Source organism: Haemaphysalis longicornis, unplaced genomic scaffold (genome assembly GCF_048455015.1).
Source record: "Haemaphysalis longicornis isolate Haplotype H1 unplaced genomic scaffold, Haemaphysalis longicornis Haplotype H1 scaffold_6, whole genome shotgun sequence".
Classification (NCBI taxonomy): Eukaryota; Metazoa; Arthropoda; class Arachnida; order Ixodida; family Ixodidae; genus Haemaphysalis; species Haemaphysalis longicornis.
In genome coordinates this window covers 79994912-80136666 of record NW_027526407.1, presented here as the reverse complement: position 1 = coordinate 80136666, position 141755 = coordinate 79994912, and the positions used below count along the sequence as shown (strand labels likewise).

At 46.7% G+C, this 141755-nt stretch overlaps 8 protein-coding genes across 8 annotated transcripts in view; 3 read left to right on the top strand and 5 right to left on the bottom strand.

The window, feature by feature from the left end:
* LOC144143091 (neprilysin-2-like) overlaps positions 1–15273 on the bottom strand; it is an 18276-nt gene extending 3003 nt beyond the window's left edge. The window contains exons 1-2 of the mRNA XM_077674909.1: positions 14728–15273; positions 2530–2868 (exon numbers count right to left, since the gene is read on the bottom strand). Coding sequence (XP_077531035.1) covers positions 2530–2868; positions 14728–15273 — 885 coding nt within the window. The remainder of the gene's footprint in view (positions 1–2529; positions 2869–14727) is intronic.
* Positions 15274–22978: 7705 nt separating this feature from the next.
* On the top strand, positions 22979–29788 carry LOC144143571 (transmembrane protein 179B-like). Its single transcript, XM_077675371.1, has 4 exons — positions 22979–23834; positions 26261–26410; positions 27762–27843; positions 28816–29788. The coding sequence occupies exons 1-4, from the start codon at positions 23350–23352 to the stop codon at positions 28969–28971; spliced, it is 873 nt and encodes a 290-aa protein (XP_077531497.1). The 5' UTR covers positions 22979–23349; the 3' UTR covers positions 28972–29788.
* Positions 29789–33974: 4186 nt separating this feature from the next.
* Positions 33975–62668, bottom strand: LOC144143570 (uncharacterized). Its single transcript, XM_077675370.1, has 19 exons — positions 62635–62668; positions 62358–62563; positions 62125–62202; positions 61985–62053; positions 61768–61892; positions 59909–60074; positions 57613–57699; positions 56391–56450; positions 54738–54814; positions 54337–54409; positions 54125–54211; positions 50405–50457; positions 49250–49316; positions 46157–46185; positions 44861–44930; positions 41055–41132; positions 40438–40500; positions 38363–38454; positions 33975–38139 (listed from the first exon to the last, which is right to left on the bottom strand). Exons 2-19 carry the CDS (start codon positions 62478–62480, stop codon positions 38088–38090), a joined length of 1449 nt encoding a protein of 482 aa, XP_077531496.1. The 5' UTR covers positions 62481–62563; positions 62635–62668; the 3' UTR covers positions 33975–38087.
* A 249-nt stretch (positions 62669–62917) lies between these two features.
* On the top strand, positions 62918–72996 carry LOC144143569 (tetratricopeptide repeat protein 9C-like). The gene is made up of 4 exons (XM_077675369.1): positions 62918–63169; positions 66815–66977; positions 68591–68776; positions 72724–72996. Exons 1-4 carry the CDS (start codon positions 63041–63043, stop codon positions 72798–72800), a joined length of 555 nt encoding a protein of 184 aa, XP_077531495.1. The 5' UTR covers positions 62918–63040; the 3' UTR covers positions 72801–72996.
* A 1927-nt stretch (positions 72997–74923) lies between these two features.
* LOC144141711 (uncharacterized) lies at positions 74924–78221 on the bottom strand. Its single transcript, XM_077673223.1, has 2 exons — positions 77970–78221; positions 74924–75120 (listed from the first exon to the last, which is right to left on the bottom strand). Exons 1-2 carry the CDS (start codon positions 78193–78195, stop codon positions 75068–75070), a joined length of 279 nt encoding a protein of 92 aa, XP_077529349.1. The 5' UTR covers positions 78196–78221; the 3' UTR covers positions 74924–75067.
* Positions 78222–79515: 1294 nt separating this feature from the next.
* Positions 79516–83565, bottom strand: Ip259 (NSA2 ribosome biogenesis factor-like IP259). Its single transcript, XM_077675368.1, is given in 5 exon segments — positions 79516–79704; positions 80203–80420; positions 81434–81488; positions 81702–82736; positions 83479–83565. Coding segments are annotated over 4 exon segments (1377 nt in total). The 5' UTR covers positions 82656–82736; positions 83479–83565; the 3' UTR covers positions 79516–79554.
* Positions 83566–83749: 184 nt separating this feature from the next.
* On the top strand, positions 83750–110576 carry Ttc7 (tetratricopeptide repeat domain 7). Its single transcript, XM_077675367.1, has 20 exons — positions 83750–83895; positions 84830–84981; positions 88184–88352; positions 89674–89767; positions 90407–90607; positions 91462–91540; positions 92729–92859; positions 93092–93155; positions 93355–93492; positions 93932–94015; positions 94950–95030; positions 95977–96179; positions 96435–96507; positions 97296–97456; positions 97938–98054; positions 99584–99675; positions 102407–102693; positions 104188–104292; positions 104689–104780; positions 110130–110576. Exons 1-20 carry the CDS (start codon positions 83763–83765, stop codon positions 110260–110262), a joined length of 2589 nt encoding a protein of 862 aa, XP_077531493.1. The 5' UTR covers positions 83750–83762; the 3' UTR covers positions 110263–110576.
* A 4340-nt stretch (positions 110577–114916) lies between these two features.
* The window catches only part of LOC144143564 (WD repeat-containing protein 26), a 29829-nt gene continuing 2990 nt past the window's right edge, over positions 114917–141755 (bottom strand). Inside the window, exons 3-15 of the mRNA XM_077675364.1 lie at positions 132603–132702; positions 130949–131005; positions 130648–130784; positions 129913–130010; positions 129180–129385; positions 125189–125299; positions 124862–125002; positions 123312–123431; positions 120639–120784; positions 118903–118981; positions 118390–118519; positions 117906–118106; positions 114917–117265 (exon numbers count right to left, since the gene is read on the bottom strand). Of these exons, the coding sequence (XP_077531490.1) occupies positions 117186–117265; positions 117906–118106; positions 118390–118519; positions 118903–118981; positions 120639–120784; positions 123312–123431; positions 124862–125002; positions 125189–125299; positions 129180–129385; positions 129913–130010; positions 130648–130784; positions 130949–131005; positions 132603–132702 (1606 nt within the window). The 3' untranslated portion in view covers positions 114917–117185. The remainder of the gene's footprint in view (positions 117266–117905; positions 118107–118389; positions 118520–118902; positions 118982–120638; positions 120785–123311; positions 123432–124861; positions 125003–125188; positions 125300–129179; positions 129386–129912; positions 130011–130647; positions 130785–130948; positions 131006–132602; positions 132703–141755) is intronic.

The following is a 141755-nucleotide window of genomic DNA, read 5'->3' as shown; positions in this document are numbered from 1 at the left end:
CAAGTTCGGTTGTGAAAGGCAGGGCAAAGAAAAGTATAGAGCAATATCCACGTTTTGGTGATTTTTTTTTACTTATTCGGTTTTACTTAATTTTTTCGTAATATTTTAAAACAACTTCTTTCGCGTTTTCTTTTTTGTTGTTTTCCGTGTAGACAATTTTTTTAAACTGGCGCATTTGATCCCCCGTACTATATCTCTGCTTCGAGGCGCAGCTTACGTTGCAGGCCGGCAGATTTATTTTAACCAGCTGGTGATATTAAACGTGGATCAAAATCTCGATACACGTACGTTCTCGATTTCCATCTGCTTCACAAGAACGGTCGTGGGGAAGGGAGATCGAGGCCACTTGTGGTCGGCAGCAAACGGCTTAGCCACTGAGCAGCTCCTGCCGTCACACTTGTCAAGTATTAACAATTTGCAGGTGTCGGACCTTTTAAACAAATTATGAAATGCAAAAAGTTTGCACACATCGTGTGTGGGCTTTCACTGTTGCGCAGGGGAGCACTGCTGCATCCTGATTGCTGCAATAAAGTCGCAGCTAGGGAAGGGCAAAGTCGTTTTATATCCCCTGCAAGCTGCCGGGAATGGCATTTCGTTTGGTCAGCTTGCACTGCGCTCTCGCTTCTAGCAGCAACAGACCATAAATTGCTACACTGGTGCTCATTCGTTTCCCCTGTTGTTACACAGAGCGTGATAGTGTTCAATTGTCTGGAGGGGAAAGTGCGCGAGCGGGCACAAAGTTCATGGTACGTGAAAGAAAAAATGGCCTGAATTGCATTGACTGAGGGTCGAAACGTTTCAGCATGAACCGGTAACCGTTATTTCTTTTTGCGGTTCAGTTCCGGTTCGGGTTGGGCGTGCTCAAGAAATAACGGTTCGGGTTCGGGTTCAGTTCCGGCAAAAATACCGGTTCAGCCGGTTTCGTCGGCGGCGCCGGCGGAGCGGCAGCCGATCGCGGAGGCCATGACCATGTCCACGACATAGAGTTTCTTACAATATACACTAGAGAAGAATCTGGCGCTACCGTCTATGCGGCTCACATCAAGGTATGGTGGCTTGGTATGGTAGCCACCATACATCAAGGCCGTCTGTGTAGTCATGCACCGCCATTACATCATGCGCTCGCTTTAGTTGCATCATTGGTTTGTATTGAAACGCTTTATATAAATTATATCAATGGGAATTATATTATCATTATATAAATGGAAAATAAAACACTCTGTTTAAAAGCTGAGGAAAAAGAAATTAAAGCGTATTTTCGCAAGAATGGTTGTGCCTACTATTCTGCATGGCCAAGCTGGTACCAGAGTCCGTCAAAGCATTGACGGACTCTGCTGGTACTTAAAAACAATGTAGATAGTATGGCATATCGATAGTATGGGGAAACTCATTAGAGAACCTTATTTTATTAATTTTACCCTTATTTCAGACAATAAGATGTTTGAAGAGTTTGGAAAGTTTCTTGAGCGTGCCTGTGAAAACCGTGAAAACATCGCCTTCGTGGTGAACAGGTGCACCGACCGTCAGCTACAGTTCAACAAAACTTGTTGCTGAGCGAGTTGGTTCATACTTGAAGAAAAAAGAAAACGTGGGGTTAAACAGTCGCGGGCGAAAACAAGATAGGAGAGATACAGGCGCCCGCATCTGTCGTATATTGTCTTCGTCAAAGTACCTTTCGTTTCTATTTTTTTGTCAGCTACAACTTTCGAGGCGGCATATTACCCGCTCAGCCACACGTCCTTCGACGTCGGCATGACCAACGTCAGGTGAGATCACGCACTGCCTGCCTCTTCACCGAAGACGGATACCACAGAACGGGGAGGATTTCGGCTTACTCGTAGCTCGTGTTAATAGTGAAGAAATCAAATCCCACAAACCGCTTAAGAATCCAATTGTCATGCCAAGCCCAAGCCAAACAGGGGGCCTTCCCATAAACCCCCCCGGGGACGTGGATTACCAGGTACAGTTCCGTCTAGTACGCTTACTAAGAAACTCTATGGGCCACGGAACACGTAACGTAGTGTGACGTCTAGATGCTACGTGTCGCCACCTCTCACATTTCAGACTTGACAAATTTTAGTGCAAAATTAAATTATTTCCGCATGTTTATTTAGAAATTGCTTGCCGTTACCCCCGTATATAAAACACTGGCTGTCATGTGAGCTAAAGTAGGCGCACTCCACAAGAATGTGCTGCTTGGCGCTTTAGACCCCAGCGGCGGAAAAATGGTGGGCCGACCGTTGAAACCATTCAGAGTACGTTAAGTTAGCAATGAGCACTTTCAATCATCGTGCTGTACGTAGCAGCAACGAGTTTTGTTTCAGTGGACTAAATACTTGAGGGATATAAGGAACCCTTTCAATGCAGTAGCGTTCAACATTTGGCCGTAACTTGGTGTGAAGTACTACAGTGAATCAAGCAAAGAAATTATACGTGGTTCTCGAAGGCATGTCGTAAATCCTGTGCTGCATTTCGTATTGTCCACACGATATCCCCGGAGAGCATAGCCCTGTGGGAAATTTTCATTACCTTGAATTCGGTGAACCATGTGGCGATCTGCAGTCTCATAATGGCCGCTCCGTATCCGTAGGTCTCGGCGACATCCGCCCACTGCGAGCAGGCAAAGGCCTCGAAGTCTTCGCACGGGTCAGCGCTCCGGTTGATGTGGTTCGTTATTAGGTTCGCATGGTACCGGCACTGCCCGCTCATGCACAGATTCCTGCCTGGCTCGCTCTGCTTGGATCGGACGGAGATCAAGCGGTAGACGGAAAAGACCAGTATGAGAGCGACCAGGGAGCCCAGGGCGGCCGCCAGGCAGTTGACGCTGGTGGACGGCGGACGACTCCGGTGTTCCGAAGCCGGATCGTTCTGCAGCCGGTGAGGAGGCAGAGAAAAAAAAGGAGTCAATCTGGTAATGCTAACTTCAGCGCGGCCTGCGCCATCATCCCACGACATCGCGACGCTGTTGACGATATTGCGTTCCACTTCAACGACATTGACGTTATTCGGTTGCCGATAGGTTATCATTGCCAAATCTTTAGTGTTCGTGGTACTTCTGTTCGTTCTTACAGGTATGGATCAGATGACGTAGTAATATGTGTTGTGTCGTCAACTGCGGCGTCGAAGACGACGCGTAATGTACGGAGACCAAGCAAGAAACGGCAGCAATTGTTCTCCGGGTGCGTCCCAATGTCCGCTTGAGATGGCTTCGTTTCCATGTTAACGGGTCTGCCATATTAAAGCCAAGTTCTAGGGCGTATTGGCACGAACGGAGAGCTCCACTTTAGGCGGTGCTTGTCGATTTAATAGAGGGCGCTGCGTACAAAGTGGACGCTTGCCGACAGCGCTCGCCGAGGCGCTCAGCAGCGCGCGGGTCCTGCTTTTTCACCTGTCACCACATGTTACTACAAAGCAGTGTATTTCCAACCTCCCCCTACCCTGTTTTCATTCCGGTGAAGCCGTTTTACACGGTGCCGCTCCGGGGCTCCTTCTTGCCACCGCCGACACCATCTTTCGCGATTATTCCCATCGCAGCCACCGATGCCTCCTTCACACGTTCCGCAATGGGCGGTCAACGGCGGCAGCACCGTTATCAGATGATTGCAGAGTGCCTTCATCTGAACCGCAAAAGAAGCACAAGTGGGCGTAAATACGACTGAAAGCCACTGCCGCGGAGCATGTAGACACCGCCGTTACCACAATGAATTCCACCTCACCGAGTAGCACCGAATCCCTCCAGTTTGAAGAGAGACTTGTCCAGTTGGAGCACCGGCGTGAGCCCATAATTCTTCTTCAGCTTGAAAGGCTTTCTGAACGATATTTTCGCGGTGTATTTCACGCATATGTAAGCGCCCATCCCCCGTTGCCGGTTTATGCGTGCACGTGTTGGCGGTGGAAAGAGGGGGCCGTGCACGCAAAGCCGGGCTTCATGCCGCTACCGATGACACGTCCGTTGTGCTGGTGGGAGATTTAAACGTGGAAGACTCACGTCTCAATGCGCCCTGTCAGCTGTCCTCCGCTATCGAGCAGTTTGGGACTGGCCTGGCGTGTTACGCAGACAGTAACATGCCTACGACGGGGGAGACACACGGACAGCCACATGTTTGTCGCCAGAATAAAGCTCGAGGCCTTCCAAGTTTTAACTCGCTATGGGGCGGACGCATGTCGCTCGCTTGCAGGAAGAAGAGTGGGAATTGATGAAGCGTCAGTCTGAACAGAACCACAAATGGTTGAAATGGACACGAAAACCCCGAAAGGCCACTGCCGCCGCCACTGCCGCCGCCATTGCCGCCTCAAGTTCCAGCTCATCGAGCAGCTGCGAATCACTCTCGGATGAGCAGAAACTTGCCCGCTTGGAGTGCGCCGACGTAAGCCAATATTACGTGTTCGGCTTAAAGGAGCCATGAAGACAAAATGCAATTTTGTTTTATTCTAAAGATTTCGTGTTTTATAGTGCTCCCAGAACTTCTCTGGCTACAAACGATGCTTTATTCACTGAGAAATTAATCAATTTAAGGTAAAAATATCCCACTAAATCGTGTGGTTTCGTGATACGCGCTGACATCACAGGAACCGACCGCTCTGCAGCCTAGGGTGCCTTGATTCACGCGTACGCCGTACAGGGTGGATCATGGAGGAAAGAATACTCAGGAGAGGCCCCTAGCATCCCAATGCATTGCGAAAAGTGTGGAGGAAGTTACGTCATTTTTCTTGAGCCCATGGACAATGTTGCTTACTTGTTTACAACTGCGGCGGCCAAATTTGGGCGAATAGAACGGACAAATTTTTAAGGCTCTTGGTATTTGGCTGCCTCGCTACGCTTGCAAACCAGCGCAGTCGCTACGACAAACGTTTTTAGATTAGGCCAGTTTGAAAACTCCACCGTCATTAACGGCCTTAACTCATACCCCGGTCGCAGCGGCGCTTACGTCGCGTCGAGATCGGCGGAGCGAGCCGCTGCCGCCGCCGGCGACCTGGCGGGAAAATCCCCTTCGCTCAGCGTTGGCGAGAGCCACAGTTCGTTCTTTGCTCACTGTGTGTTTCTTCGTTGTGAAGTGAAGTGAAATTTATCGCTGCTGAGACGTAGCGCGCACAGACCCCAGTGATGTACCACCCCAAACAATGCTCCCGTCGTCTGCGTTCGCCATCCCGCGAGCCTGTTGCTATGACGACGACAAACGCTACTTTGGCAGGCTTAAAGGGGGCCTGAGATGGATTTCAAAGTGTTTTTGTTTGTGTCAGAAATCTACTCTATAGTTCTTGTAGAAACAAGTCCAAAAATAGTAAGCATATTCGCTCACGCTAACAAAAGTTATTACCCCGACGAGACAGAACTATTTGTTGGCTCGGCGGCTTGCGATGACGACATAGTCCGACCTCGTCCGAGGCGAAGCACTCATGTCATGGTTGGCCGCCGGAATGTCCGCGATTTTTGACGGCGGCGGTTTGGTTTAGAGCGTCGTCGTTACCATGGTTACTTCAGCGAGTGGGTCGCACATGAGACGACGACGTCCTTTTTTTTTTTTTTTTTTAAGCTACGTTTTCAGTCTTTACGGACTTTGAGCAGGAGATACTGCTGATTGCGGAAGTCGACCTTGCATGCGCGAGAGTTTCCGTGAACGGTAACTTATTTTTACCGTCGCTACATAGCGATACAGAGGCTAGAATTTCTACCGACTGTAGTAGCGAGCCCCCTGCGCCGGCGAAATGTACGCTCGCGTTTTGATTAGATTACCGGTAAGTTCTGAATGAACGCCCTCCCCCGAAACATCGCCCACCCCCTTTTACGGGTGAAATATTCAATTTACTGAAAGACGCGCGCCCACCCCGTAAAATCCATGGCTTTAGCGCCGATGAGTGAACAAAACAAACCCGAATCATCTCTTCATGTGTAGATGCGGTCACTTATTCGTCCTTTCCGCGCTTGGCCCGAAATTTCGCCCATCTCGTATTTTTCACTTGATATCACTGTACTTCCGGAACTTTACGGCACAGCAAATGCGCTGTGCTCTGCGCTTCATGCAAGCAATCTTAGTTGATGTTGTTTGCTACATTCTTGCTAAATGATGATCAGGAGCACGATAAATGACAATTTTTTTTAGAATGAGCGAGCAAAATTTCCGCCCCTACTCCAGCTTCCCACGCTTCCAATGGTTCAGATGCCTTTATGAACTAGCATAGCTCTTTTATGCTTTCAAAATCGTCTTGAGCAAGGTAATATAGGTAACTGTGGAATCATTACAATATATCTTACTCATTTTATATCGAAATATTTAGCGGTGGCGTCAATTCTGGTTAATGCAATACTTGGTCCTAATTCTTCCCACTAGATGGCGGCGTCAACGTCATGTTTTCGATTTTTTAAGCTCTACAGTAGAAGTATACGGCTCATTTAAAAGAAAAAAAATATTGTATTGTGAGAGTTCAATCTAAGACGTCTAAGATTCAAGCCATTTCAAGCGTCAGCGAACAGTTCTGGGCAACAAACGTTTGTGTCATTTGCTTTGCGACAAATTCGCCAGATGTCGCTACTCGGCAGAGCCGGTAAGCCGGAATGCAGAAACCGCAGAGTGCAATCCTTTCGTTTTCAGCGGCAAACGGCTACTCTTGCTTCATTTAACACGGTAAACGGTAAAGCGCGCTAAGGACACTAGGCAACAGGTTCATTCAGAAGGCCGGTGCAGCAAACCACACTTTCCTGCGATCATGACTTGATGGGAAGCAATGAAATGAAACTCTTTGGCAGTTGTCGTTACGGGATGAGCATGCTCTTCCCGTTGTCGCGACCGCCGCAGAGAATCAGCTGTGACAGCGTTTGGGCTTGAACTGATTTATTCAGCCCGCGTGAGCGCACTTGAGCGTGCGCCTCGTGATCACGAGCAGTGCCCGGCGTCGTCCAAGCGCTGCGTGCGGAGCTCCTCCTTCGTCGTCGGCGCGGCGCTCCCTTGGCGCGCCGTTCGTTACCACCTCTGAAACAACGTCGAGGCTACGCTCGAAACACAGATGGTGCAAAGAATCCTTTCGGGTACAGCGTCCAAGAAAGCAAATGCAAAGAAAACTGATGATACTCTAACACCAGACACGGAGCGCTGAGTGATCACGCTGGCTGCAAGCGTCGTTGCTCCTGCGCTCACTGTATCCTTCCGCCGAGAACGGAGGAGCGTCAAGCCCGGTTTGGCCCGGTGTGTAAGTGCTTTACACTCCGGTATAAAACAAATATGTGTGACTGTGTAAAAGCACCCACACACAAAAGATGTTTTTTGTAGCTTTCTGATGTTTTTACGCTCGTAAAAAATTGATTAAATCAAGAGCGCACAAACACGTCACGATTAGTTCAAGAAATAGCCGTTGCGCTCCGATACCATCGACCCCCCAAAAACGCCCATCTCAGGGGCCCTTTAAGAGCTGCAAAATCGTCCTTCTATCTCAAAAATGAAGGCTGTTTTTCGATTGAAACTTTGGGTGAGGGTTATAATGGGCAAGTTGAAGGCGAAATCAACAGCTTAGAACATGGCATCGCACCGAGGAATTAGCGACGAAGCTGTTTTCGCTTCGAAGCGGGAGGGCAGGGCGACGCCATGTTAGTCAAATCAAACCGGAGGTAGCAAAGGATGATGGGATAGAGTGCTGGGATCCGTGGGCTCAAGTTATGGCGGGACTCGGCTTCCCAAATGTGACGTCAGGGCCTCTCCTAACCCTTTCTTTCCTCCATGGGGTGGATACACGTATAGGCTGGCGCCGCCATTTTGGATCACTGGCTCGCCGCCGAATTCGCAGGTCATTGTATCAAAACCGCGCTAAAATTATCGCCGCAACCCGGTTTACTGGCGAAGTTTGAATCATCTTATCTGTTTCACGTTGCTGGGTCTCCTAGGAAACGAAAAGAACGCGTTGAGCACGTTGACCCAATTGCAGCGGCACGGGACCGTTCGAAGGGTGCACGGCGGCGCTGGCATCGAGGTATTCTACTGCAGCCGATGGCGGGGATGGAGGCGTTCGCGCATTTGTTTACGTTACTGAACCTAGATGGCGCCACCATTCCGTGGCAAGCCGTTTTGTATCTGATTATTTGATTGTTGGGTTTAACGCTCCGATGCAACGCAGGCGATGAGGCGCGCCGTAGTGTAGGGCTCCGGATAAATTTTCACCACCTGGGGATCTTTACGTGCGCCGAAATCTCGTACACACGAACGTTTTTGCTTTTCTCCTCCATCAGAAAACGGCCGCCGCGGTTTACTGCCTTTGGTTTGCTTTTGACCGTATTTACCCCTGGCTTGTTTTTGTTCTCGGAGAAAATAATCGTTTCCTGAAACATAGTGCTCGCTCGACAAATATGGTCACGTAAGACACCGTTACTTGCGTCAATCGGCCAGTGTCGTCTGAGACAACCCCAAAGCACCAAAGTGTTATGCAGCTAAACCAAGCATAGTGCGCGCAGTACCAACAGAAGTGCGAATCAGTACTTCTATGTTTTCATGTGCTTTCGTAACTTCCGCTGTTTGTCCCACCATTCGTATTGCCTCAAAAAGAATGAGCTATAAATTTAAGCACAAATAGCTCGTTATGCAAGCTTATAAGTAGAGACGGGAACTTCAGGCAAAATGCCTATTTTTTCCTTCAGTCCGTATCAAGCCTATTTAACATATAAGCGCGAACTAAGGGAAGGGGAGAATTTTAAGCAATAGTTTATTGTGCCTATTTTGACTATATGAGCTTTTCCGCGCCTATTTTGACTATATGGGATTTTTGGCGCCCGAAAATGCCTTTTTTGTGTTATATGCCTCTTTTATTTTTTGAGTAGATATTATGTAGGCACTGTTCTCGCTTCAGAAGCCGGAAACGGGGCGTTTGTTTCACGCCGTTTGCGAGAATCCGTGCGTTGTGCCAAACACGCCGAGAAGCCCAAACCGTGCCCAAGCCGCCACCACCTCGAACTCGCAACCTCGGCCGAGCCGCCAGAAACCCGTGCGCAGCGACACCGCAGCCAAGCTCACCGACGTCAACCCGGTCCCCACAAACTCTTTCGTTCTATGTCCTTCTGACGTGCTGTGTCCACGGAACAACAGAGAAAACTTCTGCCCACGTGCCATACCTATTGCTAACGGAATAAAAAGACAGCAAACAAAAAATGAACGCGGCACAGCCGCGTACATGCCGCTCAAGCTCAAGGACGCCTTCTGCGGAAAACCACGTGCAGATCTGAGACACCAATGCTTTAAGGTGATGCCACGAACACGTGCACTGTGAGCCGCCGATCACACGTACACTGCCGGCTGGCACGATGCAGTACGCGTAGCACGAAGAAAGGACAAGAAACGGAGCTTAGAAATAGGGATATCAGCACTTTACAAGTAGTATAGTCGTGACACCCGTCATCTGCCGCGTCCGGGTAATATTTAAGGAAATCTGGGAACCACACATTAAGTGAATTAGTTCCAAAGAATCTTCCGTGCTGTCGAATGTTGATAATCGGTATATAGGGCATAGTTAGTGAATTGTGTTATTCCTGCAGCTTCACAAGTCATCCGGGTCCGCAGAACAGAATAGCTCAGTAATTTCTACAGAAGTATTGCACTTCTATGTACTATCCATAGTATTCATCTGTGTTGTGAAGAGCTGAGGAGCTCGTTCTGCCCCGTCAACGAATTCTTCTGACCTAAGCCAGTCTTGGCCAGAACGTGTACCTCGTAAATCAGACGGAACGGAGAAAAGTCCGGCTAGGGCCCCTGTCAGCCTCTGTGCGCCCAAGTGAGCTCGCGTTCGATAGCCACGCGGAATCTTTCTTCGAAGTGGAGTTGTGTCTTCAGGCAGCAGTTACCGATTGTGCCTCTTCAACCAGAGCCCGTCGTTACCCCTTAAACAATTCGGCTAAGGGCGGAAAACTATACCATAAGCACTCCGGTTTTATCAACAGCTTTGCAATGGACAAATGCGTCGCAGCCCAAAGTATTTGCCCCACGTTCCACGTGACAGGGCGCATTCGTGTGCTAAATTTCGCATTCTTAGGACAAAGCATTTCAGCAACTGAGAGATTTGGCGCCACTCCGTCTAAGAACGCTGAGTTCGTCTGGGAGGTCCAGGACCGATCCGCCACCATCCCCGAAGGACCGGTTGATTAAATCTGCCTGAGATAAAATTTCTTGATTCCTTCAACTCTCAGCCGTCCAACAGGTCCTAACGGCTCTCGAACGGCAGCGCCGGAGAGAAAGCTGCAGGCCAACGCCCTCCCTTCGGGGACGCGGGTGTCCACCCTCGCAGTGAGTATAGCGAAGTATTGCTTACTAGAATGCCACCAGGATCGATGAGTGGCTACGTCCGGGCGCAGGGGAGATATTACGTCTGTTGCCGGCGATCAATAAAGTCTCGTTCACTTCACTTCACTGGATTCCACGTGCTAAAATAACTTCACGATGTTCTGAGCAGCCGACATTGTGATATTCCAAATGGAATTAGATAATGGAGCGACCCCAAGTACAAGAACGTTCCCCCAACTTCAGTCGACGTTGAAGGTTGTTTTTCCTCTACAATTATCGACTGGAAGGTGGTACAACTTCAAACAGCAAATCAGTGAGATTCATGTGGCTTTTCATGCTATTAAACCTTGTCTTTTTGTGTTGAATCACCGTGAATTTCACGCAAATTTTAAAATAACAGCTCTTCTGTTGCTTATTTTACGGAAGAAAATAAATTTACTTTCCCGCAGCATATTGTGTGTCCGCGGTTTCGCTGCAAGTCAACGATTGGTGCTAAAATATGCTTCTGAAGCAAAAAGGAATTGAGCCTATATATGCCTAAACGGGAGTATTTGGTGCCTACATATGCCTAAATGACACATCTCAGTGCTTATTATAGGCGCCTAAAACCTGGATTTTTCGTGCCTAAAGTTCCGGTCTCTACTTATAAGCTCAGCTTAATTTGCGTTAGCTCTTTCCGGCCTCCGCCAATCGCAGACCAGGCAGGTATGACATCATAGGTTCAATTGCACGAAATGAGCGAATGGGTCACATTGCCGTTCCTTTTTTTTCCTCATTATAAAGCTTATTTCAGCGAAGTTTGCGTTAAAACTGATGTCAGTATGAGTCTAACGAGGTCGTCCTTTGAATGAACCAAACTTACGTTCTGTCTTCGTGGCTCCTTTGAAGGGCTGCCAGGGCGACATTTTCGACGGTGGCCCTCACTTCTTAGCAGGCGCACATTATCGGTTGCCCATTTATGCGGGCACGGGTTGGGAGTGGAGGGAGCGGGGGCACGCGCAGCTAAACGTTTCATGCCCTTACTGATGACATGTCCGTTGAGGTGGCGCGAGATTTAAACATGGACGTCAAACGGCCTTTACGACCTGTCCAGTGTCCGCAGTGGTCGAGCGGATTGGGTTGGTGTGTTACACCAACAGTGGGATGCCAGTGACGCTGGAGAGAAACAGACAGCTCCGTGTTTGTCCGCTACAACAAGGCTTCTTCCAAGTTTCATTTAGATAACTGACTAGGGTAGAAATTTGGCTCAATCGCAAATGACGAACAAACGTGCTTCGTTTCGTGCAGTCCATGGACTGCGTTCAGCTTGGCAGGTCATCCTCCTTCCCCAAGTAAAAGGGCATTAATTTTTTAACAGGAAAGCGTTTTATGCCAGGGTGGAGCAAGACCTCACCGACGTCATATCCGTCACAGAAATTACATCCGCAGAAAACGTTCCAGTGACGCGGCGGAGCTAGATTTCGAGCCCACGATGACTGCGGACCAGCGGTGGTGTGAAATGCTCTGCCAACTGGACTATTAAATCAAGCATGTGTAGCTCAACAAGCGCCTGTAGACGGCAGTCTGCAGTCCGCGCCATTGCTGTTGCTGCTTCGCTTAGCTTTAAGTAGAGGCTCCACGTTTTCTTTTCCTAGCTTACCCATATCTGTTTCATCACCTCTTTTCTCCTCTAATCTTTCATCCCCCCTCCTCCACCTCCCCCCCCCCCCCCCCACCCCGCACTGGGTTGTATGCAGGTGAGCCCCCAGCTGGGCTCAATATTATCCCCAGTGCATTTCCTTTCCTTTTCTCCTGAACCACTTAGTAGTAGTAGTAGTCTACGCACGCGCCTTATATCCTTTCTAATAAAATTCTCTATTCAAATAGCGCTGCCGTCTTGGAGAAGTGAAGTGAAGCAAAGTAGTGCATCATGACGCGAATGAGCGCCGATAGTTGGCGTCTCGATAAGGCAGCGCATAGGAGCGTAAGCTGCGGTGTTTATAGGAGCGTATAGGCTGTATTCACTGCCTATGCAACCATGCAGGCAACCACGTGAGTGCACCGTCACTGGTTACGTCGAACTCTGTGGGATGGCGGTACTTGTCCGTGCTAAGCACATGGTGTGTTGGACGTTCCAGACTCTACCCCACCGAACACAAACTAATGACTCGACTCCAATCGGAATGAGTGCGATTAATAACATCTCTTTTGATACCACTGTTGAGAATCGGGTTTACGTGGAGGAGACGATGCACGCCGGTGTTTTTTTCTGCGGCGTGCTGGTGCAGTGGCACAACCGCGCCATGTTCGTGGCCCTTCGGCCATGTCCGTGCCTGTTTCCAGTGTTGCCAAGCGAAGAAATTGACCGCTACACTTTTCAGTGAATACCATCTATACAGGAGCGTAAGCTGCGGTGTGGTGGCAGGGTGGAGGAATAACGTATACCCCCACCGTGGCCCCGTGTAAGAAAACGTTTGCATTGAGACAGAAAGGCAACGACGCCGACTGGCGAATGTCGCTCTCCTGGTTGCTTTGGTGCGACGAGAGTCACGTCAGCGGGTAGCGGAACGAGTTCACACATTCGCCGTCCGAGCTACGAATCTTCCTCTCGCTTTCCACAAGCTGAGCTCGTCGCAATGCAAGCGTCTGCCGTTCACAACGCGAGCAGGAACGAAGTGGTCGCACCTTTGCCGAAGCGACCCGCCAGCAGGACGCTGCTCGCCAAGCACTCCCACAAGACTGCTACCTTCCCGCAAATCATGCTCCTTTCGCTGTAGCAGGCCGTGACTTCACCAAACGATTCGCTGACAACCCATTCGGTTTCGTTCGCACGGCTTGCGAGCGCCTGGTGTTTCTTTTAAATGCAGAGCATTTCTTTAACTCACGACGTCACCCGGCGTTGGCGTGCCTCGGCGTCCGCAACAGCCGTTCCAGGTGCACCCTCTCCCCCACTCCTCCTCTCCCGCATCACGCTACCATCCTCGCTCTCAACAACAGGTCCGCACCCCTCCCCCTACACTATATAAAAAAATAATACTTACCGGCGCCTGGTTTCGATCCCACGACCCTGCGGGCGGAACACGCAAGGTACATGGTGCTCTACCCACTGCGCCACAAAGCCTACCCAGAATGGAAGGCTATGAACGCGCCTTATATCCTTGACTCATTCAAACTACGTCAAGAAGCTGCTGATACAACGCATTCACTACCTGTGGGCGGAACGCGAGGTACAGTGCTCAGCGATTGAAACGCGATACTCGGAGCGCGTGGCTGCCGATGCTTGTTGCGCCACCGGTGAGCGCTTGTGAAAGCGAGCTGACGCATTGTTGTATACGGTGAGGGTGAGAGCGTTCGTGGCGCAGGCTGACTGCATCCGGGAGACAGCCCTTCAGTGTGCGGTTCTTGGCGGCGCCATAGGGGTGCTACATGCCATGGCTTCAAAACGCTGCGCCTGCGTGCCGCGCCGCGCCCCGCGAAGCTGGGCGAGCTGGCACCGCGCGCGTTAGGAAGAAGTTGAATGCGCATTTATCGCGATGGGTTATCGTGGCGCGCACGGCTCGCAGGCGCAGCGTTTTGAAGCCATGACATGTTGCACCCCTATGGCGCCGCCAAGAACCACACACTGAAAGGCTGTCTCCCGGATGCAGTCAGCCTGCGCCACGAACGCTCTCACCCTCACCGTATACCACAATGCGTCAGCTCGCTTTCACAAGCGCTCATCGGTGGCGCAACAAGCACCGGCAGCCACGCACTCCGAGTATCGCGTTTCAATCGCTGAGCACTGTACATGGTGCTCTTCCCACTGCGCCACAAAACCGACACAGAATGAAAGACTACGAACGCGCCTTATATCCTTGACTCATTCAAACTACGTCAAGAAGCTGCTGATACAACGCATTCACTACCACCAACTCCCCAAACACTAAACGTTAACGCAATACACCCACCCCCTATGCGACGCATTTACTCGAGTGCCCCTCGCGGGGAGATGGGCCCTTTTTGCCAGGAACTGTGATCTGGTTTGAAATTGGCGCCCACGTGCGGGGCCAGCGCGTGGAAAAATAGCGGGAATCTAGGCGTGACGGCACGCGAATGAGACAGACGAAGACGAGAAAGAAGAAGGAAGATTATCGGTCGCCATGTTAAAGCTTGTTCTGCCCTGTACCTACAATGTAAATACAGTTTGCTTTTCTTGCTCTCCGTTCGCCTTTGAGATTCTTCAACACCTGGGGTTTCAATCGGATTTACGCAATGCTCCTGCGCGTGTAATCCAGTGTCTAATGTTGATTCGTCTAGCGGTGCCATAACAACGAAATATAAATATCGATGTGCAAGTTCATATTGATGCACAGCAAACATTCAAATTATCCTGTGAAGGCACATATCACCTTATTGTTTTATCGATTCCCAGGAAAGAGGGATATCAACTGGATTTGTTGCTCCAGCCAAGCATTAATCACATTTAGGGGCAACAATAACGCCTTTTCTTGCTCACCGAAGCCGCCGGGGTCGGTTGATGAAACGCGCCCCACTGGTCCGGATCACTTTCTCCAGCGTCTGGCAGGGCCTTCGAATCAGGTTCTGGTGGGTGGACCCCCGCGTCACGGACTCCGTCAACTGACATGGACAGAGGAGGCTCTACCCGTGGCGGCGTACCATTGGAACCTTGCCGTAGGAGGGTGGGCCTGAGGCCGGCAATGTCCTTGGAACTCTCAACGCCTTTGGTCGACGCACGTCCAGCCCCTGGGGACGTTGTCCGCGGCGATGGTGGGGTGACGAAGTGTTTGGCTTCGACCTTGTACTTCCACGGTGGACGAGCGTCGGTCTTCCGAGGCAGCTCGTCTTCCGGTGCCGCTGGGGACACCACCCCAACTGAGGAGGCCGATCCTGGCTTTCTCAGTTGCTTCGCCGATTTCCGCCGATTGGGCTTCGGGTGCACGGAACGCACAGGTGAACGAATCAGCCTCTCAGGACTCTTACAAGGAGAGCGCTTGGAAGGGCCCGCGGAGGACGGGAGCGTTGGGGAGGGCGCTGAGGCCATCGTTTCTGGGCTCGAGAAAGTTCGAACGAATGTAGATGGTGAGCATGACGACGATGACGACTACGATGATGATGATAGTGTTTATACCACAAAAAACAATGAATTCCGACATCGAGAATTGCCTATGAAGGTGCTCAGTTTCCGAAAGCCGTGATAAAGAAGATGGCTTCAGGGCGACTCACGTGATCACATTATTATGGGACTTATGATCCACGGGCTTAAAACGCATCGTGTACCAATACGAAAAAGGGTTAGCAATCCACATAAATGTCCCTAATCTCCTAGTTTTCTTCTTTTAGAAATACTTCCCTTCTTAAATACAATAAAAATAAACAACAAAAACAGTTTATTTGTCTAGTTTAATTCACTAGATGGCGCTTGCGGTCTAGGAATTAAGCGAGAGTTTTATGTATTTATTTCAGTGCAAAGTCACGTATTTCTTAAATAAGTAGTCGGGGGCATTTGTAGGTATTTGAAAAGCTTTTCCTATTCCTGCACAATGGTTTTTACGCCCGTTGGTTATAAAGTAGTATAGGTCCAATAAGAATTTTAAGGGGTGAGTCGCCCTTAATGACGTCAAATAAGTCGAACCAAACTTACATACAGTATGCCCTTTAATAACAGCAATGAAGCAGAAAAAGAGTTTGAAATAGTTGCAGCGTTGTTCGTTCTCCCTATTTCTTATATCTATGTCTCTCTAAGATACTTTTGAGGTGACATTTTTAGCTGCCTTACCCTGATCGAGGCAAAATGGGATTTACCACGATGCTTTTTATACACCCGTCGATATAACGAAATGTAAAAAAAAATTGGCTCCAATCCACGCTGTGAAGGTGGTTGGAAAGCAAAGCTTTAAACGACACCCACAATAATTCCCCATGCGACGTCACTTGAATTCACACACGTGGCTCTACAAAGAGTGGTGGTGGTGGTAACACGCATTTATTTTATGTACAAGGGATACAAAGACGCCATGTTACGCTTTAGCGAATTTTGGTGTCTAGGGGAAACCCGAGATACTGCCAGCCGTTACCTGGAATTCGCGGGGGCGGCGTCCCGAACGCAGCAGCAGCGTCGGCCACTGCTGGGATATAGCGGCGGATGCCGCTGCTGTAGCCCGGCCGTGCGTCGGCAGAAAGAAAACGGAGAGGAGCGTCTTTCGAAGGGTGAGGCAGCGGAACCTAGCCATCCTGATGTGCTAGTTTAGGGCTACACCAACGCGCGATACAAGCGCAGACACCGAAAGAATTCGGCATGTGAGCTTAGGGATTCCCATTTATGCCGATCAAAACTACCGTTATTTACTCGCATAATGATCGCACCCCTTAGGTTTGCCATCAAAGTTCGATTTTTTTTTTATTTCCCGCGCAATGAACGCACCCCGCGCAATGAACGCACCCTGCAATGAATGCGGAGCGCCCGCTACGCGAGCGAGAGCTCTCCCGCCCGAAGTGGAGAGGAGGCGCCCAACACCCGCAGTCACTGAGCGGAGAGAGGAGGAGGAGAGTAGCGCGCGCCCATCTTCCCCCGTTGCTAGGGAAGACGAGGAGCGCGCGCACCCGCAGCTGTTGCTATGCGGACGACGGCGGCGAACGATTCAGGCTCGCTTAAGAAGTGCATTCGCACTTAAAAAAGTGCGATCATTACACGAGTGAATACGGTAGTTAGTTTAGTAAGTTAATAATTGCGAGAAAGCTGAGGGAAGTTTTATAATCGCTGTTTATCAGAACCAGTTGCTCCTTTCGCCATTTGTAGTACCTCTTAAAACACAACCGAATTGGTATTCACCAATTTAGAAAACGGAGTACCATTTCTAAATGGTACTCCGTTGGTACCCCGTCCATTTCTAAATGGTACCCTGAATTTGCTGCAGTAAAATTTCGTATGTGTGCCAAGTCTAGCTGATGATGGTCGCAGGTACCTCTGCTTCCTTCCATTTCAAAGATGACATGGCTACGATGGTACTCCGTTGGTACCCCGTCCATTTCTAAATGGTACCCTGAACTTGCTGCAGTAAAATTTCGTATGTGTGCTAAGTCCAGCTGATGATGGTCGCAGGTACCTCTGCTTCCTTCCATTTCAAAGATGACATGGCTACGTTATTGCCGCAGACTTGCCAATATTCGCGATATCGGCAAGCATGCGTTCAATATTGATTATGAAACTCACTAAACGCACTTAATGTACTCACAAGTAACAAGACAACGTTACAAACGCGCTCAGGTTGCTGCGTCAGCAGCCATGTCTGTTTTGATATCGCGCACTGTGACAGTGGCGGCCTCTTATTGGTCGAACTGTTGTCACCTCGCAGCAGAGTTCCGTAATTCATAAAAACCATGCATTTTGCGTCACTTTTCAAAGCGGCTAGTGGCGGCGTGCAGAGTTTTGATTATATTTTTATTTATTGTTTTTGTTATGTTAATGAGGCGTATTGTAAAAATTTGGCCCGCAAATTGCTTGCGTTTTCTGTGCTCAAACATTTTTCCGGAAAAATTTATCCTGCATAATGAGCGCACCCCATAATTTGCATCAAATTTCTTGAAAAAAAAAAGTGCGATCATTACACGAGTGAATACGGTAGTTAGTTTAGTAAGTTAATAATTGCGAGAAAGCTGAGGGAAGTTTTATAATCGCTGTTTATCAGAACCAGTTGCTCCTTTCGCCATTCGTAATACCTCGTAAAAGACAACCGAATTGGTATTCACCAATTTAGAAAACGGAGTACCATTCGTGCCAAGCAGTGCGCAAAAGGTAGCGTTTCTCTAGCGGCCAGATGCCTGTATGTGGTCTCTACATTTTGTTTTCTCGCCCTACAAAACAATACTTAACGCATGTTTGCCGTACGACCGCTTAATTCCGCCGGGTCCGGGTTACCCAGGAGGTGTTGTCGAACAAGACAATCAAGCGGTTCGAAGGAAGCACGCAATGGAAGCGAAGCTGCGCCAAAAAAGACCGAAAACAACCGTCGCTCAAGCCAACGACAAAGCCGTACCGCCTACGCGCCCACCGGCGAGCAAGCACCTCCGCACGGGGAACGCTGGGTTAGGGTTCCTTGATGACAGCGCCACGTTACAGGGTGGAGACACCCTTTGAACGGTCCTGTGCCGCCGCAATTGGGTCAACGTGCTCAACGCGTTGTTCTTTTCGTTTCCCATGAGACCCAGCAATGCGAAATAGATAAGGTTATTCAAACTTCGAAAGTAAACCACGTTGCGGTGATAATTTTAGCGCGGTTTTGATACAATGACTTGCTTCGGCGGCGAGCGAGTGACCCAAAATGGCGGCGCAGTGTATACGTGTCTCCACCTGTCTCCACCCTGTACTGCGGACGCGTGAATCGAAGCACCCTACGCTGGGTAAATTCGCGGCGCCATCTACAGTGTGCTCCGTGAGTAAAAACCTCCGCCCCCCTCCCCGTCCCACCTCCGCCTCGTTGGGAGTTTATTGTCCCGCACGCCGCGAAAGAACCCGTTGGCTGGTAGAGGGAGAAAGCTTTGCTTTAAAGGGACCCCAAACACTCTTTGAGCAGTGCAAGTAAACCTGCGCGACGTTTAGATTGCGCTGCCAGGAATACCTGACCCAAATACTAGCGGTGAGCGCGCAAATCGCTCTGGTGGTGGTTTATTTCCAAAGGAGGGAAGAGAAAAGTACTGGGGATATTTTTTAACTCAACGGGGAGTTCACCCTCACACATCTCAGTCCAGGGAAGGGGAGTGGGAGTTTCAAAGGATCGGAAGAGAGGGAAGAAAGAGGAGAGAGTGATGAGAATTGGGTACAGTCTATGTCATGCAAGTCGCTGTGAAAGATGCGGACCAACCGACCGCGCTCTCTTCAATTTTCCTCATTATGCAGCCTTGGCGTGTCGTAAATGACGTCACTGCGGCCATGGCTGTCCTATTCGCTGTCGCAGGTCAACTTCGCGGTTTATTTCTCGCATTTCCTGTGACGATCCGCCGTATTCGGCGCTGTGTACCATCCTCTTATATGCCTGTAACTGTAAGCACAGTGTCGGCGTTTCTTTTATGTTTTGCGTGCGCGCAGAGTTTGAGTGACGAACTCAATGCTCCCCTTTCAAAGAGACCACTCGATAACAAACGTTTATTGCTTCAAAAACGCCCTACCAGCCCGAGCGCGCGCTTGCGAGCTGGCACCCATGCCTGCTTTTTTTGTGGCACCAGATCGGAAATAGACCCCTCCACGTTACGGGGAAAAGAAGAAAACTCCCCGGCCTATGATATATCCAAGGCCGCCGAATAGAAGGCTGCGAGCCGTCCGCTTCGCCGGGAAAGAGCGCGCAGCTTTCGTGGCGTTGTCCGTGGTCGAGTTGAGATTTCTCATCGCGCGTAGTTTCGGTGATAGCGAACGAATTTTCATAATTCTTGCGGGAGGAGATTGCTGGGAGAGAGAAAAAAATTCACGCATCTCGACGAAGTGAATCATGACGAGTGGGCAGAGCACTGGGGATCGTTCTTACCGTAAATCACCCGTGGCATTGCCCACTCGCGCATGTAAATGAGTGACAATGCGTGTACAGTATATACAATTCCAATCCAATCCGATACAATTCAATTTAATCCAATCCAAATCCAATACAATCCAATGCTCCTCGCTCATGCTGTGTACACGGACGCCAAAGGACAAGCCACGGACAAAGCGATGTCCTAAGGTGCTTCGCCCCTAATACACTTTACCCCAAAATACATTCCGAGTAGTCGGTGGTAAGTGCTGCAGGGTCCCTTTAAAAAACATAGTGGCCTTCCACTCTGCGAAAAAGTATGATCTGCGAAACTGGACGCAACACACGAAATGCACGAAACAAAACACGTTTATTTGTTATTCGCGATCGAGCAATTAGCTCAATGGAACTTCGAAGGACTCGAGATTTATTTTAGTGGGCAAACATGGAACTGTACGTTTCCTTCCCGCGTCGTGGGTATCTAACTGTCTGCATAACACACCAACCCAATCCGCTCGACCACTGAAGACACCGGAAAGTTCGCATTGGGACGGTGGACGTTAACATTTAAACCTACCGCAAGCACAACGGACACTCCCAACTCGTGCCTGGTAAACCGGCAACCAGTTACGTGCACTTGCTTAGAAGTGAAATTCACCGCCAAAATTATCGCGCTGAAAGCCTTTCAAGCTGAACAAGGGATACTGGCTCACGTCGACGTGGCTGCTTATTCGGCAGAGATTTCCGGCTATACTGGGCGAGCTGGAACTTGCGGTGGAAATGGCGGCGGCAGCAGATTTGTTGCTTTCGCATCCATTCGCGCTTCCGTTTCGCCAGACGCTCCTTCGATTCCCGAAGTTCTTTCTCCGAGCGAGCGAGACGCGTCTGTCCATACGGAATTCAAACCTGGGAGGACTCGAGCTTTATTCTAGTGGACAATATGTGGCTGTGTGTTTCCGTCCCGCATCGTAGGCTATCTCACTGTCTGTGTAACCCACCAACCGAAACCGCTAGAGGGCGGCTGACAGGTGGCAGTGAGCCGCCAAACTTCCTCATTTGAATTTCACCCCAGCACAACGCGCACGTCATAGGTAGTGGCATGAAGACTAGATGTACATACATGCGCGCTGTCCTGCTTCCACCATCAACCAGTGCACGCATAAACCGGCAACCGGTGATTGGCGCGTGATTGGGTGAAATACATGGGCGAAAATGTCGCTCGTAAAGCTTAGCTGAAAAAAATTATGGGTGCACGTCGGCGTTCACAGCGGGCAGGTTACTCTGGTTACGCCTGATAAGAATTTTACTGCTGTTATCAGCCGATTGCCCGGCTTATTGAAGGGGCATCGGTGGTGGCGAGGGGAATGACAGTTGTGAAAGCAGTGTTGGCGGTGGCGAGGAGGAGCGCCGCAGCGGCGCCGAGTAAATCGGCTTCACCGGAATGAAAACGATCGGGGTAATAGACATAGGTTCTAGCGCGGCCGCTTCCGTTCCATCACGTAGGTCACGCCCGTCCGCTGGTAACGGCCACCTTTACTACTCAGTTTCGTTTCCGAAAACTCCAATGTCGTGAGCCGTTTGCGTCGCTCGCGTTCGTGTTTGAAACGTGGTATTTTGCATTTCGCACTCTTTTTACGTGTACTATTAGGTGACGCGTTGTCGAAAATTTGAGTGCAGTTAGCGTCTAAGCGTCATTCGTTCGCCCTCAGCCAAACCATCCACCTAGCTTCGTAGTGAGCCTACAGGCTCAGAGGAAGATTCGCGGGAGGCCACAACGGACGTCAACTTTCTACTAAGAGCTCATATACGTTCGCGTTCCTCATCGGTTAACAGAGTTACACGTGCTGCAGCCAAAATTTTTACATTTCAACTCAGAGCTGCCCATAGCAGTTTGTCCTACATTTTTGCTTTTATTTCACTACGACGTTTTCCTTTTTTTTTTACTTTAAGTTCGTTCACAACAGATAGTGCATAGAAAGTATGCCTATGTGGGTTCGTTTAGAAACACACGGTGGTTTACTCAGCTACCATGCATCTTACATGGTAACTTCCAAATACTTCTATATGGAATACCTTAATTGTGGAAGCCCGGTATAGGAATGAAACGCAGGACTAGCGTAACCATCCCGCGCACACGCCTGAAGAGATTCGTGGCGTGAGTTTTGTTCAAGTTCTTGATTTGTTCTTGATTCAAGTTCTTGATTTGATCTGTTCTTGAGTTCTTGGCCTTGTTCCCTGATTGATTGATTGATTGATTGATTGATTGATTGATTGATTGATTGATTGATTGATTGATTGATTGATTGATTGATTGATTGATTGATTGATTGATTGATTGATTGATTGATTGATTGATTGATTGATTGATTGATTGATTGTAGGGTTGAACGCACCGACGCAGCGCAGGCGATGAGGCTCGCCGTAGTGGAGGGTTCCGGATTAATTTTGACCACCTGTGGATCTTTAGCGTGCGCCGAAATCTCGCACACACGGGCGTTTTTGATCTTCGCCTCCATCAGAAAATCGGCCGCCGTGGCCGGGAATCGAACCCGCGACATCGTACACAGCAGCGCATGCGCCTTAGCCACTGAGCCACCGCGGCGGGGACGGCCTTGTCCCCTGTCCCACACTGAAATAAGCTTCGCCTTATCATTTTTCTATAACACCCTTCTTTTTTCGTTTCGTTCATTCCACAGTGAACTAGTATACTTCTAGTTGGCTGTAGTTTATTCTATCTTCCCGGGCGGCGTATTGTTTATGCGCCGATCCTGACTCCGCGTCTACAAGGGGCGGCGTGATGGCGAGAAGCGAAAACAAGCGGCCACCCGACATCCCAGATGGTTGCGTGGATTGACGCCCCGAAGCTTATACAATTTATTTTCAGGGTTGTAAAATTAGCTCCTCCTCCTCCTTACGGCCCGTGTCCAAGACGGGGGCAGACCGTTGTTCCTTGTCTCGTCTTACGCCCCGTACGTACGCTTCTCCAACGCAGAGTGAACGCACGCTCAGAGGAGGAAGAGATCGTTAGGTGCGCGAGACTTGCCGTAACAACCGAGTTCGTTAACAACACCCCACCTGCGCTCATCAGGTACTACGTGCTGTTACAACACTTACGACCCATTCCAAGGTAAACAACCCGACTCCTCCTTGAATCAACAAGGGCGGATTGAGCATTCGGTAAGATTACGTCAACTGTTCTTGCTCAGAGGTCACTGTATATGGACGCGTAATGAGTTTACCCAGCTTACCAGGCGGCTAAATACATTGGCTTACCACCGGAGTCTCTCACGCCGACAGCTTAGGCTGAAATTGCCGAGATGAACTTGAATTCGCGGATGGAGTTTGTCGAAAGATGCGCGAGCACAGTTGTGACGTCACCCCTGCAACCTTGCCCTCCATTGGACCGGTGCCAACCACGTGGTGATCTGGGAGCTCCTGGCGCTCTGGGGAGAAAAAGAAGGCAGCGGTCCGGATTCGAAAAGGGTAGTCCGGGCAGTCGGCGACGAGCGACGCACGCGACCAACAGGTGTACCAGCCGCGACCGCTAATTCACGCTTGGAGGTTGTTGCAGTTGAAGTGAAGACTTCTCCCGCCTTTTACGGACGGACGCTTCTGTTTCAATGGCCAAGAAGGACAATTCCGGACGCTGCATAGAAGATGGGTCGAAGTTTGTGTCGGAAGGGAAGACGACATCGCAGGCCTTCTCCGGGCACGACTCGACAAGGCAGGGCCAGCTGGACGACGCCGTCGCGAGACACCTGAAGCGCATTCACCAGTGGCAGAAGATGCACATCGCTTTCTTCATGGGCGCGTTTCTGTGTTCGCTCGCCGGCATCCTGGCGTTCGGGCTGTTGCTGAAGAACTTCGAGGTGTACTGCCCCCTCTTTGCGAACGTCAGCGTCGGTGTGGACGTCGTCGAAGGCGGCGGCGGCAACGGCAGCGGTACGTCGCCGCGCTACGTGGTCGACCACGTGGCCAGCGAGTGGGGCGCCAAGACGACGTGCGAATTCTGCCTCTTCACCACGGTGTCGTCCTTCGTCTACGCCTTCCTCTGGCTTTGGATTTTCTGCTCCTTCTCGCGTAGAGTGGAAGAGATGGCTGTCGAGTGAGCGAGCGCTGCTTTTGATCTCGCATCATGTCGCGCTGCGTTCACACATGCGACGCGGAAAAGCTGCTCGTCCGGGCGAACTGCAGTTTGCCGCATGCACGTGCACGCCCGCCGGAAAGTGCGAATTTCACCGCGTAGTGCGACCACTTTGTACACTTCAACCGCAACACGGCCGTTGGGTGTATACACGGATACAGCTGGCTCTCGATAATTCGAAGTCGCGTAATTGGAATATTCGGTAAATTGGAAGTGATGTTCTGGTTCTGTAAATTTGACGTACAATTCAATGAGAAAAATCACTCGATAACTCAAAGCTAAAGCCCAAGATATTGGTTAATCCGAAGGTATTTCGAATAAGAAGCATCGAGATGACCGTAGCTTCTTGATAGTAGTAGTAGTAGTAGTAGTAGCATAGTAGTAGTAGAATAAGCGTTCATTTGCCACAAATGGTAAAGGATCAGAGGATGACCTCCTGCGTTGGTCTTGAGGCGATCGTCCCCTTTGGTTAGCGTCCCTAGTGCGGGATGCCGTCGCCTGCCGCAGCACGAAGAGCCCGGGTCACCAGACCACGCTGCAGGTTCTCCAGGACCGCGCTGGTCAGCACGGCTTCGTGCACTGCTCCGGTGATGGCGCCAGGACCGCCGGTAGTTCCTTGACGCCCTTACACTCCCACACCATATGGTATAGGGTGTTTGGCGTTCCGATGCAGAATTAGCATTCGAAGCTGTATAATGTGGGGTACATCATATGTAATTGTGTGGCATGTGGGAAAGAATTTGTCTGAAGTATTCGTAGTTGTGTTGAGTATTCTCTGGTGAGCTTTGGATGTGGAGGTGGGTATTTCCTTCTTGTAAGCCTGAGGTGTTCCGAGTTTCTCGATACATGTAAAATTTTCAAGCGCAAAAACAGCGCCTTGTTTTGTACTGACGTCGGTGCCATCGCAACTGAGGCATCGCGCAGTTGATAAGACGGCAAGACAGCTTTTTTTTTTTTTTTGCGGAAGTTTGCTATTCAGCATAACGGGAAATTAAATGTACAGATACACCCCGGATTCCCGAAGGAATCGGAGCAGGGTTGAGCCTCGCGCCAGCACATGCGAGGTTCTCCCCCTTTTTGTTGTTGTTGCGCACAGCGTTAGGCAGTCTGTGTGGTAGACGCTTTAGGCTTCGATTTTAGAGATAAGTCTCAACTACCATGGCAATCCATGTCATATGGCATTAGACCTCAAGGCTGCATTTGATAACGTCTACTAAAAAACCATACTCAGCAACCTCAGCGACATAAACTGCGGGCAACGTAGTTTCGCGTACAGCAGCGCCTTCCTCCGCAACCGTACCGCCACGGTCGGCATAGAGGACCTCAGAACCTGTCCTCTTCCTACTCTAAACAAGGGAACCCCACAAGGAGCTGTATTGTCGCCAACACGCTTCAGGCTTCGATTTTAGAGACAAGACTCAACTACCAAGGCAATGATCAACTTGAGGACGAAAGTCCAGATTCTGAAATGAATCAAGAAGGGAGACGTTTCGCTGAATAACAACGGTGTTATCGTGCTATTTTTTTAATTGGTAGTTGGATTAATTAGTTTTTTTTGCGGTCCCCGTGGACTTCGTATTAATGGGAGTTGACTGTGGGCAGCAAACCATCGTTATAGCAAAGTACCTTTATTCGAAGCACCGCTTTGTTCGAAGTGCATGACTGTCGACCCACCCGCTTTTACCGAAGTATCGCTTATAACGAAGCCAGCTTACTGCCCCGAGAATTTCTTTATAAACAGGGTTTACCGCATACCGCATTTACTCGACTATAAGCACCCCCCTTTTTTTCACGATCGCTCATGCCCAAATTGAGGGGGGTTGTTAGATTCGAAAAACCTCAATTACGTCCCCTCCCTTCCCTTTTTTTCGCGGCCGTATCTTGAGAAGACGGGCGCAAGGAACATTGCTTTAGTTGGAAAACATTCAAATAAAAATAGGTACAGGCAGTGAATCCTCCGCTTACGTCTCATACTCAGTCACCTTCGCTAACTTCCAAGGTAGCTGTTCCGGTTGGGCCGCCGCTCTCAGTATCCCGCAGCAAGATCCTATTCTGTTCCGTTGAAGTGATTTGTAATTGAAAACTTCATAAATGACCTGGCCACAACGTCAACTCAGACCCGCTTCCATGCACGCCTCTTAAATTCATCTTGCGATGGCTGCTTAGAAAATGAGGTGCTTAGATTCGCATGCAAACTTTTTTTCAATTGTTTTTCCCGAAAGTAGGGGAGGGTGCTTAGAATCGCAAAATGACGGTATATCATGGTTTAAGACATTGTTGAATTTCGTAATGGCAGTTGTCTACAGCACAGATGTGTCCAATTTGAGGAGAGCGTGTTTCCCGACGTTTCTCTGGATTCCTCCCAGTGTTGCAACTTTGAAATACAGGAGGCTGGGCAGTCCGTGGTTCCGGACGGTGCCCCCGGCCGTGTTCGTCACGTGTGTCTTCTCCATGCTGGTGCTGAGCAGCGCCGTGCTGCTCACCGTGGGACAGGCGAGCGTCTGCAACTCTCTCGAGCGACAAATACCCGCCGTCAGGTGAGTAATTCCAGTGCACGAGGACTTCTTTCACTGTCCAATGGTCTGTATCTAACCAGCACAAATCTTGGGCTTTGTCAAAGTGACGAGGCGCCGGTATGTTCATATGCTCCGTTCTTTGGATGGGCCGGGAAAAGCCTCAGACTTAGTAATATCATACAATGGATACACATGTATTTAGTGATTGTTCAGCTGCACCAATGAACCCTTTTAGGTTTATCTAGTGCCCGCGGGTGTCGAGGATTGTCGATAAATTAAATAAGAATTCTTTAAACTGTCTTGTATGACGTAAAGCCAGGTATTGGGACTGAAAGAGGAGGGGTCATATCAACATGTGCGGTGTTATACTGGCCTTTTGGCAGGCTCGTCGTCTTTTCATCGCTCGGCGCATACACCTGCGAAAAGTATAAGTAAGTGTTAGGCAGGTGTATATATGCTACAGTTAGACTTTTATCTGTAGTACATGTCGCCTATAGGCTAACGGGGCCCAAATTTGTAACCTCTTGGCACGAACACGTCTTCACCTGCAACGTGCATTATTTACTTCTCTGTTCTCCTCAACAAAGCCTGGAATAGGAAGTTGCTGTGGATGTGAACGCCACAAAATAAGTACCCAATCTGATATATCAATTACGCCTGCACCCTTACAAACACTAAATTGCATGCATGCTGCGCATTCAGGAAGTAAATTTGTGTGTGTGTGTGTGGGGGGGGGGGGGGTAAAGGGGGTAAAGTACATACGCGATACGACCACCACTACCTCAATTAAATAGTCCGCTAATTCGTTGAACAGCGCAGAATGAACGCATTCAAACGTCTTCCCGGCATGCCGTTTGATAGGAAAACTGCCCTTGGGCCATGAAGAAGTGCATGTGAGCTGCGTACAAAAAGCGACTCCTTACGTCGTGCATCATGTTTAGTTTCTGCCACAGAATTCACACAGAACCGTTGCCTCGGAACGGTTCTTTCTAAACGTGAAGGCAGGTGCAGGAAATGAGTTACTCCCAAATTAGCCTTTTTCTAAATACAACCCTGTGTCCGCGGCGCGCGATAACAAAGAAACACAATTATTTCCGAATGCTGTTCCTTGACATAACCGGATTTTGGATGACCCGAAGGTGATCAAAACGCTGCAAAGAAAATGGTTATTGCGTTCTCACTTCGTTTAAGCATATCTCAAATGAGTTGGCATGTTTTAAGTTTCCTGCGAATTTGGTGGCTCTGTGCAGTAGGGAGCCAAGAACCACCCCGAAAAAAAATGGCTGGCTCTGCATGCACTAACGTAAAGAAATACTGGAAGCAAAAAAAAAATAATAACCTTGTTGAACATTTCATCTTGATCAAATTGCAGGTGTGGAGAGGCACAGGACTTGCCCTGGAAGCCAGGAGTAATCAAGATGACGAACTTCCACACACTGTTCTCCAGAGCCGAAGTAAGGACGCTGCATTAGGTCAATCGACAATCTGAAAATACTAGCGAATCTCCCTCCTACACCCTCCCCCCCCCCCCCCTTCCGGCGGCGCGAAATATGCTTCTTTGTCTGCCTTGAGGTACTGTGCTCTTCGTCTCCGCAGACTTCGCTTGCAGTATACCAGCGGCCATTTTTATAATTTTAAGCGCTGTGCAGACGATACTATAAATCTGTACGAGTGCATATATATAGCAGCCCATACTCCAGTGCTGTACATCGCGACCGACCGATTACCCCGTGTGTTTTCTGTACTGGCTTCTTTTCCCCACTCCTGCCATAGCCCTGATTACGGGCTGCAGCATGTGAAAAAAATTCAAATCTCCTCTTTCGAATGACGACGATGGTAGAAACGCGAAGCTTTTTGCATGCGCAAATCAAACGGCGAAGTGCCCCAAGTCAAAGCCGCTCAATCAAAGTGCAAACCGCCTGAGAGTCAAAGTCAAACTCAGACGACGGCAAACGAATTCCTTACAAGAAAGCTGACACGGGAGAAATTGAAAGTGCACAAAGAACGGGGAAAAGCACTTTTTGTTTAGCCCAACTTCCGGTATTGCTTGAGAAAGCTGAGCGCTCCCCCTCCCCCACCCACCGTCATCTACAACCCATTGTCCACTTCAGCTGAGTCAAAGCCAAATGCGGAGCGACCAGAATGCGATGATGATGCAATAGACACCGGCTTCATAACGCGATGCAAGTTCGATTCCTACCACGGGAAGCTTTTTTTTTTGTCTCCCATTGTGTAAAGTTGGCTTTCCTGAAGTTAGTTTTAGTTCAGACACCACCATCACATATGAGACCAAGAAAGCATCACTTTAATAATAAATAAGATTGGAAGCGCAGGAGAGTCAAATGAATCCCCAAAGACTCCTTTAAAGACTCCTTACGACTCCCAATTGACTCCTTGCCACATGATCTCCCACTAATTACTCGCAGTTGGCCATCTGGCTTGCGGCGACCTGCTGGTCTCTGAACTCCGTGTTGCTGTGTTTCCGCTGCATTCTGCACCCGGAAGTGACCCCAACGGGAAGCCTGTACGTCCCTCGGAGCGACGGGCCGCAGACGAACTGGGAAATTGCGCCGCAGTACTGACACCCGAGGAGCCGGTCGAGTGTATAACCATAGGTGGGGCCTTGACGCGAGGGTGAAGACTGCGCCATTAATTTAGTCATTTTTTCACGGAACGAAGAATAGTGCGAAGTAGTGGCAGATGAGATCACGCCCGCTCCTTGTGCTTTCGATACCATGCAATAAATAGTCCAAAGCCTTCATTCATCCCCAGCTTTCTGTCTCAAAATTCCGACCTCTCAGGAACCTAGCAAAACCCACTTGAGGAAACGGATATTTGGCATAGAGCAAGCAGTCAACGTGGAGACGAAAACTCTAAATTACGTTCCAGGATTCTGAACATTTTTTTTTTGTGTAATTCGCTGTCAAATCTTACTCCCCATGCATTTGAATGGGATAGTTTCCATGGCTCTGGAGAATTAGTCGCGCAACGTGCAAGACTTGAAACTGTGCACAAAGGAAGTTTTGACACCCAACATTAGCTGTGCGAAAATACTTTACATTTCGCTAAATAATTACAGAGTAATCACTGTTGAGAGGACTGTCATGAGCGGGAAAGCTGCACATGGGTTCCCTTTTGGCCATGCTCCGACCTCTCCCCTCCCTGTTCCCGCCCTTTCCATGGAGAGATCCATCTGGCTATTGTCTGGAGTGATTCTTGGACATGTTTTGTATACTCGCTGTTCATCTGCCAAAACGAGGGCCAGCGGCCTTGTCAAGTTGTCATTACACGTCTGCCGGGCTACATATAAGTGCAAAATAAACAATTATAAATGCACAAAAAAGTAAAATGCCTTCTTCCCTTTCTCGAGCTATGCAGCCCACTGACCTGCATTACAATTATCGCAAGTCATTGTTTTTTTTTTCCCTCGCACGTACCCCGATCCCAGAGGATAAAGGTACGTCAGACTTACTGCGATCCCAGAAGCTAAGGGTACGTCGATCGGAAGTACTCCGATCCTAGAGGTTTTTTTTTTTCTTTAACACTGACATTTGCTGTTATCCGAATACATCATTCTCCCCAGCCGTGTTCAACAAGACTTTTGACACACGAATTATGCACGCAGATCCGTCGTGATACACGTATATTTCTGGCACCAAGTTGACATTTCCTTTGCTCGCAGACAGCAAGCGGCGACTGTGCCATCGCATGCCGACACAAAGGCAATTTCGACGCGCACGTAATGCAGATATGCTTCAGAAACTATCGTGAAATATAGAATAACCGGACCAAGAACGCGGGTCTGTCGGTTCAGCGCCCGTATACAAAGACTGGCAAGATCACGGCCCAAACCCGCACATGTGGGCTCGTAAACATGTTTTGATCGTCTCCCGACTCCGACCGGGTTAAGTAAATACGGCCGGCCCGGCCGCTCTGTTTATTGGATGTCCCACATCACGGTCCGAATGTTCGCTTAGCTCGGCTGTCACTGCTCTCAAGGCAGGCGGCTATAAATAGCCTGGTACGGCGGGCAGCACATTACGCGAATACAACTGCAAATCCGTTTACAATTGATGCAAGCGTGGGTTTCTGCGATTACCTTCGCCGCCGCGTGTCTGGCTTGCCATGCAATCTTATCCGCGCTAATCACAACCTCAGATAAAGTAGAAGATAGACAGGAGCGTGGTTAGGCTTAGGAATTCAACGCTAACGGCCACAGAGCTCACGATGAATACATGCAATAGTTCCCTAATGGTAACGTGCTTATAATCACTAATTCCATTTTTGTAGGGTGCTAAAAAAGGTGTGGAATTGGTGTTCAGTAGCTTTATGACATAGTGATTTTTCGAAATCTGAATTATTATTTAAAAGCTCTTGTAAGACTGCTTTCCGATTTGTATGTGCGAGTCTTATGGCTAAATTCGAAATTAGCGCTTCCTTTTTGCAGCGAGTTCGCGGACTTTTGTAAAATGATTTTATTCTTCAGGCTATAAAGGCAACGAGAAAAGACACATGTGTAAGGTAACCTGTAACCTAAATATATACTCGCTCTCCTAATGTTTTCCTGTAACCTAATTATATACTCGCTCTCCTAATGCTAGATGCGACGCTGAGAGGAGCATCTCTTGCCGGCGGCCTTGTCCTGCGTGCGTCGGCGTCCGCGTCCGCACAGCTGCGTCTCTCCTCCGCTCACCCCCTCTGCTCTCTCCGATAGCGAACGCTCTCTCTCTCAACATCTGCGGGCGCGTGGCGCAGCGCACTCTCACTCCGCCGGTGGGCAGCGCTGCGCGCTGTGCGCATGTGCAGTACTCTCTCTCCCGCGATTTCCTCTCCTTCGGGTGCGCTGCGCGGAGTGCCGCGCTCCGGCCGTTCTCTAAGTCGACGGTCGTTCGCGCTACGCTTGCTCTCTCTCTCTCTCTCGCATTACCCGACGATTGCTCACGCAATTCGAGTAATCGACCCAACGGAAACGCACAATGGAACCCCCTTCAGCGTCGCATCACACCAGGGTTCCCGCGAGGGGAGGTGTGCGTAATTTTTTGTTCCCTTTCCTGATACAGAGGAGTTGAACGCAGCCACAATTAATTAGGGGTGCGAGGCAACACCCCTTCCTGTCATGGGACAAAAATTTACACCATTATCAGTCAATGAAGGTGTCAAAAAGGTGTTTTTGCCCGCTTCGCAGCGATTTGCATTTAGGAGCGATAGCATTTGAGGGATGGACTAAAACATTTTCACAGCGAATGGGAAAACATTTCATTTTTGAGTGGACAAGGTGGCATATTGTGGCTGTAACCTAATAGTGGACTTCTTGTGCAATTCACGCGCGCCGGCCTCTGCATTTTGACACTTGCGTTTGTAATCCTGCTCCGTCGACAGTTTCTGGCTCAATAAAAAAAAAAGAATGAGCAAGCACACCATTCAATGCACACCACGTGGGCAGCCCTACTATTTGTGTCAGCAAGAAGGGACGCACCACAAGCAGCAGTTTGAAAGCATTCAGAGCTTTGTAGTAATAACTTCATGGTTCGGATGTCTAGTCCTGAAGAGGTCTGGGCTTTCCATAGCATGGATATTTATTCGATCAGCACTTTCCCTATAGGGGTGCGAATGAAGATTCATAAAGCAGTTTTTACATAATCATTCACTCTAACACGCTGAATGCCAAAAGTTAATTTATGCCAAGAACTTTGTACTGGGCAGTCATGCGAGCTGCAGTTGTAGGCGTCTGCGTCTGTTTGTGATCACAGCCATGTGTCATTGCTGCTTGCAGTGTGTAACATAGTATGATCCTAGTGTGTGCGGTGTCCACGACTGCATCACGGTTGCGCATGGCAGGGCTTGCTTTATTATGAGAAAATGCTTGATGCTGTTTTTCAGGCATACCACAGCTTCCTGCCCATGCCAGTGTTGTGTGGCTGGTGAGAGCAGAAGGTGATGGTAATCAAGCAAACACGAAATGAGCTTTGATGCTCCCTCAGCAGTCGTGTATTCACAAGCAGTAAAAGGGAGGGTGGAATTGTCTATAATCGGCAGTACCAGAGGGATTGAACCTCAGATAATCTATCCAATAGTGGTCCATAGTCCCCTCTAAATTGTCCGCACAAGACGCTGCTAATTATGGTAATTCACACCAGAAGTCACCACCCCTTCCCTTCACATTATTTGAAAACTTGCACCCCTTTAGCCAAAGCTGCTATTGGCCGTAGCTTGTCAGCGCCATCGGACGTCGCAACCAATACAGTCACGGCTAAAATGAACGTTCTCTGATCTTTTTTTGTTTCAGCAGTAAAACAAAGCTAACAGTACGGGGAAAAAAAAGCGTAATAAAGAACTCTGCCCAAGTCCCTTCCAGTAAAGGTGCACCATTTTCTCAGTTTCCCAGGCAGAAAGACACTCCAGGAGAACATGCCCACATAAAAGTGCAAATCTATTTGCGCAGTCACCAACTTTACCTGTGCACACAATGGCAGATGCACTTTCCAGGGCTGAAAACAGCATGGCAAGCCTTTGTGACAGACTACAATGGTCGCAGCTATCTGCCCAACACTGCCGAGCGCCAGAAGTACATGTCTTGCAGCTTCGACAGAGGCAAGCAGAGAATGAAAGGTGTGGTGGCAATTTCTAGCTATTAATAGTTAAGGCAATGCAGGGTTCGTACAGGCTTCAAAAGCAAAAATTCAAGGGTTTTCAAGGACTTTCAAGGACCAGAAAACACATTTTCAAGGTCCCCATGTAATATTTTATCTGGGATTATTTAAACTTTTCCAACACAATGCAAAAGTTTTTTATTGCACAATACCTAAGCACATTAGTTCACATCTAGATAGGTGCTAACGGGTTCGTAAATGCTCCCCCAGCTTTATTTTTTTATTTCATGGCTCGTATTTACAGGTTTTTCTTTGTGTTTTTCTGAGGCTGTTTGATTTCAAAACTTAGTTAATGTTGCCTGCATCTCCTGCTTTGTCAGCAAGAGTATCAGCTGAAATTAAATCGAGCAAGTTTTGCTTCAAGGCAGGATGGACTATGTACACGTCCACCATTTGCACGTAAAAGCAAACGTAGATGGAGCGTATGAGGCACAGTAAAGATGCAATGAGCAAGCGCCCACAAACTAGACGCAAGATAGAGAACAGAAGCTGGCTTTTACTGGATTGTATCGTGATATAGATTGGATTGACAAGTGCCAGCTCCCAATGTTGCCTTGTAATAATGAAAATCCACCAAACTTGTAATTTCACGCAATACACTGAAAATTGATCGTTACAAAGTTTCTTTACATTTGTTAACACCTAAAATCTATGACAAGCACTTTAAATTCTTGTGAAAAGACAGGGCCATTGATTCTCTCCGGAAAAATCAAGGGTTTTCAAGGACCATGCAAAAATTCCAGGACTTTCCAGGCCTTGAAATTGACACTTCTAAATTCAAGGGTTTTCAAGGTTTTCAAGGACCTGTGCGAACCCTGCAATGCCAAATGTTTTTCAAAATTTCTCGTGGCCAGAGAATTCTGGCACAATACACTTGGCTATAAGGCTATAAGCTTCTCTATCATGTTTGTCTACAACACGACTGCAGGCACACGTGAAGGATGTGAACAATCTTTATTCATTTGCTCGAGATTTATGTACAATTATGGCACACTAATTGTGGTACAGTTTTGTGTTCAAGCACCCTGTAGCTGCGAGTAGGGCAGTGAAGATTCAAGAAAAGATAATTTAAAAAAACTGTAAACCTAATTTAGGTGAAGACTGCAAGAGGCACATTTAAGACATGCATGTGCTGTTGCCTCGATCAAACTTCACTCCGATTTTTCAGAAAACTATACCTTCATGCAGCTCATAAAACCACCTGCAGTGAACAGACTCTCTAAGTGAACCATTAGTAAAGTGAGTTTTTGAACCTTGCTCGAACAAGAAACAGAAGTTCAATAACACAACATTGAAAGTCAATGCTGCTTACAAAAATAGTCACGTGCTTCCCCATGCCATAAGACTCAACGTCGGTAAAACCCTGTGCAACAATATATAAAATGTATAAGTCGTGTAAAGTCACAACCTGGAATGCTCTCTTCCGACCCAGATTGAGATCAAAGCCACCGCCCACACATAAGAAAGTACATCCAGTGAAAGCTCGTAACTTCAATCATCTGAATTTCTTTTTCAAACGGTATGAATTAGTCCGGCTGAGCGTCGTAGAATTCCATGTATAAAAAGCCTGTGAATGCAAGTAGGTTCCCCCATGGATAATTTCAACAGCACACCCCCCTGATCTGACAGCTCGGCACCTGGCACACAGCAAAAAAAAAAAAAAAAAAGAGCGCACCCAATGCCAACAAATTAGGCTAAGACCTCTTCATAATGGATAGAGATGGTAAAATAGGGTAGAGCCAATCTAAAATCCCCACGAGGATGTTTTGAAAGACATCCCCTTTGCCGAATACATCAGCGAATGCAGTGGCGTGCGGTGCGCTGACAGATATTATTTCTCAAGTAAGAAGCGCATCTTATCTTTTGCTGTTAGTGACATTGGGGAGAAGGTTGACAAAGCACTAAAGCTTCCATCCACTCGGAACTTATGGCTTGGTGGAATGCTGACCATCTCTTCTTCATTTCAGAAGGCGAAGGGGAGGCCTTTTGCTATACAGTTAAACCTCGATATAACGAACTTCAATATAACGAAATTCTTGATATAACGAAGTTACAAGGCATGCATAATTTAATTCCCATTGGAAACCATGTATATTTTATTTCGATATAACGAAGCAAATGTTGCTGCAATTTCAATACAACGAAGTCTCTCGACTTGGGAGAAAATTTACCCACAAGGACAATTTCCCCGTGACGACGTCTCAGGAGAAAACGTTGCCAGCGCAAGCGACTTGGGTAACCCACACGGCCAGGCCTCCCGGGGTGCGCAGCAAGCAAGGGAGAAGCAGCAAAATCCTCCTGCCCAGCTCTCTCTCTCTCTCTCTCTCTCTCTCTCTCTCTCTCCCCCCCCCCCCTTCCCCCCGTTCCATGGCCAACATTGGAGGCGATGGGGCAACGCTGCATACCTCCTCCCCCCATGCTCCTTTGCTGCGACCCAAAGTGGTCTCCCTCTTTCTCGTGCCTTCGCATCGCCTGGTGTGTTCTCTCTTCACTTTTATTGCCCGCGTGCGGCACCGCCATGAGTGGCTGTAAGCGGAAAGCTATTTCGCTTGAGCAAAAAGCGGCGATCCTGGAAGCCGTTCCGAAAGGGGAAAAGAACAGAGTCGCTGCAGCTCGATTCGCGATATCACAAAGCACAATGTCAACAATTTTAGAAGCTAAGGACTCCATCCTCAGCTCAGCAAAATGTGGCACGAGCGCCCAGCGCAAGCAACTGAAGACGGCTACATACCAGGGTGTAGACAAGGCCGCGTTCTCCTGGTTTATGGACGCCAGAGCGCAGAATGTGCCAGTGAGTGGTGCGATTTTGCAGCAGAAAGCGAAGGATTTTGGTTGCCTGCTTGACAAAGATTCCTTCAAGGCAAGCAGTGGTCACCGTTTCAAGGCCCGGTACGGGATTGTCGGACGTGTGCTGTGTGGGGAGTCAACATCAGCCGACGCACCTGAAGCCGCTACTTGACTGGAGAAGAAAATGCCGAAAATACTCACGCGATACCAGCCATCGGAAGTCTACAATGAGGACGAAACTGGATTTTTTATCAGATGCTGCCGAATAGGACACTAGCACTGAAAGGGGATCGGTGCCACAGCGGTAAGCAGAGTAAGCTGCGTATCACGGCTCTTCTGTGCGTCAACATAGATGCCAGCGACAAGCAGGTGCCACTTGTCATTTGAAAAAGCAAAAAGCCGCAGTGCTTCAAGAACACTCGAAAGCTGGAAGTGCAATATATGTCAAACAAGAAAGCGTGGATGTCCCGCGACATCTTCTGTGACTGGCTCCGGGAGCTCGACAAGGAGATGAAGAGTGGCAGCCGCAGCGTGTGCCTCTTGGTGGACAATTGTTCTGCCCATCACGTCGAAGACGTGTAGCTGAAAAACGTTGAGCTACAATTTTTCCCACCGAACTGCACTTCGTTGGTTCAACCACTTGACCAGGGAATTATCAACAGTGTGAAGTGCGCATATCGTCAGCGGCTGATCGACAAGCTGCTGCTCGATCTCCGCCTAAAACGGCCCACCAAGGTGGATGGACATTTTTCAAGCTCTGGAGATGTTCTCTGCATCCTGGAAGACGACATCTAAGGAAGTGATCCACAACTGCTTCCGGAAAGCCGGATTTGAGCATGGTTTGGCTCGAACAGCAAGTACCCTCGAAGCATGTGACAGCGTTGAGGACAGTGAAGAAGCTATCATCGCTGCTCATGCACTGAGCGAGGAAAACGATCAGGCGGGGCTTGAAGAAGCACGGAGGCACCTGGAAAGTGACGGGGCCATTCCTGATGGTGTCGCTCTGGACGACTTCCTCTACGCCGACTCTTGCGTCATCGCTACCAAGGAAGTGAGAGACGACTCCATCGTGCAGGACGTGCTGGAAAACACGGAGGAGGATCCAGGAAGTGACACCGATGCCGAGGACGTTGAAGCCCCAAGCAATCACGAAGTGCTTGATGCAATTGACGTGCTTCGGTGCTACGCGAGTTCAACTTGGCAGCATGATGCAATGCAGTCCCCGTGGGCCTATGAGCGCACTGTGAGACCACATCTGATGTCAAAACAGACGCAAAAGAAGGTCACAGAGTACTTTCAGAGGAAATAAAGGAGCGATTGCTTTGATAGGTACCGAATTTCGATGCAACGAAATTTCATTATAATGAAGTAAAGTGCCGATTTTTACGACTTGGTTATATCGAGGTTTAACTGTTTGAACTTGTTACAAGAGACACTGTTACAAGAGACACTTGGTTATAAGAGACATTTGAATGAAAATGATTTGGTTCGTTTTTCTATGTTTGCCATGTTAGCAAAACGTGTAAAAGAGACTTTGGTTACAAGAGATTCGTTTCCTGGATCCCTTGAGTGTCTCTTGTAACAAGGTTTTGCTATAGTTGCTCATTACAGCAAAAAGAGCTGGCTGTTGTCCTCAAGAATAAAGGGGAGACTCTAAATCGTGGACTTTTTGCAAGCGTTAAATCATTGAAGTGCCCTGCCGCTTCCCGGTCACAGTGTAGAGTCAGAATTCTTCACTTTCACTAGTTGCGATGGCTTCCCCTTGGGGTATGAAGTAACGAGCTATCACTGTACATAATAATGGCACATAAAGAACATATATGAACGTTGTCATAACAGGCGTGGCCACTAAAAAACATCACAGTCAAAAGAAACACTAACATAAGTAGCTAAAAAAGGTCATCACACAATGTGCAGTGAAATTGCCGCAAACACACTTTTCCTCACAAGAACATCCTCCAACCGGCTTCATAACAGCCACATGCTGTGTGCAAGCCACTATACGTAATAAATAAAAATTTTGATAATGAGTGATCAGCCTACCAACAAGACCTCTTTAAAACTCCCCACAAGCAAGGTAGCAGCAACAGTGTTTCTAAGACAAACTGTGAAACCTTTGCCCCATGCTTAAAATCACAAAAAAAAATCTCACTACCATTGTAAGTGTATGGTCGCGAAAAAGCCTTACCACCATTCAATCACACAGCGCTTCCACACCAAGGAACAAGGGATAAAACTATAGATAAGTTACGCGGGTCACGTCATGAGGGAAATGACTTCCTGATCTTCGCTCTGCCGTCACAAGCACCAGACCTGCAGAAAAAAAGTGTCATTGAAGATTCTCAAGTGATGGCGTAGATGTTGTGGAGGACAAAAGATGCTTTCAATGAGTGTAACCTAAATAAACACAATAGCAGGGCTTGCTTCAGTGTCTGTTATGAATACAAACTATGGAAAAGCACATAAGTACCTCAAGCTACCAGTGACTTTTTAAAGTGTCAGCACAGCTGAAAGTGGAAATGGCAATTGCACTTACGCATATGAAGTGCGAGAACTGGATAACACTTTCTGTTCAAGTTCACCCAGGCACAGTGATCGGATTTCTTGCAGCATCCAGTGAAATTTGCTCTGTAATGAAAGACCAGCAATACAGCAGCACATCTGTCATTAAAGGAGCCATGAAGACAAAATACAAGTTGGGTTTATTAAAAAGATGGCTTAGTCCCAATAACAATGATACCAATACCATCGCAATCTTTGAACAAATAACGGAGATATTGAAGAAAACGTGTGAAGCAGTCGCGACCCCCTAGCCAATTTCCCGCAACTTTTCTATGACGTCACGCAACTTTGTTTGTGCGATTGGCCACCGCCTAATTGACCTGCCGTGACGACACATGACTGGACGTCTGTAATGGGGCCTCTAGTTCCATTTGACCGCATCACTTGAATGCTAACGTGCAGTTAACGCACTGAAAATTATATTTTATTGTTGGCCCGTATGACGTCATTCTTGCTCATAACACGTCACTGTGGCGCAAAATTTGAGTTTTTAAATACTTCTTGCTTTTTTTTCGTTAAAAAAACATCTTTTGTGGCTGTAATGGAGCTGAGTGAGATACTGAATCCTAGTTCTTTCAAATTAAACAAAGTTGTGTTTTCTCTTCATGGCTCCTTTAACATGCAAGCAACGCAAAAAACAAATAGTTAGTTTAGTCTCCGGAGTCACTGCCACCATGTTAATTTTTGAATGCTATAAAAGCAGCTAACAATTTCAAAAACTTAAAAATACACCAGTTTGACAGCGAGCTGGAGGGACGGAAAGTCAGCAATTCATACTATGGTTAAGAAGCGAAGGAGCTACTGTTAATGCTCATTTTACCGTGCCGTACCCTAAACGTACAAGCTACTACTTTTCTTTGCCAGCAGCAAATACCCTGTTACAAATTTTTTCATTTAAAGACGTTAACTTGAATGCACGTCAAATTAGTCTAAGAAACAAATTTTTATTGCCAGCTTTAGCATTCTTCCTTGACACAATGAAATCCTCTTCCTGTTATTCCCTGAAAAGTCTTCTTATCACTCCATCGAATCCTCCAACCCCTTGATATCCGAGTGTAATAGGCGTCCACTTTATTGACTGTCTATTGACACTATGCCTTCATTGTGAGAAGGAGCCAACACGGCAGCTGTTCTACACTATCCTCAATGACGGCGTATGTTACGGTAAACTTACTGTTCCCGGTGAAGCAAGCTAAAGCTATCTCGCACACCTCCTAGAACTTATTTTCATAGCTACAAGCATTACTCGGATGGGTGTCAATGTGACTCCGTTCACATATGCCCTTTTTACACCGTGCAAGCATAAGCCAAGCGGGTGTCAATATTACTCCGTCTATTTCTGCCCCTTTTAATGTTGAATTCCAATGGCAGATCCGGAGCACTTTTGGAGCAACTTTTCTGCTCTGTATGGAGAAGACGCGTTCCAATGGCAGATCGGAAGTGCCGTCACAGCCGAGATCGCTCCGTGGAGCTAGAAAAGTTGCTCTTCCGAAATCGGTGGAGTCGGCCGGAACTCACTAGGCCGCTTACTTTTGCCGCGTGACGGCGCCAGCGCCGCCGCCGTCTGCGCTTCTGGCCAGTGCTTGCTTTCTCTGCCTCCTCCAGCCGCGCAGCGCGATATGAACGCGCCTGCGGGAACCAGACGATTTCGGGAAGGCGCAACGCAAAGAATGCTGGGGATTTCCTGTTCCCGTCACGGTTCGGCACTTTGCTCCGGCGGGAGTGGCTGCAGTCCAAAGGCAGTTTCGGAGTGCCTGTTCTTTGCGGAGTTGGCGCGCTTCGCGGTGGAGCACGGTGACCGCTCCGGATCTGCCATTGGAATTCGGGTCTACCATGTGACAGAATGGCTCCCTTCACTTCAGCACCAATTCCAATTTATGCCCCCAACCAAACCTTGAGCCACATGAACACCCATTTACCTCTCTCAAAATTTATCATTTGCTGCCAAATTATGACTTTACAGTGATCCTGCTTTTGCAAAAATTATAGTCTTTTTGTCTCAAAGTGCCTCGCCGCAAAAAATGCATTGGAATCGACAAGCCGTCCCACCTTGATTTCTGCAACCTGGAAGCTCAGCGGCCTCTTTTCAACCAGTTCCGATGCAAACAAAGCCTGGAAGGGGCAAGCACCAAGAAATGACAAATTTTTTCGACTTGCTGACAAAAAGGTGAAGGAGTAAGTAAAGTTCAGCAGTTACAATGCACACCCTTTAAGGCAGTGACATGGGTACAATAAATCTGCATTGACCAAGATCAACTACTGCTTTGTAATGAACAGTAAAGCATAGGCCAGCAGGCTCCCTCAAGTTCACATTAGGCTTAGTGAACAGAAGTGAGCCTACGTGGATGTGACCAAGCCTAATCTATTTCTGCAGAGTGCACTTAGACCAGTGCCATGGCCATAATGACCCTGCATTAATCAAGATCAACTAGTGTTCTGTAATAAATACTGAAGCATAGGTTGGTAGGATCATGATCAAATTAGGCTTAGTGAACAGGAGTGAGCCTAAGTTTGAGTGAGCAGGCCTAGTATACCTTTACAAAGTGCAATATTCTTTAGAGGGCATCTTTCCACTCTGCTCTGTCTAAATAACAGGTGACTGAAGTTATAACAGCAATGAGGCAGCTTGATCACATTCAATGCCATCAGGAGAACTGCAGACCAACCTGAAATGTGTCCGCGGAGCGAACTGAGAGCAAGCCAACAACCAGGTCCACTTTTTCCCCAACGTATTTTACAAAATCCTGAAAATGAGAACGGGAGATAAAACAAGCCCTGAGTCAACCTTGCACACACCTGCTATATCAATTAAGGATTCACAACAAATGCTGTTAGGATCATTTTTAGAAATGGTTGGGTTAGCCAGTTATGCTGGGGAAAAAAACTAATCGCGAACAACATTTTAAATTCCTCACCTTCTTCTTGTGACTGAAGAAAAGTGGTACGAAGGCACAAGAAATGATCAGTAACGAATACGCTCAGAAGTTGCTCTAATCTTAATGACAAGCAAAACAGAATAGCATGCTTTGTCCAGTACTTTTAATGAATGAACCCTTTTTTAAAATTAAACAGAACACGAGTCAGAAAATTGTTTCTTTGTTTTGAAGGGACACCACTATGGGCCAAATAACTTTTTGCTTGAACTGAACTAAGGATCACACTCTTTGTTGCTCCTTGTGTTCAAAGACGTGTTCAAAGGCATGTGTTCCAAGATAAATTTCACTTTGCTTAGAAATAGACCATAAAAAGAGGAATCAATCTTTTCCCTTCCATGCTACCAAGACTCACAAGAGAACATCACAAACACAACCCATGAAGGCACAGAGTGGTGCTTGCACCTAGGAGAAGGTATAGCCAGTATTCAATGGCGTGGAATGCATGCAGGCAACCAAGTGTGCGCCGCCATATCTGTGGCCAAGCGTCTGTTGCTAGGCGACGTTGTGCGCACGGCCCGCAGATCAGGCACCCCTCTTCTCCATGCAACCGTGCGAGTGCGCCCACGGTCGGGCTAGAGCAGCGGTGTGCGTGCGTTGGTGGCAGAACTTTATGTCAAGACGGGGCTGCATTGTTCTCGCCGCCGCCGCCGCCACTGCAAAGGCCGTATCAACACAGCACGCGCCGCCGCTTTAGCCCGGCCGTGGTGCACCGTCACTCGTTACGTCAGACTCTGCGGGATGGCGGTACTTGTCCATGCTGAGCACGACTGTGAAACACATGACTGTTTCACGTTACAAACTCTACCTCTACGAACGCACAGTATTCCCTCCAGTTCAATGTAAGTGCGATTAATAACATCTCTGTTGACGCCACCGTTTAGAATCGGATTGGAACGGAGCAGATGACGCACGCCGGTGTTTTTTTTTTCTTCGGCGTGCGGGCGCAGTGGCCCAGGCTGCGCCGTGTCCGTGGCGCATCGGCCATGTCTGTGGCCATTTCCAGTGTTGCCAAGCGAAGAAATTGATCGCTAAACTTTTCAACGAATAGCACCTATAGAAAGTATTGTGCGACAAGTCAGCATGGTCTCTCTGTCTTTCTCTCTAATCCACTTGTACACGAAACTTGTACACAGAGGAGCAATATTTTACTGAAATTGAAGCCGAGAAACGGCTTGCCACTTGTGCTAGTAGGGCATCCAATTTGGTTTAGCTGCAGTCGGTGTTCTTTGTCGCTGTTTTTTTAAATTGTGCTTTCAGGAAAAGTTGCTAGAGCAAGTCACTACACATGTACATATGAAACAGACGTGCTGCTGTAACATCCCTGCTCTTTTCAGAAAAGGTCTTACACGAGCTCTCCACTCCTGCTTCCCCATTTGTAACCCCATAGTGGGGAAATAAATAAGTGTTCGGGGTAGTGATATGCATTCGAAGGCTCTTAGAATTTGTTTGCGTTATTAAACTACTGATCCTACTATGAGTGGTATATTTGTGCTCTCGTCACGTAGGACACTGATAGAGGCTAAGTCATTTTTCATTCCTTAGCATTCTCATAACTACAAAAATTAACCTTGATAAATCAAAATTAACCTTGCTAAATCGAAGCCTCTATATTTCGGCTTAACTCTCGTTACCACGCCTATTCAAATCGATCACCGGTGATCGATGATTTATATTGCCTATTTCAACATGTTGCAGTCGTTTCTTGTACACCTAATGCGGCCAGTGGTTAGTTTAGGCACTGCCCTTTTAGAATCAGTTTAAATTTTCTCGCTCCGGCGACATTGAGATTTTTGACGGCGTTTTTTGCGAGCTGAGGTGCATGTGTTTTTGACGAAGGGGGCGTGGCTGCTGCACTTGAGAAAAAAGGATGCAGATCGTGGTTAGGCTGCATTACCATAACATTTTTTGTCAAAAGGCTCCTGGCAAGTGCAATACCAAATAATGCGGTCATCTTTGTAATCCGACAGCGTTGAGAGGTGATAATTACTTGAAAATGGCCCCAGCTATTCACTAATGATCTTTGGTTGGGACAAAGGGCAGCTTTATTCTCCCAAAGCTTATTTCTGATAGTCCCCCGCATGTCTAGCAAGTGTGCCTGCCATTTTCAACCAGTTTCTAGTAGTTTCAGTTTCGGTTTTGCATTGCGAAATTCATATTTGGCACTACTACGCAGTTACCCAACTACAAGCTCATTCGCCATGGCGCCTCCGTTGCCCCCTACTGCTCCTCAAAACAAGCATGCCGCTCGTGCTTGCACTTTATCTACACCTTGCTTCTGCGATAAGGGCTTCCGTTGAAAGTCAAACGATAACACCAGGTCGTCGGGTATCAGTTCAGACGAGGAGAATGCTTCCAATTGGCCTTAAAAACCACCAGCTGTTCACCGGCCAGTTTCGGTTTCATACGAGGGCATTTCTGGAGGTCTAGTGTCGCTTCTTAGTAGTACTGTCTATTCTGATGAAGTCTCTAACAGCCTTGTATTTTTTTCTTTTCAAAATTGTTAGGTGGCGCGGCAATGTAGTAGACTCGTAGTGCTAAACTCGCTTCACAGCCCGACGGCGGCTTGGTGAAAGCTTGCTGGGCATGATTCTAGTGCATCATACCTTATTACTGCAAGCAGAGCTACCATAGTGAGTCAGAACATGATAATAAACCACAAATGAAAGTTCTGGCTGATAAGTGATCATCAGAACGTCAACAAGCATCCACCATAGAGTTTGGTTCTCAACTCCAAGCGGATTTTTTTCACATCGCTTGCTTGCCTTCAATATTGTGTTGGTCAATCATTTTCAAGGTGTTTTTACATCACGTGAAGGATAATTTGGGCCTTTAATAATGTCAAACCACCAGATTTCTTCTAGAGAACCATCCAAAATAGCAAAATTTGAAATAGTGGTTGGGCTTCACCACATTGCATGGGCACCATGTGGGCTAACATTTTCTTTTATATCTGACAAATTGTACTGCGCAACTCAATTTCTTTTCTAGGACGGGTTTTTGAAATGTCTACCTACAAAATGTATATTATAAATTTTTTCTACTACTGGTTGTTTATTATACACAACTTCCTTTTTCTTATTTTCTTCAACGCGTGGACAAAAATTTCGAATTCGATAATTTTTTTTCACAATCATTATTTAGGAAAACCTTATTAAAACTGGTGTCATTGGAAAGCGCGTGGAATAATCTGCATTTTGTGTCACTGCAATGTGTGCCTAACCAATATGTATAGCAAAAAAAAATGTTTTGCTACACCCTTCAAAATTGGTCAATTTCCCGCGGTAACGAAAGAGTTAAGAAGTGTTGTCTACATCCTCACAAAGAACAAAAAAGCAAGAACTGTGGTAATATAAAACAAAGGTGAGAAATGGCATCTAAGTGTAGTTTATTTTAAATTTCTACATTCAATTGTTGTCATTACTTACAGTAACTTCAGCATGCACAGTTTAACACTGTGCAGTAATTGTACCTCCTTGTGTATTTGAAAAAAAAAAAAAAAGAAATTTATTCGTAGCAAAACCATTACATCATCTCACCTGATGCGTCTTTTGCTTTTCAAGTTTTGCCTGGGTGAGTTCTTCAACTTTCAGCTGCGAACTTTTCAACCTGTAAATGACAAGCGTATTAAAGCCTTAAGATAAAGGAAAAAGAAATAAATAAAAAACACACACAAACGCATCTAACTTCGAAACCACAAAGAAATGTTATAAGCTGATAAGCTGGCCGCACGTATGCTTTAGAATACATTAGCAATGGACCGCGTGATTTTCAGCCTTAGTTCAAGTACACTACCCTAAACCTCAGACCACCAAAAGCTTGTTAAATAAATGCTCACTGCATATTTTCTACTTTCTGCATCTCCAAGGAGTGGAAGAGGCGTAAAACTTTTAATTACATTTGGCTTGTGTTTTAATTGGTTAACAGGCCTCAACTTCCTCTTTCACGCAACAACCACCACTCAGATGAGCGGAAAGATGCTTAAGCAAGAGTATTTCAGTACAACTACCGTATTTCCGCGTGTATAACCCACCCCTGCATATAATCCACGTCCCCACTTTCACCTGCCGGAAAAGAAAAAAATATCCTCGCGTATTGCCCGCGCATTTGACACAGGAAAGGCTGTGCCAAAGCTACTGCTCAAGCAGCGCATCACATACTATGTAGACAGAAAAAGAAGCCTAAATTTAGCAAGTAGAATACACTGACTGCAAGGCGAAAGTCACAATTCACTAATAAACGTCCCTTGTTACAGTGCGCTCGTCCTTGTTTTTTCTTCCTTGTCCTTCTATGTTTTGCGCAATCACTGCCATGGAAGGCCTAGTCAGCGTTACTGCGTAGGCACTTCACGGCACAACGCGCATTGCCGTGAAGCTGCACTAAAGGAACCCCCCCTTTGGAACTTTGGAACTTTGCCACTGAAATTTTCGCATTTTTAGTGCGGGTTATACGCGCAAAAATACGGTATGTATATTTGCAACCAAACAAGAAAAAATTCATAAAATACAGTTATGTTTAAAAACTTGCTTCTGCAATTTTTTTTTTCATTTCTTTTTTTTTCTGCACGAAAATTCCAACTCCCCCCTTCTTGCTGTAAGGAAGCAATGCTCACATCTTCTAACATCAGCAGCTGGAGTAACTCCTTTCATTAACGGTGCCTCAACACCCAATTTCAGAGCACACTGCAACCGGCAGTAATTTTAATGCAAATCTGCAGAAATTTGCAAAATGGTCAGCGACCTTCTCAGCTGCCTTGCAAAGCATGTGGTGGTCATGCAGCATGTAAGACTGGCACTATAAAATGGCTTTTCTAGAGAAAAATGGTGTAAACTTGCCTCTGGTCCAGTTTTTTCAATGCTTGAACCTGAAAGATACATTTGCCTCACATAAAACTTTCTGCGATGGCTCTCACAGCACTTTTGTAACTACCTATCCCTTTTGTAACTATCAATAACTACGTATGGGTCTGTACACTACTTCCATAAGTACTAAAGGCCCTCAACAATAATCTTTGAACACTGCACTGAACATGCACCGACACCTTTAAACCACGCTGTGAGGAGCGTCTCAGCCAAAAATGACACATCTATGTGCATACGGAAAACCAGCAAACTGCAGTGAAAGGTGTAAAAACTGAACGCACCCTTCTTTCTTTGTTTCAAATATGCCGCATTCTTTAAACGGACCCAGAAAAGCTTTGTGAAGGTGGCAATCAAATGCATTCAGGTGGTAGAACACATAACGGGCCAAGCGTGAGCCCCATACGTTGCACGGGTAATTTGTAAACAATTTTTGAAGATAGCCTTTCTCAGCCAATGAGTGCGACGCTGCAGTGAGCCGATCGCTGCTGACGCAACGGCGAAGGCGCCCCTGATTCGCCCAATCGCCGGCGAGGTCAGCCGCCGGCGAAATGACTGTCATTGGCTTCCGGCTGCTCTTCCTCCTTCCTGCGCGATCCAGAGGCAAAGGCAGCAAAGGTGGATCCACAGCGATTGATGCTAGCTAGGCGCAGGAATGTAGCTAGCGCAGAACGGAAGTCGAGCGTCACGATGTCACGTGGCTATTCCCAGTTTTTCCAGATGCTTTGAAAGAAGCAGAGAGGGAGGAGGAGTCGATCGGCAAGTGGGGAGAGGTGCATTTAATTGCTTCTGGCGCAGCTATAATACTGAATGTAGATTAATAATTCCAACGGCACTACATCGCTATATTGGTGCTACGCGGCAATACAGGCCTTTTGTAACTTTTACAGAAGGCTTTTCTGGGTCTTTTTTTTTATTCAAAAGAAGGCTTTTCTAAGGCTTGACGGGCGTCACTCAAGCTCTAGCCGTCCTTTGGGCTGTAGCTGCACAATGTGCACTTTTTCTCAAAATAAACCCGTGACAAAAATAATATCCTCACTGACTCTGATTTCCAATAGCCAAAGTTACTGTCAAAAACAGTATGACTGCAATGTGACTTTCACGCTGACAATAACAACAGACTGGCCTCAGAATATTCATTCATTTGGACACCCACGACAATATTCATACGCATGCCAGACAGTGACACCCATAAAAATAATAGCCCATTTGTATTTTATTTTTCCCCCATAAATACCGTACGACATCAGAGGTCGGCCTGTAACCATGACAATGGAGACGCAAACTATTTATGCTCATGTTAGACCGAGCAAACCAACTCACCCCACTGATCAGTACCAGTTCACATTTGTTTGCTTCCTGGATTTACTATTACACTATATTAATATTTCTCTTACTACAGTGTAGACCGCTTTTAACGTATGTCGCGGGAGCCGCAAAAATCCGCACTATAAGCGGTACCGCACTATAACCAAAACACGCGAGAATTCAACCACATCGCCACCTATCGCTCAAGTCAACCTATATTTATCATCACTCAAACGCACAGCGCTTAAAAACGAAGGCACGGTCTATATTTCGTATTATTTTTAACATCAGCCGCTGCTGCAGGGCAAAAGCGCAGTCTCAAAACGGCGAGTGCGGCTTTAACTTCCGTTGTGTTTGTTTTGAAAGACCATGGCTGCGTTTTTAGCGTCTATGAACAAATGCCGCAAGACGTGATAAGAACGCCAGCGGGATTTTTTTTTTACCCCGCCTTGTGTTCACGATGCCGAAGGCGGCTGCTTATCAGCGCAACGTACTGGTGGTGGAAATCTTCGGCTTCGCGCGGCTCGAATGTTCGGAAAGGGAAAGAGCGGTGGCTTATCTGCAACAACGTTCTAAAGCGTGAACCGAGTGGTAGATTTGGTATCGCGAAAACGTGCAGTGCTCGCCAGCGCGGATACAACTGGCGTGGTGTGGGCGGCGCGGTAAGAGGCGGCAACATGGCGTCGGCACTGGCCGTGAAGCGGTGCAGGCAGTTCCAGTTCTAACCGCTCGCTGAAATGCCGCACGGGGCGCAAGCGAAGATGCTCATGCAAGAAAAGAGCTAATAATGTGGGCGAAAAGTGGAATATAAACTGCCATCCACGCTGCTTGTGAAAGCGCTCATCAAAAAATACCGCGGTGGTAAACCTAAACATCTCTGGCGCGGCTAGCCGGCTCGGAGCGCTTCGAATCTCCCGCCATTAGGTACGCGTCTCCCCATTGGTGCAAGTCGTTAGGCTCCTCCCACTGCCACGCGAAGAAGCCACCGCGAGCGCGGAATCGTCGATACGAGCACGAAAAAAAAAACAAAAAACGCCCGATGCTGATGTGCATGATTCGTGCGCGAAAACGGGCCATGCGGTTCACGATTAATAAAATCAACTTGCCGCGCGCGGATCTTGTCTGCCGCTATGTTCCGAGGTGCATCAAGCAAGGTCAGTTGTGGTTATCAGTCAGGCAGTCAGGTACGCGCGAACTATAGGGTGCCTTTTTTTTTGTTTTTTGTTTTTTTTTTGGGGGGGGGGGTGTCCACGTTAGAGGAGGGCAAGGGGTGCACGCTGCGTCAGATGGCCGATTTCATCCTTTCTTTTTTCTTTTGCTACCCTAAAACGATGCCTCAGCTGCGCCGGTCGATCAGCAGACCCGCCGAAAAACCGCACTATAAACGGTATTGTGCTTCGGCCAACCGCATCTTAAGCGGTATGCTTATGCATTGAGTTCTATGGGAGGCAAACCGGTGGTCGCAAAAACCCGCGTTATATCCGGTCCCGCACTATAAGCGGTTACGTTATAAATGGTCTACACTGTATTATATTACTAACATTATACCACTTCATATTTCCTACAAACCCACAGGAATGGTACGAGTGTCATTGAGTTCCCTAACGGACACATTACTGCAACCGTCACTCCAGCAACGGTGAATAACCACCTGTTCCGACAGAGGCCAGCAAACCTGCCCGCCAGTTTCTGTCCGACCCAAATGTGAATTCCCGTAAGCTTGCGATTGTCCTTCTTTCGAGATGAGGGTGGCTGACGCACCTGTTTCTGAAACTTGCGGTCAAAGCTCAGGCAGACCTCTTCGATGTCCCGCTTCTCAAGCAGCAACCTGCAAAGCATAATTACCACTGTCATCGTTTGTAGCAGGGACCACACGCGCGGCAGAGTGGTCAAGTTTCGTGCATTAAATTCTTGCACAGCTCACAGATTAATATGCGGGTCGACCCACACAATTTACACGAAAAAGGACGTGGGTTCAGGATACTTGGCATGCCCTCATGTCATCCTTCAGCAGACAAGAAATTAACACACATTCCCTTAACCCTCGCTATGTTAGTTTTTCATGCACTCAAGAGTGTCAGTTGATACAGTCTGAGTGTCACGGCTATAACATTGAACGCATCAATACGGCAGCTTAAAGGGGCCCTACAACACTTTTTTCAAAATCCGAAACTCTTTTACAATGCACTCAATAACAGCATCCAGTGCTTAGAATAGAATAATAATACCGAAATATTACTTTTTTACGCACATCAAATAACTTAAAAACTTGCTCAAAAAATATTTTCCTTTCCTGGTCTTGGCATTGTTTGTGAGTTTGAATAACGTCATCGCAGCAATGTTGTGGCTATTGGCCACCTTGATTGATTGTAGGGTTTAACGCGCCGATGTAACACAGGCGATGAGGGAGGCGCACCATAGTGGAGGGCTCCGGATTAATTTCGACCACCAGGAGATCTTTAACATGTGCCAAAATCTCGTAAACATGGGCGTTTTTGCTTCTCACCTCCATCAGAAAAAAGCGGCCGCCGCAGCCGGGAACCAAACCCGCATCCTTGTGCTCAGCAGCGCAATGCCTTAGCCACTGAGCCGCCGCGGCAGGTTATTGGTTGACTTCATTCCAGTAACAGCTCTAAACGCATTCAAAAGCCACTTAATATAAAATTGCAACAAAACCAAAGCAGAAATTTGAAGGCTTATCTGCTGCGACAAGTAAACCACGCAAAGCCACTATGTGCTTACAACAAGATAGCTTTCAAAGTGTTTCCAAGCCTAAAGAAAGGAGTTAAAGCGCCCATCAGCAGTGCTGCAGGGTCTTAACTGCAATTGTACTGTAAGCTATGATTGCAAAGCTGAGCGGTGAAGCCAAGTTCAAAAATTTGCACGCAATGTGCCAGTTGAAACAAAAAGCAGCACCTGTCATACTCCTCGGGATAGACCGTCTTCACAGGACCTTGAGCACTTCGATTCTGGAAGATACGAGAACGTGCGAACGGGAGATATTACTTTTACACGTAAATAACGACCAAACATCCGAAACTATGTGGCAAAGCCTCTGCCACACAACTTAATTAAACCCCAGAATAAAGTCTAGTGCGGGTAGCAGATTCCCGCCCCCACCCTTCAAAGCTAGCGAATGGCACCTATAACACAAGGAAGGCATTTCTTACTTCACAAGCTCTCCCTCAATATTGACTACTGCTTGTGCCTTACTGTCTACAAAATACAGCACAATTTTGATAAATGGAAATCGCTTAAACGGAACTGCCGCTTAAGCAGAACTGTAGCCTGTAAGATGGTTGGTTTTGCATTCAGATAAAGCAAAAAAAATATACACCATCATCTTCCCGTAGGGGAACCCTGAGTAGTATGCGAAGCAGCCATGGGGTCGACTGAAGTTCCCATTAGTTTTCAGTTCGTCGTTTTCGTTCGTTCAGATTCGTGTGCCTTCGTTGTATCAGTAGCTTGTTGACGTAGTTTGAATGAGTGAAGGACATAAGGCGTGTTTGTAGCAGTGGGAAGAGCGCTACGTACCTCCCGTTGCGGCCAGAGAGTCGTGGGATCGAAACCGGGCGCCGCCTAACTATTTCTTTTTATAGTGGACTGCACTGACGTCAGCCCAAACGCTGACGGGGCTGAAGAGACGCGCATGCGCAGTAGAGTGCGGATGGTGGACAAGGGAGGGAGGGACACAGCCCCAAGCACGAGATGCTCCGCATCTAAAATTGTTTGGTAATGGGAACGAAAATTCCCGCCTCACCAGGTAAACAGAACCAAAAATGGAACTTCTTGTCAAACCCATGGCCAATAGATATATCAGCTTTTTGCAGTTCCGCCTGTTTGGTTTTTGTTTTTTTCTTTTAGGCGCGTTGGCCTCGTAAGTCTTATCTCGTTAGTAGTCAGCCATGTTAGCGCGACGAATGCAACATTGCAGTTATTGTTCTAGTCGTTCGGTCTCGATTCAAGGTTGATGAGGTTACTGGGCTTAGCTCCAGCCGCCTCGTTCGTGCCAATGTGGTGCTATTCGTGCTTCATTACCATGTAGCTGTCTTCTAAATTCGGTGGCTCATGAGCACTCCAGAAGTCGAGGCCTGAGGCGCCCACACCATGGGCTTACGTTAGAAAAGAAAGGACATCATTTTTGACTACGAAAGCGGCTCTTTGATGAATTTTAATGCATTTTTTAGGGCGCAGTGAATAGTTGTTGCCAAATAAACTTTGCGAATTTTGTGCCTAAACCTCTCGTAGTTTTCTTGCTTTCTGAAAAAGTATCAGCTACATTCACCTTCCAGCGCTTAGAGTTCCATGAAATGCCCTTAGGAGTGTGTATGCACATAAATTTGCACTTTAGCGCATCTCTCTCAGTAAACAGAACTCCTGTTAAATGGAGCTAATTTTTTCGGTCCCTTGAAGTTCCATTTATCGAGAGTCTGCTGTACATGGACAGTAATGCCTTCTTAAGAGACAGATTCTGCGTTCCAATTCACGGACAGCTTGGTAGACAGTCTAACTAGACGTCCAAAGGAATGAAATTGGAACGACGCCGCGGTCGCAGACGATAGCGTCGTAGCAGACATGTTGAGTTGAGCAAGCCGCAAGTTTTGTAACTATACTCAGTGACAACTTAAGAACGGCACCGGAAGTTGCCGCTGTGCCTTATCACCGTAGCCGGATGTTTCTCAGTGCGGCGCAAGTAGGGCGTTACTGGGAATATTTTGAACATGGCGTGAGCCGTTCCCGTGATTTTTTGGACTTAAAGGGGCACTGACACAAAAATTTAGCATCTTGTTTTTTTCGTTGCGATAAGTAGCTAGTGACCTACTTATAACCTGTAGAAACCTCATTTGCTTCAGTGTGCGACGGTTGTTTAATTAGAGGGATTTTAAATGCGGCCAGTCGCAGTTTCGGTTTCAGCGAGTGCCGCGAAACGATGGATTTTGTGGATTTTGTGTGAACAAAGCTGACCACGTGACCGTCGGAGGGATATCACAGAGCAGAGCCGCCGTAGCACTGTCGAATCCGCATCGACGGCAGTTTCTGCGAATGCCCCCAAGTACTGATCTCGTGAGGCGCTTAATTAAAAAGCGACCGTGGATGTGACGCAGGCGCTGCGAGTGCAAATGCTACCGCGGCTAAAGAACGACGCGCGACGCTCGAGACGGTGGGTGGCAAGACGCGCGCTGGGAGCAGCCGGCCGGTCTGCCTACAGGTCCGCCTACAGATGTGTTCGGCTTAGCACTGCGGCGGATATTCGAGTGCCGCTCTCGTAAGCGGTGCAGATGACAATTTTTAATGCAACCCGCCATCGCATCATTAACTCCTTTCTCATATAAGCCACTATGGTCGGGACTTGGGGACAATTTCGTGCAGCGGTAACAAGCTATCACTCGAGCTACCTGCGCCGGCCTGGGCCACTTCGCGGCCGTGGCCGCCGCCTGCACAGCGACCGTGCGGCTAGCTCAGTGGGCTTTTCGTGCCTCCGGCGCGTTTTCGCATCCATTGGTAATAAACAGTAATAGAAACAGAGTGCCTGGAATCGCTGTAGAACTTTGGTCGCGGCCAGCTGCCCGATTAGCTGACGAAATCACGGCGCCTCCGCCGCCAACGATCGGGTCGTTCGTTCTCGAGAGCAGAAGCTCCGCCCTCCGGCCCTCCGATTGGAGCGGCGAGCCGGGCGAGTTCGCGTAAAACGCCGGTAGTGTGGAATCGGCAAACACAAACTCGTGACGTGTTTGGATGTTGTTTATTTACAATTGCGCGTGGTCCTCTGCTGGCTGCTCGGTTGCGTTTCGCACACTTCAAAATTGATTTTAAATATGTTCTAGGCTGTATTCGCCGCTGATATTTTGCAGATGATGTATATGTGTTCCCACCAATCTATCTCCGACGTTATCTCGCCTTCAAAATTTTGTGTCAGTGCCCCTTTAATATGCTTCTAAACGACTCCGGTGACGACAAACAAACTGCATGAGACAAGGCAGACGATGTCACGCATTCATAGCAAACCCCTTTCAAAACGCGCGCTCACTGACGACACGGGTCTGGCGCTTTGGCGGAGTGATACACTACATGAGGTGGTGCCGTTCTTGAGTTGTAACCGAGTATAGTATTACCGTTGTTATTACAAACGTTACGTGATTTAAAAATTAGGCAAAGTCATCTTCATCACTAGTACATTATACTAAATATTTAAATAAAGGAACAAGTGCTTTTGTTTTAACATAAAAACGCAAAAAGGTGGCGCTGGCATCGTATTTCAGTTTAGACAGGAAGGTAGCCTGCATCGTTGCTGACTTCGATGCTGTCTCCTCGAAGCAGTCTTCGTTGACTGCTTCGTTCAAATTGGAACGGGGCTTAAGATGGTGGACTGTCTGCGAAGACAGCAACGAAGCTGTCTAAACGGTAAATTGGAACGCACCCAGAAAAAACAAAGGAGCCCAAAACTTATGTGCCTTCCTGTCTAAGAGGCACCAGGAATGCACGTTTTGCTACGATAGAGAGGAAAAAGAGGGAACATGCAATCCCTGACTCTTAAAGAAGCAGATTCAGGGTCCCTATTCAGTGCCTCCCGCGAATGTACTTAGCTAAATGTTACACGGGCTGTTTGTTCCAACGCGGAGCCAAGCCAAGCCGTACCTGAGCCAGCTTCCTCTTCAGTTGCGACAACTCCTTTTTCACTGCATCGTACTTCGTTCTCATGTCATCCAGTTCCGTGGTTGGACCCTGGTGGGGGGTCGAGAGCGATCCAAGAAGTCACAAATGGTCAGTGGCCACATTGTAATCGATGGACAGAATGAGAACAAGCAGAGAGAAAGACGGATGCAACATGTAAGCTATTGCAGTCATACCTTTGAGCTACTAGGACTCCTCTCTGGAATGTCTGCATCATCTTCAGTTCTACTGCTCTCCAACCTCTGATACCTGGAGGAGAGAAATAAGTGGTCAGCACACGTGACAAGCAAGGAATTTCGCAAACAGAAATTGTAGCATATGCTGCCACGATGTTTTAGTAGCTGATGCTATGTAAAACTCAGCCCCATCACAATCTTGCCACATTGTGGTAAGGGTTACGTAACAGATTTTCTGGCTAGACAAACCCAGACTCTGTTACATCAGTGAGCCCATTATACCTTCAGAAGGCAGAATTTCAGGCGTCCCGTTGTTCTGTGACATATTTTGACCATAGCAAAGCTGGCCCTACGCATCTGTGACAACGATTCTGAAAGATTTGCCCGTAATGTACGCTCACCTCTGGGCCTGAACGTTTGACTGAGCAATTTCCTCGGACATCTGCGACGTCCTCTGCTTCTCGCGCATGTACCGCTCCTGGAAAAAGGGGCACAGCAGTGCTCAGAACTTGCTAACCATTGCATATGAGATTTTTATTTTTCTAATGATTAACATTTACCTAGTTGGCCAAATTGTAGTTAGCGTAAACAAGCAAATGCAAGACATGACTCACAGTGGATTTTCTACGTCCAACGTTTCAGTGCAGCGAAAAAAAATAAAAGCTTGATAGCCTGCACATAGGTGCTCAAAAACCTAAGTAGGCTAATCAGGCACCCGAAATATTTATTAAAGTGAATCTTACTATGCCTTACTTGCACTGCAGATCGCAACACCAAAACGCACTGCAGAAAAGCCAACTTTAAACAATGTGTTTCCACAAATGGCACAAGATGATGATGATGACAATGACGATGATGAAACATGAAGCACCTCAAGAAAAAAAAACACATTGCGTGGTCATAATCGAACCTGGGTCTTTCACGTTATGAAGTCGATGTCTATCCAATTGCGCCATTCCAACACGGTAGAAGCAGTTTGGATTTCAGACTTGGTCTTTGACTCCAGTAGCATGGGAGAAAGCTTCGCCTTTTAGCAACCTTTCTCTTAAGAAAGAGGCTTTGATTTTTTTAAGCTCTGGTGTTGAAAACGGGTTTTTGCAAGACCTTTGGCATTTTTAGGGTAGGTCATGTATGCTCGCCTTAAAATATTGCATTAGCGTTTTGTGGCGCTTCAAAACATCAACTGCGTTGTGCGGGAAATCTTAAAGAAGTCGAGAACAATGAACAGCCTTTGCTAAAAAGAAAAAGAACAAACGCTTACCTAACATGCAAACACCAATGACAAAATACATGCAGTGCGGAAAATTCGAAACAATGCTCGTGATTTGCAGAAAAGTCAATCTTTCCCATTGCTAGCAGTGTAACAGAGAAATGCACAAAATTTTAACTGAAGAACGATGACATTAGAGACCTTGAGTGTTCTTACACATCTTAAAAGGAGCGCATATTCTAGTCTGAAAACGATCCTTCTCAGCTCTGATCACCCCTTGCTTAGCCTTTTACTTGTTCCGCTGTCCCTGTAAATGCTCTACCACTTCTTCTACTAACAGCAATTCAATATCTTCAGCCATTACTGACAAGACATTCATGCATGACTCCACTCACAAACTTTGCTTTATAAAAATACTAATGCCTTGTAACACTACAATTTAAAGCACATAATGTACGAAGTAGCCAAAGCACACTGATCTCAGATATATAATTAGCGGAATGCTTAGCCACGTTAGTGAACAGGCATAAAATTGGCTGCCACAAATGCATAGAACTCGCCAGCATTATGCATTCCTATTTTTCTCATACTCTTTTTAAACAGCGCCTGATTCACAAAAATGATGCCATAGTAGCTTTAGTCTTATATTAAGACAAAATGCTTAGTTTTTTAATGAACCTTCATTGTTTAGAGATTTTGTGGTACCTTCACAAGAGACAGCCACCAGTAAAAAATCTCAAACAACAATGATGAATGATGCATAAGTGGATGTATTCATCACAGATGGAAGCTGCAGCACAAAACTCACAATGCTTGGGTCACACAACACCAGCCTAATTCATACCTGCCATGAGCTTGATTCCAGGTTCACCTGCTTGAGTTCCCTCTGGAGACTTTGGAGACTCTGTGTGGCAAGAGAAACGGCACCGAAGTTTAGAAATCAGGGCACGCAGTTTCTTTTTCTTCTTATAATGCAGCGCACTGTCTCGGCTGAAACTGTGACAGGACTGTGAGGCACGATGGCAAAAACAGACGAGACAATGCCAAAACAGTCTCAAAGCTACAACTTGCCGAGTTCGCAAAACAAACTCGGCTTACGATGATAGGTTGTTCTGTCAGCAGTGACACTTGCACTGTTTGTGCATCGACATCTGCCTTCCGTTCGGGCTGTCCGGATTGCTCAGCCCTGTGCGACAGTTTAAAACGAGTGTAGCTGCGCGGTGAGAAAGTGTAAATAAACACCGAGACTGGCTACGTAGCCAACGTAGGCTATGTAGGCGGTGTTCTCACCTAGTTGCTGTCATAGCTTTCTGTACTGCCTCCTTTAATCAGAGATAAAATTACACTTATGATGATACCTACACCACCTCTTCCTAATGGCTTTTCTGTCCTTCACATTAACCGCTAGGAAGTTCTTTATACAGCAACAAAATGCAGCCCCAATATAATGCACAAACAATAATACAAAAACAATATGGTGCAGACAAGTTGCTAATAATCATTCTACTAGGCAATCTTACAGTTAAGCGATGATTGATTCAAGATATTGCCAGCTAATACTACCACAAAGTACACAAAATTATGCCGGCCAAGTGTTAATTCACAGTACAAATTGTGTTCATTTGTTTGAAAATGCATTTATTTGAAATTCTCTAGTGTCCTGACCTACCGACCCTCTAGTCCAGCTTAGTAACACCGCTAGACAACTAAGCTTAGATAATATGTCACTTATAGACAGGTGAATGACAGCAAAACTGATACGGTAGAAACTACACATGACCTTCAGTGATCTATTCCGCTTTGGCAAAGGTACAGCCACGATCAAAAGTTTACGGACCAGGAAAATGGCAATTTCAGGGTGTTTCTCTTCCGATAGCAGCTGGACAAACTGCCATGTGCATGCGAGATGTCGTATAGTCACTGAAGTAATGAAAAATACCGCACATACCGCGCTGCCGTGCCGCAGAGAAATAACCCAACATTGCTGCTTTCGTGGTTTGTAAACTTTTGCTCTTGGGTGTACATCTCCCTCAACCGTTGGTCAGTCAGTCAAGGAAACCACTTACCGAGCTGTGCCTTTCCCGTTCGGTGAGAAAGTCCTGCTCCAAACGCGCAATTTCCCTTTTCAGCCGTGTGGTTTGCTTTTCTGATCCCTGCATTGCAACAATGGGACCCACGATGTGAGAAAACTAGCTCAAGTGTAGCCATTTACTTGTTACGCACAAAATCTGGCCTCCTGGTCATTTAATTATTAGGCTATGTGAAATTAAGGCTCGAGCGACAACAAAACACTTTCCATCACATAGGTATAAACTAAGCTACAATGTCTAGTGGTTCAGAAAAGCGCTCGCCTATACGTTCTGCATAAGAGGCTTGATTGCCAGACACCAAAAAGTGGGAGTAGTAGCCAAAGAATGATTAGAATTAAAGGGGCCATGCAGACAAAAAACAACTTTGGTTAATTCGAAACAAAAGACTGCCTCTTTAGAATCATACTGACACCAATTTTAATGCACACTGCGCTCAGATAAGCGATATAATTAGGAAAAAAGGGAATGGCCACGCAACCCACTAGCTCGTTTCCCGCAACAGAACCTATGATGTCATAGGTGCCCAGCTGTGCGATTGGCTGAGGTGAGCAAAAGCAAAGGCAAATTAGGCAGGGCTTGTAAGCTTGCCGAATAAGCTATTTGCGCTTACATTTAGGGCACATTCATTTTACAGCCATAAGAATGGCGGGGTAAACAATGAAAGTTATGAAAATACTCGTAAGCATAGAAGTATTATGCGCACTGCTGTTGGTACTAGGCGCACTATGCTTGTTTTAGCTGCACAGCACTGTGGTGCTTTTGGGTTGTCTCAGACGACACTGGCCGATTGGCGTAAGCGACGCTGTTTTACGTCACCCAGTTTGTCACGCATAAGTCCATGTTTCATGAAACGATTACTTTCTACCGTAACAAAAACAAGCCAGGTTCAAATACGGTCAAAAACAAGCAACGGCGGACAACGGTTCGCGGCTCAGTGTGTAGCGCCATCTGGGAGGACTTATGGTAAGCAAGGCTGCAGAGACTAATGACACACTGGAAATTCGTTAGAATATGCGCCCTTGGGGCTCCATGGCAAATGTCACGAAAACACATGATTTGGCAGGAGAATCAAAATTTTAGACTAAATTGATTAATTTCTCAGTGAATACGGCATCGTTTGTTGCCAGACAAGCACTGGGGGCACTAAAAAACACGAAATGTTTCAAATAAAACAAACTTGTATTGTGTCTGCACGGCCCCTTTAAGGACGCTTCTGTGTGGCTTTTTACAAATCTTCAAGTGAGGAAAACACTGAAACTGAGAAGGAACACGCGAAAAATCACTGTGATGCGCCAGCTAATGGCTGTTTTACTCGGGAATTGTACTTTTTAAAATCCCAGCACAATCTGATCTAAAAAGCAGGCTGACATGCAATACAAAAACAAATATAAGAACACCATCATGCCATACATCAAATACACAAATAAATAACATAAAAAAAGGAAAAGAGCAAAGTGCAGGGGCGTAAGCTTCTAAACATTAAATTTTACATTAAGAAATCAACTTAAAAGGTTGCTTTTTTTTGCCTCTAAGAAGCAGATAAATGATTGGCGCATTACCATGACTACTTATAGCTTTGTATGTTCGCCTGAATTCCGCATAGCCCACATCACATTCTAAAAAGACCCTGCTAAATTACATAAACTGGTGCATCGTCAAGTTTGTTACGTAATCTGCTCCCATTCATTTGTATCTATCAGACACTAGAATGTGCAAACATATGCTAACTTCAATTGGCACCACAGCTCTTCTGAGCCACTCTTTTAACAACCAGGACCAAAGCCCAATACAATGGAAACCGACAGGGACAAAGTTCTACCAAGTTGCGGTTGCTTTTAGTATCTGAAAATCTTACATTAGATGCAGATGGGTCTTGGCTAGGTAAATTTTGTTGCAGTCCGGCCTTCATCGAAGAATAATTCTTGAGCAAGAAGGCCACCTCACGGGAACATTCTTATTTTGACTGGCTACAATTGGCTGATGTTTAATAGCTTCATAGAACTCGGCTATTATCGACTAAAAATGAATGGGCGGGAACCAAACGGTGACGTGAAGGCTACCAGTGAGCGAGAAGGCCCTAAAGGCTTCATCCGGAACGATCTTCTTTTAACTGGCTACAAATGGCTAATGTTGGTTAACTGTGCAGTAATCGGCTACTAGTCATATCAGAAACCCAGTGGAAATGCATGTAGAGGCTACCAGTAAGCAAAAAAATCCCTTTGGCGGGCATGCTATTACAATACATTGCCCTAGTGCCATGTGCAGAGCTTACCTCTTCTGCCAGTCGGAGACGTAGTGTCACAGACTCCAACTCTCGTTGGTTTTCACCGAGCCTTCTTTCGGCTGCAGTGAGCTTGTCTTGAAGCAGCAGCACCTCTTGTGACTTTTCAGACAGGAGCCTTGACGAATTCACCAGCTCCTCTGACTTTAGCCGGAGCCTGGTACAAGGAGAAGCATATGGCACAGTCATAGATAGATGTTGGCTGTTACCTATCCAAACATCTCAAGATTTCAAACATTTCTGTTGAATTGTAGATGCAGTTGCACTCAAATTTTAGGAAGGAATTGGGTCTTGTGGACAGCTTTTGTTTGGTGATCCTTTCCAGGGTAGAACTTGTTTTGTCCCTCAACAATAATGTCTGACGCTGTCTGAACCAGTCGGCAGTGATCATCAATTCCTAAAGTCTTGCAAACTTGCAATTAAATTTACCAAACAGTGAAAATCTTTGTGGCCTGGCCGGTGAGCTGGTGAAAGCTTGAGATTCAGCAACAGTGCAACAAACAGGATTAAAAAATGAAATGCGACGAGCACAGAATGAGTGTTTATCTAATTCAATTTTTATTTCTCGTGTTTCATGAGCCATTTTTTTTTTAAATTGAAGTTCAGAGCTTTTCAGCTTGCTTTAAGATACTCCCCAAGTGAACAAAAATTGATTTCATTTGCAACCACCAGCAGTTCTAAGATTAGGCTGGAAACATTTAATGATTGATAAATTGTGGAATCCTCAAAATGTACTACAAAAGCACTTCCTTGTAGTGAGACATGACTTCTATCGTTCATCCTTACACATCGTTCACAACAAACAAATCTAGCAGATAAGTTTGCGCAAGGTTACTCCATGCAAACTTGTGACAAGGCACTCCAAGCTCTTTATCGGCAATATATAAATCCAGTGAGGCATGTTGCTGGATGAGTTGGTTCATCATTTTGGAAGAATGTTTAGCGCAAACCGACAAACAAAAATGTCGGGCACGTCATTGAACTTGGTAAGTACATGGCGCAAGCATGCATCCTACAATGGATGCTTATTGATTATGAGGTTTAACATGCCGACACTACACAGGCAATGAAGTGCGCCGTAGTGGAGGGCTCTGGATTAATTTTGACCACCTGGGGACTTTTAACGTGTGCCGAAACCTCGAACACACGGGTTTTTTTCACTTTCGCCTCCATCAGGAAAGCTACAATGGACAGAATACCATCCTGCACAAATACCAAACCCCATGCAGACAACTACTGCTCTCAAGAAGGCACCCAGTGGCCTCAGCTGGTCACGCTTATGATTCGCACGATGACAACTTTTGCTGGGCACAGTCTACACCTGCCAACAATTCCAGGAAGCAAGCATCGAGCTGGTGGAATGATTACTGTGACATTTCTTGGGAAAAGTTCACACCTGTTGACTATTATTCCAGGAGGCATGACAAAGGAGCAGCAACCTGAGCCATTGGAAACCATGCGCCGACGAATGAATAAAACCCGAAAAAGACAACTGCTGGGAAGGACTGCTGGCGAAGGCTACCCCTGTTGTCAGCTGGCTTTCTGAGCTAACCGACCAGAGGCGGACTCTCCATTTCTAGCGTAAATAAATGTACAGTTTCCATCATAGCTGAGTCATTCACCTGGAGATGTGGGGTGAGACCGTCAAGGCTGCTGTGACTCCGAGGAGAAAACTTGGGTAAAGAGTGAAGCTGTTTAACTAAACCAACCAACGGTATCTACCATTTTGTGTCATCATGTGTGTACACCTTTAAAAAGAGTTGAATTACGGCAACTTTTAAGTAAGGATGAAATAAAATATAAGTGCAAATGTGACAGTGGTTTTTTGTTTGTTTGTTCGTTTTACTTACTTTTCTTGTGTGCCTTCGAGCTTGGCTTTCAGGTGGTCATTTCTTCTTTCCAGCTCAAGTATGGTGCCCTCCTTTTCCCGTACCATGCGCCACGGATTCGTTGGCGAATCTCGGGCGCTCGTTGACTGTAAGGGGTTAATGACACACAAGTTTATCCATGAATCATTGAACACCTACTTCATTTTTTTTTTCAACTTTTAAACGCGATTATACTCACTCTAATGGTATCTGGAGTAGCATCTCGACCGCTTATATGCCTGAGACAGACGTCGACGTTTTCTTTGAGCTGGAAAAGCAAACGATGAGGCGTTAACCGCGTGAATTGCTCAATTGAAAAACACCTCTGCTCGGACCTACCACTTCAACGGCAGCGTTTTGTTCCTGACGGTAGGCTTGAATCTTGCTGTTCAGACAGTGAATATTGTTGCTTGTGTCCTAAAAAGACCAATCGCGTTAGCTTAATGAATAGTTTGTAGCGTTTTATGCTTAACAACAAACCCGAGTAATAAGATGTAGTACCAGCGAGCATTACATAATTGCCAACTCGCTTTGTGCTACTGTTGTTGATAGGGAACGTCTACTCAACTCACAATGAGCGCAGAAGACAGCTCGTTGACTTTGCTGACGATGGTGTCCTCGACAGAACGCGCAACATGTCTGGCGTCCCGGCTGGAAGCCGACTTGTTGGTGACGTCTTCGTCGGAGTTGCTCATGTTTGGGTCCCGCCGACGAAGTTCACGTCACCAAATTCCCTTCCGCGCCGTCCCAGGCCACATTGTAGCGTGTAGTCGCAACACGGGAAGAGAGCGCCATGCGTTACGAGCCGATCAAGATCGGCAGAAGCGCAACGCTATGTGCATCGCTTACATAACAGGCGAAACACGGTAGCAGCTGCTCAGGTCGCGAACGTAAACAAAACTTGCGGCCATGTTTAAAAATCTCGTTGCAGTCACGTGACTAACTTTTTTCCAAAAATTAGACTTCTGCTAATAATTTTTTAGTTGCTAAAAAGTGAAACCTAATACTTATAGAAAGAATAATTTGAAGCGACTATTGCAAATAGCCTTTAAAACTTGCATTTTTTACGTTTACAGTTGTCACTTTTTTTTTCTCAACCAATCGAATGACAACGCGCGGCGCTCAAGTAGCCGAAGCAGCCGACGGCACCGACGGGAAGCGGGAAACGCGAGAGCACGTGAGCGCGTGCTTTGGGACGTGCTTGGCTGTGCGTTCGCAGTGCTCGGGCAGCGTTCGGCTTTATCGTTCAAGCGGAATGGCCGACGTCGCTGCTGCTGCGGACCCTGTGTCCGAACCACGACCCAGCGACAGCCTCCAGGCCCCGCCCATCGGAGGCCGCGACTCCCTCTTGCAGAACATCACCGTGGCAAAACTGCGCAAGGAGGTGAGGTATCCTTTGTCGTGTTGCTTGAGCGAGCTGCGACCGACCGCTGGCGTCTCGGTTCGTTCGCAACCTCGGTAAGAAAGAATAAAATTGTAAGGTGGTGGTTGTGGTTTGAGGGCTATGAAAAGGAAAAAAAGTGCACTGGGGATATTTTTGAGCTTTGCAGGGAGCTCACCTGCATACAACCGCGTGCGGCGGAAGGGAAGATTAGGGGGAGTGAAAGGATAAAGTAGAAAGAGAGAGAAAGGTATAATGAGAGGATAGAGAATAAGGGATAGGGCTGTCAGTCCGGGCACATCAGTCAATTAAGTCACAGCAGTCCGGGCTACAGCGCTGCGTGAAGCAGCTAGATATATGTAATTTCCCGTTGGGTTGCCCCAGGCCCCTTCGGGAATTGTAAGGCAATGGATAGGATTGCTACAACGTACGACAGAATTCCATCAGCATTGTTCCCCGATTGCAACGCGTTACACGCGTTTTGCGCGGAATGATAATTGACGGACGCTGCTTAAAGAGCCATGCAGACAAAACACAAATTTGGTTCATTAGAAAGATTGCCTCGTTAGAATCATACCGACCCCACTTTTAACGTAAACTTCGCTCAAATAAGCGACATAATTAGGAGAAAAGGGAATGACCATGCGCGCCCCACTAGCTCGTTTCCCCTGCAACAGAACCCAAGATGTCATATATGTGACAGCTATACGCGATTGGCTGATGCCGGCAAAAGCAAACGAAATTAGGAGGGCTTGCTTGACGAACGAGCTATTTGCGCTTATATTTAGGGCACATTGTTTTTATAGCGGTAATAATGATGGGGTATACATAGTGGAAATTACGAAAGTACACGCGTAAACGTATACCGATGCGTACAACTGTTGGTACTGCGCGCACTATGCTTGTTTTAGCTGCACAGCAGTGCGGTGCTTTGGCGTTGTCTCAGACGACAGGGGCCGACTGGCGTAAGCGACGGTGTCTCACGTGATTATGTTTGTCGAGCGAACACCAGATTTCACGACACGATTATTTTCTACCTTAACAAAAACAAGCAGGTACAAATAGTCACAAAGGCGGAAAACGGCTCGCCGCGGTATGGTGGCGCCATCTAGGATGACTAACGGTAAACAAGGCTGCCCAGCACATATGACATCATTACAGACGTCACGAAAACACGATTTGGCGGGAGAATCAAAATTTTAATTTAAATTAGTTTGTCAGTGAATAAAGCATCCTTTGCTTTGTGACAAGCGCTGGGGGCACCACAAAACACAATGTTTTGATAAAACAAACTTGTATTTTGTCTGCATGGCCTCTTTAAAGGTTTCACAGGAAACCCTAAAAAGATAGCTCTTGCACTTGGACGCTGGCGTTTATTGAATAAAATTGCCAAGATGAAAGATAAAATTGTGGGTCTAGTTATTTCTACCTCCAGGCATATCGAACGATGCTTTTGTTTAGATATTGATGAAATAGGCACTGGCAACAGTTCGCTTACAAGCCGTTCAACTTAACAAACAATGAAGGCATGAGATGAGACCATAAAAAAATGTTCTGCGATTTAAAAAAATATAGTCGGGATATTTTTATTTACGCCATTTGTTTAACTTCTCACTATCCAGCTAAGTGTCTTCCACAGACAAGTTGTGAAGGCACAATGACTTGGTCGTGGGCTCCATCATGACGTAGCCCACCACGCCGAAATTTCGTTCGCTGCTTGTACTTGTATGGCAAAGGTGCGTGGCATCCCTTTGGAAAGAATTGAGAGTTTCGAAAGTTCCTTGGCAAACGCCTTCCAGAAGTCGCAAAGATCAGACGCATCTAGGCAGTAGTAGTCCTCTGAAGCAGTCTTGTCATCTCAGCATCGCCTCACTCTTAAAATAGCAGTTTATTTAGCAGCAACATAAAGCGCGACGTCATTGCTGCTTACAATTCATGATGTCCGGTCGTGTGAAATTGTGTGTAGAAATCAGCAAGTGATCTCGTTTGGCACAAGCAATCAATAACCATGAACTTGCAATTAAAACCACCAAATAGCAGTCGCAGATTTCAGAGGAACCTGGACAGTGGCGGGGCCACTGCTTGGAGCAGTTTCAATTGTCGAAGCGTAGCTGGACATTAATTTATTTCCCCTGTTAGAGCCGCGAGACAAAGATAACTCATGCAGTTTCAACAGGCCACTTACCAGAACACTGACAGTGCCTCAAATTACGACTCACCTGAATACCCAGTATTCCCGTTCGATAAACCCAAGCACTTTGCTTTTTGTATTGCAGCCTTAACAATTTAAAAAAAAAAAGGTCCATATTCTTGAGTCACAATAAAATATATTGTCACGTGCACCTTCACAAGATAAGCATTGCTTACAGGATATTTATCACAAAATGTGTAGTTATATTGTAAGAAGTGTCTTACAGGATCTGTATTTACAAGATTTCATGTGCCCACATTTGCAAGAAAAGGTTTGGCAGGAATGACTGTCTTCTTTTGCCTCAACCCGTCGATGTCTGCGCACTCTAAGTTAGCCAAAGCTCTACTTTCACTATGTTCCTGCCTTCAGACGTGCTACCTTGGGGTTTTCACGCACTGGCAATCGGTGCACAAATGTGTTAACTGGAACCAAGCCACCTTTGTCAGTTGACTGTAGCCCACTTTTTCCAGCTCATATATATATATATATATATATATATATATATATATATATATATATATATATATATATATATATATATATATATATATATATATATATATATATATATATATATATATATATATATATATATATATATATATATATATATATATATATGTGTGTGTGTGTGTGTGTGTGTGTGTGTGTGTGTATGTGTATGTATACACACACACAAAGTAAAAGTATGCTCTTCGGAAATAAAGTCTCCGAAGAGCGTACTTTTACTTTGTGCGTTATTCCTGCCGCAACTAAGAACTCTACTTCACAACTATATATATAAGGGTTGGCAGTCAAGAAAACCTCGGAAAGCAAAGAGGAGAATGCGGTAGGTCATAGAAACAGATGAATTTTTTGAGACAGAAAGAAAGTGGTGAGAAAATGCCCGCCGAGTGGGATCCGAACCCACGAGCCCCTCATTTCCCATTCTGATTCGCTACATGCATAGCGAGGGCCTCTGTTCTGGCAGTCTTGGAGCCATAGGGAGCTTAAGAGGGTTCAACGCTGGTCGACCACTCTCGATATGTCGTAGACACTCGAGTCACGGCCCAGGGGCTAAAAAGAAGGTCCCCTTCACCCCGAGTAGTCCGAGTGGCACTGGCTACCACCCCCAAGTGCAGGAAACAAGAAATACCTGAACATAAATACCCGAGAAAGTGGTGGCGAAACACCCCACCGGTAGCGTAGTGGTCATTGCACCAGACGCGTATTCTGGAGGTCGTGGGTTCGGATCCCACCCGGCGGGCATTTTTTCACCACTTTCTTTCTGACTCAAAAAATTCATCTGTTTCTATGACATACCGCATTCTCCCCTTTGCTTTCCGAGGTTTTCTTGACTGCGAACCCTTATTTCTGTTTTAATTCAACGAGCCCCTCATTCCCCATTCTTATTCGCTATATATATATATATATCATTTTTTTAGACAGTATTGACAATATTGCTATGCTATCTGCAGGAAGGAAACGAGCTGTACAAGAACAAGAAGATCAAGGCTGCAATCTTAAAATACCATGCGGCGCTGCTGTGCATTAAAGCCTGCAATCTGAAGGAGGAACCTGGTGCAGACGTCAAAGACCAGCTGGCGCAGCTCCGAGCGAATTGCTACAACAACCTCGCCGGTGGGTTTGTATCCTCGGAGTGCAGCTTCTCTGGAAAAGCATTCACGGCCGCAGTGCGGGCTTCAACAGCTGTGAGGGCAGTGCGTGAGGAACATTTAATTTTCCAGCCATTAAGTAATTAATGACCGTGCAAGGTAAACCGCCAGTTTTTTAGTCCTTGCAGACTAGTTAGCTAAGTGCAATGGTCACTTCTTGTTGTGTGTGTCTGGGCTCCGCTGTTCTTGGGTGCTTGAAAACACAGAACAGCTAGCTAATTTTCCAGTGGAAGTGAGCACTGAGTGGTGCGACGGTTACTGAAATAATATTCTGGACCAATTAAACTTTTCTTTGAAACTTTGTGGTGGAGATATTTTGGCCAGGTTCCATCGTTACGTTATCTTTTTATCATTTTACCTCATTTCTCAATCAAAACGTAAAAGTATAGTAGATGGTTCTCACCTCCTTGACTATTATGTTATTGCCGTAGCTTATTCTGAAATTAACTTTGCATGCCCAATAAACACCCTTGCTCTATATCATTCCTGGGGAATGATCACATGAGAAAATAAAAATACGTGAGGGTGTATCCCACGGCTATAGCTTATTGGTCATACAACTTGTCCTTACTGATAAGCGTATCACTGTGCACATGGACAATGCACAATCCATGTGTGTGAAGGTAAAAAGAAAGATGAAATATTGCTGCAAACGAGCGCGTGAAATACTTGATGGCCTATAAAAAGAGCCGTGGAGTAGGCATAAGATTGCAACCGCACCAGGGTATTCCTGACATCTGAACTTCAGATTTTACAATTCCAAAGAGTAGGTTGACTTACTATCATGCAAATATATTTTTCATTCCAGCCGTTAAAGTAAACTGAAACCCAAGCTGTTCACTCCAAGAGTCTTGTTTGTACCCCTAGCCTGCCAAGGCCTAACCACGGGGTTCTTTCAGCAGGTGCTCAACAGAATGGTAGGAGTGTTCCAAGCAAACCAGTAGATGGCACTGCAGTGCGTACAGGAAATGGCGGGCTTGTATCCGCAAAAGAACGGAATGTTGCCATCTTGCGTTTGATCCAGGCAGCAGTTGTGGTGGTGTCGTGTGCTCCGGGGTCGTCGTCTTCACAGGTTGCCAATGTGTGCTTTTCTTTTCATTCATGAATGCGAACGGATTCTACGGAAACTCCTAACTGGCTGACACTTCTAAATGCAGCGTTCTTCAGTGTACACCAGTTGCAAGACTCCACTTCGGAATCCAGGTTTTGCAAGCACCTTGCTTCACTGTAGCTTAGGGGAATTAATGTATTAGCGCGCCACCTAGGAGACAAAAACTTTACTTCACAACACATTCATAACACAACTTCATGAAATAAAGCTTGCTTTAAAAATTAGGAAACACTAAATTAGGTAGTTTACTCCTGTTCCAATGTTTTTATTTTTTATTTTTTTTCTGACTTATGGCACTGGCTGCAAGCATTTGAGTACCACTCCAACTTTCTATCAACAGATGGCAGGCTAGTCAGCTTGGCCCTAGCACGGGGGGGCCAACCGCGTGCTGCTTTTTGATACGGGGGCTACGGGGAGTCTCTCAACTGGTGGTGCCGAGTAACCCCTCTGCTCCTCCTCCTTCCCAGCATGCCTCCTCCTGCAGCCCAGCTGTGACCTCCACCGGGTGCTCGAGTACACCACCAACGTCCTCCGAGTGCTGCCCAGGAACACCAAGGCCCTCTTCCGCAAGGGGGTGGCCCACTACCGCCTCAAGAACTACATCCTTGCCCGGCAGTACCTGGAGGACGCCAAGCAGCTCCGCAAGGCCCCCGGTTAGCTCCTCTTCTTTTCTTGCAGCATCTGGCCTTCCCGCTGAAGACAGTGCCGGTCTTTGAGGGCGTGCTGTGGACGAATCGTGGTTTGTCTGACATGTGCACTGGTTTGTCAGACCACTTACGTCAGCCCGTGAGAGCCATAAAAGGAACGATGTATGTAAAGCTTATATAGGAAGCAAGCAGCTCGGATTAGGAGTGAGCTTGGGTGGACATCATCATAGGTCAAATCAAAAAAAGTGACGACTGGTGGACTACCAGGGTGACGGAGCGGGTACCCACAGACGGGGCTCATTAGAGACGGGGATGAGGCAATGTGGTGGCAAATAATGGATTTGGACAGCACAGGGTGAGAGCAGGTTGAAGTCAGCGTGAGAGGCCTTTACGCTTCAGCTGGGCAAAAAAGAGGCGACTGGCAGAGTTCTACTTCTGGGGTGGTTCTTCACTTTAAGCGTGTTGACTGTTGGAATTGGCAGTCATGAATCAGCAACCAACATTATCACCAATGTTTACTCTTCACTTGTGATTAACTCTCGACTTTCTGTTCCAACGTGCGCCCAATAGGAGTGGCGCCTCCTTAGCTCTGCTCTGGCATTAAATGGAATTTGCAACACTTCCGATAAACACTTTCGCATTTTCCTTCGCGTCTGGATGCACTGCGAGAGCTATCGCCAGCACGGAGCGGCATTGCATGATTTGCTTGTCGCAGCAGATATGCCTTCCATTTCTGCTTTAGTTTTGCGGCTTTCTTTTTAAACTGGTTATCGAATGCATTGCTGCAACTGAAGGAAAGCCAACGAATAGCCGCTACACCCCTCCAATGATGCGATTCCGGCGGTCGAAGTACGCCAAGAGCGGGAGAGAGAGGAAAATCTTTTAAGCTGGTTTCTAAGCAGTAATTTTTGGATGAGGTGCTTTGCACTGCTCTATTCTAAGTGCTGGATGTGTTGGTTGACTGCATTCTTAAGATTTTGAAAGAGTTGAGAAAATTGTTGCAGGGTCCCTTTAAGGGTTGGCCAAAAACGTAAAGACATGAGGGGAGGGATATTGGTGAACCTAGACTAGTGTCACCTGTATACCCTCGCTTCCTTTCCACAACTGCCACGCGGTATGGCGCTACCGCAGGAGTCTCATACAAATATGCAGGTACTCCCAGTACAAATATGTATCCAGGTACTCTCACACAAATATGCAGTCACAATAACCATCCTCCTTGTCCAACGTATGGAACATTAATAAACCCACGGAAACTCTATCCAGCTCTGTAATGGAGCAGAGGGTTGCAAGCACCAGTGACGTGTTCATTTCCATCTTTCACGAGCCTTTGACCTTTACTTCCCTTACAATTTTCCAGCCTCTGCGTGCGCAGTAGTTGACATGCGTGCACAGTATCTGATGGTTATGAATGATATGTGCACTATATACGGCCAATGACTGTTGTGGAGTCGTTGAAGCCAAAGAGTCGGAATAATTGTCAGTCAACAGCCCACTTTCTTTGAGGCTGGCTTGCTGCATTCACGCGGAACAAACTTGCACGTCTGACGCACACTGTTTGGTTTACGTGCACCTACGCAAGGGGCTTCAAATTCAGCAAAGCCTTAAACAGAAATTGAACATCCGTCAACCGCTGAAGCCAAAGAATTCAGAAAAATCATTGAAAATGGTTGAGGCACAGTGCATCTTCGACAGGCATTTTCAGAGGCGATTATTAGTGAAATTAGCATGCAGTTACCGTTAACTTATAATGGTGCAAATTTTTGGGCCTCGGGAGAGGTTCATTTACAGTTGCACTGGTCATAAGATAAGCACTTAATTCAGCCAGACACATGCAATCGTAGGCACATTTGAGTTTTAGGGTGCAGTGTCAAGGGAAAAAACCTGCAGTTCGCACATTGTGAAAAAATCCTTTCCAACTTGCTGTGTGCTCTTACTTTCATAGGCCAAATTTCACAACCTTTTTTCTCCGGAACTGTTTTAGGGTTTGCATGCAATTTATGCGAGAGAGAAAAAATGTGCATTGTGGACGTTTAAAAAAATGTCTTGCCAATTTGCCGTACTTTCTCATTCGAAAGCTTTCACATTTCCATACCGATGCTGTGCATACTATTTCTTCCTCTTGCTGCGAAGCATAAGCTTTGTAGTGACATCAAAAATAATAGGAGTAATTTAAAGTGCACTCCCTCTATTTACTTACTCTCACCTATTTTAAACACTGCACTGCTTGAATGTAACAACTTCCACTCTTTGTTTCTTAAGGGGGCACACTGGTCTTAAAACAACTTTTAATTTTCAAGTAAACTTTGTTAAACTTGTCGGTCTTGCTGCTTTTTTCCCACCGATTTCAGATATGCCATTATTTTTTCAGTTGGTCAATTACCTCCCAAGCTAATCAGAGATAATTAGCCATTTTTGGTCAAACGATGGACAAAACAGTGTTGGTCACAAAACTGCAATCTTTATATTTTCCAATACTACAAACCCTGGCGAATGCAATAATCGAAGCAGTTTTTTGATGCATCGCTTGCATCTAATTTATAGCTCATTAACCTTTGGTGGCACCAGTGGTAAGAAACCATTTTCAGGGCCCATTTCAAATAGCAAAGTTTAATGAGCTGTTAAATTAGATTCAAACGATGCATCAAAAAACTGCTTCGATTATTGCATTCGCCAGGGTTCGTAGTGTTGGAAAGTATAAAGATTGCAGTTTTATGACCAACACTGTTTTGTCCATCGTTTGACCAAAAATGGATAATTATCTCTGATTAGCTTCGTAACTAGTTAACTTACTCAAAAAATAATGGCAAATTTGAAGTCGGTGAAAAAAAAGCAGCAAGACTGCAAGTTTAACAAAGTTTACTTGAAAATTAAAAGCAGTTGTTTTAAGACCAGTGTCCCTCCCCCCTTAAAGGGGCCCTAAATAGGCTTCCGAATGTCGCCATTTCAATCGCGCAATCGCTAGAGTACCCCTTCACGACAACGTGTACCAAATATTACACCTCTGCGTAAAGCAGGGGCCGCACAAACACGAAAAAAAGATTTCACTTCCTCCCGTGGCTCACCAACCATACCTTGCCGCCACACTTGCGCGCTCTGACGCAGTTCTTTCCGGCTCTGACGCGCCTCTATAACGCACGAGACACTGCCCAGTGCGGCGCCGCGAACGCGAGCGACAGCGCTCACCGTGCAACCGGAATCTGGTGGGCGGAGCGTGCGCGTCGAGTGCTAAAAAAAAGCGCGCGCAGGACTTGGCGCAGCCAATGACTGCACGTACATCAAGGAGGGTGATGGATTGCCCTGTTTCTCTCGGTGGTCTTGCGCCGGGTCGATGACGTCGCGACTTCCACAGTGCTTCGGAGGAGCTACTAGAGGAGAGCCCCAGGCCTTATGGGTGGCCCCTTTTAATGAGCGATAACTCGGCTAATACTTAACGCATTTAAACAATTTTTGCGGGATGACGTTCCTTGGATAGTACTCCAGTGACTGCGCACGCAAAATCGTAACATTTGGCAGCCTATTTAGGGCCCCTTTAAGTGCGGTGCACTTTAGGGACCTGGCTTGTTCTCGTAGCTTGTCTAGGGTCATGGTATCTAGCCGCCATTATCACACGGTGTCACGCACCCAAACAGAGGGTTTGAAAAGATCGCCGCTTCCCCTTGTCTGGATCGAAACTAGGTCCCTCTCGTAACGAAGCCAGTTAATGCGTTAATTACCCCAAAATTAATGAAAACTCAGTGTTTCTTACACACCTTTTCAGGGGCTGCAGCGTCCCCTCTTGACTACTTTCGGTATCAACACCAGGCCGATACTGAAACTAGTGGAGAGAGGGTGCCACAGGCCCTCTGGTGAATCACTGCTCGCACTTGACAGCTTGCACGTTGAGTGCAACTGCTGTAATTCTTTCATCTTTCTTTACACCGTGACTTAAGGTGCTTTCTCTCTGTTTCCAGACCAGGAGATTGAAAAGTACATCCAGCTGTGCCAGGAGGCAACACAAGACAAACCTGCTGCTGCCGCCGAAGAGTAGGCCACGCACCATCCCTCCAGGGCCACTCCTCCCGTCATGGTTGCGGCGGGAAAAAAACAATCCGGCCATCTTTTTTTTTTCACCTCCCTGTACTATACCACCTTCCTCATTCAGTGCCCTTCTCTATGACATTTTAATGTTTAATCCTTTTCTTTTTTTTTACCTGGGGCAATAAAAAAATTGTCACAAGTCTTCAGCTGACTCGTCTTTTTGCAATTCTGTTGCCTTGCTCTTGAGCAAGGCAGTAGAGATGCGAGACACCTGCGGGCCAGAATGAAAAAAATGTTTGACTGGCTTGTGACTGAGCTTGATGAAATGGCAATAACTGACGGTGTGTAGTTACAGCATTTTTATACACTGTGTCTAGGGAGCCGACTGATGGTACTATAAGTCCACTTATGGAGATTCACACACGCCAAAAAATGCTGTCTCTTAGTACTTTTCTCTACCCCATGTAACGTCATCTAACGTAACATAACCTAACGGAAAGCAGTCATTTAAAACAGCAAAACTAACCTAAGCCACCAAAATTATAATTGAAAGTAAAGATGTAAAAGAACACAGGCAATAGCCAGACTCTTAAATACTGCCATTGGTATCAGGAAGCGAAGAAGGAATCTCTACACCATGACAGCGACGCTCCAGCCGTCGACGCTCCGTCATAGGATGGCCCTCTAGACAATGTTTTTATAAGAAATACATGAACTGCAGACCCACTAACCTGCTCGAAAGAAGTGGGCAATACAATTTGTTTAAAGAATTGTGCAACACCCATTTAAATGCATTCGACCCTTGTGGCTATCCTTTGAAAGAAAAACGGTTGCAAATAAAAAGCAATTCGTTCAAATGTAATGTATACGACTTTTGGTAGCCACAGTTGTGCAGCAAATGACAAAGATACGGTTATCACCATTCAGACCTGTTTGAGCAGTAAAAGTTGATGCTGGGTTAAAGGGTATGGGTAGGGAAGGCAAAAATAATGCATGCACTCTGAAACATGTTTGTATTTGTGAAATCTGTGGTATTTGGCCGCTGTTGGAAGAAACTAAATTATTGGAAAAACTAAACTATTTTGCACTGTTGGAACTGTTGGAAAAACTAAACTATTTTGCAAGAAACAATAGAACAATGAAAACATCATCACCTTACAAACGTTAGAAACACTGTACGTAGTAGGCAAGAGTCAAACAGTAAAGCCAGGTACTATGGCTATAAAAGCTGTTGTCCAAGTGGTACTTTGATCCATAAGCATTCTTTACCAAGTACCCCAATATGAACAGTAAGCTTTGCATCTGCACAAAAATGCACTGTTGGCAAATTTAAGACATTTAGTAGTTACGATAGTGTAAATGTAGGTCATTGTTGAAAAACAACAAAAAAAGATAACAAAACGAAAAGTCACCTAATTTGGCAATTGATAGCAAAATCTGGCAACTATAGACCCTTTGCAAAAAGGCGGACAACACTGAGAATTCAGTGGTGGTGAACGCGACGACGCCATTAGAAAAAAAGGAGGTCGTAGCAACGCCGTTGCGGTTGCACGTTTTCGCCCACGGCTTCACAAGTCTGTTGCCCCACGACGCGTATGCAATTACGGGGACGGTGGACGGTAGCTACTCCATAGAAACTCTGTGCTCGCAGCCTTTTCGCTTCCTTTCTAATGGCGGCGCAGCGGGTGCACAGTGTTGCCAGAGTGGCTTGCTGCTTTTCCGCCAACGATTTGGACATTTTGCAAAGGGTCTATAGTCTGCCACAGGAAATAAAAAAATGGGCTAACAAAATCTCAAAGGTGCATCCAATCCAACGCCTTCATGCAATTAATTAAAAATACAGAAAAGACGCTGTCAAGGTTGATGTGTTCCTTCAACGACATCAAAGAAACATGAGGTTACTTCTGTAGTTTTTTTCACAAAAGACTCCCATGGCAACAATAGTTTTTTATAACTTGATCCACCACAATGTGAAAAAATGCATCCTTTGCATACCTACTTAAGTTGCCTTTAGACTTAATTTGAAGCAATAAACCAAGCAGGCAAGGAAGCTAGTCACTCTGCTCTGTGGCTGCCAAGTTTTATGCCAAATCAAATGCATTCAGCCAACTAAGGCAACACACACGCACTGTGTGAAGGGTACACACACTAGCACCTTGCAAGTGGCCATAATAGGGTGGTTCAGGCAGCTCACTTTTAAGGTGATGCAATGCTTTTAATGGTTGAAACTTCACAACACTGCGCATACAAGAAGACAAAAGTGCTTGCTGACCGCTGTCAGGACACCTTTGCTTTCTTCTGAAGTGGCCCATCGTCCGATTCCTCTTCCTCTGTAAAAGAGCAGTACAGTCACCTGTGCAGTACGTTCCAAATGTACAGCCAGCCATGTTTTTAACCATCTTGCGATGGCACCGACTGTTTTGTACACTGGCGCATTACAATGAAGCAAACATTCAAAATAACCAAGACTGTGCTTTGGCTCACTGCTGACTGCTGGGGAACTGGGCGAGGGCTGCTGTAAGCATCGGCTATAAGGCTGGTCCTTACTTCAGACAACAGTTCGGCGGCAACATCTGTTCCTCTTACTTCACGTGCCCAGTGAAATAGGCAATGCCATCAAGTATAAAAGCCCATGACTTACTTGCGCATTAAAAGTAGTCACGCATCAACGAGGAGGCAAGCATTATGAGACCTCCTCACCGACACAAAAAACTTTACCATTCCTCCCTAAAGAAAGTTGAGAGAAGCGCAAAAGCCAACAATGCGCCCAAGCTTCGTTGACTCGTGCGTCCGACCGATCGTCACACCTTCAAAGACCCAAACCACAAACGAAGAACGAACCAGTGCGACCATTTGTCGCACACTAAGCAAATGCATCAACAAACGATCTAAATGCACACCGATACATCATTTATAAGACAAAGGTATACTATAGTGCATCTTCATAACCGATGTGTGTGTTGTCTTATCCAGAACTGTTCCTTTTTCACGATTTTCAAGTGACCGGTTTGACACAGTGGAAGCCCGGTTTATTCACGCATGCGCCGTGTGTCCAGATATCTTATCAGAGCTTTTCGGTCGACCACCTGGTCTATAAAGAAATGCATTAGTTTTTTGACAGGACGCCATTGGTCCCAGTAAGATAGCTTTAGCTCCAATAAATGAAGGAAAACAACAGTGGATATCACTCTCGCTTGCCTAGCCCTTTCAGTGAAGGGATGCACCCGATGTTTCTGATGCATTCATGTTCCTACGGGGACTTCTGACTCGCATCCGCTGGGAACAGCGAAGGTTTTAACTTTACAGCAAAACTCCTTCTGCTTGCTTGCTCACTTCCTAGCTTGCTGGTAGTTGCTTTGTTTACGTGTTAATTTACCCGTGCCATGTGCTACTGTAAAGCTACTGCATTTTGTTGCAGTACTTGTAGCAGCCTTTTTGTATTCAGGTAAGGCACCATATGAGGTACACTGTCAACGCTTGTCCCGTGTGTTTTTTCTCTATCATACCCGAGTTGTCGTTTTAAGGTATGCTATAAAAGCTAGCTCTTTTCTTGCCATTATATCTGCCCAGATTACCATAGCGCATATGAAACTGCTCAAGAAAAATAACATTACCTCCCGTCGATAGTGCACCTATAACGACACGAAAAGCATGGTGAAAGTTTACCAGGTTATACAATGAGACGAAAGAGGTTGTTCGTATGACGGAAGTGAAAAAACAAAAACTGAGAAAATGTAAGCACTGCTTACGCAGCTGCAAATGTCAAAGTATTAACGTCCAATTAACAAACACCCTGGGGATGACATGGTGCCAAACGGATATGCCAGTATTGTTGGTGCTGCCATTTTCCTTGGCATTTCACGCGAACTGCTCTGTCTTGCTGGTGACTAGTGTGCCACGGGGTGTGGGCAGTGCATATCCGTGTCTCGCAATCCCGGTGCACCAGTGGGCAAAGTGGACCACCAGTGGGCCCCTTAGCAAAGGCAACACTCCTGCTACGAGGTAACATGACAGGTTACAGCCAATGGGGAGGTTGGGCCAATGAGTATCCACGTTCGCAACTAGTTCTCCTGTTGGTTCCCTTCTGTTCACGTTAAAAATAACTCGCACGCCACATTACATGTGCGGTTGGAATGGAGTAGAGGTTGTCACGCGTCCCTGTATTTGATTCTCTAAAGCCTGTAGAAATGCACAAAGTGGTGTCAGCATTTATTTGGAACATCGGAGAGGGCTTCCGATTGGCCGCAAAAGGAGGCAGCGCTGAAGGCGCAAGTTAAACCGCAGGGCCTTGTGAATGCGTTGTGGACTGCAACTTCAAAAACATTGACAACTGCTACATACAGCTCGTTGTACAACGAGTTTTACATTGCTCGACTCAACTTGAAGGTTTGTTCATAACTTCGGATCACGGCACATGGCCACACAGGGGATTGAACAAGAAGCTGACTGTAAAGATTGGGCTAGTTGTGACCTAGTTTAATTTAGATGCAAAAATAATGAACGAGAAAAAGCACGACAAAAAGAACAACAAAACCTTGGAAAAAAATAGACGAGTCAGAAAAAAAAAAAAGAAGGAAAGAATGAATAGTTGCAAGGTAACCACACAATAAGGCTGAATGTGGGCATAACATGTGTACACGCTCAGGTGGGTTGGCCTGGGACAATGGCTGCTGCCAATAGAAGCTCGCAGCCATTTCACAAATTGTCATTCGGCTGCGACGTCAACACACCCATGCACACAAGGGGATTGGCTAACGACGATGACAGCTGTTGTCAAAATCCCACGGCCACTTTAACCTGCCATTTCGCTGGGACGTCACCATACCCACCCACAAACCAAACATACCCACTCAAGGGGATCGGACAATAACGACGACAGCTCACGTGGCGTTAATACGGCATTAATGCATTCGCAATCACGACTAATAAGCAGTGATAGATAGGTATGCTGAGTCTTTTTCAACTGAGACTATGCCAATGAGAGGAATTAAGGCGCCACTAGAGGCATTGCAAAACCATGTGCATCGGTAGGACGCACTGCGATATCCTGCGTGTGCATCTGCAACCTAGCAATACGGAAAGCTTTGTGCTGCACTACAGACAATTGTGTTCGATGTCGGCAGCGCCCGGTCCTTCTGGTAAAGAACGTAGGTGATTATGGCAACGGATTTTGGCTTACCGTCGTCAGCATTCTGGTCGCCAGCGCCTGACTTGCCTTGGTGTTCAGCGTCCACTAACTCGGTGATGTACGCATTCGCCTCCTTCTGAGCTGCGGCGACAGCCTCTCTGAGTCGCGACAGTTGAGTCCTCGGGTCCCCTGATGAATCAACCGGCTTTTCGATCCGGGATGCGGTCTTTCGAGCTTCGCACCTGCCGACCACCTCAACTACCACGGAGGCTGCCATATTTTCCAGTGAGACGCGCCAGGCCACGTGACAAAGCGCTCGCCGAAGTTTCGGTTTCGTTTTTAATGCTTAGCCGAATGTAATCGATCGTCTGCTTTATCTTCGGCTCAAGAAAATATGCAACTCTACGATACTTTACTGGAAAATTGTCTTTTCAACTTAATTCCTCCTTCGTTGACAGAGAAACTACTTGCTTGCACATCACGCCAACCGCCTCGATAAGCCGCGTAGGTTCGGCACTGCAGTTCATTCTCCCTGCGCCAGAACGGTCGTTTGTGGCATTTTTGTAATGTTGCGCACAGACTTTCGGTACAAATACCGGAATATCTATGGGGATATCGCAATACTGTAGTACATTAGTGTAACTAGGCCTACCTGTACACAGCTCGCCGGAAGGCAAAAGCTGGCTGTTCCTTAGTTGGCGTTCTTTGCCTCCTTTACCGTTATTCTGAATCCTTCCGAAACGAGTTTTCCAGCCAAACCAGTCATTTGCTACCTATCAATTTTCCGCTGTACAATTTTGGAATTTCTTGCCTACCAATATCAAAACGAAATCGTTCTACAAGTTTAAGAACAAACTACCTGCTTGAAGTCTCATCTTTCATTGGGGCTCTTCGATTTAGTCTCGGACTCACCGCGGATAGTCCGAAGATTCCCCGAAGCCATATGGATACATGTGAAAATCGAATGCTGGACTGCTTCTCGGGGAGTCCGAGACTGTAAATCGAAGAGCCCCATTGTGTAATATGGTTGCAGTTTTTTTTTTTGCGCTTCCATCTTTACATTTCTATTGTCTTTGATGTGGCATATTGTTAGTTGCATCTGGTTTTGTGCAGTTTACGATTATCTATATAGTGATGTTTAATGTTAGAGTCGCGTTTTTCATGTTGCTCGAATTCTCTATTTCAATGGAGGTATTGCATACGGTTTCGGCCTTGGGACCTTCCTCTGTACAACCCAAATGTAGGCATGTGTAAATTACTGCAATAAACTCGAAGAGATCCTTGAAAACCATTGCCTCAATTCATTGTGTGGTCTTCCACTCAGTCGCATCGAGGGAGCACATGGAGTGGAGGACCGCCCCAGAATATTAAGGCAATGCAGTGAGCGAGAATTAAAGATCCTTCGTATTACCAAACCACAGCCCAAACTACGACGGCTAAATATGCAAACTATGACGGCTGAATATGCAGTCTTATAGCCTTTCTCTAGACAATATTTGACCATCTCGAAGCATTTCTTTCCACCCAACAACTACAACAATTTTCCTATTGTAAACTCTGGCACCGCAGCCAGGCAGAAACGGCGCAGTAAAACCAGTTTTTTTGTCACCCAGTGATTTATTTTACACGTGACAGCCTACTTCTCGTCGGGCTTGTTGTAGACGTAGGTGAGGCAGCACTTGCCACAGTACTGCCTGTCAAAGTGCGCTGCCATGAAGACGCCGGCACCACAGTCCTCACTGGGGCACTCCCGTCGGAGCCGGGTGATCTTGCCATTCTCATCCACCTGGGGCAAAGAGAAAAAAGCCACAGCATGAGCAAAAAATTCTCATAAAATTAAGGGGAGAGTGCAAAGGCCTCTCCCATTAATCTCCAATTACCCCGGAGTATTACAGCATCCCCTGGCAATACTCAGACTTCTTTACTGCCGTTCACCATTCTTTAATTCACTACTGTTCTTTACTGCTGTGCACCTTTAACTTTCAGTGTGCACTATAACATACTCTGGTCTTATACTGAAGCACAGCACCTGTCCTGTACTTTGCTTCCTCTGTTCTACATTTGCACCATACAATTTCAAAACAAACCCTTAACTCTATATTCTTGCCAAGCATGGTTCAACTTGCATGCAAGCTCAGATATGTTGTTTGCTCATTACAGTAGCGGCCATTTTCTATACCAGAAGACAGCAATGGGGCGCTCAATGCTTTGGCCTTTAACGAAACTTCCCAGCCATGCCCCTTAGAAACAACTGCTACCAGTTGGCCGGAGAAGAGGAACCCACCTTGTAGAACTTGAGCACAGCCAGCTTGACCTTCTTCTTCTTGTGCTTGTTCTTCTTGGGGGTGGTGTAGTTCTTCTTCTTGCGCTTCTTGGCACCACCGCGGAGCCGCAGCACAAGGTGCAGCGTAGACTCCTTCTGGATGTTGTAGTCCGACAGGGTGCGCCCATCCTCCAGCTGCTTGCCCGCAAAGATCAGACGCTGCTGGTCCGGAGGGATGCCTGCGCCCCCCCAACAAGAGATTGTAAACATTGTTGGCATTACACGTCCCAGCTCACGCTACGACAAATCGCAGAGCACGAGTGCTGCAGTTTCAAACCTCTCCAGAAGTCAACCACTCGCAGTCAATGAAGCCTGTCTGCTTTAGCCATTTAACATAAAAAAGCACAACCTTGCCAAATCACTGCTTTCAATCTAGCAACCTAAACAACCTGTAATGGACCACGCAACTGCGGTAAAAGCTGCATGAGTTTATGCAAGCACGAAAGGAATAGGTTGTATTCACTGGCGAGGAGTGCATGCCAGCAACGATGCGTGTCGCCTTAGCAACAGGTACGCACGGGCTCGGGGGCGTGCATGAAGTCATGCCGCCGAGCTCAAACGCATTACTTGTTTCACAGAGTTCTACAGCCTACCCGCTGCAAGTCGTTGGCAGAGGTCAGCTGATTGTCACCCGTCGTGTTTGGGTATCGGCTAGATTGTTAATCTGTCGGCAAGTGCCTTCCCTTTCGGCCATTGCTGATAGGCGCCACTAGTCTTCCAGCTAACAATGCATACACTGCTACGCTGCGCGCACATTCACAATTTTAGGTGAGAATTACATCTTGGCGCCACAGCCAAGAATCTGGTGGTGATGGCAGACAACTGAGCCCTTGTTTCCTGCGAGATGCACACGTGTGCAGACATCGTGGACCCCGCCCACCATAGCGGTTTTCAGAGTTGCCGTGAGAAAAAAATCGGCCGCTAAGCTTTGATGTGAATACCACGTCCAGCCACAATTCAATGTGGTGTAGTAGTTGGTTGACTGCAGTTTCTAATATGTTTCACTCTGACTACACAATCAGCTTTACAAGTACTGTCAACTGTAGGTTCAATGAGAGATCAGGTAAGTTTGACTCACAATTATATAAAAAAAAATGAGAGGGGGCTACCTGTTGCACTATTTCAACCAAGGTGTACTAGGTTGACAGCACTACAGCACATGCTGTGAAATCAGCTATTAGAGTGCACTCACCCTCCTTGTCCTGGATCTTCGCCTTCACATTTTCGATGGTATCACTGGGCTCGACCTGGGGACAGTAGAGGAAAAGAACAAAACGCAGACATTAGTCCCGCTGCTCTCATGGTCCATGCTCGTGGAGCATTGAACACAGGCCATCAGATGTGCATACATAGTGATTCGGTGTTTTGTGGTTTATCACCAGCGGAGTGCGTATGAGTGGTACATGATTCATCACAAAAAGGGGAAAAGAGGAATCTAGACCAACGGGGGGAATGCTTACCTCAAGGGTGATGGTCTTGCCCGTGAGAGTTTTTACGAAGATCTGCATGGTTTACCTGCAAGAAAGAATAGGAGATGAAAAATGGTCGCAAACAACATCAATCGCACTAGACGTGCCATTTGAACAGCATGAGAGAGAAGTAACACCTTGTGGGGTACCGAAACTTTTTATTCACACGAGAAGCACAGCATTTATGCACCCATCGTTCTCCGGATTGTTCGTCACCTGGGCGTACTTTCCCCACACCACCTTACCCCCCTGCGTAACCAGTCCCAATTCGCTAACGTTCACCTCAATCACCGTTCCCTTGGTAATCACCCCCAGCTGAGAGTAAAGCGGGGAGCTCGGGTTCTTTTTCACGCCAATAATCGGCAAGCAGAAGGTGGCCTTCAGCTCCGGGTGCGTCACGTGGGCCTTCTTGAACCGCAGCGCCATGGGCCGGATGAACCTCTCGAACTTGGGCGGCTTTCGGGTGAACCCTTCGCCGACAAACGTCACCTTAGTCACCATCCTCTTCCACGCCTTTTTCTTCCGCTTGCCCGTTTTGATCACCCTAAACGCCTCGGAATCACCAATTCCGCGGACTTTCGGGATCGGAACGTCCCACTTGCCGGCCTTCTCCTTCCGCTTTTGCTTGATCATGTTGGACAAGACCTTCGCCCGAGACTGGTTTTCACGGTCGAGTAGGTAGACGGGAACGGCGCCCTGCGCGGAAGCCTCGGGTCCCCGCTGCTTGGTGAGCTTTTCCTCGTGCATCTTCAGCGTCTTCTTCATCTGGACCTTCTCGGAGTAACGTTTCTTCGTCAGCATCTTGGCCTTGAGGCCCCGCGTCGTCTTCGCCTTCTCCGCATCCTCGTGCGGTTTGCGGCCGAGCCGCTTACGGAGCCGCTCGTGGTGGTCGAGCCGGTAGCCGTAGCGGCGTCGGTGCAACTCGATGTGTTCGTTCTGCGGCATGTTGGCCGCGACACGCTAGTTCCTTTGCTGCCAAGTTTTGGAGTGTGTAGTTCAACAACGTTCCCCAATCCTCCAAGTCACCTGCGAACGGACATCAGGCGTTCCGTAAGGCTTACTGGTTCACTACGATGCTAACACTGGCGTAGTGCGCGCCCTTATTGCCACGCGTTGCTAGAGCCCCGCATATACGGGGAATTTCCCTCCAAAGCTGATAGGAATATTACGAAGCTTCCCACCAATTAACCCCAATTTAAAGGTAAGCTGTAATGAAGCAACTTGCAACGTGCCGAGCGTTATCGGATGACGGAACGCTGTGTTCAAACAGCAGGGCTCCCCAAAACTTGGCAGCAAGGAGGCGCACAGCCCACACGTGGGAATAACGCCGAAAACAAAAATCACCCACAAAACTGCAAAAATATACACAAGAACACGTAACAACCCCGAATACGAACACCGGCGCGACGAACACCACGTTGCAATGTTCCACGACACGTTCAATCAACTTACGCGTAAAACCAAAAAAGCGGGAAAATTACACGCGGAATCACTAAGATAATACAAAACACCAAACAAGCATACCCACAACATGTAGTTATCGTGCAAGCAGCTTAAGTTTTGACTACACTGAACGACAGAACACGAGGGTAATGTAGTCCTAGCGTTTCCTACAAACGATTCGCATTCCGAAAAGTTAGCTAAACAGATTGCGCACGACGTTACAGTATTGCGCTACTACGCTTTATTCCTTGTACGACGGTGGCTGTCTTTACGTATTACAAATTGGAAATAAACACATTCACGAAGCAAAATTGTGGGGACTTACGGCGTTAGCCTCCGCGTCACACCGCCATTGGGGAGAAAAGACCGATCCGTGCGCGGGGATCACAAAAGTGGCCGCAGAGAGCGCAGGAAGGGGTTTGTAAAAACGCGAGACAATCACATATATTGTCCTCACTCTAAAGTAATACAATTTTATTGCTTGAATAATGCAGTTATCTTTTAAATTGTAATTTTTAAAATAAAATTTTAACGTGCTTGTAATATTTTTTGAATGTCAACGAATCCTTCATTGGGCTTTTCCGGGAGTAGACACAGCCGTGCCGCAAAATGGCCGGCAAGGCAGTGAAAGGAACGAACAGGCTCGAAAATGACATTTTTAAGTGTCGCGATGAATCGAACTGGAAGAAAATACAGGAGCTCGCAGAGCAACTCATGCAGAGAGGCACCGGACCCCAGTCAGGTTTGTATGCAACGATTCCTATCTGCGCGATCCCATTGCGATCGCGTCGAAAGGGACACCTGTTCGGAGCTCCGAATGAGCATCAATCAAGGAAGTTCGAAACGATTATGTTTACGATGGTTGTGTCTTTCTGTACGCTGATATATTGGTACGCATAAATTCAGCGTTTGTAACAAATTCCCAAGAGAGATGGTCATACCAAACGCGTACGATGTGTTAAATAACGTTCCCTCTCCTACCAACACAGAACCGAAACTTGATCATTCGGTCTAGTAAAACGTTCGCTCGTCGGTGGCCGATTTTCAATCGCATGTACTATATACGCTTTCTTTATCTATGTACATCGCTCCCTAAAACCGGATGCAATAAATTTTGAGCTTAGCTTCAATGACAGTTGTATAACGCTCTTCTAAAACTAATTGAAATGAAGACCCCGCCCCCTTAATCACATTAATCATGTCTGGCTAGTAGTTTTTGTATTGGTAGTGCGATAGCTTTGAAATTTAAATTAATCCATTCTAATTTTCACTTGTGCCAATGGCAGTGAAGCAAGAAGCGAAACGGTCACGTTGTTTTTAGAACTATGGATTTAAAATAAATTCCTGCACGGTAAAAAGAGCAGCTGGAGAGAAAGCCCAATAGCATTGGAAAGAAAATCACCACAATAACGCCGGACACTTACATGCATCGGTTGCAGTCAGCACAGTGAAATCGTTGATGTCTCGAATGTAAAATAAAATATATAGTCCTGCATGCGACAGAAATCTGCTGGAGGGTGTGAGCGAGTGAGTGGTTGTTTAGAAAATACATTGTCTCTTTTTTTTAATTTTTGTTTTTGAAGTGTCTCTGAAATCCGCATGTGTATACAACGTCTCGGTGGCTGCTTCATTTTCGCCACCTTGGTAAACCGACGCTGCACGGACTGTCTATGCAGAGGCCATGGCGAGCTTCTTCATCGGCGAGAGCAAGCTGGAGCAGTTTCTGGAGGAGCACCCCCCCACCGAGGCCAACATCAACAAGGCCAAGACGGGCCTCACGGAAGCCAAGCGGTACCTCAACAACTGCTTCACCGAGCACGGCACCAAGGTAGGTTCCTCTCCAACCTCTCTTTAGCCCCAGGGGTGTCGTAAGATTGTTTTTGGCTACCACGGAGAGATAATATTTTCTGTAAGGTACTTTCTAAAGCTGCAGCAAAGTTTCATCCAACCTTGTTTGCTCGAAACATTCTGGTTCGGACGCGAAACTTTAGGATGGGAACAAGCAGCGGGATGACAGACAGACTTACACATGCAGTTGCTGGGGGTGCCCTCGTTCTGTCCAAATGTCTGCCGAACACTGCCAAACAGTGCATTTTTAATGCGAGATCGTTAAATGTCCCATTGAGCGAAAAGCCGGCACTGTTGTTGAAACGGCTTCTAAACCTCATGGGCCTTTGGAGTGTTCTATAGCATGCGCTCTAACTTGCCAGTAGTGAAAGGTGGTGGTTCATGCGTGCACGTTGTAGGAAGTGATTGACTGTAGGGTTTAACGCGCCGACGCAACACAGGCGATGAGGCGCGCCGTAGTGGAGGGCTCCGTATTAATTTTGACCACCTGGGGATCTTTAACGTGCGCCGAATAGTTGTACACACGGGCGTTTTTGCTTTTCGCCTCCATCAGAAAAGCGGCCGCCGCGGCCGGGAATCGAACCCGCGACCTTGTGCTGAGCAGTGCAACGCCTTAGCCACTGAGTCACCGCGGCAGGCGCATTGTAGGAAGTAAGGGAGTGGGATAGGGCAGCCGAATAAGCAGCGGACAGGGAGCGAAATCCACCATCCTCTTCAACTCTCCCGATACATGGCGGCAGGAATGAGCAGCTGTGCAACTTAGATGAAAGCGGATCACAAAACAGATTGGCTCAAGCGGTGAGAGGACAAAGCCCTACAAGAACGCAGGATGGAAGCAGAGTGCGTTCAGTTGAACATTAATCGTTTTGCATTCTTAACCTGTAAAGGGTCCATGCAGACAAAATGCAAGTTTGGTTCATTAGAAAGACTGCTTCGTCTAGATTACAATCCTACCAATATTTTTGCAATCTTCAAACATATGACGGAGATATTAAAGAAAACGTGCGAAGCAGTGGCGATGCCCTAGCCACTTTCGAGCAACTTTTCTATCACGTCGCAGAATCTTGTTTGTGCAGTTGGTGGCTGGTGAACTAACCCTTCGCTAAGACACATGATTGGATGATTGTAGTGGGGCCTCTAGTTCCGTTCGATCGCATCACTTGAGTGCTGACGTGCAGTAACACTTTGGTCACTATGTTCCTTGTGCTGGCCGACATGACGTCACCTCTCCCCGAAACACATAACTGTAGTGCGAGATTTGAAAGTTGATCAATGCTTCTTAGACTTTTGGAGTTAAAAAAATGTCTTTCATTGCCGGAATGGAGCTGAGTGAGGAACTTCAACCTAGTTCTTTCAAATGAAATGAAGTTGTATTTTGTCGTCGTGGCCCCCTTAATTCCCCTTCAGGTGTAACATACTGTTGCTCGCATTTTCACAGAACCAGCTAAATGGGCATGAGCACAAGCACAAGCACACACACACAAACACACGTAAAAAAAAGACCTTCCTTTCTTCAATTTTATTATTGTTGCAATCGTCTGTTTTCACTCTTTTTTCAGCCTTACTCACTGATGAAATGGATGTGACATTCTGAATGCATGGGTTCACATGCTCATGTGAAAGACATGTACGAAGTAAAGTGCCTGGGTGGCGGGAGTGTTGAACTTGCATGGCCAGATACTGTAAGGGGTAGAATGTTCTTAGTCAATTAGTATTCGCCTGGTGATTTTCAGGGTTGCAATTTGTCACGCTTGCGGCGGATTGCGATGTTGTTGCTTCAACGAGCGGAAGTCTGGCTGGCTCTAGATTTGTCTTCTGGGAACAGTGCATGCCAGTCGTTAGCTTGGAATGTAGATGGCTGTTGTTGGCGTTTCCTGTGGTTGCGGCAGTAGGCCCGTGATATGGGTTGCCACCTTTTCTTCCATTCACCTCAATGTAAAAGTTGTCTGACCTGAAGTTTGCTTTGAAACCTGCATGGGTCTTATTCAAAAGAGGCAGTCTTTCGGACTGGAGTTGTATGCCGTCCTCGTGGTCTCTCTAAACCGCACATTGCTTCAATCCTGAAATTGAAGTTTCGTCTCTCTATCTCTCTCTCTCTCTTTCTCTCTCTCAGCAATGGCTTGTTTGACACGTAGGCGGCTGATTGTAGCACACTTGCTGGAGCCATCAACAGCGCATGGTTCGAAGCACATCGTGGTCACACCAGAGGGTTAGACCGCCGGCTTGGTAGGAGAGGTGTCAGCTGTAGCAGAGGCATACTTCTGTTTCCGTTTTCTTTTGTTTTCTTTTCCCCGTAAGGAAACGCCCGAGGCACGTTTTGTGAAGGTTCGGTACCCCAAGTATCGTTGGGGCAGAACTCTGAGGCGTACGGTGAAGCTGCCAGTGCCGTGCGCTTTCATTCTCCCAGCCGTAAGTGTCGTAGCTGTAGTCTCTTTGTCTAGCGTCTCATACTTTTCTTGAGACGTTAAAAGTGCGTACTCGAGCTATGTGGTGTTTACGTAGAACGTTGCAGTCTCACCGTGTGGTGTGTTGTATTGCTTGGACGTTCAAAATTCAGGCCTGAGCTCCTACACTGAACACAGTATTAATGCATAGAATATGCGGTTTTCATTTCTGCAGATCTGTGGCACTTGGGTTAAATGTCTGGTAAATCAACCACAGTAACTGTTGTTGTGGGACTGTATCTAGAGTTGAGGCAAATTAGGTTTCTTGCATGCAAAATTGATTTCCACTGATCTGACATTGCAGGTGATGGGGTCGTTGTGCATATTAAAGACATGGGACGATATTAAATGCTCTTACCTGTGCCTGCTGGGGCCCATCAGAAAAGAGGCCTGGATTAGGGGACATTAAAAGTAACAGGACACATTGAACAGCAGAATGTTATCTAGAAGGGGTATCATTTTGGCTCGACCTACAGCTAAGCCCCTGTGAGGGTGAGATCATCGTCCAGCCTACGGAACGGTCTCTGAGGCCATTTTTATGGTCATCTGCCATATAAGACACCAAGTTTGGCGCTCCGTGTTACCTTAATGCTTGTTGGTCCCTGTGACAAAACCAATTGGCTTAAGAGCTCAGCGGGAGTCTACACGCCACAGCTGTAACCATGCTGGAACATGGCGTAGTTTAGGAATCCTTTGCATGATGGTTGGTGGCAATGGCTGACACGTCATGCATTGCAGGCGGGCGTCACGACAGACGGGCACTTCCTACTGGCCAAGCTGCTGTACGCCCAGGGGTTCTATGAGGAGGCCATCACCCACCTGGACAGCGGCGGCATCGACCGCCTCGAGGAAAAGTCCCTCTCCAACCGCATTCTCAAGATTCTTGCGGAGTCGTTTGCCATCAAAGGTGCGGCGTCCCGTTCTTCACAGCATTTTTTTTTTTCCACTGCCAAGTCTTCCAAGTAGTAGCTCTGTTGTAACCTAGTGAATACTAAAGAATACTCTAGATCTAAAGTACTAAAGTAACGTTGCTAAAGTAATGTTACCACTAAAGTGTTACTAGTAGTACCAAAGGACAGTCGTTCGAGAGCATTCTTTGCTACTGAAACATTCCTGCTTTGCACATGTGGCCCTGTCAAAATATGCTCTACTGCATGGCCTAATTGTTGGGAGTGAAAACTGTATTCACCTAGAAGCTCTGCGCAAATTAACTTTCATGGATAACTTGGCTATGCCAGAGTGTACAGTCTGGCTTACTGTATTTATTCGATTATAAGGGGGGGGTGCAGTTCAGAGAGTCAAAAAAATCGCTAGATATATATTATATATATATACACACACACACACACACACATAGTAGCCGACTGTTTTTTTGAACTCCGGAAATTCAGACTTTCGGGATATTCCGGACTTTCTCATAGGAGTAATGACTCACGAATTTTTCGGACTGCTGTTATATTTGGACTATTTTCGTTCCCCTCCAGGTCCAAAAATCGGTCGGCTACTGTCTATATATGTGTATATATATATATATATATATATATATACACAGAAAGAAATGCCGGCAGTCTACAACGCCAAAGAAGGCATAGGGGAATGGTTAGACTATTTTTTACCGTTAGTGACGCTACATTATCTTTTTTTTTTATTAATTACGTGAGAAAGAAAGAAAGAAAAACACGCGCCCAGAGTGGGGACCGAGTGGGGGAGTGGGGACCGAAGGTGTGGGTTCGGTCCCCACTCTGGGCGCGTGTTTTTCTTTCTTTCTTTCTCACGTAATTAATAAAAAAAAAGATAATGTAGCGTCACTAACGGTAAAAAATAGTCTAACCATTCCCCTATGCCTTCTTTGGCGTTGTAGACTGCCGGCATTTCTTTCTGTGTTTCCTAACGAGCCCCTCATTTCCAAACCCCTATATATATATATATATATATATATATATATATATATATATATACTGAGCTTCAAGTATAAGGCAGGGTATGACTTTGAGACTACGGATTTTGGAAAAAAACCTTGCATAATGTTCGAATAACTATGGTAATTGTGCAGAGCAGTGAATAGAAGCACATTGTAAGATCTAAGACCCCAGGTTAGGGGCACAACAGCCTCAGCTGCATCGGAAAGTTCACAGCAAACATGTTCAGGGTGAACATTTCTGCTAGTGCCATGTTGTCGTGGCAAGTGCTGTCTCATTTGTTGGTGGTCTTATTGTTGATGCACGCAGGCCTGTGCCTCGAGAAGGTGCCCCTCAAGACGACGAGCAAGACCAAGGCTGCCAACCGGGAGGACCAGATTGTGGCTTACTTTGTGCAGGCAAGGTGGCTTCAGTGCTTTCTTACCCGTTTTGCTTGTTCAGGAGTGTTTGCGTCGCTATCTTGATGCGCAACTTTCCCGTGCCTGAAATAATCACCATATCTGCACGCATGGGTGATGAAAAAAAGATCCTGTAAAATATTCGCTTGTAACCCATCGGAAAATCTCGTGCTTCCTTTGGCATCATTCTCCCAAATTAAAAGTAAAAAAGTATATATAAAGAATAAGTATTTTTAATGCTTTTTTAATGCGTTCAGATTAGTGCCCGCGGAGCTTTACATTGTTTTTGCACCACACACACGTATGAATTAGCGTCATCACTTTTGTCAAGGGATAAATAACCGATTTGATTGGCAGTACTTTTGTATCACTCTGTAACATTGAGATCGGCTTTCTGAATGTGCAGGCACATTCAGATTAATGTCATGTGTGTGCATCTGCTTTTTTTTGTGTGTGTGGGTGTTGCTTATTTTGCGTTGTTCCTTCTCAGATTAAGTAGGTAGCCGTAAGTTGCACCTGTTTTTAGGTTCTTTCTCATGCCTTCACGCTAGTGCTTTTGTAATGTCCTTGCGTCTTGCTCACAATGATGGTGGTGATAATGATGGTGGTGGGTGTCTCCTTTCTTAATTAATCTCCCAGGCAAGCGACCTGGCGCTGAAGTATCTGCAGGAGGTGGAAAAGTCGCAGGGCACCATCGGCGGGGTGGTGGCCACGGGTGCGGGTGCGGGTGCCGTCACCACGGTGGCTGCCTCCTCCTCGCCCCTTCCCCCCAACACCGAGTACCGCATTGGCACCGTGCTCGAGAGCGTCCTGCAGAGGGCGCCGCTGCTCATGATCAAGAGCGGGTAATTCAAATGCAGACTCGTCACGTTCAAAAGCAGCGATACACCTAAGCACAATGATATACAAGACTCAATTGGCGAAGCATGTTGATATCTAAAACAGTGCAAAAAATAAGGATGCAAGAGGGAGACATACATCACGTTAGTACCGACAGGGACTCGCTCTTGTTCTTGTCTTTGGTGCTGTCTTAAATTTCATCATGCTTCACCAACTAGTCCAAGCTTCCACCCTAGGTGGTGCACTCAAACACCGCTAGGAGCCGCATTTTACAGAACTCCAAATACACGTTCTGGAGACAAACGTGCCTGATACAACTTTTGTGTCGGACAGAGGCGGAACCAATATGACGCCCTGGGGGGTGACTGTGGGCATGGGGAGGGAGTGATAGTCTAGAAGGTGTTTGTGAAAGGCTGTGGGCGGGTGGTTCAGTGAGGTAGTGCTGGCGTGTTTTCTCAGGGCCTAGGCAGCTGTCGAACTATGGGTGCCCATTAAACTTCGGTATTAGAAATGGGCACTCAAAATGGATCCAGGCCACTGGTGCCACCAAAGTTTAATGAGCTGTAAAATTAGTTGTGAGTGATGCATAAAAAAGCTGCTTCGATTATTGCATTCACCAGGGTCCATAGCATTGGAAAATTACAGTTTTATGGCCAACATTGTTTTGTCTATTGTTTGACCAAACATGGCTAATTATCTCTAATTATCTTGATAACTAATCGACTGACTTAAAAAATAATGGCATATTTGAAATCAGTGGGGGAAGAGCAGCAAGACGGACAAGTTTCACAAATTTTATTCGAAAATTAAAAGAAATTGTTTTAAGACCAGTGTCCCCCCTTACATGCTCTGCTTGCAGGAAACTGCGGCCAGCCATCGACCAGTACCGAAACGTCCTGCGCGCAGAAGAGACAAGTTCCACGCAATCTCTGCGTCAGGTCGGTGGCTCAATTCTTCATTTGTTCATTCATGGATTTGGTGTTTGAATCTCATGGGCTTGAAAGCTTTAGATCTTCAATTCATTTGCAGGTAGCGCAATCTTATTCTGCCATTGAAAAGTCTTGCGTTGCTCTAAGATACCAGAACATAGCCACCCTGTAAACTGCAGTGTTATCTTTTAAACATGTAGTAGCTAAGGTGTACTGCTGAGCGCAAGGATATGGTTTGATCCCAATCGTAGTGCCAATTGAGGGAAGTGAAAGATAAGAACACAAAAAAAGACAATAAAAACTGATTTGTTGAGACTTGGCACATGTTAAAGACCCTCAGGCGGTCTAAGTAGCCTTTATAGCCCAAGTGCAGCTTTGGTGCAGAAGACTCCCCAGTTCTTGTTCCATAAAACAGTCCAATTAAATCTGCAATGCACCTGCCCTTTCCACAATGCCCTTTCCGCAAAGCCATTTGTTTGTGGCTTTGGTGAAATCAACTTACCATATTTTCGTGGGTATAACCCGCCCCTGCATATAATCCACACCCCCACTTTCAGCCTGCCGGAAAGAAAAAAAAAAATCCTTGCGTATTTTCCGCACATTTGATATAGGAAAGGCTGCACCAAAGCTGCTGCTCAAGCAACGCATCGCGTACTATGCAGACAGAAAAAGTGGATATTTAGCAAGTAGAGTACACTGACTGCAAGGCAGAAGTCCGAATTCACAAATAAAATTCAGTTGTTAGAGTGCGCTCGTCCTTGTTTTTTCTTCCTTGTCCCTGTATGTTTTGCACAATTGCTGCCATGGAAGGCTTAGTCAGTGTTACTGCATAGCAGCTTCATGGCACAATGCGCATTGCCGTGAAGCTGCACTAAAGGAAAAACCCCGTGTATTATCCACACCCCTACTTTGCCACTGAAATTTTCACATTTTGGTGCAGATTATATGTGCAAAAATACAGTAAATTAAGATAGTATAGTATCAGGGGGCACATTGAAACATTCTCATTCAGTGTGCTTGTCTGCTGCTTATTTTGCGCATTCTGAATGAAACTGCATTGTCAGTCATTGAACATGCTATTATTTAATGTGCAGCATGATTTGAGGCATAAAAGTGTTCACTATATAGTACAGTGCATGACTGCATGCCTCATCTTCTTGACAACTCGACATCAGCGATGTTTCCCGTGCAACGCAGACGATGTCACGGCAACTGGCTGAGGTCCTCCTGCGTGGCGTCTGCGAGACCAACTACGGCGATTACGAACCTCGCATCGAAATCAAGAAGCAGGGCAAGCACTGGCGCCCCAACAAGTACTCCGGACAATCGTACGTGCCCGCTCCTCCGAGCGAATTTCCGCTCCTTTCCAATCTCTGAATGTTTTCGGCTCTAGACTTCTTGAGGGTAATAAGTGTGCAGTTCTCTAGTGCACAGCTCTCTCTGGATTGCTTTTGCCGTGTGTGGAAATAGGCTTGGCATGTGCGAGAACAGAAAAACAGGAAACATTTTCTTCCGTACCATCTGTAGCGATAATGCTTAGAGGTCTGCGTACTTTTGCAGGCTGTTCATGCCAAAGACAGAATACGAAGAAATTCTTCTCTTGCTATTCATTAGCGAAGCCATGGTGAGTACCTAGCACTTTTATTTCGTGCGCTGCCACCTTACCAACAAATGAGCCTTGGCCTAGAGCTTCAAGCATTTGAGAGCCTTGTATGTAAACTACTTGGCGATGTGATTTTACGCGACCTTAACAACTTTTGCTCTTATGTTGTGGCAACAGTGAGTGCAAAGTGCTGATCGCAAAAACCGTTCCTCGCTTGTAGGCGGTGCGCAACGCAGTCCTCGACCGATCTCCCGAATTCCTGGATGCACGCATTCACTCGTACAACAATGTCGTCGCCGTCTACGATCTCCTCGTGTTTGTGCTCGCGAGATTGGGCCAATTCCAGACGCTCTGTGAGGTGAGAAAGATTATACTAATCAGTTTAACTCGATGCACTATTGTATTCTGCGGCTGTCTGACGATCTGTTTCAATGATTTCTTTTGCTTAATTATAAAAAAAACTTGAGAACCTGAGTAAAGTCGTGTTTCTGCTGAGGCATTCCAGTTGTGTTAGCATCTCCCAATTTTGAACTTTCATGCGTGCGATTTGTATGCAGCCGTGGTTAGAATTTTTCACTTTTACAGTTAGCAGTGGTGATAAACGGAATAATTTTTTGCAAAAAAGCATTCACCAAAAGTGGCGGTTTTCTTGCTTCGGTGTTTGTTGCAGTAGCTCATTCACTGTGAATGTGTCAAGGCTGTTTCATTGTTCACTTGTACAAGACGTGTTGCCCGTGTGCTTGCCTACAAACAGGATTTCACTCTTTTCTGTTTCTTCCCCCATATGTGGTGCTTAGTCCTTCGAGCGGGCCATGAAGTTTTCGTTCGAGGAATACCACGTCTGGATGCAATTCTCCCTCGCGCTGCTGTCCTCTGGAAAGGTGAGGGAGACCCGTACTGACCAGTTACTAATTGTTTTTTTCTTTGTGAATGTGCGTGTTTCTGTAAACTGATTGCCTTCTTTCTCAAAAATGGGGAAAGGTAGAGGCACAGTTGATGCAACTCACTCCAGCAATGAATGAAGCTTCGTTACTAGAATGCACTGGTCACTTGTCAGCCAGTGTTCCAGGCTGACACATTTTTGTGCACGTGAGTGGGCGTCAGAAACCAGGCGTGTTGTAAAAGCAGGGTTTTTTTTTTTAAATTAAAGCCGTTCCACTTACGTGAAAGCTGTAGGAAGTGCAGAGCGATGATTCGCCATAATGGGCTGTAGCGTCGTTATCCGCTCACTGCTACCACCCAATGCGATTCAAGTTTCCCGCCTTCGCAGTGCTCGCGTGCGCCCTGCCTGAAACTGCGCCAGCGGGAGTTCTCTTCTTTCTGTGCTTGCTTCCCCTCCCACACGTGCCAGCGTTGCACTGCCACTGTTTTTCACTTACTACCGTGAAAACCAACCCAACGAGCGTTCCGAACTAAATGAACATGGGTATTGCCAGTTAATTACATATATTTTGTGTGAAATGTACCTGCATTTTGTTTGCGCTAAAACAATGAGGAGATGACAAGCGCCAGCATTTCACAAGTTTCGAACGGTTACGACTATTTAAACCGCGTGGTTTTCGAAGCCTCTGCGGGGCGCCCTATGGCGGAACGCAGGGCTCTACTTGGGTCCGTTATCTCGCGGCACCGCCTGATTCCAGCAGTCGTTTGACAGTGAGCTACAATGACAAGGCGAGCGCCTAAAGTGCTCTGCACTTAAAAAAAGAGGGTAGAGGGTGGGGTGCAAAAGTATGCATTTGATGAGGCTGACGTGAGAGGTAGTGGGGAGCCACCTAAAGCAACCCTATCCTAAATTGTGTTAAAATTTTTCTTCAGCATTTGCGAGCCACCCTGATGCTGAAGGAGTGTGCCCGTCTTCAGCCGCACAACAGCTTTCCCTGCCTCCTGGCGGCCAAGGTGAGTGGCTGACAGGCGATACGTCAAAGGTTGCGTCACAAAAGGTGTTGCACGTTGTTGTGTTTGCCAGGGCAGCCAGAGCGGCTGGTCTGTGCAAGCAATAAGTTAAGCTACATTTTCGGTATAAGCACCTGAAAGGCCTCATGCCTTGGAAACCTGGCTCTGAGTTTACGCTGTCCCTTTATGAACTTGTTCATTGGGATGTATTAAACTTCCAAAAATCAGAGTTTCAGACATTTAGAGCTGCTTGTGAACTCAGTTCCATCTCTTTCTGTGTAGTACTTGCCAGAGGTAACACTTAGAGATAACAGGGGTAACACTTCGGGGTCACACTTAAGTGCTACCACTTATCTCTAAGTGGTAAACTGCAGCATGGATTAGGGGAAAAATGGGAGCTGAAGACATTCTGTAGTTTAAAGGAAGCAAAAGAAGTGGTCTCGAGCAGGACATCTAATGCGGATTACAGACAATAAATGGACCATGCATTTTACAGGATGTCTATCAAGGGACAGGGAGGCTAAGGTCTTGACAGAAGGACATACTGAGAAAAGTTGGCGGCAAACAATGGACTTGGGAAAACTCATGAAAGCAGTGGCCGGAAACATTTGGGAGATGTCTTCATCCTGCTGTAAGCATGAACAGGCTGACGGGACTGATGTGGTTCTCCTAATGGTTTAGGAAGCAAAAGTTTGGTAGCGCTGACACACAAGGACGACTTAAAAGTGGACACACGCAGGGAGCTGTTTGTGTCTTACTCTCTTCATTCTTGGTGTGTTAGCACTATCAAACTTTTGCAGTGTCTTAACAACAGGCCCCAAACCAGCGCTCTCGGAATTCAGGAACGCTTGAGAGGCTTCCTTAAAGGGCGGTTGCAGTCTGAGGAGACATCAGGTTGTGTCGTGTGCGTGTCGCGAAAGATGACACGGCTCACTCGCTGCCCTGGCAGGTGTGCCTGGAGAACCTGGGCCACATTGAGCAGGGGGTGGAGTTTGCGGAGGAGGCCCTCAACCGGGAGAAGCGCCACCCCCAGAGCCTGCTGGCCCAGTGCCACCTGGTGCTGGGCGTGGGCTTTGCCCTGATGGCCGAGCAGCGGCGGCCACAGAGCAAGCGCGCCGAGTTCAAGGCCTCCGCCTTCCAGTCCTTCCTCAGGTGATCCACTGTCCCCTTCTTTCGTCTGGGTTTGGGTGAAGAAGGGTTGAGGACAGGGGCTCCTTGAAAAACAATTATGCAGCTGAAGGTGTTGTAGACGTGTGGACTTGTTCAAGTCAACTCGGTACGTCTTTGTACGTTACCATCATGCTACATCGGTTTTGGCGGTGTCCAGTTGTTTTCCTTTAGGCTTGTGTGATGTTGGAGCGTGTGAGGTCTCTCGACCAGTGTGCCTGTTCTTCCCCTCCATTGCAGAGCCCAGAGTGCTGACCCATTCTACCACCTGCCTGAATACCACCTGGCCCTGCACTATGCAGAGGTTCGCCAGGTGAGCCCCTCTCTCTGTCCTGGTGCCTGAATGCTCGTCGTTGCAGCCATGGTGTTGACACTGCTGTGTTGTCATTACTGCCTTTGGTGTGCAGAGAGGCTATTGATACTCTTTTACTGAAGCTTTATGGCTGGCTAACAAAAATGCATTGCAGGTTAGTGTGCTGTGACATGTCAGCGAAGCAGGTCTTTGTGGCATGGGGCTAGGCTGATTTTTGCACAGCTTGCAATGTGCGGGCAATTGTGGGCGGTCTGAGGACTTCTGACGAACTGCTGCAGAACCACGTAGGTTGTAGCAGTTGTAGCAGGACAGCCATAAACGCTAGATTGAAACTTTGGGTAGCACGTGATCTGATAGTGGACAGCACTAGACTGTCAATGGGATTAAGTGGGAAAATTGCAGCAACCGTGGCCTCGGTTTCAGTGTGAAAGCCTGCGCACAGCAGATGGAACTCAAGGCGATGTGCTCCACCAGGTTGAAAGAGAAGTGTGTGTGTTTGGCATCTGTCCTGCGTCATTTGCCGCTTGGCCTCAAAATGATGCACATGCGAATGCACCCAGCTTGCTCGCATTTTTTGCCACCTCGGTCATAAAGAATTAAGAAATGAGATGGATACAGTGCCAGCGTTGTCTATCATGTACGCCCCTGTTGATGAAAACCCAACCTCGAACTTTGAAGATTGAAGGTTGCCCGTGCCCCTATCAGACCCGTCCTGTCGGTATCTGTTGTATTTACCATGCGGTTCTGTCGTATGTACGGTGCCTGTCGTATGTACCCCCACCGCGCAGCTGGGCAAGGCAGTGTCGCACGCGCGGAGAGCCCTGGAGCTGAACCCCGAGCACGTGCACACGCTGCACCTGCTGGCCCTGCTGCTGTCGGCCCAGAAACAGCACAGCGAGGCCCTGCAGCTCATCAACGCCACCCTCGAGGAGTACCCAAACTACCTCAAGTGAGATGCCCTTCTTCCTCTGCTTCCTCCTTTTCACACAGCCAGAGAGGGGGGCGCTGTGTTGTGAAGCGTTCTTTGAAGCACGCAGATTGTACTTATTACCGTCCCACAATTCTTCCAGCTGTATTCTTTTGAGTGAGAGAGGTTAGTGAGGCTTTTGGTGTCATTTTCCGACGTGTTAACGTGTAGTGGTTGGAAGGTTTGTGGTCGAGCTATTTGGTGGGTCGCCTTTCAAATAGCGCAGAAACAGGAATGGAAGGGGCACAACTGCTGCTGCTGCAAGGACTGTCAGCTTATAAGCACACGGTGTGTAGTTCCTGTGTGGCGATGCACTGACAACAAACCTTTTCATGTGTGGTTGCATACACTTGAGTGCACTCGGGAAATGAGTGGTTGTTGTGGAGGGTTGTAATGGTGGTTGTACTACAAGCATGCTTGGCTGAGAGTCGTGTAAGTAACGGGGCTGTCCTTGCCCTCGCAGCCTGATGTACACCAAGGCCCACCTGGAAGACTACTGCCTGGGGCCTGAGGAGGCCCTGTTGACCAGCAAGCAGATGCTGATGCAGTGGCGGATGTTCTACGAGTCCGAGCTCAAGAGGTGCGCCAGGGGGCCACCCTGCCTGATGCCAACTGCTGAGCCACTTCCGTGCTTAAAGGGGCCATGCAGACAAAACACAAGTTTGGCTCATTCGAAAGATTGCCTCTTTAGAATCGTACTGACACCACTTTCAAAGCGCGCTACGTTCAAATAAGCGATATAATTAGGAAAAAAGGGAATGGCCATGGAACCCACTAGCTCATTTCCCGCAATAGAACCTATGATGTCATAGGTGCCCAGCTGTGCGATTGGCTGAGGCCGGCAAAAGCAAACGCAAATTAGGCAGGGCTCATAAACTTGGCTAACGAGCTATTGGCACTTAAATTTAGGGCACATTCTTTTTATAGCAGTAAGAATGGTGTGGTAAACAATGAAAGTTACGAAAGTACACGTAAGCATATAAGCACCAATGCGCACTGCTGTTGGTACTGGGTGCACAATGTTTTTTTTGCTGCACAGCAGTCCGCAGCTTTGGAGAGTTGTCTTACATGACACTGGCTGATTGGCGTAAGCGACGTTGTCTTACATGACCCTGTTTGTCGAGGATACCCCGCGTTTCAAGAAACGATTACTTTCTACAGTAAACAAAACGAGCCAGGTGCAAATACGGTCAGAAACAAAGCAACGGTGGACAACGGTCCGTGGATGAGTATGGTAGTGCCATCTGGGAGGACTGACAGCAAGCAACGCTGCAGAGCCGAATGACGCAGGGGAAGTTCTTTTGAATACGCGCACTTACGACTTCATGACAGACGTCTCGAAAACACACAATTTGGTGGGAGAATCAAAATTTTAACCTAAATTGGTTAATTTGTCAGTGAATACAGGCATGATTTGCTGCCGGGCCAGCGCTGGGGGCGCTTTAAAACACGAAATCTTTCAAATAAAACAAACTTGTATTTTGTCCGCATGGCCCCTTTAAGTGACATTGCTTCAGTCAAATGACACTGTGAAGTGCTTATTGTTTGTTAAGCTAGTTAAACCTTGCCATTTCGTTGCTTTCCACATGTCCTCAGCTTGGACCTTTCATTTTTCTAAGCTCTAACTCCTCCCCGCTGAGTTTGGCCTCCATTTCAGTTTGGCTACTGCAGCTTAGAGGTTTTAATGTGAAAGCATTAAATGGCCCATTGAGAGAAAAAGCTCGTGTTTGGCATTTGTAGCAGCGCAACAGCTCCTAAACCTCCCATAGGCTGTGAATGCAACACACACACAAAAAGAGCGTGGTGTTCAACTTTCAGTGGCGTGGGTGCATGCTGCACAGAGATTTGCACTGCCACCGCTACCCCACCCACGGGCGCAGCAGTCACCAGCAAGCCAGCGGGCCTTGGGCGTAGTGGCTCCTGCAATACCGGCATATTTGTTTGCCGATTGGGCATTAATGCTTTTGCATCGACAACTGTTTAATTGGTTAGGGTGTCCTCGGAGTATGTCTATGTTCATTTACATGATTTGCGTGACACTTACAAAGCTCGTTCTAATAGCATTTCAAATGAGCACTCTGCAATGGCACAGTTCTTTGTCCTTTCCAGCGACTTTCCCCAGACCGGCCTGCAACGGGTGACCAGCTGCAACCGTGGCTCCTTCCACGTGCGGTCTGGTGACTTCTCTGACCGGGAGTCCGGTACGTGTAGAAGTCTGGCTGATGGTAAAGGCATCATGGAGTACTGCTGGGTGTAGCGAATTTTTCAGTTGTGGTGAAAAAAAAGGGAGGCGTATGTGCTGTCAGTTTGGTTCAAAGATATAGATGTGGCATTTCGAACAAAGTGCCAAAAAAAATTAAAGCAGCTCCACTCAACGTTAAAACTGCCAATTATGGAGCAGTGACTCACCAGAGGGGCTTTGGCGCCCTCTCTTGACGAATTTCAGTATCAGCCTGGTGTTAATACTGAAAGTAAACAAGAGAGGGCGCTGCAGCCCCTGAAAAGGCCTATAAAGAGAAACTGAATTGAGTTTTTATTAATTTGGGGTAATAATGTGTTAATTCTTGATGTTTTTCTTATTCTATATTGCTGTGTACTTACTTACGGCCTAGCAACGGCAGTGTCCGTGGCAACAGTGCCGTGCAAAGATCACCTACAACAAATTGCATATGAGTAACGTATGGCAAAATGGGATTGACATCAGCTTCGTGACGCAAGTGACCCAGGTCCGATCTCGACCAGGGAAAGCAGTGACCTTTTTGAAGCCTCTGTTTGAGTGCGTGACGCCATGTATCAGCGGTGGCTAGATACCGTGACCCCAGACAAAATATGACAACAAACCGGACCCCTAAAGTGCTCAGCACTTAGAAACAAAGGGCGAACAGTGTGTGAGAGAAGCAAACGTGTTTTTTTTTTTTTTTACTCGTACTTTACATGACGCCTGTTGGCCCGATCGTAAACTTGTGTTATGTTTGGTTTCTTGCACTCATTCTTTCCCTTTATCTCAGCTTTTTGAACTGCAACGGAAGTTTATTAAATGTAATTGAGGTGTAAGCGTGACAGTAACATCAGTTTATGCTATCAGCATATGCAACACGTCGTCACAATATACATACAGCAAAAGCTCGCTGCTCTGAACTTCAATATTTCAAATTTTGAAATTTATGGATAATTTGGATCTGTGTGATTTGATCCGGCCGAGTTCTATAGAAGTCTATGTATAAAGAAGTCCGTGAATTTGAACTTGAGAAGGTTCTGCCACAGATAATTCAAACGATGTGCTAGTGTGCTGGTGGCTTGGTGCCTGCAACACGGCCAGAAAAACGCCCCCGCTGCCTTCACAGAAGGCCGAGTCACCTCTGGAACAGAGAGAACAACAAACAGATAAGGTAGAATTGGGTAAAAACCTTTCCTAGATAGGTAAAACCATACCAGCACAGAGGCACGAGGGTAGCAACAGCTGTCTCTTCTCCGTTTTACGTGACCTACGAGACCACCAATCTCAGAGTCTGCTGATCTTGCTGTGTAGATGTTGCTCTTAAAAGACAGATGGCACTGTTAACATGTTTTTACTGCTTCGCAATCACAGTGTACTGTCGGTCTTTTTCACATTTGTTGGTTTGAGGTTTCATTAATTTGAACCGAGACGGCTTGCCCTTGCCATTCAAATTAACGAGCGTCTACTGTACTTAACAGGATAGACAACCAATTTTTATCCAGTATATTTTTTTTCTATTCCAAAAGAAAGGGCATCACTTAAAACATTTAAAACCAAAACGGTTTTGCCGATAGCACCCTAGAACTTTTGAAACGGAATTTTTAGATCTACAACTCCTACGCGTCCCGCCAAAAGCAACGCTGGCACCCGTGACAATGAGCCATGCGGCAACACACTTTTAACTGCACGCGAGATGAAAAGAGGTATCGAAAACTCTATCCCCAGCTAAAAGAACGATAATGTGCAGCCTTTCCTATTCCTTCATGCAGTTTTTGAATCACACACTCAAACCGACGGAGGTGTTTCGACATGTACAGTAGTGTAATGTTTTGACACTGCATGGCGCCACCTTCCAGACGTCAGAAATTTTAGTGCAAAATTAAAATTATTACCACCTGTTTATTTAGAAATTGCTTGCGGTTACCCCAGTATATAAATCGCTAGCTTTCGTATGAGCTGGAGGACATGCAGTCCACAAAAATCTGTTGTCTGTCCCTTTAAAGAAGACTCTGGCACACCGGGTAAACAGTGCCAGGCCCCGCCAAGTTTCCCACAGCGAGATTGCACTACGAATGCATGTTTGTCGGACGTAGCTGCTGTCACCTTCTACGACAACCACAACCAAGTGACGGACGCATCACATACTGTATTTACTCGATTATAAGGCAGGCACGATCATAAGGGGAGTGTGCAGTTTGGAGAGTCAAAAAAGAAACAAAAGTGTCAAATTTGCATGGTTCTAACATGCCCTCGATTGTAACGCGCAGCAGAAATCAACACTCGGAAACAACAAAAATCGTTTGGCGCAGATTTGATCTCGCAGATGTATTATTGCCATTAACCATGCACAGATGCCACTAACAGGTGCCTCGAAATCGCTAAAAGCGTTTAATTGAGCATAAATCGGCACACGGTTTGCTGACACCGATGGCAATGTGGCTGGCCAACGTTCATTGAGCTGCTTGACTTCAGTTTTGAGTTGGTGGTTTCGGTATCGATGTTTTTGAGTTTTTGAATCCGATTCTAATGCGCATGTATTTTTGAATGCCTAGAGTCGTCAAAAAAGGTGCGCGTTAGAATCTTGCAAATACGGTGTATATACTGAGTTTCGAATATAAGGCGGGGTATGACTTAGAGAGTACGAATTTTGGGAAAAAGAACCTCATGCCTTGTATTTGAGTAATAACGGCAACACGCGTTGTGCCTCCATGCAGGCCAGTCCATCGCGGCGGCCACGCGCGTGGAGCAGGCGCTGACGGAGGCCCTGCAGGCCGGGGCCGGGACGGCGGGCGTGCCGGGCGTGGGCGGGGCCGGTGCGGCGCCCGGCGGGGGTGGCTCGGTGCGGGAGAAGCGCGGCTCGCAGACCCTCTGGCTGCTGCAGCTGCAGGTGTGGCTCCTGATAGCTGAACTGTACCTCAAGATGGAGCAGCTTTCCGAAGCCGAGGCCTGCATCCTCGAGGCGTCCAACATCTACCCGCTCTCCCACCAGCTCATGGTCATGGTGCGTATAGCAGGGGGGATGCCACCAGGGCTGAACAGACGCGAGCCCGGTTCATTCATTCAAACAATGATAACCATTTTCATCGCAAACTTGCAGTAACTAAGCTAATCATTAAAGAAGCTATGAAGACAAAATACAAGTTGGGTTTATTAGAAAGACTGCTTAGTCCCGATAACAATGATACCAATATCACCGCAATGTTCGAACAAATAGCGGAGATATGAAAGAAAACGTGTGAAGCGGTCGCGACCCCCTAGCCAATTTCCCGCAACTTTTATACGACGTCACGGAACCTTGTTTGTGCGATTGGCGGCCGCCTAACTGACCTGTCGCAACGACACATGACTGGACGTCTGTAATGGGGCCTCTAGTTCCATTTGACCGCATCGCTGTAATGCTAACGTGCAGTTAACGCACTGAAAATTGTGTTTTATTGTTGGCCCGTATGACGTCATTCTTGCTCATAACACGTCACTGTGGCGCAAAATTTGAGTTTCTAAATGCTTCTTGCTTTTTTTTCATTAAAAAAAACATCTTTTGTGGCTGTAATGGAGCTGAGTGAGATACTGAATCCTAGTTCTTTCAAATTACACAAAGTTGTATTTTCTCTTCATGGCTCCTTCAAGAAAAACAGTTGTAGTAGTGGCGACCCACCCAGACACTTTCTTGCTCGGTCTTGATGGCGTCACAGGACCCCGTTTTTGCGATTGGCGGCCAAAGCCACTGCCAAGAAACATGACTGGCTGATTGTAGTAAGGCCTCTGGTTCCATTTGATCGTATCACTGGAATGCTGACGTGCTGTTTACACAGTGATAACTACCGTATTTTCGCGCCTATAACCCACACCAAAAATGCAAAAATTTCAGTGGGAAAGTAGAAGTGTGGTTAATACGTGGGGTTTTTCCTTTAGCGCAGCTTCACAGCAATGTGCGTTATGCCGTGAAGATGGCCTTGTGTGCAACACTGTGCGGCTCAAGTGATAGCTTAGCGAGAGCAGTGACACTGAGTGAATTGTGACTTTCGCCTTGCAGTCCATGTATTCTACTTGCTGAATATACTTTTTCTGTCCACATAGTACGTGATGTGTTGCTTGAGCAGTAGCTTCGGTGCAGCCTTTCCTGTATCAAATGTGCAGGCGATACGCGAGGATATTTTTTTTCTTTTCCAGCAGGCTGAAAGCGGGGGTGCAGATGATATGCAGGGGTGGGTTATACGCGCGAAAATACGGTATGTTTTTGATGCTCGCCCATAATATGTCAATACGTCCACATTACGTCACCGTAGCGCACAATTGTTTCAATTTTTCTTGCATTTTTTTTTTTTTTTTAGGTTAGGAAAAAGTCTTTCGTGGCTGGAATAGAGCGGAGAGAGTTACGTAAGGCTAGTTCTTCGTTCAAATTGAACCAGGTTGTGTTTCATCTTCACGGCCCTGTCATGGAGTGTCGGGGCCAGTACTAATCGCGAGACGTGTGCCCCGCATTGCTTGCCTGCAGAAAGGCCTGCTGCATGAGATTCGGAAGGAGTACTACGACGCCAAGATGTGCTTCCAGAACGCGGTCTCCATCAATCCACTTCACGTCACGGCCCTCCAGCACCTGGTGAGGCGCGTTCGATATTTTTCGGCGGTCATGGAAAGGGAACGTGGGCTTCGGCCTGTTGAAGCACTTGCACTGCAACAATGCTTGTTTCGTGTCAAGTCCCAGCTTACCAATGGCCGAGCTTGTGGTTTCTTTTTTCCTTGTGCAATTGATTTTCTTGTTGGAGGCAAGGCTGGTGAACAGAGAGGACCTCCAAATACACGATTAGAAAGCATAGAGGAATGTAGAAGCACATGCAAGTGCCAATGTAGTGGCAAAACTAACTAGTGGGGCAGTTAAACCAGCTGCTGTTTAATGAAAAGCTGCACACTGGGTTAACCTTTGGGGGCCTCTCTAGCCTCTTGGTGCCTCCGTCGTTCTGACAAGCTTGATTTTGCTTTTGCCCCCTCCAACCAGGGTCTGGTCTACCACTACCTGGGCAGCAGTCAGCTGGCAGAAAAGACCCTCAGGGATGCCGTGGCCATCGACCCCATGTGCCACCAGTCCTGGTGAGGAGGAGCTCTGTCTCTTACCAATCCGGGCAAAGATCCCGCTAAGGACCGACCCCTTGGATCTATTCTACTGCTGGAGAAATACGAGTTAAGAGAACTTGCTCAGCTAGGTGATTCATTTCTGCAGTCAAAAAAGCACCGACGATTACTATACTCCCTAATGCAAAATTTGTGCGCAGCGCGAACTGGAATCTTCTTGGTCACGGAGCATATCTGCTGCGTCTTGGGAAGTGATCGTGTGATCAGCCAACGCACGGCGGCGCGCGCTACTCTGTCGTTATCTTGCAATGTGTCGCTGCCAGCAAGCATGTTGTTGCAAATCGTGTTTGAACCTCCCGCACAAATGTCACGTGATTTGGAGGAGCCATGAACGGAGCAGTATCTGGAGAAAGTGTAAATGAAAGGCAGTGTGAGAGATGACTCCATAGCCGCGCATGCTGCTCTCCCCCTTCACACTTTTGCCAGATGCTTCTCTGTTTTCTTTCTGCCGTCGCTGCTGCGTTCGCTCACTCGGTTATGAGGACATCAACACTGCTGACACCAAACCACGATGCCAGGCGCCAAAGTGCTGCGCAGTAAAAGAATAGGGAGTTAAACAGACGAGGATGAAGGTAGACACAAATGACATATACAGCAAACATATGCAAGGAGCGCTCAAGACTTTGTCAATTAGTCTCCCTTTGTCTTCGTCTGTTTATCACCCATTTTTTTTACTGCAGGAGAAAGCATGCCTCGCCAATGGTCTGTGTAATGTGTGACGGTTTTCTGGCTCTCAGCATCCCAAGAACACTGCACCCAAAGGAACTGTGCATTGCCTTGAAGGGCTGTTCTCTGGGTGGCTTACTGGGATTTGATTGGACTTGTTGGTGGGGATGCCTGGTGTAAAATTTCAGTTAGTGGGTTCAAATGCATGTTGATGGGGAAAAAATAATTCGAAAAAATACTGCTGTAGTTGAGTTGACAGTTGGGCTACTTGGTACAAAATGCAACGAAACAGTGACTGTTCTTACCCTCTGGTTAAAGGGGCCATGAAGTCTGTTTTATTCAAAAGATTTAGCGTTTTATAGCACCTTCAACACTTGTCCAGCAGCAAACGACGCTTTATTCAGTGAAAAATTAAACAATTTAAGGGGGGACACTGGTCTTGAGGACATTTTTGTTATTTTTTAACCTGTGTGCATGAGATTTACACAGTGAGTGTATTTCAACATCCTGAGCACAAATATGCAGTCAGTTTTCGTCTATGGGGTGTAAGTTTGGAGTTGTGCAACATGTTATATCACTCCGTTTTGGGCAATTTTTTCATTATGTACCTATGAAATACTCAAGTAGCTTTTATCCCTTTCTGCTCTAGAAGGACCAGGGAGTGCAGCTATACCACTGCAGTAATCTTAGCATGGTTTCTGCAAACGCTGTAAAATTCGTAAATGTCAGGTGATCAATTTACAATGTTTTTGTAAAACTAACTGCATAAAATCTTGTGCCAGCAAAATGAAATTTTGTACTTTTGTGGTTTTATTGCACTGTTCAGTTTTTAAGCTTTCGAATGCAGCAAAAATGATGTAAATCAAACCAGTACATCCCAAGATATATCTAAATCAAACCAGTACATCCCAAGATATTGTACCCGACAGTTGACCATGTAGTAAAAAAATTGGTTCTGAGAAAACAGGGCACGAAGTTTGCAAACATAGGCAAAGATGGTCACTTAAGCGACTTCAAAGGGCGACAGCTTTGTGAATACTTATGATACAGCTATGATATTTTGCAGGTACATTCTTTGGGACCTGTAGACTGCAAATAAAACTAATACAGAAAATTGATTTTTTGGCAAATTTTCGGTCCTCAAGACCAGTGTCCCCCCTTAAAGGGGGCCTGAGATGGATTTCAAAGTGTTTTTGTTTGTGTCAGAAATCTACTCTATAGTTCTTGTAGAAACAAGTCCAAAAATAGTAAGCATATTCGCTCACGCTAACAAAAGTTATTACCCCGACGAGACAGAACTATTTGTTGGCTCGGCGGCTTGCGATGACAACATAGTCCGACCTCGTCCGAGGCGAAGCACTCATTTCATGGTTGGCCGCCGGAATGTCCGCGATTTTTGACGGCGGCGGTTTGGTTTAGAGCGTCGTCGTTACCATGGTTACTTCAGCGAGTGGGTCGCACATGAGACGACGACGTCCTTTTTTTTTTTTTTTTTTAAGCTACGTTTTCAGTCTTTACGGACTTTGAGCAGGAGATACTAGTGATTGCGGAAGTCGACCTTGCATGCGCGAAAGTTTCCGTTAACGGTAACTTATTTTTACCGTCGCTACATAGCGATACAGAGGCTAGAAATTTCTACCGACTGTAGTAGCGAGCCCCCTGCGCCGGCGGAATGTACGCTCGCGCTTTGATTAGATTACCGGAAAGTTCCGAGTGAACGCCCTCCCTCGAAACATCGCCCACCCCCTTTTACGGGTGAAATATTCAATTTACTGAAAGACGCGCGCCCACACCGTAAAATCCATGGCTTTAGCGCCGATGAGTGAACAAAACAAACCCGAATCATCTCTTCATGTGTAGATGCGGTCACTTATTCGTCCTTTCCGCGCTTGACCCGAAATTTCGCCCATCTCGTATTTTTCACTTGATATCACTGTACTTAAATTTGGGTGGGCGTTCTTCCGGAAATTTACGGCACATCAAATGCGCTGTGCTCTGCGCTTCATGCAAGCAATCTTAGTTGATGTTGTTTACTACATTCTTACTAAATGATGATCAGGAGCACGATAAATGACAATTTTTTTTTAGAATGAGCGAGCAAAATTTCCGCCCCTACTCCAGCTTCCCACGCTTCCAATGGTTCAGATGCCTTTATGAACTAGCATAGCTCTTTTATGCTTTCGAAATCGTCTTGGGCAAGGTAATATAGGTAACTGCGGAATCATTACAATATATCTTACTCATTTTATATCGAAATATTTAGCGGTGGCGTGAATTCTGGTTAATGCAATACTTGGTCCTAATTATTCCCACTAGATGGCGGCGTCAACGTCATGTTTTCGATTTTTTAAGCTCTACGGTAGAAGTATACGGCTCTTTTAAAAAAAAAATTATTGTATTGTGAGAGTTCAATCTAAGACGTCTAAGATTCAAGCCATTTCAAGCGTAAGCGAACAGTTCTGGGCAACAAACGTTTGTGTCATTTGCTTTGCGACAAATTCGCCAGATGTCGCTACTAGCCGGTAAGCCGGAATGCAGAAACCGCAGAGTGCAATCCTTTCGTTTTCAGCGGCAAACGGCTACTCTTGCTTCATTTAACACGGTAAATGGTAAAGCGCGCTAAGGACACTAGGCAACAGGTTCATTCAGAAGGCCGGTGCAGCAAACCACACTTTCTGCGATCATGACTTGATGGGAAGCAATGAAATGAAACTCTTTGGCAGTTGTCGTTACGGGATGAGCATGCTCTTGCCCTTGTCGCGACCGCCGCAGAGAATCAGCTGCGACAGCGTTTGGGCTTGAACTGATTTATTCAGCCCGCGTGAGCGCACTTGAGCGTGCGCCTCGTGATCACGAGCAGTGCCCGGCGTCGTCCAAGCGCTGCGTGCGGAGCTGCTCCTTCGTCGTCGGCGCTACAGTGGCTAAAAGAGCGCGGCGCTCCCTTGGCGCGCCGTTCGTTACCACCTCTGAAACAACGTCGAGGCTACGCTCGAAACACAGATGGTGCAAAGAATCTATTCGGGTACAGCGTCCAAGAAAGCAAATGCAAATAAAACTGATGATACTCTAACACCAGACACGGAGCGCTGAGCATAGCTGAGCGATCACGCTGGCTGCAAGCGTCGTTGCTCCTGCGCTCACTGTATCCTTCCGCCGAGAACGGAGGAGCGTCAAGCCCGGTTTGGCCCGGTGTGTAAGTGCTTTACACTCCGCTATAAAACAAATATATGTGACTGTGTAAAAGCACCCACACAAAAAAGATGTTTTTTGTAGCTTTCTGATGTTTTTACGCTCGTAAAAAATTGATTAAATCAAGAGCGCACAAACACGTCACGATTAGTTCAAGAAATAGCCGTTGCGCTCCGATACCATCGACCCCCCAAAAACCCCCATCTCAGGGGCCCTTTAAGCCAGAATTTCAATTCCCCTGCTGCATTGTGTTTCGCGACATTGACAGTGACTTATCCAGGGCAGGTTTATAAAACAAAAGTTAGTATGTTCACTAAGACTGACGACCACAGCAAAAACATACCTTTTGTTTAGCGCGGTTACAGTCTCCCTTTATAGATGGCGTCATGATATCGCTGAAAAACCACTGTCCGCACTTTTTTTTCTTCAGCCCGAAGTTATACTTGGCTTATTGTTACGCTTGATAGTAATCATGTCCTGAAATATTCCGTATGACTTGACAGGAAAGGTCGCGTAAGTGGCAGTGTTGCTTATGCCAGTTGGCCACTGTAGTGTCAGACAAACCTAAAGCGCTCGACAGCTGTGCAGCTTTTGCTGGTGTAGTGCGCGCCATACACAATAGTGCTTCTACGTTTACATGTTCATTTGTAAATTCCATTTCTTAGCCCAGCATTCTTACCGATATAAAAAAATGTGCACTAAACTTACGCACCAATAGCTCGTTCTGCAAGCTTATAATCCCGGTTTAACCCGTTTAATTTGCGTTGGATTTTGTCGCCCTCACCCAATCACAACAAAGTGCCTATAATATGTCATAGGTTCACTGCAGAAAAGTGGCTATGGTTTCGCACGCCCATTCTCTGTTTTCCTCATTCTACGGGTTATTTGTGTGAAGTTTGTGTTAAAAGTGGTGTCAGTGTTATTCCAATGAACAATCTTTCAAATGAACCAAACTTGCATTTTGTCTTCATGGCCCCTTTAATTAACCCTCCACTGGTGTTACTGTGCATTATATTTCAAGTTATCTGCTCTGGCAAGAATGCTGTAAATGTGATCAATGTTAATGGAGTCATCATGTACTAAAAGACAGTGCTTGTATGTGCTTGTCTATTCTTTTGCCCGAGCTGGGACGTAGCGTAGCAGGGGCTTGAAATGGTGTCAAGTGTGGTAGCTGACCCTGCACTTGACTAGGCACAGTCCTTGCCGAAAGTTTCCAGCCCGTGTTAGAAGTTGTCACACCACAAAGAATACACAATGCAAGCTTACCTGTCAAGCAAGACTGACATTTTTTATGTCCAAAAACTAACCAAAACACCTTTCTCTCTTACACTAAACTCTTTGTGGCCCATAAACTTTTGACAAAGACTGTACCTGCACGTGTTGTGATGTTTGTAACGTTACACTACTTTGAGCACTAATGAACTGGCCGTGTGTCTTTTGCTGCACTTGCAGGTTTAACATGGGAAAGGTTCTGCAAGAGACCGGCGACTTTGACTCTGCCAGCGACTGTTTGAGCACGGCCATCCAGCTGGAGATGACGACGCCGATATTACCGTTCTCGACCGTGCCCCGCACCCTCGAGTGACGATCTTGTCCGAATGTCTCCAACCCGCGCGACCATCTCGTCGTCTTCCCCCCACCACCGACGAGAACGCGAGCTTGTACAAAATTGTAAAAATAGTAGCGTAGCATAGCAAGAACTGGGAGAAAATGACGTTCACGCGTGTCGAGGGCACGAAATTGGCTGCGTAGCAGCAGCAAGCGTGAAGGGCGTGAAACGTAGCCCACAAGTTTCGTTACATCGCGAACCCTTTGGCTTGAAATTTTACCCGAGCCCGTTACGTTATGAAAGTTATAGCTTCACTGTCGTTTTTAAAATAAATATTATCGTTGTCAGAAGTCGTTTTACTTCTTGCGTTTTTTTTTCGATTGATTTGAAGGTGCCGTGCATGCAACTTTGAAGTGCATGTGAAATCATGTGCTTGAATGTTGTTCAAGACAGCACCACGAAAACCTTTATCACTGAAGCCCGCAGCGAAAGTGTTGTAGATGTGAAAAACCGTTTACGCGCACAACTTAAAAACAGGGAGTATTAAGTCTGGCAACCCAATTCTTTGAAGTAGAGGAAATTGTTTTTAAGGGGCTACTTTGGCCAGCAAAATTTTTGTGCACCATCCTACGTGAAATTGTGAAGAGTTTGATCCAAGTGGTTTTTCTCAAATATAGGCTAGTGATCCACAGGGCTTCATAAGACATTACAGCGTGTAGGACAATGTTGAACGATGCAGCCGTGTGAACGGTGGTTTCACTTTGTCGTCACAATGGATGAGAATGAATTTTGTTCTTAATGTTGAGTTACAGCCACAGCTGTGCCACCAAATGATAGACTACACTTCTGCGATGGCGTGGGGAACAGCAGGCATTAGACAACCCATTGGAATCCCTAAGACACAAGAGTAACAGCTGAGGCCATGACGGCATTTTGTGAACAGAATCCCGCAGGGAGCGACGAAAGTTATAGATCTCTGCTTTTGGTGCATACCTGCAAATGTCTCTTAATTTCGCGATAACCTTCGAATGAGTCTACAATACAAAATTGTGGCCAAAGATTTGAAGACCATGTAAGTAGACAGTTATTAATCGTGCTTTTTTCAAAAAGTTCTGCTAATGTTTCTGTCCCGCTGAGCAGCACTGCTCTGTTTTTATGCATTTTTGATTTAAAAAAAACTTCCTATAGCTTATATTGCTGGTGTGGTAAAAAGTTATTGTTTTTGTGGATGCTCTGTATGCAGGCACAACAGCACTAATGCGGATAATAGAACTTTTACCTCATGAGAATTTATGGGCGTTTTCACAGCGCATGAATGCACTTGAAGCTCGGCCTCAAGGTAGTGGTTAAGCTCTAGCTCCGATAGAGCCAATTGCAAGGTACTTAGTTGTACCGTGAGCCGCAAGCACCGGTTGACAATGTTAGACCTCAAAACATGATGCGAGGCCTAATGTTGGGCTGTCGAACCACCCGCATCACCCCCTCCGTAAGCTGTGTATCAACCATTGCACACGTGACTTGAAAGGGGAAATACAGGGGGCTTACCTCAGTAAATGATTTCCTACATCCACAAAATTGGTTTGGGTAGGACTAATTGTGCTTTTGTGTTAACCCTTTCATGCCCAAAACTTTATTATTTTGCTTAAAAGCGTGCGAGAAGTTTTTTATGATTAAATTGACTTCCGTCATCACAAATATGAAGTCAGAAAAAAATTTGGTTCATTAGGAAGGGCACTGGCTGCCCATATATCACTCGAGCAATAGAGCTACCTTTATCACCATGATTTATGGTTCAAGTGAAGTCAATAACGTAAAGTTTGTATTGCTATCATTTGTAATAACAACTAAATTGCACAATTTCGGTTACCTTTCATTAGCCCATTGAGCCACCTGGGCTTGATGCGAGTTGACACGGTAAACAATATTTTTTTTTAGCACATGGAAGTACATTCTGCCCTCTCGTAATTTTTGAAGGTCCGGGATCCATTCTGTCGATACATGGTGTTAAATGTCGAAAAAACCACAAAGTGCGAGAGAAAAAATATTGAGTTGTTGCTCCTGAGCAATACTGGGCATCAAAGGGTTAAAAGAAAATCAAAGCCCCTTCAAAACGCAAAGCTTTTTCCCTTGCAACCCGAGTCAAAGTCAAAGTCGAAATCCCAGCTGCTTTGACCGCGTCTGAATGGTGCTTCATAACGCAAGGGAATTTAAAGTTGGCTTTCCTGCAGTGCATTTTGTGCAAACGACTTGGATTTTGGACACTGAAGACGCTGGCTTTCGACCAGAGAAAGCTTTGTGTTTCAAAAGTCCTTCACTTCACCCACTATCACCATCATCACCATGAAGAAAGTTGGCTTCCCTGCAGTGCCTTTTGGGGAAGCATCACCATCATTGAGGCATACAAAGCTGTGCTTTGAAAACCCTACCCTTCTGTTGCTAGGCAACGCCTGGGCAAGCACAGACTCGCGTGGAGGAGTGCACGGAGTAGTGGCGGCCGCTGTGCCTACGGAGCAAAAGAACGCTGTTCTGTTGCTGCTTTCCTCAATAACAGCTCTAGTTAAACCGGTTTGATCTAGTTAGGAAGGTCGCAGGAATCGAACCTGGGGCCTTTACGCCACGAAACCGGCAACTTAAGCACTGGGCCACCCCAAAGGCCCGAGGGGTACGAAGTTAGAAAGAAAAAAAAGCTCCCTGTGGTCGAAATCGAACCTATGTCTCTCACATTATGAAGTCAAAGTCTATCTGATTGCACTATCATCGCTTTCGGGGCACTCAACATGTGCTTTGGGTTCGTAGAACGAGCATTGGCTTTGGACTTTGGCTTAGTTGAAGTTGACTTTGGCTTTAGACTTTGGGAGGGTGGATTGGGGCCTTTCATTTGATTCAGCTTGCATGGAGAAAGCTTCGCTTCTTAGCCATCTTTCTCTTAATGAAGAAAGGGGCAGAGCCAAGAAAAAGAGACAAACAGCTATGCAGTTTTCCCAGTCTTCACATCTCAATCGCAAAGGTGGCCGAAAGTTTTTAGATGCAAAGCATCTCTTAGTCGACCCTCCGTCGTCCGGCGTCCACACCCCTCCCCCTACACTATAAAAAAAGGAATAGTTAGCGGAGCCCGGTTTCGATCCCACGACTCTCTGGCCGCAACGGGAGGTACGTGGCGCTCTTCCCACTGCGCTACAAAATTGGGACAGAAGCAAGTGCTACGAACGCGCCTTACGTCATTGACTCATTCAAACTACGTCAAGAAGCTACTGATACAACGAAGGCACACAAAGCTGAACGTCACCGGAAACGACGAACTGAAAACTTTAGAGGAGGATGTTGAATTTCCCGTGGGTAAAGCTGTGGCGGGAAGCGCCACGCGCCTTGCAGCTCAACCAGAGAAGAGGAAGAAGAGGGCGGGCAGCGGGGTAGGAGCGCGAGCACGCAATAAAGAAAGACGAGAACCAGGAGGTGTTCGATCAGGTAACGCGGGTGTCGGTCTCTTCACTGTCTCTACATTTCTCTGTCTCTACATGGGGGTTCACACTACGTTCCCATTCGTGCTCCGATAAATGAAACAACATAATGGCAACACAATGGAACCTACACGGAACCCCTATGGTGCTTCGCATCCTCCTCATGGTTCCCCACGGGAAGATGGTGTAATTTTTTTTTCATTGGAAGAGTGCTTCCTTAGGTCAGTTCTATGCATTCTTTTCATCACTTTGGTATCACTTCAGTCAGTTTAGGTGGAGAGAGGGGCCCATCACCATGTTTAATCAAAGGTCTGCAGTGCCCTAAAAATGCCTAGCCTGCACGGACCTGGAAACAGAATGTCGTGGTTAAGCAAGCGTTGGAGATAGCTTGCACTAAAACATGGGGAATAGCCGTGGCATACAACACTTCAGCCATGCAACTATAATGCTTTCACAGTCCTTGTGTCAACACTACAAAGCGACAAATTTTTGCAAGCATAGAGTGCGAGTACATGCCAGTTTCTAACTACGTCAAGGAAACGCTCCACCCAGATTTTCTAGACACATCCACCACGGTGCTGTCGTGGCCATAGCCACAAGCAGAGCAACTGCTGATAAGTCGACTATGAAGCCTCCTTGAAAAAGATATTATCAAGGTAGTTGCATTCCCATTGTGTCTTGCAGAAGAGGAATCAAAACTAAATTTTACGAAGGCAAAAGCCTCCGATCTCTGGTTCAAGCACACACGCTGCGAGGTATAGATAATTTGTAGCACAAAATGTTGAAGAGGTCATCGAAGAGGGTACAAGCCTGGGATTGCGCGGCTGCAAATTTGAATAGAAAGTTCAAGAGCAGGTCAATGAAAGGCCCAACTTCGCTTTCGCCTTCACATTCTTAGAGAATCCTCAGCATCGTTTTTTTTTTTTTTTTTTTCATTCTCCCGATCTTCAAAAGAGTTATGGGCGCACCTAAATTTGGCACTACCATGGCTTTAATCTGCCTAACTTCTTAAATGAAGGCTCAAACCTTATTTACTTTTCTTTGACAATATTTCCTTGTATTTCGTGCTACTTGTGATATCGCACTAAACGGCGATGCTTCTTGGCAGATCTCGTAGAAGCTCAGCAGCCAGATGTGGTTGTTGTGAAGATGCAAGAATTGCGACGGTCACACTAATTCTGTTTTAGGGAAGCCAGGAGGCACAACTGAGGAACACCAAGGAATGCAAATGATTTCATGGTTTGCGTTTTCTTTTATGTGAAGCATGAAACTGAGTGGCATCGATTACAGGAAAAATGCTCGGAACAGTACTCAGGGCTCCAAGTCCGACGAACGATCTTTGATGCGATCCAAGTGTGTTGCAAGAAGCGCAGGACACACCATTTTTTTCCTTTCTCTAAAAGCGTTAAAATATATTTGCACAAGCAAGCAAAACGAGCCGTCAAATTCTCTTGTTGCCACTCTCACCCAGGGAAGCAAAAAGAGACATCAAATTCAATACGGCAGTTATAGAAGCACAAGCATAGGCACATGGTCGTTCACCACTGCAATCCGGAGCCGTAGCCATCGCAATCCAAAAAATAAAAATAGGCCACGAAAGAGACATTAACGAGCCTGTGCTTATGCGTCCATAGTCATCCGTGGAACGCTCTGCAAGCAATGCAGAGGTGGTTTTGCAAGTTGAGTTTGAACAGTGCAGAAACACAGTGCGAATACGTTTTTTCTCTTTCGTTTTCTCAATTTCATGTTTGGCCGAGAGGTTAGACAATGCCCGGCAACAACAACAAAAACAGCAGAAAAACATCTTTTGTGCCAACGTTTGCGACAAAATAAAACAGGGTGTCACCCCGCAGCCCCAACAACGCAAATACAACCAATTCAAATTCATTTGGCGCAATCGCTACAACAAAATTTCCAAACATCGAAAAGAAAGATTCCATCACTGCATCTTGCTACAGCTTTCTAAAGCACCTACCAGCATCCTCTAACAGCTTGGCAACATTGAAATACACGGGCAGAAACAAAAAGTGATGTTAATGTCTCAAATGTTATTACTGGCATGCTCGCGCCATTGGCATACATACACGAGGGGGAAAAAAAATACTAAATTTGTTACATTCCCGTATTCTCGTCTAAATCACGCACACACAATTTACGGTGGCCCTCAGGGCTTCAAGACTGGGTCCTGACAGCAGCTTCGCAGCATTGATCTGAATTATTGTCTAGGTAAGTTGACGCACCCATGCTCTTAAACACACGCAGTCTGTATTTACAAGGTAACGTGACAAGCAGGTCACTTTAATCGTGGCAAACTCCGAGAGTTCACTTTAAAAAGAGAACACAGCCTCCACTGCAAGCTTAACAGACACTGCCCAAAATATATTCTTCGCAAGTCACTTTCTTTCAGGTTAACCACTGCTCTTGGTAAAATGCCGCAATTTTGGGACAAATTAATTACCGCAAGGAACATCACTTCGTGAATAATCATGTTCTATAATAACAAATGACGACATGCATGGCCCAGCACTGGTCACATTATCATGCAGGTAACCGCTGTATGTCTTAAAACCTAGCCAATGTACCAATGTCGCATTACGTGTCATTTACGTGACATTTACGTGTACGTTACGGATAAACTCAAAATAAGAACGCCGTGCGTTATGTCACGTCACTATAATCCCATCGCTTGTGCTTTGATTTAAATGCTCCAGGCTTTGATAGGCTGGAGCCATGAGCAATACAGTGCAAATTCGCAACATTGTTCCCGCAACAGTGCAAGTTTCAGCGCAATACCATAACACCAACAATCTACATCCACACGATACACGATCACAAATCTAATTTCGTGGCAAGAGTCGCCATCTAGCACGTCCACCGACAATGTATGATTCCGCTGAAAGCTGGACTGTTGACAGAGAATTCCAGCCGCTGAAATTCGGCGCAAAATGCTTTGAGCATCCAGCATGTCGGCGTAACCTTCTTTTAAACGCGTCAATCAAAGACAAAAAATAATCACTAAGAACATCACGATACCAACATCGCCTTTTCTCCAACTCGCCGAGCTCGCAGGGGGAAGCGAGCTCTTTCACAACAGACACTCGCGACCTGCTAGCCAACCTCCCACAATCCGTTTCTCGGGACTTTCCAGCCAAGCCAAGCCAAGCCGGACTGCATTTCGTGCTGCGTGCCAGCCTGAGGTCGGCATCCACCGTCTGGATTCCTCAGGCCCAACCGAGGCTCTAGCATGCACGTCATCCGCTCGCCCGCCACGTACAATCCACACCAAGCCAAGCCAAGCCCCAACCGCCGAGTGCCCGTTGTCTGCTCGCAGGACGCCCTGGTTGTCTCCGCCTGGCTGATAAAACTTGCGACGCACGGGAGGCTCACCACTCTCGTTCGACAGAACCTTCTCTCTCCATCTCCCACCATGCTGTGCGCACGCGCTATGAAACATGTTGCATTATTTAGAGTCCCTTAGAAGATAAGGAAAGGCGAGGGGGGCTAGACGACCGAGTTGCCGTCCCCGTCGCAAACGCCGTTGCTGCTGCCATTGGAGTAGGGCGACCCCTCGGCCATGTCACCTGCACACCAGAGGGTGGAGAAGACGCTGGCAGTGCCGTCCGCATCCACAACTTCACAACAAGATGCCAACAAAGAAGTCGCTGTGATCAGAAGCGCAACGCACCCCCAGGAACTTGAAAGCACCACTCAAGTAGGTGCATCACTTCAAATGGTGCATTGCTCACACAGGGGCACCTTTTGAGTAGGTGCACTGCTTCAGCAGGTGCATCGCTCAGTAGGCACATTTAAGGGGCCATGAAGACAAAACACAAGTTTGTTTTGTTTGAAAGATTTGGTGTTTTATAGTACCCCAGCCCACCACACTTCAACGTTCTTGCAACCATGCCCTGGACCTCAACGCTTGCGTTCCATCAAAAATTTTCGTACCTGCGAGAGGAAATGGCTGTCACCATTCGCTCTCTGCGGCGGAAAAGCCTCCTAACTAAACCACCACACCAATGACGCTGCAGGGACTATGCCAGCGGCAACATCCAACACTCGAGCTTTCCAACGTTTCGTGAATCGCGTAACAACGACCCGGTACTTCAACTCCAGATTATCAAGACAGTCCAACCGGAAAGATGACCTCCCCTTGAAGGATTTTAAAACAGGTTCTCTGCGCAAATACAGGAACTTGGTGAAGAGGGATGTTGAAGGTACCTGAGTGGGAGTTTGGGGAGGAGGCAGCAGCCGTGGCCGGCGGGGCGGGGCCCCAGACCCGGATGGTGGAGTCGTCGGAAACGCTACACAGCATCTGCGGGTAGACCGGGTTCCAGGCGACGCAGTTCACCGAGCGCGAGTGGCCCTGAAGCACCGCAATGGGCTTCTCCCACTTGACGTGCCAAATGTACACCTTGTTGTCTGCAATGAAAAAACAGAGAGAGAGTGTTCAATAAACCTCCCCTTCTATGGCCCTTATTCTCTTCTACAATGCAGGCTTATACTAGTGATGCGAAGGCACCTTCACGCGATACCGCCGTCATTGTGCCATGCGACAGTACAAAATCGTCTCTCCGGTTTCTCTGAGAGCTTAAAACAACGGGACACATCACTAAAGCAAATCCAGCCACACGCGATGGTGGTTACCCACTTCACCATAACGAATACTGTGCCCCCCACCAAGCAGGGGAGGAAAGGAGCGCACCTTCGCTCCCGCTGGCGATGAACACCTGGTTGACACCGCCGAAGCACGACCGGATGGTGTAGTAACCCTGCGTGACACCCTGGAACTTCCGCACGAGCACCTTGTCTTCCAGGTCCCACATGTGGACACCCTGAAATGGTGCACACGTAATGGTGAGGGGGAGGGCGGCGTCACCTCAAAGAAGGGCAACAGAACAGGACCTCACTGAGCTAACAACCTGGAGTGGAGGAGTGAGAAGCAGCTGATACGGGAGTAGGGATACGGGACTGAGGATACGGGAGCGAGGATACGGGAACAAAGATACAGGAATGAAGCGATTCTGCTCGTTACATCAAGGTCACTGACAATACGACCCGCAGGGCATGATGATGACCACGTAGTGACACGAATTTTTGCTTGAAGCCAGCACACATCACAATACACGCTAGGAAAGCAAATAAAAAGAAAAAAAGAAGAAAAGAGCCAGAGACAGGGGGGCCACCCAGCGCTTTGGTGGGAGGGAGGAGCACCCACCTGTGTGGCAATGTTTAGCAGGCCCAGTCTCCCCGTATCGTCGCACGAGAATGAAATAATGGCATGGTCCTCCTGGACCCTGCACAAGGATGACAAGGGGGAGGGAACCATTCACATCTTTCTCTCTCTCTCTCTCGCTTCAGAACACACACACACACACGCACACAGTCGTACGAATTTTCAGACATACTCAATAATATGGGAGTCTCTGTGACACTGCCATACAATTCGTACCGCCAATGTACACCGACACCCAATATTTCTGATGCTGAAATCATTTCGTCTAATCTTTCTGAACATTTTCAAAAATTTGGGGAGTTTTACGTGACAAAGCTACACTTGCGCTATCAGGTACGCTGCATAGGAGGGCTACGGATCAATTTTAACCGCCCTGATATCTTTAACATGCGGCAAAATCTCAGAGCATTTGGTTTTTGCCTCCACCGGAGTTTTACCCACTTTTGCCATGCCCTGAAGTCTGGAGCGGCAGTAATCAAAGCAGCCACCGCTGCTGTTTTGGTTATCTCTTGTATTCCTGCTCTCCACATGGTGGTGACGTCCTCTGCCATCGCTCGCTTGCTTCTTTCACACCAGAGTTTCACATAAAATGTCAAATGTCACAAGATTCATGCCCTCCTTTACGTTTGGCCTAGCTGCTTTGACGCATGCTGCTTTGGTTTTGGTTTCGTTTAACAGATTCGCCGTGGGCAACAATGGGGCCTGATTCCACTATCTTTGTTGACTGCTTTGAACCAACTGTCCCCCCCCCCTCCCAACTATCAAGAAAGTCCACAAAATTTGTATTTCTTTACGAATTTGAAATGTAATTATAATTTTGTAAATGACACCTTTCAGGTTCCTGCGCACAAGATTCCGGAAACATATTCTGCGATGTATATTTATACACCCACTGAACAGCACGTCATTTTGGAAGGGGCTGGGTTTAGGTGAACAGGTGACGCTCTTACGAGAATCGGCCTTCCGAAAGCTGAACATTGCCCAAGGTATACCAGTGCATTAATCACCAACATCACCACCACGCACTCTGACAAGCCTGCCGGCTGCTCCTAGTAAAAGACACCATGACAGCCAGCCTTGATGAGAACGCAACAACACCCCTTATGATGCCGGCTTTACAATCGTTTGGCTTTGCACCAGCCATGCCGTTAGCATTTTCCTCTACATGCCCAGTACCAAGCAAAACACAGGCATATACACTACTGGTTCCTTGTACGGAATGTCGTACTCTAGCGTTAAAAGCAACGCCACAAGACCATGGGGGGAACATATACACAGCATGCTTGGACAAATTACCATGGTCAGTGTGGGGTGAGGTCAATCTGCGGTTCTAGGAACGAAGGAACATTGATACACTGTCACCACCTAACCTGCCCATCGTAGAAATTTCACCCTCTCCCTCTCAGCGACAGTGCTCCACCTCTCTGAGTCAGTGGCATCGCCAATCGTCAGTGAAGTGCCTACCAATTGCACGCTCTACACTGCACTTTTAACTGCACCCAACACTGCTTGCAATTTACATATTTTCGATAACAAAATTAAACTGGCACTCCTTAACCGCACTCATTTGTCCTCCCACAGAGTCTTTGTAGTTTCTTGAAAATAAGACAGCCAGTTTGCAAGTCAGCTTCTTTCTTGCCTCGCGCATTGCTTTGTCCTGGAATAATTTACACCCCTCTTGGGGTAGCAAAGGGGTGGCAGAGGAGAAGAAGGCGTACACATTGAAATCGGTGAGATCATCGAAGACGTATCCCCGGACTCGATGGTGGGAGTCGGCTGCGTAGACCGTGCGGCCGTCCTTGCGACAGTGCAGGCCTTGCACCCGGACACCCTCCCACGAGTCCAGCACGTTGCCGTCAAAGTCCTGCACACATCGCAGCAACAGGAAATCCGCTCGCACGATTAGCCGGAACATACGTGGAACACACTCACAAAATACACGCTAAATGAAAAGGTTAGATTACTGAAACAAAACCATGCACCCGTATGCCATTCTGTATGGCACGCTGCCATTGAAGTCCTGCACACACGCTGCAACCAGGACATCCCACTTATGATTATGCGGAACATACCGTATTTATTCGAATCTAAGCCGATAGTTTTTTTGAAATACTGATATATCAAACTCCAGGGTCGGCTTGGATTCGAGGATTTTGAAATACGCGCCAATTTCCAAGTGAAGTGGTGCACAGCTAGCGCCACCCAGAAAAGGAAGTATTGTAGCCATTACTAGACGAGCCAGTAGCCATTAAGGGCCATAGGCCGCCATTTTGAATTGTGCAGATAGTGGCCTGCGTGCGGTGTGGCGTTTGGTTTTGACAGCGCAAAAAGAAGCGGTGCCATTATAGTGCCGCTTTTAAAAGAAAAGTTGTTTTAGCTGCGGAGTTGTCGCCGAACATTCAAGCCGGGCGGGACTTCGGCGTGGATGAAAAAAATGTCCGTCGTTGGAGGACGCAACGGGAGAGGATATTTGCGTGCGCCGCAACGAGGTTGGCAATCACCGGACCACGAGAATGCCGTTACCATGAAATGGAGATGGCATTGGCTGACTTCGTTCAGATGCAGAGAGCAGCTGCCCTTCCAGTAACGACGGAAGTGCTCCAGGCAAAAGCAAGGGAGCTTTTAAGGGAACGAGGCTTATCGCGGGCACACTTCAAAGCCAGTCGGGGCTGGCTACAGAAATTCATGAAGCACTTCGGCTTTAGCCTCCGTCGTCGAACCTCAATCGCCCAGAAGTTGCCCGGTGATTTTGAAGAGAAACTGAGTTCCAGCACCGCATCTTCATGTTCAATAAACGTGTTTTCTTTTTATGAACGCTGACCTCGCCTTTTTGTTCGGCCTACATTCGAGGTAAGTTTTTTTTTTTTTTTTTTTTGCGCCTTCGGACTTTCGGGGGTCGGCTTAGAATCGGGGCCGGCCTAGATTCGAATAAATACGGTATATGGAACACAGTGATAGTACGTGCTAAATGAATGAGGTTAGATTGCCAAAACAAGGCCTTGTGCCCATGTGCCCTTCCACACTGCACTTTGATATCAAAGTCGTGTACGTGGGTCACAAGAGGACGTCTGCCCTCGTGATTAGGCGGAACATATGCGGAACACACTGATAGTACGTGCTAAATGAATGAGGTTAGTTTGCCAAAACAAGGCATTGCACTGATGCGCCCTTCAACACTGCACGTTCCTATCAAAGTCCTGTACATGTGTTGCAAGAGGATGTCTGCTCTCATGATTAGGTGGAACATATGCGGAACACACTCATACAGGGAGGACAGCTTTTAACGCAAGTCAGAGGAGCGTGAAGAACCGCACTATATAACCAAAACACATGCAACCCCCCCCCCCCCCCCCACCTTTCAAGAATTTATTATTTCAATCACTCAAGCAAACGGCACTTAAAAACTCAGGCACAGTGTCTGTTTCAACTCTTCCACATTTGCTGCTGCTGCAAGAGTTTCTCCAAGACTGCAGGTGCAGATTTAACTTCATTTTTTTAATTTCTTAGGAGAATGCATAAGCTGTTTTTAGGCATTTGGAAGAAAGGATGCCATGGAGACAGAAGCTCGGATAGTACAGCCAGTGCAACGTGATCACAGCACTTTTTTTTTGCATGGTACCTCATTCGTGGGCGAAGAAAAACACAGTTGCTTATTGTCGCAACCTTCACGCAGACACAACTTGTTGCACGGCACTGCCTCACTATCTCCCAAGGCACAAAAAAAGAAAGGGTGGTTGTCACAACAGGGCTTAAAAGAAATGTGTAAGTGAAAGAGTGCTTCATTTGTTTTTCTTTTTTTTTTTCTTTTCTGGGGCCAAGAGAAGGGGGCACACATGTCTGATGACCGATTCCTTTTCTGTGACCTTGAAACGACACGCCAGCTGCTCTGGTCGATCAGCGGGACCTTCAAGAATTGCACTAAAACCGGTATTCATAACAAAGTTGCAATCACTGACCAAGTCAATGGAAAAAAAGTTGACGTTTCGGATCTCATACGGAATCCTTGATCACAATGAGGCTTTGTGATTGTGATCACATTGTGATCACAAATTCCGTGTGGGATCCGAAACGTCAACTTTTTCCCACTGACTTGGTCAGTGATTGCAACTCCATTACGAACTCAACACCTGACCAGACGGACTACCGTCAAACCCTGGACTAAAACCAGTATCGCGCTTCGGGCAACCAAAGTGGTGTTCTAGCGCACCGAGTTTGACAAGACGCAAACCGGCATTCCCGAAAACCTGCCCACATTCAAAGGAAGAGGTTGGATTGCTGAAATGAATGAATTTAGGCGCACTAATGTCAGAAACCGAGTGTTAATGGCTCTAGAGGGCAGAAGTCGACTGCACTGCTAAGGGAATGAGAGAGGGAAAGACCCCGGTACTCACACACTGGTAGAACTGTCCCCGGATGCCACCCGTGACGTACTTCTTGCCGTCTCGATGCCACGCACACGCCGTGAGGCTGTCCTCGGGCTGGTTCTGGACCTTCATGCGCAGCTCACCCGTCTGTGCAGAAAAGGAGGAGGAGGAGGAGGAGGACACTTCATTCATGCACAGGTGTGGGGCTTCCAATTGGAGCATGCACCCCGCCACTTCGGAGTGATGACATCAACCACAAGGCAATTTCGATGACTGGAGAAGGGCACTGTTTCGTCGCAAGCCTGGTGTAAGCACCAAACTGATATCAGCATTTTTTTTTTTTACTTTCGAAAATAAAAGATGAATCCATTTCGAGTTTGAACGAACCACGGTTGATGTCTTTTTTTACAATGTTTCACAGCATGTTCTCGCAGTGTTCGTGTCACATGCTTTCCCGCCACCAGGTTTTGCCTATTTGTGGTCCCGTGAAAATTGTATAAGCAGGGCGCATTGCACATGTAGAGTTTACTTGGGAAATTAAAAAACAATGCAAAATGACAGGACACACTTAAAAAAAAAACACAACAAGGTAGCTCATTAAACTTCGGTGGCACCAATGGCAAGGAACCATTTCAAACACCCCTTTCTAACACGAAAGTTTAATGAGCTGTAAAAGTTCAAAGTGATGCATCACAAAACCGATTCTCTCATTGCACTCACCAGGGTTCATAGTACTGGAAAATGCAAAGATTACAGTTTTATGACCAACACTGTTTTGTCCATTGTTCCACCAAAAATGGCTAATTATCTCAAATTATCCCGAGCTAATTGACTGACTAAAAAAATAACGGCATCTTTGAATCAGCGGGGAAAAGCAGCAAGACTGACAAGTTTCACAGAGCGAGTTTACTTGAAAATTAAAGGGGTTGTTTTAAAGGAGCCATGAAGAGAAAATACAACTTCGTGTAATTTGAAAGAACTAAGATTCAGTATTTCACTCAGCTCCATTACAGCCCCAAAAGATGTTTTTCTATCGAAAAAAAAAAAGCAAGAAGTATGTATTTAAAAACTTTCAAATTTTGCGCCACAGTGACGTGTTATGAGCGAGAGCGACGTCATACGGGCCAACAATAAAACATAATTTTCAGTGCATTAACTGCACGTTAGCATTCAAGTGATGCGGTCAAATGGAAATAGAGGCCCCATTACAGACGTCCAGTCTTGTGTCGTCGTGACAGGTCAGTTAGGCGGCCGCCAATCGCACAAACAAGGTTCCGTGACGTCATAGAAAAGTTGCGGGAAATTGGCTCGGGGGTCGCGACTGCTTCACACGTTTTCTTCAATATCTCCGTTATTTGTTCGAAGATTGCGATGATATTGGCATCATTGTTATCGGCACTAAGCAGTCTTTCTAATCAACCCAACTTGTATTTTGTCTTCATGGCTCCTTTAAGAGCCCTTATGTGATCCTGCTAGCTGCTGGAAGCAGCAAGCACTTTTATTGCCAGCTCCAAGTAGGCTTGCAATCAGGAGGCACGAAGAGTGCGGAGGAAGGGGAGAGGAGGAAAGGGACGCACCTGCACATTCCACATCCACAGGTCGGCACAGTCCTCGGGGCCGCACACCAACAGCTGCGTGTCGTCGGGGCTCCAGGCGAAGAAGGAGGCGCCAAACGCGTGGCCCTCTAGCGTCCGCTTGAGGGACAGCGTCAGGGTTGCCTGCACAACACGCACACGAGGCGCACTTGGCAAAACACCTCCCCTACACTTCACGAGACCTCTTTGTGAGATGAGCACTTTTAGGCACACACTTCAAGCACTACTTCTCTTCGCTCTTCAACAGTCCTCCCCCCCTCTCTGCCAAGCAGACGTGAATGAAAGAACAAGTGCCGCCCCAACACTCACCGGGTTCACCTCCCAGATCTTGACCGTGGAGTCCTTGGAGCCCGTGGCCAGATATTCACCGGAATGGGAAAAGCGGCAGTACCACACCTCGTCACAATGGTCGTTGAGAACCTGCAAGCAAAGGGGTCCCATTACTCAAATTCCACCCCCCATCCTTCTCTGCGATGCTGCATGTGCAAAGGACCAGCACCAAACAGCTCCCCTGGTTAAGGGGAGACGTGGGTCTTGGAATGCTGAAATTGCCGCTCGGGTTCTGCATGCGCTATGGCGTCCATCTTGGTCTCGTCTTTCAGTTTTCAAATCCCCGCCAGAACTGCTTCGTTTCGTCCATTGGTTGTGAGTATAACCGGGGTATCAACGATGCCGCGCCGGGTCGGCCCGCACCCCGGCGCGCGCTTCCTCGTCAGCAAGTTACCATACAGATGAGCGATTTGAGAATGATAAATGCTCGCGCTGTGCACAAGGTACGGGGGCGATGTGATATATGAGTAGATTAAATGGAAAACCTGCTTATCCCACCTAGCTGAGCGCATGCACTCAAAGAATTGTGTGGTGCATGCCATTACCAGCCCCTTCGTCGCAACTCCTCTCGCGCGATGCAGATTGCCCTAAAGCCAATTTCATTGCAACGAATGGAGCAGTAACATAACAAAATAAACGTTTACAATTGTGGTGCACGATCGGCACCTCAGCCTTGGTCGCCAAAGAGAGACAGTGCGCTGCCAACGGCGAAAAAATTGAACCAACGTTCTGGCTTTGCTTTTGGTTTAGTTTTTCTGCCAAGTGCCATCTGTGTACAGAGGATTTCATAATTTTCTCATGAACTAATTTCAGCAATGAACTAATTTCAGAGGGTCTTAAGGGGAGACGAGGGTCTTGAAATGAACTTTTTTATTAATTGGTCTATGATAATGAAAATCACTGTGCATATGTGTTTTGTTTTCCTCATCTCAAATATGTAATTAGTTCTCATGTGGCCTGAGTGTTTTTTGAGTTACAAAGAAAATACTGGAGCCTAATTAAGTAATTTCTTACAGGCCGTTAAGGGGATTTTTATTCAAATTCCTTGAAAATAAATGGTATGGATGTGTAGCTTAAGACCTGCCATGCATGCTGATGCTATTTGTATTCCTGTAAAGACAGTTGACTGGATAGAATTAGTCTACTTATGCCAAGTACAGTTTTCTGAAAACTTAATGAGCTCTAATTATTACTCATAACATTTATTTGAGGTCCATTGAGCCATTTATATTGCATCAGCATGCAGTTCATTTCGTTCTGAATTCAATGGTATAACAATTATAGAAATCCTTTGAAAAAAAAACAACCTGAAAACCTCTGTAAGGCTAGGCACATATGCAAAAAAAAAAGGGAAGCTGAGAAAATCGCAGTTGAAGTTTTACTACACATAAGGGTTATTTATTGAGCACGTGAAAAAGAGAAATTCTTTAGAATGTAGCTTTCTTTTCGCTCAACACGAGCATACCAAGTTTGCTTAAATAAATTCATGGGAAAATTATGAAATCCTTCGTACACAGATGGCACTTGGCAGAAAAACTGAACAAAAAAAAGCAAAGCCAGAACGTTGCTTCAATTTTCACGCTGTTGGCAGTGCGCCGTCTCTCTTTGGCGACCAAGGCTGAGGTGCCGATCGTGCACCACAGTTGTAAACGTTTATTTTGTTATGTTACTGCTTCATTCGTTGCAATGAAATTGGCTCCAGAGCGATTTGTACAGCACGAAATGAGTTGCAATAAAGGGGCTGGTAACGGCATGCACCACACTGTCCTGTGACGTGCATGCGCTTGGCTAGGTGGGATAACCAGGTTTTCGATTTAATCTACTCACATATCCCGCCACCCTCACACGTTGTGCACAGTGCAGGCATTTGTCATTCTCAAATCGCTCATCTGTATGGTAACTTGCCGGCATGCCGGGAAGCGCGCGCCGACCCGCCGCGGCATCGTTGATGATAACAGAATGAACACATTTCCTTTGCGCCGTCGGCAAGCGGGATCCTCCACTTTATCATTTATTTTCTTTCTACGTGTTGCTGATCTAAAGATAGACGCACCTTAGTGCACCCTCAGGCGTAATCATATCGCTAACGCTATTGTCTTCGCAGCCCGTGGGGGCACTAAGCTCACCTCCGTCTCGGCGCCATTCTTGCGATAAGTTGTCATCATACACGCAGAAAGGCGTATTCCTGGCACTTTTAATACCGCTAGTTATTCCTTTTAGTTATTGATAGACATATTTACTTTGTTTTTACACCATGCGGGGCTTTTGCCGGTCCCTGCATAGGCGAGTACATGAGCCGTTGCACTGCAATGAGTGTGCCGAGCAGACGACCCACGGCACCCAGCCAATGAGATTGCGCCCTACAGTCACGTGCAGTCAGTAGCTAATTGGGCGGCGCGTTCCATCTCTTTTCTACCCCGGTTTTACAAGCAACCAACAGGCGAAACGGTTCTGGTGGGGAATTGAAAACGAAAAGACACTTCCGAATGAGACCAAGATGGACACCATAGCGCCTGTAAAACCCGAGAGACGAGTCGTCGAAAAAATGCTATTTTTGCGACGAATCTTGGCCGATTGTAGTGGTCGTCAGCACTATAAATTGATATTATGGCTCAGCTACGTACTCCTGGGTCTGGATATTTGGCTGACAGGAAGACAAATAGCTCTACTTTCAGAAAATTACAGTTTTGAAAAATCGATTTTTTGGCCAAATTTCCGGATTCTAAGACACGCGCCTCCCCTTAACTGGGGCTTTGAACCAAAACCATGTTACCTGTCAATTTTCAGTAACGGCACAAAAGGAGCGCTTCTTCCTGGCAGCCCCCCCAAAGATGTACCACCGTAGAAGTGTTACTGTAACATGTCATGGCAACACCACTAAATTTATTATTAAGCACTGCATGCATTCACATTAGAAGTTCTGTGTTACAGTAAAAGTGCTCCTTTATCTAGAGCGCAGACTGAACAGACAGTAAAGAGAAAGCAAAATCGCTACAATAGCGATGCCAGTCTTGAATTTGTTACACTACTAAAAATGGTAGGGGTGCTGCTGAAATCATAGGACAGCACACCACTGGTTAAAAGCCTCTATAAGAAAGGCCCATAAGGGTGGCAAAATGCTCAGCATGCAATTTACTATTCAAGATTATTTGGCTGTGGGTTGGGTTCCACGAGCTTTGTCTAATCGGCACAAGTGAACTGCAGAGAACGAATTGGCGGCTTTCTGTATCAGGTTGCTTGGGCTTTGGTTAGTCTTCAAAAATGCACGCGCACCACAAAAAGACTGCCAGCTAACACTGTAACATGCAAGTGCACCTAGCTGTGCAGACAGGCTGAGCTAGACTACAACTTTGTGGCCAAAAACAATGAAAAAAGCTAAAGACTATGAACAAGTGGTGCTCTACACATGCCAAAGCAGCAAAAAAAAAAAAAAATCGTACCTGCAGCCATAGATAGATTCAATAAGCCCACTCATTTTGCTAGTGATTATTAGGCAAAGTGAAAATTTAACATATCCACCTGAAATGCTGGGGTTAGACTTGGGGGTTGCCCCTAAGCTTGTCCCTCACTTCAAGTTGTTTATCAATTTGCTCTCGCACTGCAAAAAACGACCAGTCTCCAGGTTAGCTCACTTGCTAGAGTGGCTGCCCTACCTAGGCGCTGGTCCTGGGATCAAATGCCGGACCAGGAGGAATTCTTCTTTAACCGCGCAGTTTCAAAGAAAGCTGTGCAGCTATCCTTTGCGCGCAGTCAAGTGGCCGCATTTGAGGCGCGTGCCAAATTTTCCCTTGATCAAATCTCACTCCCAACTTTGGGTTTCCCTCAACCAGTCGTCAAACACTCCAATACTAAACGTGCCCAACCCTCCCTCCCTCCTCCTTTCAGGCTGACCCCAGTGTTGCCCCGGTTGCAGCGCTCTGCTAACACTGGGGCAGCCCCAGAGTCCCTTCCACACCAAGTGGTGGCGTACCTGTATGGTGCGGCAGGGGAACTGGTCGCGGGTGCAGAGGTGGTCGGTGAGCAGGCAGCAGTCGTCGTCCAGCGGGCACACGGGCTCCCCGCCCAGCTGCAGGGGGGCGTTGTGGTACGGGCAGCGGTCCCTCTGCAGTTCCACCGCCTGGCCCAGCAGGGCACGCAGCCGCCGCGGGGGCAGCATCACCGACGCCGGCAGGAAGCCTGCGGGCGCCACCGAGCATTAAGTTTTATGTGGGTTTACACATTGGAGCAGACCTGGGCTCTGAGGATGCATTGCAGTACAGGGCTCCGGATTCTTTCTCACCACCTGGGCATCCTTGACGTGCGCCGATTTCTCAACACACGGGCGCTTCTAACTTTTCGCCTCCATCAAAGAATGCACGTCCTCTCACTAGAGCTCGCCGCCGCGAACTAGCTAAATGAGTCACCATTATACGTCAAATGTTCGCTGGGTCAGTAGCTCGGCAGAGGCATCAATGTTCAACACAGTGAAAAGTGCGATCCACTTACATCCCTTTTTACGAGCCTTCTCATAACGATTAGAAAGCGTCACCCCTACATACACTGGGGGCCTCTTTGGTTATCCCCGTTGTACCCAGGGGACCAAACTTGGCCCCAACTTTTTCACACGTGCGCTTTCAGACTGCCCGCGAATTGCCCGGCACAAGTAGATAGAGTGGGGAGGCCCGTGCAACTGCAACAGGCGCGCCAATTTTGAAGAGACCGACCTTGAAGCTTCTCCATGAGCCTTTGCCGGGACGAGATGCTCTTGCCCTCCCAGTGGGACATGGACCGAAGCTCTTCCGGGCTCCCACACATCATGTAGCTGCAACAACAGAGGCCGCGTTAGGCAAAGGCATCTTCGACAACTTCAGTGTTGCTGTTGTACCGGAACATTTCTTGCCCTTTCCAACCAGCCATGCCACTGGTGTACCCATACATAACAAATGCACGCAGGAAAACAAACCCGACACTAGGCACGCATTTCCCCTGACAAAACCCAATGGTAAAAGGGTCAAGAATCGAACTGTTAGTACCCATGTATATGCAAGACAAGAATGGGGGCGTGGGGGCAGCCATTCACCTCACAGCAGTGACCAATGACACAATACGGGGAGAGATGCTTATTGGAAACATGGGTTCTGCAAAACAGTCAGGGATTGTGTATACCACAGATTTGACGGGCAGCTTGAGGACAGCCGCCAACTAAGCGCACGAAAAAACGTTGCAAACCCAAGACACAGCACACGCACCTAGTTTCAAGTTAGCCCGTTTCTACAACAGATCGGCCCTCCTCAACGGTCTCCACATGCACACTTGCAGTAAATCGCTGTGTTGAACTGCGCTAAGCATTAGGACCGGGAAGGAGAAAGAAGCCTGGACTCAATATCAACACCAGAGCACAAGTGGTTCTTCCTTTATTAAAAGGGGGGTGCTGGCACACTAAAAAAGAATCAGCCGACCTGGAGAGCTCGTGGACGCGCTGTGTGTTGTGCCTGAGAGGGGTGAGTCCGTGTCGGAGGCACTGCAGGGCCTCCAGCAGGTGGCCATCCTCCAGGTGCTCCAGGTACTTCTGCTCCAGCACCAGGAACTGCATCTCCTGTTTCAATCGGGGGGAATGAACGGACGGATTCCCCTTTTCCTACTCTCCCAATCATGTGGATAGGGAACATGGCCGAGGACAAAAAAAATCACACGCTTGCATAATCTCCAGAACAAATTACGCTTGCGTAATCTCCAAAATAAGTGATCTCCAAAACTCACCACCAGCGCTTGGGGTGTGTCGAGCAACGCCTTCAATTCATTGAGATCTGCCTCGGCCTGCAATGAACGAAACAGTGTTAGCAGAGGTCAGGAATTGACACCGGGAAGTGCACGCAAACTCTATGCCATTTTCGCGTAGACAACTCGATTTGCCAATTTCACCCGTCTTCCCAAATACGGCTGTTCGATGAATCAGTAAAAACAGAAACTACCAATACATTTTCACTCACACTTCGAGTAGTCCATTAAAATTTACTTTAAGCATAGCTCGATTAGTGATAAACGTGAGTGGCTCCCGGAGCAAGAAAAACGCTAATTTGATGCAGCTACAGGAGTTTTGAGAGAAGATGCCAGAACGTGTTAATATTCCACGTAGAGCGGAAAAGCCCCACCGAGACAATTCAGTGAGGTTACCAGCAAACACCGTGGAACGTATAAACCATAAAAAGGAATGACTCTAGGCACAATATTTACTTGTAAATGTTACCTGTCCATACCCCATTCAATGCTAGCACCAGTTGACGAAGATTCGAAAGTGATAGGAAAGTGATAGAGCCAATCCCAAAAAATTTTAGCAGAAAGTTGACATACCTTGGAACGCAACAGCAGACGAGCAAAACAGAGAAACAAAAAGCAAAATATGCCACATTTCGGGCGAGAAATTCATTAAGTGTCGATGCAACAAAGCTCCCATCAGCTCCCAAATTGTGGCCTCAGACTGCACGTTAACAGTACACTGCAGGAATACACTCACATTGACAAGTGATTGAGGCGTTCTACATCAATAGGTGCACGGATAGAGTAACACCTGTTAGCTGTAAAGTGATGTAGACCCAACTTGCTCAAGCGAGCAGTGATTCGGCAATTGCTAGCCACAATAAGACTGATTCAAACTAACCACACAGACCCTCAAGCGACAATTCCCCGAAAAGAGTGGGACAATAAACGTAATTCTGCCTAAGGACTTGCTGCTTTTCGTGTTTTTTTTTTCACCCATTTATTTTTAAGGCTTTTCTCAAGCAAGCACGCATGACTTTCAAATAACGAGTTCAGGCAAAAAACAAAGCATGCGCAGAAAACAAGCCAAGGATAGGCAAGAAATCACCTGGATCTACATAATAATACAAGCAGCAAATTCAGCATGCGGCGATGGAAGCCACTTCATGTATTATGTCCATGTTTTTGCATTACCTTGCTTGTCCGCACTACGCGGCGATCAGATCAGAGGGTTTACCGCATGCACGAACAAGTCGCACATAGTGCGCCGAGATAAACTTTGCAGCGAACCCCGACCGGAGCTCCCAAACCAGGCAAGCAGCCCAGGGTGACACGCATAAAATATTGCAACGCGTATACACACCCACACTCTTCACATATTAATGTCCACACACAGATGCTTGTGCCTACTTTCTTATGACGAGAAATGCAGCAAGGTCGCGCTGCATCTTTCTCCATATTGTACGTCGGTGGAGACTGTCCAAACCACACATGCATTCGTAATGCATTAAAAGGACACACCCTCCTACAGGTGCAAATGGTCTTAAGAAGTTGCCAGTTAGCTGCAGCAAAACTTTGTACTATACAGAGAAAATTTGGCAAGAGCGACCAGCACTCTTCGGTGGTTCGACCAAGCCGTACAAGGGCCGAGACTCACCTTTGACCAATCTCCGTCTATAATGTGCGCCTGGAACTTGGCCGCAGCGGGGTGGTCCAGTCCGCAGCCAGATTCCTGGATAAGCTGTTCCGCCGTCCGGCTGCAGGTCAGGACAGAACGACACTGTCAGTCCCCCAGGAGAATGTCAAGGGTTTCACTACAGCACCGCCCACTAAACCAAGTTCCCCAGATGAACAAAATGATGTCACGTTTCGCATGAGCCACACAAGGAGGAGTAGCGCCTGGCAAGAGTGTGAGGGGGAGGCAGTGTGAGAGATGACGCCATAGCAGTGCGTTGCGCCCTCTCCCTCACACTTTTGCCAGACGCTGACGACCCTCTCTTGAGGGCTCAGCATGCTCTGCCCTACCCCTCACACTTTTGCACACTTTCCTCCGCAGTTTTCTTTCCATCTTCACTCACTCGGTTACAATGCCAACGCCATCACCAATCCATAGTAGCAGCCACTAAAGTGCTGCACACTAAAAAAGGATACACACGCTGACCCTCCCCCTCCCATTCTTTCTTTTTTGAAACTGCAAACAGTGAACTCCAAACTCCAAACCACTTTATAACGAAACCATAGCCAATATTTATAACCATATTTGTAACGTATCTGTAATCATGTATTTTACAACACAACCCCTTAAAACGCAGTTCTTTACGTAACGCGAGTTTCTGTGACCACCAGCTCACTCATTATAGAATTCAATGTAGAAACACACCCCTTAAAACGCATTTGCCTGATACACTGAATTGGTTATAGTGCAGCAGTTTTGGGGGGGGGGGGGGGGCCCGCTGACTGACAGGAGCAGCCAGCGCATCGTTTTAAGTTGCAAACAAAATACAAGCAGCTGCAGCTGCCATTCAACAATGTGCAAGCTCCCTCTCCTCTCGTACTTAGTTGCAAGGGAAAACAAAACAAAACAAAAAGAAGCCCTTTTCTTTCAACATCGGTATTGGACGTATCAAGAAACGTGATAACTACAACTATCCTTTCTGAAAACCTGGTGTGCCTGTAAAGATATCAAGCAGTCTTGTCGAGTTTTCTACCAGACCATTGTGCAAAACCAACTGAATTTGCAATACTTAAGCCACTATGGCATCCAGTTCTTTAAACTCCAAGAAACAACAAGCAATCTCCATCAAAAAAAGAAGGAAGTCAAACTGCACCAGCAATTAAAAAAAATAGAGCAGCAACAGTGGATGTGAGGGTTCTGGTGCAGTCTTAGCTAAGCGACACTTGTTTGGATACATCTGTTCTTGTAACCTTCATTTTTTTGAGAGTCAATAAACTTTCTTTAAAGAAGAAAAAAAAAAGCAAGAAAATGAAATACACCTCTATTTGTGTTCGTAAATGTTATGCCTTTAAGCGACGATAAATTAAACAAAGCTTTACCATCCTTTGCTAAAGGAACTTGAGAGAAACACGAAAGCTTTCTCAAATAAAAACTGCATCAAAAGTGCATCAAAACCTTCGATGAAAGTTCGTCCAATTGATTGTCAAACCTTCAAGCTTCAAATCACAAGCAAAGGACGAACCCACGTGACAAATTTTCGCGCACTAAGTAATGCGTAAACAAACTATCTAAATGTATACCGATACGTGGTTTATGAGATAAAGGTACACTATTGTACTACTTTTTCATGATCGACGCACGTATTGTCTTATCTAGAACCGTTCCCTTGTCGCAATTTTCAGGTACCTAACCATTTTGACAGAATGGAAGCCCAGTTGTTTCACGCGCACGCCGTGTGTGCATAGATCTCATCGAAGCTTTTCAATCAATAACCGGTGTATGGAGAAATGCATTAGTTTCTTGACAGGGCTCCATCGGTCCCACTAAGAAAGCCTTCGCGTTAATAAAGACTACTTTCAACGTGGGCTGTGCATGCAGCCTCAGTTTGTGCATGTTCTGGTTATAGTAGCGCGGTATTGCTTATGGTGTGCATCCTCACAGCTCCCACAACTTACGTCATAAGCAATCAACATTGTGCTCAAAGAAAATGGTCTTGTAACCTGGAGTCTGAGCCCCACTTTGGCAGTTCAGACAAGGTTTATTATAAGCAAGTAGCTAGCCTTGTAATGCAGCACTGGATGTTGGCAACGAGATGTTTGTAATGTATGCTAGCCTCATGAAGTAACAAAAAAAGCTCAGCAAAGTTGATAGCCAGAAAGGAAAATGGAACAATACCACATGCATATTGAGCTTTATAAACCAAACATGAGCATTTGCTGTTACAGTACAGTCTAGTCCACTTATAACAATATCCAAGTGCCAAGGAAATCCCATCGTTATAACCGATAATCGTTATAGTGGGTTGCGAAATAAAAAGATGGAACAGAGCTCAAAACATTTTATTCGCATGCCAGCAAGGTCGTGCTACGACTAATTTGCGGGAAAGAAGCCACAGTCGGTCACCCTTGTTTGCCACGTGTGAAGCTCGCGCAAATCTTTTCCAAGAGCACCTATAGGTGCTTCACCTAGCTGAGGTAAATGTCCTTGGCGAAAACAAAGTCCCCGAAGGACTGTGTGACGCATTGGGCCTCCTACGAAGACACCACCTGAGTTGGCTGCGCAACCGCATCGTTAGAGTCATCACTGTTGCATTTTTGGTGCATAATATAACCGAATTCAATCATTATATACGATATCGTGGTACTGGAGCATTGCAATAAGCGGTTTATTTTACCATAGAAAGAATACAAAAGTTGATGGTGCCATAGCTGTTCATCGTTATATCCGATATATTGTTATAAATGGTGTCGTAAGTGGACTTGACTGTAGTATCAAAACACGTGCGACACATTTTAGTTTACACGTCTCTGATCCCGTGTGCGACACAGTCATTGAATTTCTCGTTTTTTCATGTTTTTCCAGATTTCTGGATTTGCGATACGTCAGATAACATCTGCTCCCCTTTGTAACGCCCTACAGGTATTGAAATAAATATATTGCATCACACATGCTCATGCAAGCAAAATTTTGAATAACCGGGAAAATGGCAAGACGACCACCACACTGATAGCACCATCATACTGGCGAGTTGCTCGCAACAGGAAGTGAAACACCCTTACTTACAAAAGCAGCGACACTGGCCGACACTTGTCAAAAAGCTGTGAAGGAAACGGTACACGCAAGCTGCAAAGCACGCGACAAAAAACGCACCTGGAAACTTAAATGAGTGGCTTTCGTGAGCACTGCTAGAACGCACAGCTGTTTTCTCACAATTTGCAACGTCATATGTATCCTACACCATAAAAGTGGGAAAACAAGAGAAATTCCAGCTATACTTATATGCTTTTAACTAAAGAAAGCTGTAAGTGGTACATGCCCTGTTGGAGCAAAAGCTAAATTTAAGCCCTCTTGAAATGCGAGCTTGACAAACCCAGTGAGCAGTCATTTCGTAACGGTCGACAGCTTAAAGAGTACGGCCAAGACCTCACTGTTAGCTTCGAAAGCACAGACGTGTGAATTGAGGCACTCATCGCACGACGCATTCGAGATTTCACCCCAGTGCAAACATGCTGAAGTAGTAGGAACTAAACGAAGATGACATGGGCCAGAGGGGCTTTCAAAGAGGAAAGGGCAGTTTGAAATAGAAAGGACACCCTCTTGAGAACCTGGGAAAAGGCAGACAAGCACTCGAATTATCTTTCAAGGTGCTTTTTGGTCCGAAGCCACTCCCACGCTACTATACGCTGGCTCAAGTCCAGAACAGCAATAATTCGTGCAGTGTGTCACTCCACCGAAGCATCGGACCCGGATGTCAACACGTGCGCGCGTTTGAAACGAGATTGTGCTTAATGCGTAACATTGTCTTCTTTTTCACAACATTTTTTTTTGTCACCGCTGCAAGAATTTATAACCAGACAAAGTGTGAGAAATCACGGAAACGACTCGTGTCATGTTCAAAATACTCGCAGTAAGGCACTTTTTGCGCTGTGCGGAGTAACAGCCGACTGTCTGTCTGAAGTTGTCCCCAAGCAGACGCTTCAGCCTCTTACCTCTACTGTGCTTTGAATTTGGAGGGCACACATCAGTTCATGTCTTTCCCATTAAAAAAAAAAAAAGTTGCGGACACCTGAAGTTGCACTGGATGCCAAGGATGAATTCCAATTTAGAGCAACATTTTTTCGGCTCCCTCAAAAATAAGGCACAGAAGTAGAACATAACACTGAATGGATGTCTACACCTGCATAAAGCAAAGCACGTTTGTCAACCAGGAACCACTGTGCCATAATTATATATAAAAAAAAACAAAAAGCGTCCTCAGCTACGATGAAACAAAACAGAGGTAATAGGGAAGAAAATAAATTAACTGATAAGGGTATCGGCAGTCACGCCTGGCCGACCCTTATCAGAGAGTTCAATGGGCAGCACGCCAACACATCGCCCATGAGTCTCGGAAAGATGTTTGATATATGGGCGGCTGCAGAGAGGGTGCAAAGGGTCACATTCCCTCCGTGTCACTTTTTCACCTAAAGCGTAGCAGCTAACAGCCGTAATGCATTCACGATTGCTAGAAAGTTCCCTACGCTGGCATGTTTCTTATTTATGCAGCCTTTTTTTCTCTCACTTTTTCGCACCCAGAGATAAATATGTCTGCGCGCATGCGCTTCACAGCCACGCATCGTAATGACATCTTCTTCGCTAATCAGGAAACAAATCTCACTAACGTTACAGTAGGAAAGAAACGCGATGATGATCGTAACAACCAGTCAATCCATTTTAGCCTGGAAAGTAACGAGGGGCAAATCCCGTTCCTCGTAAAAGACAGTGGCGAACAAGTGGGTGGAAATGTATGACGACGGGAGGGAGCAATATTACACCACAAGACGGTTATTGCCACATTATTTAGCAGGATTAGGAATGGAATTATGACTTCTCACCTCAAGAGAAACACTATCACATCACCTGCTTATCACGAACACGAGTACCACACTGACGAAGGCTGGGTGTGTTCACAAGTTCATGAATACATCTGTCACATTCCTTGTTCCTGCCGATCCTCTCAAGTGAGGAGATTGACACTTTTTTTCCGTACAATCGAATAAATTTTTGTGGCAGAAAGCAATGGCTTCTATTTAGGGGAAACAAACCGCAGCTAGAATAGCCATGAAGCAAAGCCAAACATGAAAGGAGAATGTTATTTGAAAGAACCACGACCACCCCCCACCTGCAATCAGCCCAAGCAATGGACCCCTGAACCTTTTATATTAACCTCCTGGGCTCAAAATACTACCCGCTCCCTTCAGTACTCAAGTCGGTGCAGCAAAAGCAAATTCATTTCAGTTCCTCAGTCATACAAAAACAACTCTTAGTAACTAAAAGATCGAACCGCACAAAAAATGCCTTGTTTGGCGAAGAAAAGACAGGGAAGCCCCGCAAAACTGCAACTTTATCTTCAGACAAATCCGCCGTCAGCATCTCATTGTTTTCATCTTTAGCACTCAAACGTAGTGGCCACTGTTACACTTTGAGAGCAATCAAACATGCGACTTCGAATCACCTTTTTATAACCAGAAAGGCAAGTGGTGCAACATCAGCGTTTCCTCCACTATTTGTAGCATTTCCTTTGCATAGGCGTACTCCCACAATCTCCCTGTCGCTTGTTCATGTCAGAGCGGTTTGCTTTTAGGAACGGCTTCGGCTTAGTCGCTGTCGCAGCGTCTACTTTTTTCGCTCGGTATTATCCCTATCCAGCATAGACACCGTGGGCCTTTGCAGTCAAGCTAGGAACAACAGAGCAGTCAGGGTAGGCCAAGCTCTATCCAGAGCTGTACAAGCAACCACAGCGGCAACAAACAACTTCAGTAAAAAAAGAGAACACAGGTGACAGAAGCAAATAAAAAAAAAAACTGTGGATGATTCTTCTTTCATAGGAATCGGTAAAACACGAAAGTGAAATGTGCAGTGAAATCTGCAGCTGAGCATGATTTGCAGGTCGGTGGCTCTCTTGCGGGTGTGCTTGGCGAGCGACGTCCTGCTGGCGGGTCGCTTCGGCAAAGGTGTTCTGGCATCATTTCCGTGACGGATATGACGTCTGTGAAATCTTGGGGTATCGCGGAGTAAAACACTTTCGTGTTAATACATAAAACCCGAAAACAAACAACCCAAACTGTAACGTACTCTTTAGTACTAAAGGTTGCTTCCCCGCAAAAAGACTCTGTGTGCAGGGGTGCACTCTTTAGAGGCCGCTTGCTTCGTTGTACTGGCGTCATTTCCTTGATGGGTATGATGTCAGTGAAATCCTGGTGTATCCAGGAATAAAACACTTTTGTGTTAAAAAAGAAATACAGTGCAAAACAAAATGCGCATACTCCTATTGGTCTCCAGCTGCTCGCATCAGCACGCCAGGGGACACCAAATGCCAGGAGACCCCCACACTTGTTTTTCGCCCATTCCCTTTTCCTACTTGCTGCTTCGCACAGTAAACAGTGCCCACATGCTAGCTTGTAGCTTGATTGATTGATTGATTGTGCGGTTTGACAGGCCGAAGCTGCACCTGGAATATGAGGCGCACCATAGTGGAGGGCTCCGGATTAATTTTGACCACCTGGGAATCTTTAACAAGGTGCCGAAATTTCGACACACGAGCGTTTGCACTTTTCAGCTCTATCTGAAAAGCAGCCACTGCGGCAGGGAAAAGGGGCGCGGCGATGCGCGGTTCGAATTACCCGTGACTTGACCATTCATGCATATTATCAGACTGTTTAACCCTTTGAGGGCCATCACCTTAACTTTACGGCGTCGCGAAGGCATCCCGCTTGGTGCCTGCCGTAACTGTACAAGTGCGAATCAGAGTTTCAAATTTCCCGCAGTTCGTATTACACGGAAATGATTTTTATATGGTGTAGCCTTTGGCTCGGTTTGCCATTGAAGTCACTTGACACAGCCAGTTGTATTTTGGCAGCTTTACACCACTGCCTGCATGCTTGCAACCAGGGTGCCCCAAGATTACCTCGACCGATAGATTGCAGGGTTTAACGCGCCGACGCAGTGCAGGTTATGAGGCGCGCCGTAGTGGAGGGCTCCGGATTAATTTTGACCACCTGGGAATATTTAATGTGCACCGAAATCCCGTACACACGGGCGTTTTTGCTTTTCACCTCCATCAGAAAAGCGGCCGCCGCGGCTGAGAATCCAACCCGTGACCTTGTGCTCAGCAGCACAACGCCTTAGCCACTGAGACACCGCGGCGGGTAGATTACCTTGACTGTCCCTTGACAACTCAGCATTAGAAACGTAGAATCAGAAAGGCATCAATGACTGATGGACTTCTGGGACTTCCTTGTTCACATTTCCCTGCACCTAACTTTAAGCTTGGTGCCCGCGAAACATCCCAGAACTAATTTTGGTTCATTCTACAAAAACAGATTCACCAGAACGTCGTGCTCTTGAATAAAAAAGTCATTTATATAAAAAATAAAAAAGCCAATAAAAAAGCCACACTTATGCAACTCGTGGCTCGGAACAATGGCTCGTTCCACGCCCACGAACCAATTATCTTTGGCAGTCACTGGCATACAACATTCCATGCATATTAAATAAATTACAGGGACTTAGCGACAATTACGGAACACTGACACGGGCTTCCTTACGTGATGCGTTTGTCGGAAATTATTGTTTTTGAATTCCATTTTCCATATTGTTGTGTAAATATGCGTTCTTCTGTTCTTTTTACCTGTACATGAATATGTGACGCCGCACCAATGCGTTCAAGCTCGCTATACAAGTATTTTATTGTTTTAATTTTTTTGTGTGTGATGTTTATCGGCCTTCTCAAAGGTACTGTTATGCTGTATTCCTCATTTTAATCGCATTGTACAGTCGTCATTGAGCTGCCAATTTGGCTCCCTGGCCCCGACAAGCTGTAGCAACCGCTTTCTTGCCAGGGAGACCATCGACATTGTACTACGTTGAGAGACAAAAATAAAATTGAATTTGAATTTGAATTAACGAAATGTGCTAGAAAATGATGTGAAGGTGGCCAGAAGTGCCGAGGTGAGCTTTATCGATACCACCTTTACATCAACATAAAAAATTTCACACTAAGCTTTAACAAAATGACTGGTACTGCAGAACTGTCTGTCACTTGGCTCAAACAATCCCAACTCTTCAATGGACAAGTTGCAAAAGGCAGCGACGGTCCTTATGCTCTTCACTAATGCTTCTCCCCTCTATTCAAAACATTCTGTAACATCTCCTCCAAACTAACATAAGGAGTGCATTGCAGAGAACGAGCTAGGTGCCAAAATTTTTCTTTTTTTGGTCTTGGTAAACAATGGCAAACCGACGACGGCACCAATAATAGCTTTGCCATGAAACTTGACAATGCTTCGCAATTTTAAACTCAAAAACAAAAAAGGGCAGCTAACCTTTCCCCAAAGGAGTCAGATGCACAAAATTGAGAAACTACTCATTTATTGACAGCAACTGACCTTTTTCTTGGCAGCAACTGACCCTTCAAACCTAACCAGCAGCAGCCCCCCCCCCCCCCCCCCCCCCCTCTTTCTTTTCCTGTTATGATCAATGGAACAGTGCTGTTCACACGCTAATACAATGTTGAGCTAATGTTCTGCATCCTAGATTTTTAAAATGCTGATAACACAACCAGCAAATAATTTGGCTTGACATCCTCTGCACACAAAAGACCAAAGACAGCTTGGGTACACCTCTAAAGGCATTTCTTTCGTAGAAAACTTGCTCCATGAAACTTGGCACGCAGCGTGCGACAAATTACAATTTAAAGCGCTCCCCTACACACTCAGCACTCAGAAACTAAATTTAGCGAGTCAGCGTATGCACGTAATCTCATTTTTCCGCAAAAAATTAACAATTTCGATTGAGCGCGACTGGTCGCGACCAAAAGTCAGACTGCCATTCGATGACGTTCGACATCGGCCGGCACGCGCAGCAGTTTCGATCACCGCCGAAAAGCACGCGTAACAAACGCGACAAAACGTGACAAAAGTCTTCGCTCCACAGTTTCGGTTAGCGAAAGCCGCGCATAACCGCGGTGAAAACCGCATGCTCGATCTTGCGTCAGCTGCGACGGCGCGATTCGGGACACAACACCAAGGTGATACGCTTTCCTCATTTAACTCGTCGCCGTTTCCGCTACGACCGCTGTCACGCGAATGTGACGGA

What these genes read in the sequence shown, in the direction of transcription:
- LOC144143571 (XM_077675371.1), top strand. Translation starts at nt 23,350, where the DNA reads ATGGCCAAGAAGGACAATTCCGGACGCTGCATAGAAGATGGGTCGAAG. An exon ending in GTGGAAGAGATGGCTGTCGA is followed by an intron (nt 23,835 to 26,260) that starts GTGAGCGAGCGC and finishes TTTGAAATACAG; the next exon opens with GAGGCTGGGCAGTCCGTGGT. An exon ending in CACTGTTCTCCAGAGCCGAA is followed by an intron (nt 27,844 to 28,815) that starts GTAAGGACGCTG and finishes AATTACTCGCAG; the next exon opens with TTGGCCATCTGGCTTGCGGC.
- LOC144143570 (XM_077675370.1), bottom strand. Translation starts at nt 62,480, where the DNA reads ATGAGCAACTCCGACGAAGACGTCACCAACAAGTCGGCTTCCAGCCGG. An exon ending in TCAAACGTTCAGGCCCAGAG is followed by an intron (nt 54,410 to 54,737) that starts GTGAGCGTACAT and finishes TCTCTCCTCCAG; the next exon opens with GTATCAGAGGTTGGAGAGCA. An exon ending in TCCAGGTTGCAGAAATCAAG is followed by an intron (nt 38,455 to 40,437) that starts GTGGGACGGCTT and finishes CTTTCATTACAG; the next exon opens with AGCAAATTTCACTGGATGCT.
- LOC144143569 (XM_077675369.1), top strand. Translation starts at nt 63,041, where the DNA reads ATGGCCGACGTCGCTGCTGCTGCGGACCCTGTGTCCGAACCACGACCC. An exon ending in TTGCTACAACAACCTCGCCG is followed by an intron (nt 66,978 to 68,590) that starts GTGGGTTTGTAT and finishes CCTCCTTCCCAG; the next exon opens with CATGCCTCCTCCTGCAGCCC. An exon ending in GCAGCTCCGCAAGGCCCCCG is followed by an intron (nt 68,777 to 72,723) that starts GTTAGCTCCTCT and finishes CTCTGTTTCCAG; the next exon opens with ACCAGGAGATTGAAAAGTAC.
- LOC144141711 (XM_077673223.1), bottom strand. Translation starts at nt 78,195, where the DNA reads ATGGCAGCCTCCGTGGTAGTTGAGGTGGTCGGCAGGTGCGAAGCTCGA. An exon ending in CGACCAGAATGCTGACGACG is followed by an intron (nt 75,121 to 77,969) that starts GTAAGCCAAAAT and finishes GCTCTTTTACAG; the next exon opens with AGGAAGAGGAATCGGACGAT.
- Ttc7 (XM_077675367.1), top strand. Translation starts at nt 83,763, where the DNA reads ATGGCCGGCAAGGCAGTGAAAGGAACGAACAGGCTCGAAAATGACATT. An exon ending in CCACGCAATCTCTGCGTCAG is followed by an intron (nt 91,541 to 92,728) that starts GTCGGTGGCTCA and finishes CGTGCAACGCAG; the next exon opens with ACGATGTCACGGCAACTGGC. An exon ending in ACTATGCAGAGGTTCGCCAG is followed by an intron (nt 96,508 to 97,295) that starts GTGAGCCCCTCT and finishes CCCACCGCGCAG; the next exon opens with CTGGGCAAGGCAGTGTCGCA.